At 33.4% G+C, this 140,189-nt stretch overlaps 20 protein-coding genes across 20 annotated transcripts in view; 10 read left to right on the top strand and 10 right to left on the bottom strand.

Moving 5' to 3' along the window:
* Positions 1-20,426: 20,426 nt before the first annotated feature.
* On the bottom strand, positions 20,427-24,031 carry TRIADDRAFT_60810 (uncharacterized protein; the record flags this gene model as incomplete). Its single annotated transcript, XM_002116700.1, has 12 exons — positions 20,427-20,605; positions 20,775-20,860; positions 20,966-21,081; positions 21,193-21,284; positions 21,403-21,552; positions 21,647-21,691; positions 21,789-21,939; positions 22,076-22,174; positions 22,433-22,522; positions 23,031-23,119; positions 23,482-23,519; positions 23,967-24,031. The coding sequence occupies 12 exons, from the start codon at positions 24,029-24,031 to the stop codon at positions 20,427-20,429; spliced, it is 1,200 nt and encodes a 399-aa protein (XP_002116736.1).
* Positions 24,032-33,185: 9,154 nt separating this feature from the next.
* On the bottom strand, positions 33,186-33,569 carry TRIADDRAFT_8204 (uncharacterized protein; the record flags this gene model as incomplete). Its single annotated transcript, XM_002116699.1, has 1 exon — positions 33,186-33,569. A coding segment is annotated over one exon (384 nt), but the record flags the coding sequence as incomplete, so codon positions are not given.
* Positions 33,570-44,774: 11,205 nt separating this feature from the next.
* TRIADDRAFT_31392 (uncharacterized protein) lies at positions 44,775-47,717 on the top strand (the record flags this gene model as incomplete). The annotated part of the gene is made up of 7 exons (XM_002116767.1): positions 44,775-44,847; positions 46,512-46,591; positions 46,685-46,838; positions 47,032-47,094; positions 47,171-47,178; positions 47,433-47,581; positions 47,636-47,717. The coding sequence occupies 7 exons, from the start codon at positions 44,775-44,777 to the stop codon at positions 47,715-47,717; spliced, it is 609 nt and encodes a 202-aa protein (XP_002116803.1).
* A 1,756-nt stretch (positions 47,718-49,473) lies between these two features.
* Positions 49,474-54,935, bottom strand: TRIADDRAFT_60807 (uncharacterized protein; the record flags this gene model as incomplete). Its single annotated transcript, XM_002116698.1, has 8 exons — positions 49,474-49,856; positions 49,996-50,278; positions 50,383-50,448; positions 50,547-51,179; positions 51,419-52,279; positions 52,450-52,639; positions 54,066-54,173; positions 54,310-54,935. The coding sequence occupies 8 exons, from the start codon at positions 54,933-54,935 to the stop codon at positions 49,474-49,476; spliced, it is 3,150 nt and encodes a 1,049-aa protein (XP_002116734.1).
* A 2,733-nt stretch (positions 54,936-57,668) lies between these two features.
* Positions 57,669-65,164, top strand: TRIADDRAFT_64300 (uncharacterized protein; the record flags this gene model as incomplete). The annotated part of the gene is made up of 31 exons (XM_002116766.1): positions 57,669-57,683; positions 58,367-58,442; positions 58,711-58,778; positions 58,924-58,995; positions 59,114-59,193; positions 59,435-59,513; positions 59,595-59,712; positions 59,807-59,901; positions 59,987-60,148; positions 60,292-60,578; positions 60,672-60,771; positions 60,857-60,901; positions 61,007-61,075; positions 61,325-61,341; positions 61,679-61,820; positions 61,901-62,051; positions 62,182-62,290; positions 62,596-62,677; positions 62,822-62,941; positions 63,024-63,095; positions 63,166-63,240; positions 63,309-63,417; positions 63,518-63,588; positions 63,670-63,759; positions 63,843-63,929; positions 64,001-64,144; positions 64,215-64,283; positions 64,370-64,462; positions 64,549-64,617; positions 64,710-64,887; positions 64,992-65,164. The coding sequence occupies 31 exons, from the start codon at positions 57,669-57,671 to the stop codon at positions 65,162-65,164; spliced, it is 3,117 nt and encodes a 1,038-aa protein (XP_002116802.1).
* Positions 65,165-66,519: 1,355 nt separating this feature from the next.
* Positions 66,520-68,987, bottom strand: TRIADDRAFT_60805 (uncharacterized protein; the record flags this gene model as incomplete). Its single annotated transcript, XM_002116697.1, has 4 exons — positions 66,520-66,587; positions 67,061-67,152; positions 67,422-67,486; positions 68,868-68,987. The coding sequence occupies 4 exons, from the start codon at positions 68,985-68,987 to the stop codon at positions 66,520-66,522; spliced, it is 345 nt and encodes a 114-aa protein (XP_002116733.1).
* Positions 68,988-69,831: 844 nt separating this feature from the next.
* Positions 69,832-73,983, top strand: TRIADDRAFT_60804 (uncharacterized protein; the record flags this gene model as incomplete). Its single annotated transcript, XM_002116765.1, has 13 exons — positions 69,832-70,072; positions 71,109-71,186; positions 71,664-71,882; positions 72,049-72,236; positions 72,360-72,443; positions 72,516-72,611; positions 72,759-72,974; positions 73,187-73,249; positions 73,334-73,384; positions 73,476-73,532; positions 73,656-73,694; positions 73,780-73,842; positions 73,954-73,983. 13 exons carry the CDS (start codon positions 69,832-69,834, stop codon positions 73,981-73,983), a joined length of 1,425 nt encoding a protein of 474 aa, XP_002116801.1.
* Positions 73,984-75,249: 1,266 nt separating this feature from the next.
* TRIADDRAFT_60803 (uncharacterized protein) lies at positions 75,250-78,006 on the bottom strand (the record flags this gene model as incomplete). The annotated part of the gene is made up of 12 exons (XM_002116696.1): positions 75,250-75,297; positions 75,379-75,471; positions 75,558-75,597; positions 75,741-75,793; positions 75,877-75,996; positions 76,101-76,183; positions 76,297-76,386; positions 76,503-76,587; positions 76,680-76,808; positions 76,910-76,984; positions 77,233-77,341; positions 77,801-78,006. 12 exons carry the CDS (start codon positions 78,004-78,006, stop codon positions 75,250-75,252), a joined length of 1,131 nt encoding a protein of 376 aa, XP_002116732.1.
* A 635-nt stretch (positions 78,007-78,641) lies between these two features.
* On the top strand, positions 78,642-79,364 carry TRIADDRAFT_60802 (uncharacterized protein; the record flags this gene model as incomplete). The annotated part of the gene is made up of 1 exon (XM_002116764.1): positions 78,642-79,364. The coding sequence occupies one exon, from the start codon at positions 78,642-78,644 to the stop codon at positions 79,362-79,364; it is 723 nt and encodes a 240-aa protein (XP_002116800.1).
* A 239-nt stretch (positions 79,365-79,603) lies between these two features.
* On the bottom strand, positions 79,604-81,686 carry TRIADDRAFT_60801 (expressed hypothetical protein; the record flags this gene model as incomplete). Its single annotated transcript, XM_002116695.1, has 3 exons — positions 79,604-79,630; positions 80,366-80,415; positions 81,035-81,686. The coding sequence occupies 3 exons, from the start codon at positions 81,684-81,686 to the stop codon at positions 79,604-79,606; spliced, it is 729 nt and encodes a 242-aa protein (XP_002116731.1).
* Positions 81,687-83,145: 1,459 nt separating this feature from the next.
* On the top strand, positions 83,146-84,135 carry TRIADDRAFT_60800 (uncharacterized protein; the record flags this gene model as incomplete). The annotated part of the gene is made up of 4 exons (XM_002116763.1): positions 83,146-83,178; positions 83,266-83,352; positions 83,610-83,687; positions 83,770-84,135. 4 exons carry the CDS (start codon positions 83,146-83,148, stop codon positions 84,133-84,135), a joined length of 564 nt encoding a protein of 187 aa, XP_002116799.1.
* Positions 84,136-86,239: 2,104 nt separating this feature from the next.
* Positions 86,240-87,505, bottom strand: TRIADDRAFT_60799 (uncharacterized protein; the record flags this gene model as incomplete). The annotated part of the gene is made up of 2 exons (XM_002116694.1): positions 86,240-86,362; positions 86,828-87,505. The coding sequence occupies 2 exons, from the start codon at positions 87,503-87,505 to the stop codon at positions 86,240-86,242; spliced, it is 801 nt and encodes a 266-aa protein (XP_002116730.1).
* A 1,828-nt stretch (positions 87,506-89,333) lies between these two features.
* TRIADDRAFT_60798 (uncharacterized protein) lies at positions 89,334-94,020 on the top strand (the record flags this gene model as incomplete). The annotated part of the gene is made up of 12 exons (XM_002116762.1): positions 89,334-89,379; positions 89,960-90,144; positions 90,310-90,504; positions 90,699-90,797; positions 91,026-91,076; positions 91,687-91,746; positions 91,916-92,002; positions 92,209-92,335; positions 92,490-92,617; positions 92,702-92,788; positions 93,042-93,119; positions 93,202-94,020. The coding sequence occupies 12 exons, from the start codon at positions 89,334-89,336 to the stop codon at positions 94,018-94,020; spliced, it is 1,962 nt and encodes a 653-aa protein (XP_002116798.1).
* Positions 94,021-101,755: 7,735 nt separating this feature from the next.
* TRIADDRAFT_60797 (uncharacterized protein) lies at positions 101,756-107,395 on the top strand (the record flags this gene model as incomplete). Its single annotated transcript, XM_002116761.1, has 12 exons — positions 101,756-101,816; positions 103,346-103,530; positions 104,319-104,513; positions 104,797-104,895; positions 105,328-105,378; positions 105,572-105,628; positions 105,717-105,803; positions 106,034-106,151; positions 106,230-106,357; positions 106,538-106,594; positions 106,714-106,791; positions 106,928-107,395. The coding sequence occupies 12 exons, from the start codon at positions 101,756-101,758 to the stop codon at positions 107,393-107,395; spliced, it is 1,584 nt and encodes a 527-aa protein (XP_002116797.1).
* A 2,357-nt stretch (positions 107,396-109,752) lies between these two features.
* TRIADDRAFT_60796 (uncharacterized protein) lies at positions 109,753-111,489 on the bottom strand (the record flags this gene model as incomplete). The annotated part of the gene is made up of 1 exon (XM_002116693.1): positions 109,753-111,489. The coding sequence occupies one exon, from the start codon at positions 111,487-111,489 to the stop codon at positions 109,753-109,755; it is 1,737 nt and encodes a 578-aa protein (XP_002116729.1).
* A 4,069-nt stretch (positions 111,490-115,558) lies between these two features.
* Positions 115,559-120,620, bottom strand: TRIADDRAFT_60795 (uncharacterized protein; the record flags this gene model as incomplete). The annotated part of the gene is made up of 14 exons (XM_002116692.1): positions 115,559-115,681; positions 115,818-115,959; positions 116,046-116,233; positions 116,330-116,497; positions 116,584-116,655; positions 116,760-116,900; positions 116,985-117,116; positions 117,207-117,326; positions 117,404-117,607; positions 117,736-117,873; positions 117,977-118,120; positions 118,199-118,802; positions 118,966-119,002; positions 120,539-120,620. The coding sequence occupies 14 exons, from the start codon at positions 120,618-120,620 to the stop codon at positions 115,559-115,561; spliced, it is 2,295 nt and encodes a 764-aa protein (XP_002116728.1).
* A 2,094-nt stretch (positions 120,621-122,714) lies between these two features.
* On the top strand, positions 122,715-127,361 carry TRIADDRAFT_60794 (uncharacterized protein; the record flags this gene model as incomplete). Its single annotated transcript, XM_002116760.1, has 17 exons — positions 122,715-122,923; positions 123,340-123,427; positions 123,695-123,784; positions 124,030-124,135; positions 124,208-124,266; positions 124,563-124,640; positions 124,736-124,946; positions 125,053-125,141; positions 125,220-125,274; positions 125,379-125,526; positions 125,603-125,855; positions 125,941-126,063; positions 126,158-126,262; positions 126,371-126,511; positions 126,615-126,719; positions 126,820-127,017; positions 127,302-127,361. 17 exons carry the CDS (start codon positions 122,715-122,717, stop codon positions 127,359-127,361), a joined length of 2,118 nt encoding a protein of 705 aa, XP_002116796.1.
* A 1,997-nt stretch (positions 127,362-129,358) lies between these two features.
* On the bottom strand, positions 129,359-134,499 carry TRIADDRAFT_60793 (uncharacterized protein; the record flags this gene model as incomplete). Its single annotated transcript, XM_002116691.1, has 17 exons — positions 129,359-129,491; positions 129,596-129,666; positions 129,768-129,847; positions 129,927-130,056; positions 130,167-130,286; positions 130,395-130,433; positions 130,528-130,611; positions 130,696-130,721; positions 130,797-130,991; positions 131,066-131,201; positions 131,270-131,331; positions 131,770-131,882; positions 131,962-132,182; positions 132,292-132,547; positions 133,979-134,056; positions 134,291-134,329; positions 134,423-134,499. 17 exons carry the CDS (start codon positions 134,497-134,499, stop codon positions 129,359-129,361), a joined length of 1,860 nt encoding a protein of 619 aa, XP_002116727.1.
* Positions 134,500-135,664: 1,165 nt separating this feature from the next.
* TRIADDRAFT_60792 (uncharacterized protein) lies at positions 135,665-138,959 on the top strand (the record flags this gene model as incomplete). Its single annotated transcript, XM_002116759.1, has 8 exons — positions 135,665-135,832; positions 136,757-136,888; positions 137,014-137,078; positions 137,164-137,328; positions 137,429-137,552; positions 137,760-137,854; positions 138,001-138,165; positions 138,296-138,959. The coding sequence occupies 8 exons, from the start codon at positions 135,665-135,667 to the stop codon at positions 138,957-138,959; spliced, it is 1,578 nt and encodes a 525-aa protein (XP_002116795.1).
* A 434-nt stretch (positions 138,960-139,393) lies between these two features.
* TRIADDRAFT_60791 (uncharacterized protein) overlaps positions 139,394-140,189 on the top strand; it is a gene marked incomplete at both ends in the record, with an annotated part of 8,356 nt that continues 7,560 nt past the window's right edge. The window contains one exon of the mRNA XM_002116758.1: positions 139,394-139,413. Coding sequence (XP_002116794.1) covers positions 139,394-139,413 — 20 coding nt within the window. The remainder of the gene's footprint in view (positions 139,414-140,189) is intronic.

Raw genomic sequence — 140,189 nt, 5'->3', positions numbered from 1 at the left:
ATCTTATGAAATTTCTATAAGGGCTAATGTTTCATGAGATACACCTGTCTATTGTTTGGTTTCATGATTATAACTATTAATTTTAAGGAATTTATTTTGTTTAGAACTCTTAAAAAATTACAGGATGATCCATTCAAAGCCTAACTATTATGCACTTGAAATCCTTTGTATTGATAAGTGTTATAGGATGAAAAAATAAAATAGACCAGAAATTGACTTAAAAATAAATAAAGCAAAAAATAATCAGTGCATTATGATATTACTTTTTCATACAATTCGGTATTTTAAATTACATCTAATTTCCATGTTGATACAATTAATCAATTTCTTCTAGTGCATGATTATTAATTTATAGTTAATTTCATTAATAGAATAGCCTTACGTTCGGTCATTTTAGTAACTTAATTCAATTATAACTAGCATTCTAGCTAGGAATTGTACATTTATGACGTTTTCGGCTCTATAAGTATTAAGCATCGAAGTCACATTAAATATTCATCTTTACATGAAATAAATTAGGACTTTGAATACCTGACTCGTGGCTTGCCATTGTAGATATTGCCTGAATATCATTTATTTTTAGTTATTTGTGTTGAAATACCAATACAAATTCAATAATTCGATCAATAATAACTAACATTACTCGAGCTAATATAACATAGATACAATTGTAATTCTTTAGAATAGATTATAGAAAACAGCGGCGCTAATTCATAATTATTTTTACTACAATACTTTGCAAGAATCAGTTAAAAAAGCAGTACAGTCAAAGGGATATATTATATTCCTTGCCGTGTTATCAATTTATAACTCAGATTTAATCACTATTTGGATATAGGTTATCTCATAGGCAGTCCAAGGTTGTATATCTGCAACGCCGTCAACAATTTTCGCAACTTGCTATCGAGTATTTAAATAAAAGCAATAGCATCGAATCAATTTATTGATCAGAAAGTAGGCTCTAGACTTGATTGTACTTTTCGTACAGGATCACGACGATATACCGATTGAGTGGTATAGCAGTCTATAGAAGTGGGATAAAAACGGTTTAGCATATTCGTAAATAGAGTTGGCTGCTAGAAAAATCAGATGAAGTAAATGCAGATTTAAATCCCGATATCGTTCGTATAATTTTCCGAGTTGATTACTTCGACAATGGCTAATCGTCATAATCATATACGATATTTATCATATTTCCATTTTTTCTATAGATGAACTTATAAGTCTAAAAGTACAATAGACATTATGAAGTTAATCTAGATGGTGAAACTTTGTGACTATATCCATCAGATTAAAATTTTAAATATTTGATAAACGAACTCCAAGAAGCACTAATATTTATTGCTAATATATTTCCATAATTATAGTTCTATCTTATCTTTATATAAAAATGACAAAAATATGCATTATTTAATAGAAAGGATGATACATTAGCATAGCAGAGTTTATATGTTTCTATAGGATGTGACATTGCTACTGTTTATTGAGATTCTTTCTCCATAGATTTAAAGTTTACCATTTTCGGTAATTTGTTCACATATATCCCCATATTATTAATGAAAAATTTCCTAATATCTTAAGTTAACTAGATACATCGTGGCTCCGTACGACCGTCATAATTTAATTTTGGCAATACCTAGCCAAGCTATGCCGCGATCAACTAGCATGTTAATAATACACTGCAAACTTTTCAATCAGAATTGACCCTTGAAAGGGCTATTGTATTTTAGCCAACAATGTAAAAAGACATTGCATAACATTGCCGCAAACATAATTGCATTACATTCGTAAGAATTAACTATTTACGATTCTACAGTAAAACTAGCACAGTTACGCCACGTGCCAAATGGATCAACAAATTATTTTACTACCGGTGTTACAGTATTATGTCATTAAAATGTCATTTCTTGTTTACAGTTTTGTTTGCCTTTCGATCAAAGTTTGAGCAATATTAAGGTACTAAACCGTTTCAATGCATGTCCATTTGATAATTTAGGTTATTGTAATGATGGAAGGTCACTAAAATAATTCTCTGATTCACTTTATAGAAAATTGTATTTATTCTTTTTCATCTTAGCTGCTTTTATGGACAACCGTAATAGCTTGTACACTTTATTCAGTTGGGTAACGAGCAGTAAAGGCTAGATACCACTATACATAATACTTAACTCTAAAAGGTGCTCTTAAAACAACGCTTAGGCATGATTTCTGTGGTAGACAACATTGGTTATACGTGTAAATTTGCTACTTATTATTCTGTACCCTATGATAAAAGCTTGGCTGATCTATTGGGTATTTTCGTTACAACACACCATCATTCTAAAGGATGTAGAAATGAATTCTTTGTTATAAATAAATTATTGCTCATAGCAAGTAAGAATAAAAAGAATACATAAAATATAATAATGATTGCGTCGCAGATTGTAATATTTACTGTCATTTAAACGTACTAATGATAGAAAGTTATTACAAGTTGAAATTTAATCGGGCGTATCAGATAAGTTTTGAAACATTCTATACATCGGGATATGTTTATATATATTTTATTAGTTACTATTATTATCTCAAGCTTTCATACCTGAAATAATACCGCTGACATTATGCACAAAATATTAACACATAATAAAAATAGTATCAATACTATACATATCCATTGAAAATCTAAAATATTAGATGAGAAAGCGATATTCTATGGATAAAGCGCCTATAGGACAAAATCTGCTTGTGAATGTATAAAATATACATGTAAGACTATACATCGATACCGATTGGTATACATTTGTTTGCGTGACTTAAAACCTAATATTTGCTCCGTTATTTACAAATGAAAGGATTTTGAATCAAAAAATGATTAAATAATTTAAAAGTACAGACAATTTTGATGAATGCTTTCATGAATATTAAATCAGTCATTGTGACCTATTTTCAAATATTGAAGAATTATCATTGTTTTAACTATTTTGAAATCTATTGATATAAAATTAGATTATTTCAACCTAAGATATTCATCCTGACAATTAATCACATACTTAAGTCTATACCAATGTTGATCTACGCCCGTAATAGTAATAAATATTAGATATAATCGATTTTGCTATGGTAGGGATGTAGTACGTATTTTCAGAGATATTAGCTGGCAACAGATGAATCCATATTCTTTGCTCCTAGAATACCGTATGTCAAGATATGATTCTGTAGTATTGCAGGCGAATCAAATTAGCATGGAAACAGATGATCATCAATTCTATCCAACCAATTACTCCCACATTCTTTAGTCTGTAACTAACAATGATGGCAAGCAATGATATTCTAATTCAATTATCACCAAAAGACGAATCATTTCATTTTATTTTCATGTATAACCAGGTTTAAATCAATCCATTGAATATTCTAACCTTTGATCAAGTTCCTGATGTCATCTGTTTGTATAATACATTCAAAATACATATCAATTTTATGGAATATCATAATACGCACTCCTATCTTTTGAGAATATAGGATTGCCAAATTTGATTATATAAAATCTGGTAAGTACCCTTACAGCTATCATTGATATCATTTATAAAACTATCCCTATCCAATCATTTAAATAGAAACGACATATCTACTGCAGAAATTCTTATTACCTGGCTACTGATAAATTATTCTTTTCTGTTCCTTCTCTCATTTGGTCGCTATCATAGCTTTTTAAAGGTGCAAGCAGGATTGCTAAAATAAGAAGTAATTACTTTTAAATCTTATAACCTGGATTATACGCACTCTTACACGATCAACCATTTAATCTATATCAATATCCTAACCGATATATAGAGAAAGGGAAGATATTTTTAAGCAACTATTGCTCATCAATTGTTATTTGTCCTGCCAGCGTTTCTATAAACCTAAAATCAAATCCTTGTGGTTTATCCAATTTATTGATACGATCTATTTCCCTATTGCTGTTTAATTCTTTTTAACTATTTGGATAAACCAATGCAGATTAGCATTTACTATTACTTGATTTCAATCCATAAATCTAAGGGCATAACATTGAAACAAATTAAATAAACCATTGCACCTTCTCTCGTAAATAATTATCAACATCGAATGCGAAAAACAAACCTGGATTAAGTACTTTTGTTGAAGACAACTTATTTCTGGCTGTCATAATACATCAATCCATGTTTGCTATTTATCTAAGGGAAATATACAACTTTCATTAAAGTCTATCCTGTTCATTATTCAAATTGGTTCAATTATTTTACTAACAAACATCAATTAATACATTTCTAGAGGTACTTACAGCCCAACTTTTGTATTGAAATTATTAAAATCATCTGAAACGATGACAAAATAAACTTCGAATCATCACCATTAATAAAGCATACTCTGCTTTAAAGTAATCGCTAAATAGCTTACTATTCTAATAGATTATTTCTATTGTTGCTAATTTTGGTCATCATCAGCTCCATCTATATCATCAATAAATCGTTTATTGTTGAGAAAATTCTGACCGCTTAGGCATAGACTACTATTTTTGCTTGACAGAGCCGTAGACGCGTAATCGTCTGTTACTGGCTATTATCAGTAATCTATTTTTTTATAGTTCACTGCATTAGTAGTTAAATTGGCCTGTGGCTTTCTATTCTAATTTATAAAACAATTTTTACTATTTTATCATTGCAGCCGTCATCGATATCTTCATCAATCATCAATAGCAGAAGAAAAAATTAACAAATACGCTTATATTCATTGTCAGACATCAATTGTTCCACTCGACGTCTGACAAAACTATATTTTATTGCATGATACAAGATAGATTATTACCCATAACATAGATAAAGGCGTAAGTAGTGTAAATTTATCATTTTCAAAGTCGATTTTAATCTTGTAAAGAAGCTCAAAATGAGCCTATATCCAACGACTGTACTAGAATGGGAAAATGTATCTGTAAACTATACCTTTCCACCCTATCACTCCCTTGATAATAATCTGTATTCGATTATAGTATCAAGCATTTGTATGGTATTGGGTTTTATTGGTAACTTATTAGTTATCATAGTCAAATTATATCGTAGAGATTTAAAATCTAATGTTGCAGTGTATTATATTACTAGCTTAGCTATATCTGATCTAATGATTAGCGGTGTTTATGCACCGTCGATACTACTGCAAAATCTAAATCACAATGAATGGGTCTTGGGCGAAGAAATGTGCAAGGTATTTATGTTTATTCGCAATTTAGCAATTTGTATTAGCGTGCAAACTTTAACCGCCATAGCTTTTGATCGCTATCAAGTCATTTGCAAGCCACTTGAATTTGCAAGCACCACCAAACGAACTAGAACAACGATATTACTCATATGGATAGTTGGATTTTGTATCTGTCTACCTAATCTATTCTTAGTCCATTTAAAAGCATTACCAGGCTCTTATGATAAACCTTACTTCTGTTCCCGATTTGATGATCCGCAATATATCTTCAGCCGTACTTATACTACTTTAACCGTCATCATCCTTTACATTTTACCATCCCTATGTATGATGCTATGCTACTTATCCATTTTCAATCACTTGATGAAAGAAAGTCACGCTACAGTTGGATCTGTAGCTATTCGAAACCGTTTAATGAAGGAAAGAAAGAAAGTGGCTAAAACGGTAATAATATATTCAATTTTTTACATTGTATAAATACCTTTAATTCACCGCAATTTATCCTAGAGTCCCTTTCTTATTCAATCGTACCCGTATAACTAATTTCCGTTCAAGTCGACATCGTCTTCATATTTCATTGAAGAAATAAACTTTAATAGAATAGTAGGAAAAGGCACTTACGTATATTGCAACTGCAATACTTGCTTCACACTAACCCAATACAATGCTGACCTTTAAAAATGATTAATTGCCAAGACTTGCATGCGTTCAGTAAACTGACTTTCCCTTCCTCATTAATCCTTGATTTTACGCCACATTTTTTATTTACATAAAATAAAGATGGGTAGCCATCAGTTTTGAGTTAGATTTTTATTAAACTACATTATTTTACACTCCTACTATAACTGAGTAGCTCACTTCATCGGGATAAAAGAAAAAATTTATTCTAGTCTCACGTATTCTGGAGCGCGATTAAGTATTAATTCTGGCAGTGCAGATTTATAGTCCCATTTATTTCTTAATATCAATAGAAGGTATTTTTTATTTTTACAGTGTAGGCTAATAAGAATACTTAAAGTTTACGATCATACATTTTATTCTCTTTGCCATACATCGATTTCATTAATATTTAGTCGACATAAATATATGCCATTCGTGGATATTCATCGACTGCTCATGAAATAAAGTATGCATAAAATACTTTTATACGTATCAAGCCACCATATCTTCCTTTTAACTTGTTCAGCATAAGTTAGCAGGATAATGGTACTACTGCATATTCCATTATTATAATGAATTTTTGTATTAGACTGCAGTAGCATCTGAGTGCCAGTATAAGTGCTGGCACTCAATATTTTATTTAACCTAATGCTTAATGAGACGAATCATAATTATAAAATAGACTATTGACTCTATCTAGTAACATTTTAACTGTAAATTCATCTTCAATGAAATCTTATCATTATCTACTATCCTTTAAATGCCATCTCAAACGAATGCATTTAGTACTATATAGCAATGTTCTTTATAGCAACATTAAAAATAGAGTAAAATTTTCGCAATCGTACCGATAATTTTCATTCTCAATCTAGGGTATGGATTATTCTACTATATTACTTCCAATGCAATTGATTATGTAGTTGTTCATGAAATTTTGTCTCTGTTCCTTACGTGAATTCAAAAATCTACAAATTTTATTCGAGCCATACCTATGACAGGTACCGTTAGAAAGTAAAAGTAGCAGAAAAGTCCTATAAAATAAAAAATAAAAAGCTAAATTGCTGTAGTCATAACACTATTGATTTAACCTTTACTAACTCTAACTGGTATTCATTGTATTTAATGAGACTATTCTATATTATTCTTTAAAAGAGTCATCAATAACATCAAATATCAGTATTGATCTAATTTTGATTAAAAGCACAATACAACAGAATAGATTTCTCTTATTTGCACAGCTTAAGTTATTCTAATTTGCCAATCCATTCGCAAAGAGTCAATTTTCAGATCTATGTCTCATAGACTATCATTCATAACCATCTAAAGTTTGACACGTAAATAAGTCTAGCTATCTGATTTATCAACTAATGACATTTAATTCAAATAGAAATTTCATGACGAAAGGTATTTTCATACCATTAACATAACGGAATTAATCTGCCAAATAATAGGAAAGTAACTATCATAAGTAGTCATCGATTCGACTATTAGTTTTTTCCGCTATACCTGCGCAATTCTTGTTAGTGCATAGTTGAAAACATTTTCAGAATATATTTATCCCTTTAAAATTACTTCCAATTTGTCATCCGCTTGTCAACTCCTGAATTTCTATTTATTATTAAAGCAGTTATGATGAACTATCGCCATATTGATTTAATGCTAGTTGATTGTAGCATCTACACAACTACAGCTATTAATATCTACAGTAAAAGACAACTAGCTTCCGTCAGCATCATAAAACAAATTTTGGGGTCTTATTGTTCTAGACGAAACAGAGTAAGTCATTATTACTCAAATAAAATTATTTGATAATATTTAGTAACCGAAAATCTGATCGGTCATACATAGTAACCTTATCATGACACAATCATCTTGCGGAAATATATATTGTCAGTAAGAAATGCAAATTTTTTATTCAGTTATTCAAAGTTGAATAAAAACTATATTATTGTTTCATTTCATTATAACTAGTAGCACTAGCTTAATTACCTTTCAGTTAGATAATTGCCGTTTAATAGCTGTAATGATTTACAAAATAGGTCGAATATTTCTTTTCACAAGCTAATACATTCTAGTTCTCAAACTAGCTTATATAGTGCTAGTATGAATATTGAATTATTAATTAATTTGAATTTACTTTAGTGTAAATCCTCTTAAAATCTACGCCAACCCATAAAGCATCATCTATATTAACGTTTTAATTTATAAAACTCAATATTAAAGTTACTACTTAACCGGCAACCCATAGTGTGTAGCGGCTTAATTAAAATTTAACGAGAATCCAATCAAGCAAATTTTATAACCGAATCGATCTTTTGAACACAATTAAAATTTTAATTGTAGATGAATTTGTTTCAAAAAACTCGAATAATTTTATTCTGATTTCTCATGAAGTATCATTGATGTCTAGAATTTTTCAAATTTACTTTAAGAACGAACTTACATAGTAGTGGATTTTTAGTTCTAATGCGACAAATGAATAATTATTTCGCTATAAAATTAAGTGCAAATCCTAATCAGAAGACATTAATAAGCTTGTCATTTATTACTGATGCATCAGTGCAATATAAACTAAAGGAGCGCAAAATTATAATTACTATATAGCTCCCATTAATAGCCCAACAACTGCATCATAAACTATTACACAATCCCTTGATTCTAAATTTAGCCCACTTAAGTAACAAATAACCCTTAAATAGGAATTAATTTTAGCATAATATATTTATCACACTACATGGCATAACAATAAATGCCATCTAACTCTTGATCCGTAGGATGTTCATCATCAAACAGCATCATTAATTTTATAATCGCTATGATAAAGAATAGACTTATATTTCAGTAGTACTAAAAGTATAAATCTTACCTTTCCATACAAGGCAAATACAATGAAAAAAATATACACGCAATAAAAGTAGAACTATAAGTGATAATATCATATCATCGATCAATAATCATATCTCAATTAATCAATTTCTTTTAAACGCTTACTGTCCAGTAAATTTTAGGAGTTTAATTGTTTTCCATATTCGCTTAGTATTTATCAGTCTTTTAAAATATAAAAGGAATATCTATTCAACGTAGAAATGGAAATAAATTCCTCAGTTTACTTCTTGGGTCCAGACCTTTTCCAATAAAATGGATTTTTTAGAACTACACGCCTTACATAAGTCTTTGATAGTTCTATCTATTGTTTTTGTTCTAAACTTCATTTAGACTTGAATTAAGCGAAATTCATTTCATCAGCTTTAGTATTCATTCCATTATAATCAGTATTTTGCCAGCTAGTCTAATTATATTATTTATTAGAGATGTAAAATTGACTTTATTCGTATCAATGACGAAAAAATAATCATACAGAAGAAATAATCACTATCCCATTAAGTAGATAATAAGTATACTATCACTTACTGCTGTAATTAAAAAACCTATTTTTACAGTATAGTATGATTATGTTATATTACCAAAGCGTTGATAATATGGAAATATGAAACCATTGTAGCATTGTCGCGACCGAATCTAAATTCATTAGCGCATTTAAAAATCAGTCAAATATTTGATAGTATGCAGCCTATGCTGAGGAGAAAATTTAGCTAGATGTTGTTACATTAATCAATTTTTATGACGGCTGATAAGAATTATACATAATATCTATTAAATAGTTAAATAAATCTATAAATATCATAAAAGCTTAAAAACGGAATAGATATGGCATCTTATGGAATAATTACCTTGAGAATGTAAAACGATGTCTAGTCGTATTTGTAAAGAAATGATACAATATTCTACCAACAGTGTTGTCGGCAGCAAATTTAACGAAAAGTTATTATAAATATTTTACAGCTAATTTATATTGAATCAATTTTTAATATACGAGAAGATAAAATAAATAGCTAACGGTTACTAGCTATACTATTGCGTAGGTACAGTATTTTCGTATATAAAGAATTTAATGACTACTGCGTCGACAAGTCTCCGTCACTTCAAATTGCTTAATTGAAATTAGCTATTTAAATTGGCTATCTTATTCGTCATGACTGACAGAAATAATCATCAGCATTGATTAATCTTAATGTGTTATGCAATAAATTGCGTGCTATCTCTTTTTTCTACTATTTTTAATTCGCTTCTAATTTAAAAAGATTTGATTAAGATACTGGAACCATGCAAAAATATGTAAGCAAAATACAATCACCACTTCTAATCTCGTATTAATATTTTACCAGTGCTACTATTATTTAAACAACTTAACAGCATCCTCTTACACCTGGTCCAGGATGTCTTAATTAATTTAAAAAGGCAGAGATTAAAAATGCAGATCAACTTTAGCCATTACATATTATTCTTTTCTTAATACCGATTGCAACTTACGCTTCATTCCCTCCAATGTTTTTTTAAAGCGAATGTTAAATATAGAAAATAGCAAAAAAATTATAAAGCTATAACTATAGTAACTCTATCACAAAATAACATATGGCAATATTACAATCGTAATTCAACTAACTATCAACTTCTTTAATTAGTTTCAGACAATACTGGAATTATTTTTCAAAAAGTCATTTACCTATTTTTCTTATTTTACCTAGACTAACATCCGGCTCTTGTATAATTTATTTTACGCAATATCCTCATGTTCTTCAGTCCATTAAAAATACAGTCTTAAAATAACTTTAAATATTAGTAATAGAAATATCAGATTTTAATCGATCGTAGACATAGAAAGAATTTATGATAAATGGTACATCTAGTCTAGGGCTCTCTATTTCCTTAACCCCTAAAATATGGTATGCATACGCGTATACTTAAAAAGCTTATTCACTTTTTCATCTTTTAAAGTCTACGGTGATCATAAACGCCCTTCTAAAAAAAAATTATAGCGAAGACTTATGCTTTTTGTGTCCTAACCATCCTAGCTATATCAATTTTCAATAACTTGTATATATATATATATATACACTATCATAGATATCAATTCGTAGATAAAATATAAAACGCAACCAAGTTTGATGTAGAGTAGTCACCATCAAATTCTAAATCAACTACAAGCCATCAAACAGGAAATTAATTCATCACTTCTCAATAGGAAATTTCTTCTTAAAAATGTCCATTTCTTCATAGCTGTTCAAGTACCGTAACGAGTTCCTTCCGATTTCCGGAGTGCTCAGAGTCAAATTCATATAATACCCACCTATTGCGTAGAATTAAAAGTATTTAATGAAAAAAATACTTTAATGAAATATCTAAACGCTGAAATTAACTAAGTAATTGAATCATGTAGCCTATAAATTATATTTTGTTATCTTATTAACCAATCTATTCACCTAAGCTATTAGCATACGAAACATATCTAATACTAAGTTCATGATGGCATAATTGCAATTTTTTAATGTAAATGATATTTGGTTCATTGAGAAAGGCTTGCTTCACTCTAAAATAAGTAATACAAAACACGGCTCTCCCTTCTTCCATTAATCTTGTGTTTTATTCTATCATATTAATTGTAGTAAGAATGCAAGATATATCTTCTATTTTGATGGTGTTGCTGTGTACATACAGATATTCCAATGTGTATGTTACCCATACAAGCACGATGTACACTTATCTATTAATTAGCATATGTGGATTCAGCCCAAATTAGTTTAAAATTAAAATAGAATAGTCCTTGATAGCTACATGATGAACGTAATGTATGTAATGAAGTGAAGTTTAAAAGGAAATTCGATTCTTTTCTTATTGTTTTGAAGACACTTTATCACATAGAAATACACTTATTTGTCTGTTAAAAATTACGAATTTCGGCAACAATATAGATTCTCATAATTATAAGGCAAAAATTATCGGTTACCATAACAATACCAATTCAAAGTTTGCCTACGCATTGGCGTTCTCTCTTAACGTCTATTTACTAACCTTACCTTACGTGAAGTAAAAAGCATATGAAAAATGTCAAACAGTCACAACTGCTGGTTAAATTACAGATACTCCTTCCTTTTTAACGAGCTCTACCTTTTTAGTGCTTCATTTATCAGTTGACAAATTTATGAAATGATTCATTACAAAAATCAATTTGTACATCACCCTAAAATTTTCGAATCCGTAGGGGAAGAACATTTAATGAAGGCGATTACTCAACAAGAGTTATACCATCGTTTCACTGTAACCTCTTGCATCTAGTGAATTAAAAATCCATCCATGTTTTGTTTATTTTCTCAATCACTATCGCTATAATTGTGAAGGGTTAGAAACTGTTATAGAGTGCCCATTTTTAAGATTTTTTTGCATAACAAGATCGAACATCTTCTGTAATAAACTGTATATACTCTATATTCCGACTTCAAATTTTATGACTATATTTAACTGCTTCGATTTTAATCCATTTTTGCTCTATGAGTAGAAATATTTGTTATAAAGTACTGATTGCTTCTTTCATTTCTCTGCAATTTAAACCTATATACTCCATACATCATGGCATCCTATTACATGCATATGAATTTAGATGCTCTTCGTATCTTTCTTTTTCGTCATCTGTTGGGGGTGCTACTGGTCATATACCATGTGGTACCGTTTCCGTCGTCCTAGAAGTCTACAAAGCGTTCGGCTTACCGCTTTTTGGATGGCATGGTTACCGACGTTATCATCAGCGGTAAATCCAGTTATCTATGCCTTCTCTGGCCAATTATTTCATAAAAAGCAGAAAGGTTTCAATACTTCTAAAAGTCGCAGCTTTACATTACGCTCCAATACTTTCAACAATACTCGTCCCGAAACTGGTATCTAGAAAATTTAAATCCTAACAAGAAATAGCATCGATTATATTGGTAAGTTCGTCATTTGGTAACAGCATTTCGGCGACATAAATTATGTTATCCAATAGCCGATATATATAGGCATTAATGAAGCAAAGTGATTTGCTATGGGTACCTGTTAAGTTCCGGCAATTATGTCGATTCTGCGATGATATTTAGAAGTAATGCATACAAGAGCTGCACATTGCAAGTAGTTTTTAAACTTTGACTGAGCCTAATACCCTATTGAGCATATCGATCTAATAAGTAATTGCCTAAAAGCCTATGCCACAACTACTCTTACGACACAAGAAAATAACACAGTGCTTATAGTAAACTTTACTTTAATCCGCAGAACTACTTCCCCCGCCTATGGTATTGTAACTGGTATCCTTGCGAAATACTAACTCGCTCAACACAATATACGATATAAGCTATCACACAGTTTAGTCTTAACTTGGATCACTTTTTATTGATCACAGTCCTTCTTATTTACTCTTTCAGTAGTTATAAACATATTTACTATGCTGTTAACATATTTCAAAAAAAACATGCTGTTGCGATTGAATTATCAAATACGAATATTCAAGGTAATAAACAATTTTATACGCAAATCTGCTTCGAGTGTAAGCCCTATCAAGCTCCTGTATTCTTGGTACATACTTGCAACATATTACTATATCATCATAATATCATAACGACTTAGGTTATCACTAACAATAACAATTCCTAAAGTAGCAGTTCATACTTAAAAGATTAAAAAAATATTATCATAAAATACACTTCCATATCTTAAGTCATTTTGATGACTGTGGCAGCCTAAACCATACGGTAGTAATAGATAAATACGAAATTTTGATCATTGCTATTCATCAATTCAATGGTCTCCACCAAGATTGAAATCCCTAGAGCCGATTGCATTACCTACCATGGCAGGAACTGCGCACTTTGATTATATAATCCTAATTCTTCACTACTTATCATGTGATAGTAAGTATATTATATTTATTAAATATTTTCCCGCCTTTAAAACAGAACCTAAGTTTTGGCATGCTTCAGTGCGACCAATGCAATGTAATAACAAGGAGAATTTATCTTAATTTCTAATTATAATTAGTTTTAATATTTCATTACATTTAGAAGCGTAAATTGAGATAATATCTAACTGCTGCGAGCTAGAAATACCCCTAACTTACAACAAGGATTGAAGGAGTAATTTCTATCCTGTATTACTATTATTTGGAATACCAATCGGTTGGTATTCCAAGGCAGATAGGGTTTAACACAGGGAGACCTTCAAAACTTACTAGAAAATTACAAGCTAATATATTATCAGCGAACTTGTCGCTTATATAGGTATCGGTACCTGAAACCGGTTTAACCACACAAGTCACCTCATCTATTAGAAATTAACTAAATTAATACTCTAAAGAGATTCTATCTGTACAGATTAGATATAGTCTAATCCTATTAAATTTACTGTATCAGTATTAAAATAATCAATGCTTAATAATAGTTTAACAGATACGTATTAAGCTATCCTGCTAAGACATTTTTTCTAAACTTGGGAATTGTACTTTGAACCTTAACAACTTTAGAGATGATAGATACAATCCAGTTTAACTGGTTGGCAATTACTATTTTAGTTTATCTAATCCTAAATTAAGAATATCAACTGTTAACCACTAAAGTTACAATTAAGGAGACCGCAAAACATTTATGAAATATAAACATATATAGAACGTAACATAGAAATAAAGTAAACGTCACGAGGATTATTTTCTTGACACTAACCTAAGCCAAAATTCTAGAGTCTAATTACAACTGCATCTACAGCTCATTAATTTCAAAGCAACCATCAAAATTAATATAAAATGCTTTAAATTCGAATAAAAATTTCATCATATCAGCTTCGTAATTAATATCAGTAAAACAAGTTATGTTTCTAAATTGGTGCGTAAATCAACTGATATAAACAATTTCAATAATTCAAGGTGAGGACATCAAAGTATATACATTTACCGTAGGCCATAGAATGAAGTTGCTTGGTAGCATCATTTGTTCACATAAATGACTACCTAAAGCGAGATTGTAATTTTTATTCGCATAGTAAGACGTATATATCTCCTACAAATTTGATGTATCCAATTGCATCAAAGCGATAAACGATGTAAATTACCTTAATGCAGCCTTCTCACTTATATAATACAGAATATCTTTTGGAACTGTTCATGTTGCTATAAACTTAGTTAATCAAATTTTCACCACTTCAGATAAATCGTTCGTGAAGTTTTAAAAATGATTGAGTGATTTGAGTTGTGCTTCTGAGTCGAGATTCTGGCAGAAGGAAGTGTAATTTAAGTCAACTGAACATTTCTGTTCACAAGATAATTTCATTTGTTGGATTTCTCAAAAGTAGTGCAATTAATGTCTACAGAAAATATCTAAATACATGAACTCTTAATGTAATTTCTTTCTCATAACAGCTAAATGAGCTACTCTCTTTTCTAACTTGTACTCTCATACATATAGCTATACAATAATGCAAAATTTTCAGCTCAATCATCAGGCTTGTTATGTACCTAATCTAAAGCATTAAAGCGTTTATTATATTTAACTAAGAAAAATTAGCCTTACTTACGGAGACTTTTTCAAGAAAAGCGTTCATATATTATCAACTATAAATCGATGTGATTTAAGTTATATTACCAGTCTTCTCCTTTAAATATTACAGCCAAGGTGTACCATATGTCATTTTAATTCTGATTAGAAGGAGATCATTATTTTCACAATACTAAACCATTCTTATTTTGTTGTCACTATCTCAAATTTCTATTCTAGGCATCCGAGATAGATACTCTTTGTTATCATTCGTTATCTACTTTTCCAAAATCTATTGGATGTTAAACCAGTGTATAATTCGACTAAAATTACGTACATTATATCTTTAGCCACCTGCATCGTATTGTAATATTTAGCAGCGATCTTCAACCTACCTGCAATTTATCCATTTCAAATGAACTTTGTTACTTAATATCTATTTGAAAGCGTCAAAATTAAATTACGAAGACCATCGATATTAATGGTTGGCCATAATCTAATCTTTTCTATGAAACTTGATTAGAATGACGTCGGAATTAGGATTAGCCACTGCTAGTTATCAGTAATTAGTAAGTTAGATAAATCTACGTTAGATCAAATGGTCACAACTTATTGCTAAAGTTATACTATCTTTGTTTTGTTGTGGATAAGATAGGCGTTTATATATATCTTTGTGATTCTTAACTTCAGTTTAATGATTTAAGACGTTGTTTAAAAATTACTATTGTAACCTAGATATGATATATCTACTGATTGGCTAATTAACGATAATTTATGGAAATGTAAGTTTCATTTCGTTGTACTACTTTACCTGAAGCTATTTAATCTAGTTATAACTCAATTAAGACAAACAAAAGCAATTTACATTCGACGTTTCATTAGTCACATGCATATTATATTTCCTATTATACTATCTTATCTTACGTAAATCTAAGACTTTATCGTGTTGTTTTGGAATTATTAATATATACGATAGCATAGAAGCTATATTCTCATGATTTAAAAAGTACTCATACTACATCTTACTATTTAATCATATTTCTCCATCTACGGAAAGCACATAAATATATAGTTAAACTCGTGCATTTAAATTAATTCAATTCTAATTGCTGTCTAACATGCTGTGACGATTTTTTTAAATCTCTTCATTTTACAATAAGCGTAATTGAATTAAAGTTGCATCAAAACCACTTTAAAAATTTAAGCTTTTTAATTACCTTAAATTCCAAACAGGTAATATAGCATCGTTTAACTTGCAAAAGAGCTGATTTCGCTAACGAAATCTAAATAATAATATATTTTCAGTTCCATATTAGTAGGGCATCTAAACCGAATGAACGATAATATATTGAATTTGTTGCGTATTTAAAACTGCTCTAACTGTAAATTGATCAATCAATATTTAGGCCTGATAAGCTGTGGAATAGTCAAAATTACAGTAATCTACTAAAATTATAGCACCAAGCATGGCTCCCTGTATCAATTTGCAACTACGATATTACAATTTTATAGTTATCACCCACTATCACAACGTCGTTTGTGGCACAAGTAACAAATTTTATTTTTAGTGTAACCGCTCTACCGTAATATACCGTTGCTAATAAGCGCCATTAACTTGACTAGCTCAGTATAAGACCTTATTCACCAGTGAGTATATCCAGACAACTTCATAAATTATCTTTATTCGAAGTATAGAATATACTACTAGGTAATGTAATATGGGAACTCATTCTGTGATTAAAGGCACGTTCTTATATACCTGTGCCAATTTCCGTCGGTATAAATTAGTACAAAATTCTATTTACAATATACTTGATTTTGTATAAAATATATTTATGATAATTAGTATAGAATAAATATGTGTTAATTACTATTGAGTGCTTACCACTTTTACTCCAATTAACAAATCAACTAGAATTGTTACTTAACAACTTACAGCAACAAGAGCGAAAATCTCCATTACATATTCTGCTCTTCTTAAATGATTTAAATTGTCAGAGTCGCTATTAGAAATCCATTAACGATTTAACATATCACAACTCTACTTTAGATAAAAGTATGAATGAATATTTTTTATTCACGGTAATGATGAATCGTAACACCCATCTATGGCTTAATTTAAATAAATTATTGAACCTACCACAATCATCTAAAATGAACTGAAACATTTATGCTGCACTTTTCGTTACTAGTACATAGATCTCATATAGCACATTAACACTATACTCGTATATAATATGCATCACTTACTTTCACAGCGCTAAACCTACCATATGAACACTGTATATACGCAACTCAACCATTCTTATAATTATCTAGTAGAATGTCCTCACAAATTAACTCTGTGACAAGGTATCGAAAAGTAAAAGGTCTTTAAGTTAAATTACTTCCACACCTGTCTCTCATGGATAACCCAGTAACTGAAACGTCCTTTTGTCTTTCATATACACATAGCCAAAAACCATAAAAAAACTTATTTACTAAACTGATTGTTACTCAAATTACTCCTGTTTATTGACTGTAGGAATCACTTACAGGTAAATAGCTCTGATCCATCAGTTATACTCGTAGACCTTTATTAAGCTAGGTATATTCAAGTATGCTATTCCTTACTTAGCCGTTCTATTAGCAAACATTTCTAACTTGTATCTTATACATAATTTTAATTTAAGCTCGATTTTTTATCCAACTTAACTGTTGTGGACTAAGATTCAATCATCTTCTCAAGTTCCATCTATTCAATCATTGACATCAATATGATGCTGTAACAGACTCATTGCTACTACATTCAAGGCTTATACTACTAGTTTACTATAATTGTTATGAATAAATTTTCAACATTAATTTTTAATACAAATGTTTAATATAAATTTTAATGAGTCCCTTGATTCCGCCATTGTAAAGTTTATATCTGTTCAAGTATGATAAAATGGCAATTATCGTGAGCTCTTTTACCATTTCATTTACCATTTTTAAATTAATTATCTATCTGTTTGAAAATCTGGATTGAAGTTAAACAATGAATTTAGTGTAAAATGAATGTTATTTAGCAATATATTTAAGTAACAGCACATTTTAATAATACTTTATCAAGAAATAAATTGTTTTTAATTAATTAAACTAATTACTTTTAAAATCAATAATTTTCATATACACAGCCTTTTTCGATTCATTTACGACGTTACATATTTACCTCAATGTAACTTATTCCAGATGTTAAATTTAAGACTAATTAGAGATTGCCTTATCAGATTTTATCTTTGCATTAGTTGTAAATATCGTAAATGATGAGGTAGGAAATACCGAGTCTGAATTTGAGTAGTAAACTAAAACAAACAATGCTTAAACTTTATGTTATTCAATATTTTAAAATTTTTGAGAATCAGCCTAAAGCTGTTTTTGATTTTTATTACTAAGTTTATGATCAAACAATGGATACGTATAATGTATAAACTTTATTATTTTAACTACCGTTGTCGATCAACACTTAAAATCGTCGCTTTTAATCTTTTCATGAAATCACGATAGTAAATAAGCTAATAACAGCATATTTCAAAAGTTACGTAGAAGCAGCTGATACTCACTAAGCATAAAACATATTATTATAGTTGGCTTTTGTTCGAATTTAATTGATATCATTATACATAACAAAATTTTCCCATCGATCTAATATTTGTAGCAAATGATATTTCTCTCTTTTCAAACAATTCCATTTATTTTTGAATAGCGGCAGTTATCTGTATAAATTTTCTCATTTACTTAATCATTAAGGGAAAATTATCAACTAAAATACCTACTAGTAAAACAATTATGGCGAAAAAGATTAAAACACATCCAACTGTACTATTATTAAAACATTGGTATGCAGTATCACTCATTACAAATGCGCTCTCATACTTTCCGGTATTAGCATAATCAATACTTACGTTATTAAGACGTACAGTTCTACATTACGCTACTATCACTGTATTCCCTAGCACATAACTGCTGTAATTAGCTGAAATCTTTACAGCATGTCTATAATTAAATTGATAAATTGTAATTATGTTGACTCGTGATACTTTACAATAATCAGGAGTTTTGTACGAATTTAGAGGTAATTTATACGGTTCAGAATTTTAAAGTTTCCGAACATGGTAAAGGCTTAAGTGTGAGCTTTTAAAGCAAGAAAAAAAGCAATATTCCAGCAAAACGACAATCAGAAGTTATTTCCCACTTCGTAAGTACTGCACTAAATTTAACATTAATAACTTCCTTTTAATGATCTCATGGATGTAGATACTTATACGAACTCTTATAGAGAATTGACATTGTCATTTATAAATCTTAACATCACGCAAAAGCTCACAAATAATAATCATAATTTAATTTATTACTTAAAGGACTTAAATGTTGATTCAATCCTAAAAATACACAATCCTAATTTCATTATTACAACCCAATTATCCAAGTCTAAAGGAAAGATATCTAAGGAGATAACATGCCAATTACATTGTTTTGTGTTATTTAGCAACTATAGACACGCTTAGCAACAAATATGATATTTAAAAGTATAATTTTGTATCGAGAGAATCAAACACGATTTAATGCTGATATTTCGCGTGGTACGGGTAAAAACTATAAGAAACGAATAATACCTTCACTCCCGATATGTAATCTACCTCCCCTTATAACATCGCTTATATTACAATATTGAAAGTAAAGTATTTGCCGATTAGAAACAGTTACCATAGCTAATAAATAAAGTGACATTATCTAAACAAAACGTAAAATTTAAGAACTAAGATAAAACAGTAAGAAGGCTTTAATTGCAATATCCAAATACCGTATTACGTGATCGAAATAAAATAAAGGCAGCGCTGTAAACAGCCAAAACGAAACAAGCGGTATACGGGTTACTATACATAGATTTAAACAATTAATGGAAAACAGTATTCTCATAGCTCGGTATAATGAAAATAAATTTAATTGAAGATGATTGACGAAGCATATCAAAACTAATACTGATAATATCCAATGCTCATACATGAATCTAGTAGAGATCTCTGAAATACGACAAAATTATGGCAACGTTAATGGTAAAACAATATGAACTTTACTGCATTGATGGTCTCTGACTGGTAATTATACAGCGAAGAATCTCCTTAGTTTATTTGAAATTTGTCGCTATCGACTAACATGTGACAATTATAGGGGAATTGCATATTGTCTAATTCGACCATCTCTACAACAATTATAAACCTTATTTTCATGGATAGCTATGTCATAAATAGGATCGCAATCAGATCCCGACAATTCTATAGTTGAAATCAGCTCTTCTTCCGTGTATGCTTTGGCTATATTCCATTTGTAACAACATCCGTCACCTTGAATAAAAAAAATAGATGGAATTCTAGGGTTAATAGTTATTCATATCAACTATACATTAAATTGGTACAATCAAAGTAAAGTAATCTGCTTGACCTTTATACGGAATGTCGCAAAAAACAATAACATCCGTTTACTAATTCTTAATTTATCTATTAAGCTATTAACCTGTCCCTACAAAGATATCCTCCTTCGATATTGATTTTAACGTCGTAATTGAGTAAACGGAACGACAAAAAACTTGCAAAGGAGCACTATTTTAATTATCACGAAGAAATACAGCTGGTAGTAAGCCAAATGTCAAGTGTTATTAATGATATACGAATAAGCAACATCAATCTAACTAATACTAGACTCACGTTGGGTTTCGTAAATCAAATAAGTATAAGCTGCCATCCTGGCAACCTCCGATGACTGTTAAGCCCGAATTAATGATGCAACAATTGAAGGCAGATGATGCATTCAATTTACAAATCTATTTACGAAGTAGAAATATCATAACTCTTAAGGGCAGATATACATTGTACAGTACAGCAATCAACTTAGAAAATTTTAAGTAAATTTTTAATTATTATTACAATCGTACTTGGCTCCTACTGTATACATCTAGGCATTCCATATAATTGTTTTCCATTGCCAGCGCTATTATTTTGCCCTGCGTATCAATTTCACGCTCGCCTATTAAAATATCATTAATTACGACAAATAAAACTTTATGACTTACTGACTATTATCATATTCAACAATATGCTATTATATCCTAGTTATAAGCTGTAATTCATCATAATTTAGTTACTTGTTGCTGTTCCGCGATGGGCTAAACCAACTGCCGCTTGATCATTATCTAATGCGCACGCATTAATGGGACAATCAGCTTTAAGAAGAGTATCAAGGCAATTACTTCGTCCACAGTCCCAAAGTTTCACGGCTGCATCAGTTCCGCATGCTATAGTTAATTATTATTAATTAGTTACTTATAGTATAATTTATGATATTTAATATAATGATGAGCATTAATAACTGTAATTAAAGAAACTTACATATAATATTTCTACCACGCCCGATAATCGCAGTGTCTGTAACAGCTATTTTATGAATAACAAATTAATCAAGCAGTAACGTAAAAAACTTTGTAAAGCCCTGTCTATTGAACAAATGCTATAAGTTTGCAGTCTAACATACTCGATGTATGCCCTCTAAATGTTGCAGGATTTGAACCATCTTCCGTTGACCAAATTTTAATTTGCATATCTGAAGATGCAGATAACAGTACAACTCCCGAAGGGAAAAACTTACATGATGTGACATCATTGTGATGTCCACATAATTCACGCTAGTTTCGATAAAGAGAAAACAATATTACAAATGTCTTGTCATATGAATCACCGCTGTATACAAAATGGGTAGCTAAATAGTTGTAGCTTCAAATTTTTTATCTCATCAAGAAATTAATAGCAACATAACTGTACCCTAATTGCGCCATTATCAGTGGTCCATAGTCTAATAGTACTATCGCTTCCAGCTGATACTGCTAAGTTACCTCCAGGGCTGACATCAATAGTTCGTACCTAGAAACCCCATTAAACAATATATTAACTTTATTATCAATGCAGTAACGGTTTGCAAAGTATAAGTTTGCTATGTTCGTTTTAGTAATGTACCTATAGATTACTTTGAACAGTGCTCAACTGAACTGTACATTTACAACTGCTCATAAGTATTACTATAACACAAGAGAGGCACAGTACTCAACTATGTACATTTACATTACTGACATGCCTCCGAGATAGAATGAAATCATATCATTCTAACTGAATTAAGCTTACACTTCCACGATGATGCCGAGGATATTCCTGTTTTGGAGCCAAAAAATCAGCTTTACATCGATTCCTTGGGCAAGTAATTGTAATTGGATTCTACACAAATTATAAAAATAAATAATATGATTTATGTTGCAAGTATAAGTGAGCACACTTTATCCGCAAGATCATTATATCAGTCGTATATACTCTATTTCTTACTTTAAAGCTAAAGTAATTCAAATGGTGCACAAATTATAATTACTAGTAAATTACCCATTCCAATGTACGGGTCTATAATCTCCACAAATCCAAAAATTACAAGAAAATTCACAGCTAGAGTATTATAATGTATCTTGTAAATTAAAGCTACATCCAATAATAACCATTATAGCCGTGATCAAATAAAGTCAATTTAACATTCGACACGACAATAAAATCAGCATGGTATAATAAATACTGCCTGCAAGCCTAATACAAGTACAACAAATCTTCCCTCTAGCATAAGCAATAGTGAACTTTTCAAATTGTAACATTATATTTCAGTAAATGAAAACGTACTTGTTTACGCTCAAGTATTTACAATTTACAGAAATTGCACCTAATATTGATAAGAGCTTCTTACCTGCTCGATATTAGTAACGCAAAATTCTTCTGATACTTCGTGTGTCCCATCTTCGAAGCATTTAATACTACCACGAATGGATGTATCACCTGAAAGAGTGAATAGAAAATAATATAGAGCTCGTTGATATCACGCGGCTTGCACGATGAATTGTTCGTTCGTCCAGTTTTATTATTCTACAGTAGCATAGTCTTTTAGAGAAGTAAAATGCAATGAAAATGTGTATGGATAGCATCCATATACACCATATAGGTTCAATTACACACTGTAATTATTTTAAGTTTACTCCAGACGTACAAGCGATATTGCGTCTCGTTAACTGAAGGCGACATTCAAGACGTATATTCATAAACTGGATATTTTTACTGACTCTCCATGTAGGATAGGCACAACATGCATTCTATGCATGCTATAGAATGTGTGTCTATGTCACGATACAGCGATGACATACCTAGCTTGCAAGATACCCAAGCACTTCCATTGGCCTCTCTAAAGAAATGCATCAAAAAGTCCATTGTTTAAATGACTGCTAAGTAGGTATCCAAGTCGTTCAATTAATGCAGCTATACCAATACTGGTAAAATTCCGTTTAATTATAATTTGTCAGGAGAATTTTCGATGCAAATGAGGACTACTCTGCATGCCATCATAGATATTAAGCCTGGCTCGCTGTAAGTATACTATATCTTCTTAACAAATGAGGCCAATTGATATTGAGCAAGCGTGAATTACAAATTAGATAGAAAAATGGTGCAGATTTTTCTTACTTATAGCCTCTGTCTAAACTGTCTACATGCATAGTACAATTATGATTTCTATTCCGTACTACATTATACAGTCCTTGACTTTTCTACTGTATACTGATCGCTGCAAATCTCCTTTCTTATATTTGCATACTTAGTTACAGTAGAATTGAATCTACTTTATTGCTCAAACCTCAAAGCTAAATTCCAATCGCTCTGCAGGTACAGACTGGGATACTTCTTCACTGTAGTCGTCATTCCTTTTTTCTTGCTTGCTGTTCGTATTGATATCCTCCTCGCCCTAGTTGATCCGTTTTTTGTTTTGGTAGTCACTGGCAATATTGTTAGGATGTTAGCTGTCCTCTATTTCACGATCACCTTGTCGATCAATCTGCAACAGTCGCTCTCTTTTTCTAGAAGCGCCAGCAGCAGAAGAGGACTATCATACTACAGTAAAATCAACTTTGTGTCGTCACTTTTTGTAGCAGTCAATATCGGTAGTAATAGACGTACAATTGATGAGTAAAATTGCACAATTTAATGATCTGCTTGGCATCGAGCATCCACTAGCTCTAGCAAAAATCAACGCGATTGCTAGCTAACCTGACTACGGTGTCTGCCTAGTTGTCATATTAGTTCTAATGTTGATAGACCATGTAGAGCTAGTGATTGTGCGCAGCTGGTAGGTTCTGCTTACAGACTGACAGCTGGTGGACTGTTACGGTACCCTTCGACTATACTACAGTCCAGGAAATGGTTGGGTATCCATGGTGATAGGTACGGGTAGGTAACTCGTTGGACCGACTTATTGAATGGAGAGGATGATGTCCGCTGCAGCTAATGCAGTATGAGATGGAAAATGGAGCGAAGAATTAATTGATGAAGGCAGAATACATATAGAAAGATTGCCAACATACTTAATTGATTAAGCTGCTTGCAAAAGATCAAAGTTACGCTATGTCGTTCATCCTGTGGTATCTTAAATAGTATGCCTACTTGACCTAGCTGACCAATGCAAATCATGTTAAAAATAAGTCCACCCTTTGCTCAAGCCCACTGAAAGCTATACTGCACTAGATTAGCCTGCTTTCAAAGGATTAAAGTTGCACTATATCGTTCATCCTGTACTGTATCGGAAATAGTATGCCCTCCATAACCTAAATACGCCAATGTGGTAAGTGGTCACTATGGTAGACCGAGCAGACCAATGCAAATAATGTACAAAATAAGTCCGCGCTTCCTCAAGCCCTCTACAAGCTAAGCTATACTGTACTACATTAAGCTGCTTTTTGATGATCAAAGTTGCACTATATTGTTCGTTCTGTGCTCTAGGCTACTTCCAAATGATCAAAGTTACGCGTTCATCCTCAACAGCATCAGAAATAGTATGCCTACATGACCTAACTACGCCAATATGGTCAGTGGTGACTAAAGTAGACCACGGGTAGGCCTAGTCAATCAATGCAAATAATGTTCAAAAATATGTCCACAATCGCTCAAACCCTCTGTGGTGTATAGTGTACAGTATACTATAAGGTATCCTAAGTGAAGAAAGGTTATTCTACTCTACAGTAGTAGCCTATTGTACGACAGTATGAGCTTCTAGACATATCCACAAGGCTCTCCTATGGTATACAAAACACACGCGACGATGCGTCATTACTGTATGATGCAGTAAGCAGAAAAGGCTGCATTTTGGTTGCTATTAATATTATTATTGCAAATGCTACTACGTCAATCATGCTAGATAGGGTTAAACATGTCAAAGCAGTATTAAAAGTTAAACTTAAAATCTTTTTTTATTGTAACAGTTCGCCAATCAGGTGAATGATCTTCTCCCAGTTTTAGATCTTGCTAACTCTAACATTAAAGTCATACGCGTAATAAGTCTCATGCATAGCAGTAGCTAACAACCAGATAGATAATACATTGAAATTGTGGACAAGAAACCTTGCCTTTAATGAAATATCATAAACGATAATGTAAGTTTGGTGAGCTTCCTTTGCAGTTTTTATAAAGCAATCAACGCGCGTATCTATTTACACATACCTGTACTGTTTACTATGCATAATCGTAAATTGAGTTTATTTATTATATTATTCAGCAAGTTGAGCAGAGTAACCGAGTTAATCTTAGCCGGTTTGAATTGAAAAATCTCCAAAAGCGTACTTCGATCATAAAAACATAAGCTAAAAAAGTAGCTAGCCAACATAAATATTTTGAAGTCTAGGGCTGACGGTTCAATAGCCTCGTTCATGACTTCAGTCAAGGCGAGTTATCTAAACTAGTATAATTCGCTAATGTTTTAATCATTTGTGCTCCATTATTTCGTTTCCTTTGCTAATGATAAAGAGAATCCAAGCACGATTGCGTTTCTAGGTTTTACTATTTTAGTCAATAGATCATAGTTTCGGTTCTTAATCTATCCCCTCTAGTTCACTACAGGGACTACTCAAGTAAAAATTCTCCCTCAAAGCCATAGCTAACGTAATCCCCCCCCCCCCCCGATACTGACAATACATGTATTTTTAGTGGAAATTTTTTAATTACGCCTTTTCAGGGAGAAGTTTTAGTTGAGTAGTTTCTGTTCAATGTCTTTTCTTTACGATTTTTTTTTACCTTAGATCTTCTTTATTTCAAGGTATTTAAATTCTTGTACATCATCAAATGATTGAAGTAGGTCTTAACGTATTTGTTAAAACACTAGCCAAGACACTTTAGCTTAAAAGTGCTCGTAGTCTAAGCAGGATTGTGCAAACGAATAAGTTTTGTTAGTAATTTTAACATTTGAATTGGATAGATTTAACGCTTTTTCATGTTGAAATACATTTATGGAGTAGTAGATCTGTATCTATCGATCGAGGAGATACATCAGCCAGCTAACTTACAATAAAAAGTACGAGTTTTGTAATGTAAGTACTATTTTGGCGTATACTTAGTCTCCAATTTCTGTTCGATAAAAAGTAATTGCTGGTAGACCAATAAAAGTAGTTATGGTTGGTATTAAGCTATTAAGAAGTTTCTTCATTCCTGTATCTCAAGAATAGGATTAGTAATGGTGTCCTTTCTAACATTCACAATTTTCTCGCTTTCCCTAATAGTAACTAGCGAAAATATTAGGACTAAAAATTTATTCGAGTGATATCCTGTTACCATTCAGTATTTTTAACGTATTGTATAAGAACTATTTCATCCGCAGATGCGGGAAATTCTCGAGGTACTCCGACTAATATACTAATTAGACTACTTCTACGCAAATAATCAATACCTGACCGATGTCTGCTAGGCCTGGGTTACTCTATATTTGAGATCAAGTAATGATCCAAAACGACGTTGAATATTATTTGACCTTGCGGTCTAACTGAGACGATTTAGGTCACGATGGGTCTCACTACTGAACGTAACTAAATCAAACAGCGCACACGATGGTGCTTAGACTTCTCAAACAATTTTAATTACTTATGATTGCCGATAACTGGTAACTACTAACTGCAAATCTGATGAGTTAACGTCATAAAAGCTACTAGTGATCAGTATTGACATCTTTCTTTCCAATCAGTTCACAACGTCAATTTTTGCTCGCGCGAACATAACCATGACAATGACGGAATTTACATTTCTCTCTACATGTACGGCAAGGCTAGTTTATTCGTGTTAAATTCAACATTTACAATTTCTGCATCAACGCCTGACCAATATTAACCACTAGAAATGTCCTGACTAAATGATGAAGGAGTTATCCTACTGTAAGTTATCATAATTATGATTACCGGTAAGAGGCAATCCGAGCATCGGTATCATGTCAAGGACGCGCTTTAAAAAAAGAGAAAGAAGTCGTTGTATGCATCTAATGCTCTTACATTATTACTGTTTATAATAAAAAACTATTCACACAAGCTCATCTACATAGCTCCGTACACTATATAATATTTAGAATTCTTTGATATTTAAAAGCAACGATGACACATTAATCTTTAGCTGATAGAACAAGAAAAATCTTATTCCAAATTCGTATTCTCGAACTCTATTCGGTATTAAGTTAATGTTTAGTTGATCAAATAGTTGATATAACAGCTCTTTGTCTGATCTTAAGTATTAAACATTATGAATTGTAAATACGCGTGTAGCAGAGCTTACTAGGAATTATTTATTTATTTACACGATCATTAATTTCATGAAATGCACTGCACTCTATATTGAAAGTAACTATGTTTAAAAATTAATCAACGATAAGCTTGGAATGATTACGAAGCAAATAGCAGTTAATCTCTTTAACTAAAGTACAACAAGGCCCTTACTTATGAAATAGAAAGGCACTGTGTTTACAATGTTGTACATTTATAAATTTAAATAGCTAACAGCAATCTATCTGAGAGCAAATGGTTCTAATTTGTGATTATAACCTCATCGCAATTTACATAGTAACTTCATTTGTATAACTATAAAGTACTAGAAGAAGTACTAATACTACTAAATGTGTGAATGTTAGTAAATTATTTATCAAAGTAAATACAGTCAGGCTTAACATCTTGAGCATCATATGAGTACGTGACTTATATTTTATAAGCTTGATATAGCGACTGCCGATCTTTATTTTTGATTTGATTATGCATTGAATTGATCTAGTTTAACATGATTAATATACAATGTTGCATTAATATTCCTCACAACGATCATTCAGCTCTACAATGCGGTTATTAAACAATTATCTGCAATATTAAAATGGCAGTTTTAAAAGAGCGGAAAATTTCAAGTCAGTTGAGTGCTTTCTCAGTGATATCCAGTCAATTTTAATAAAGAAAATGCTCAATTGAAATTTCATGTTAATTTTTGATGTAATCGTATATGATTAAAATACATAAAAAAAGATACACAAAATCGTTACAAATTGGCCGAAATAAACCAACTAACTTTTATTTATACCTTTTAACATGATAGGAATTTCATTAATAAATAATTTATTTGCAGCACACATTAGTTCTAGAAAATTTGTTAAAATTCGCCCATTGTAATTTACATTTATCCTCGTCTTTTCTTCTTCGGTAATAATGAAATTTTTGCGATGATAACTTATAATAAAAGTGGCTTAAGTAGATACGTCGCGGTAACGATTCATTTTTATTAAACCATGAGTTAGCATTTTAATAAGAAATAAATGCGAAAATATTACGTAAATAAACGTATGTTGAAAGTTTATAAATTAGAAGAAAAAAATCACTATCATGCCCAAAGTATCGTACAACATCATAACTTATAAAATGCTAATATCGAGCCAAGGAAATATTAGATGAAACTATACCATAGCGATAAATGATTAATATCATAGCTAAAATGAAGATAAAATGAGTAAAAAATGATATTTCACAATAAGATATAAATTAGTTCAACATTTTTATTTCAGATCTAATATCAATTCCGCTCACAAAATCTAAATATTTCAGAACTTGAATAAAGTCTTCCTTAATGATAACACACTGTTAATTAATTCATTTTTTGCCAACGTCAAGATGATTTTGAATTTAGCCTCGTAATTCTGTACTTTAAAAAAGTACTTTATAATATCACTCTACTAATTTCTGTAATTATTGCAGCATACTGCATATTAATTAATTGAATATAATGAATAAGGGATAAACATAAAAAGATTGGCGCAAATACGAACGTATTGGATGTTAACATTTTATAACTAGTATAATAAGGTCAGATTGTTTCCAATGACCTACTTTGCCTCGAGTAAAAAATTGTAATTAGCGTTACTAAATCTATATCCAAGCAACAATACAATTATTCGTATTTTATACCGTAAAAAGTTTAATTAATGCTGTTTAAGTGCTATCTACTACGTAAAGGGTATTTTTAATTTATGTTGAATATTATTATTTGAGTAAACAAAATTAATAGCTTGATAAAGATCATATAATAGTACGATATGCATAGACATAATAGGAGATTTTACTGGAGTAAGAGATTGCTTCAAACGGTGCCATGTTGAGTTTTCTGTCACTACACAAGTAAGCGAAGCTACTAATAAAATCGATCATAAAATCTGCCAAAGTTAGCGTAAGTTCTTACTGAACTAGAAGTTAAATCTGTTTCTTGTTCAAAATAATATTGATTTCTAGCCATTTTATTCTTTCAAATCTCAATAGATTTTATCTAAAAGTAGTACTAGTGCTACGCAGAACGCAAGACTTTTGTTCTTGTCGCGATGCTTTATATTATTAAGCAGTAATTACTGGCGCTAGGGTAATTAGTAAAATCGTCATCCTGAACCGTTTTCTCAGGATGTGCACGAAACCTCTTTAGTTGTACTGCAATTTCATAAATTATTATGGATTTGTAATTTCAATTTTTGTCGCTACTACCATAGAAGTTTATCAGTATTAGGAATTATTACATTAGTGCAATCTTGTAGATGCAGTACACACGAAATGACTTCGTAGAAGACTGTCCAATAAGCTATAAACAAATTTTAAGATTCTGAGACCGGCATGAATGGCCAATAAAACACGAACTTTTACATGCTTGCATACAGCACTTTTTAAAACATACCTTACAGTATAAATTGCTCCAACTTATTAGTTTAGCTATACATCTTAACCAATAAAATTCGTTAATTATTCATGATACTCGCCAAGTTCTTTTACCTAACAACAAATTTTTCAGTTCGAAGATCTAATAGGTGAGCCGCTTTATTTATAAAAAGGGATACTAGAATGGAACTATACGACAATTAAGCCGAAAATTACTAGTGGCTGAATCAATCGAGCGATTGTATACTATTATCAAATACGATCTCTTGTGGCGTTGATGATAAGGGTGCATACAAAACAATCAGCGAATAAGACAGCACCTTTAAGGAGAAAAATTAGCCTCTATTATTTCAAATATAAGTATATTGGCTGGAAAAGTTCCTTTTGATGCATGATTTGACTTCTGAGCTACATGCGCACCATAATCTGGCAAAATTATCGAAAAAAATTTAGCTATCTATATTGGTAATCAAACAAGAGAAATTCAATCTCAGCTTTCTAGATAGATGATAATCTATATCGATACTTAAGCCTCATTTTTTTATTACCTTTTCTATCGGTAGTTTAGATCATACTACAATAATCTAAATTGATCTGAAGCTTTATTTCTGTAATTATATTTAGCAACGATACTTTAGATCACTCTGCAAAATCTAAATCGATATTTAAGCCTTGTTTCCATAACCATCACCTTTATAATGCTTCTTTAAAATCATATTGTGACAGTAGGATAATTATAAGACATTTCAATTGGCTTAGAACTTTAATCATAGAATATAGTGCATTATTGAAGAAGGTATGCAAGGTGGTTAGGTATCTAGTTAAGAATAAAGCTTGCCAATTTCTACTCGTGATTATTATCTATTTTGTGAAATGTCCGTGATCTAACATGTTTTACAATGTAGAATATCGTTGTTCATCTCTAAATTTCAAGAAAACGGATCAACGCTGACTTTGCTTATTAACATTAATCAATATGTACTGTATATTATCACATTCTTCTATCGATGCTTGCGAATAAAATCCTATATGCAAATAAATGAATGACTTTTAAAAATAAACAGCATTTAGTTTAGATTCAAGATACGTCTTTGTGATTAGCTACAATTGGAAGCAGTTTCTCCATTGCATTGGTGTTGTAAAAACGGCATAAAGAGCAGATATCATACCGTAGACTAAAGTAATTAAATGCAATCTGTTATCTAGAGATAAGTAAACTTGAATGAACAACTAACCTAGGATAACGCTATAACGAGAATTTTTCTACAGTAGTTCACACATTGTTAATCTTTATCGTACCATTTCAACACATTATGATATATTCTGCAATAAAAAGAGATACAAATTTATAAGAAATAGTATACGCAATATAAACTTGTTATACTAAATTTTTGAAAGACTCTAATTAAGGCTGTAAACTTCTCCAAATACAAAATCAATAAAAATAAAATTCAAATAAAGCACTTTCTGTGGAAAAATTTTTATTCTTCGACACTAAAATTTTCACAAGATAACCTCTATCGTGCAAGTCTATATGTATATCTTCTTGCTGACAGCCTAAGTGAAGATTTTGCGCTATGCTATACAATTTCAGTTTATATATTAATAGAATATAACTAGTACATTATTATAATTACACTTGCCGAAACAATTACAATTAATCATGCGGGTATCCATGTTGTGCGATGATTTAACCATAGAAGATATTCCTACGATTAACCATTGTTGTACATTTAATTTTGATAGCAAACAGATTAATAAGCTGTTGATCACCAGATCAGAATACATACTAATAATTTACTATGATCAAGTTCATTTTCTGAAGGTTGTAAACCTATTCAATCATTAAATCTTTATTTGCCTTTGTGGAAAAGCAACAGCTCCTCTGAGAAAGATGTTAACAGCAGCATTTGTCGTAAACTATGTCATCTGTTAAATTAATTGTCTTTGAAAGACTACTGATTCTATACAATTTTTCTACACTTAATACAATATACAGTACATTTTGATCTTTCAATATATTGATATCAGGTCTCAAAGTATTCAACCTAATAAATCAATATCGATGAGCACTCGATTTGACAAGTGTAATAATATAATTGATGCATCTGAGCGCATTTTTACACACATTCGACCCAATTGATGTTTACAATATTCTACTTGACATCAGATTGCGACATTTTCTCTAAAAATTTTTCAGCTATACTAAATTTCTAAACGCTATATAACAGAGGAATAAGTATGATAATGAAATCATTTCGAATCCAATAAATAATCCATATGATTTAGAGGATTGAAATCCAACTTGGATTTTACGGTTCTACTACGAATAACCATGTACTTCAATTTGACACAATTGTACGTATAATTCACTGGTAGAAAGGTATCGGCAATCATCACGAATTAATGTCACCTATATTACCAGAATTGAAAGTGAAGAAGGCTAAAAAGTCGAATAGAATAGATAATATATCTAGCTTAAAGGCCACTCCAATTGCTAATTACGCACAATAACACTGAAGTAATGTGTAGAAAAACAGAAACACCCATAACACTGTGACACTGAATGCTTAATTTTTGTTTCAAAGTGATCAACATTTATAGTAAGATTATTGGCTAAATATAAGTTTTCATTTAAATGATTAAGAAATATTCTAAATTCGCATAGTAATACGCCACCGAAAAAAAGGACTTTTTTATCTTCAGACCTAGTTCGTAAGATAAAGGTCCTATAAAAGGTATGACATAGTATTTTAAACGACTATAATAGTAATAGTAATAGAATGGCAAGAGAGAGAGAGAGAGAGAGAGAGAGAAAACAGCACCAAAGAAAGATGGTAAAACGGAAACGAATTACGAATAACTACTAATATTCACTGATGAATATGAGAGTGCTTTTTTAAAGCTCCAGATTGCGTAAAACGACGCTGACATACGATACACCTGTAGGGCTTTTCGCCAGTGTGAATCCGCATGTGTTTTTTTAGTTGGCTAGCATCGGCGAAACATTTTTGACAATAACTGCAATGATACGGTTTCTCACCAGTATGAGTTCTGTAATGCTTCTTGAGATCATTACTTTGAACAAAACGTCGACAGCAAATGTTACATTGATATCTTAAATCGCCAGTGTGTAATCGCTTATGGATAGTTAAGTGAAATGATTGATTAAAAGCCTTTTTACAAATATTACATTGATAAGGCTTTTCACCAGTATGAATTCGTATGTGCCGTGATAAACAGTGAGGATTGGCAAAAGATTTCTGACATATTTTGCATGGATAACGTTGATGAAAGCTATGATTCAAACGTTTCGAAGTGGATGAAGAATTCACCGCATGCGGTCCATTAATATCACGTCCACTACGCGTAAGTCTATCATGTTCGTCAAGCAATCCTTTGGTCTTATTTTCATCCACAATCTTCTTCGAGTGACTAGATGGTACCGGATCGATTAGATTTTGTCGTAACATTTTCGATTGTAAATTAATGACTGATGGCTTCAGGTCTAAAGATGTAATCTGGGTATCATAACGGGCTTTAAGTTGGTTGGAGAAGACGAAATTGGGTGCTGTTGTAGTATTCAAGAACTGACCGAGAGCCTGGCTGTTTGGGTAATATATATTCTTCATATGATTCAATCTGCTGCTATAGTTCGAAATATCGCCTGCGAAACTTTGATGTGTATATTTTTTCAGATCGTCTTTCTTACGGCCACAATGACTATTTAATTCATGAAGAATGTAGTCGACAGAGAAGTTGGTTAACTTCTTTTTTGTTAATGTTTGATCCTGTTGATAATTTTGTTGGACAATACGAGATGGATCTTGATTCAGTGTGTAACCATACTGATTATACTGATTACCATGGCTATCGTCCTGATTCATGCTGGATGAATCAATCTTACAGATGGCATTCTTGCGATTTCTTTGGCTCAACATCAATTTAAAATGGATCTCTCTAGTAGGATGATCGGATGAATTATTGGCCGTCATAGACTTACAGTACTTTCAAATCTTCATTGATGATTCAAATAGCCGATTCAAGCGCTGTCTCGTTGAAAACTGTAACGAAAGTAATTACAAATCAGATCGTTTATTGAGTTAAAAAAATAACAAATAAAGTACAAATAAATCCTAGTGTGGTGTTCAGCACTCCACTTCTATCTCTAATTCATTCGAAACGTACAAATGAAAGTGTTTAATTTAGACTTGCTTGAATCACAGTAATTTTAGTGGTCAAAGTAGAAAATTCGTCAGTTAATATAATGTAGTCTGATTGAAAAGTATTCGGAATGCCAGCTTTCATGCATAGTAGGCAAATAAATATCACTTCTTATACTATTCTCACTGTATAATTGTGATCATTTATGCGTATACTCTATCGACAAGTAGACTGTATATAGAATGGTGCCATATCATAGCAACCAGCCAAGTGTACAGTATCTAAACTAAGCAACGTGGGCTAGTTGTGGTTTAATTTCAACATGTGACCAAGTAATATTTTTTTGTATTCAGTTTCGTCACACACTACTTTGCAATCATTGTATCCACCTATCGAATTAATATATAGCAGCATTGTAAGATTTGAATACATATTTACAATAAAGATGATTACAATATTACCCAACAACTATCCAAACTCTACCATAATTGAGTTCAAACTATTCTACTATCCAATATTGAGCAATGAATGTATCAACGTCATCTCGATCATATTATCCACCTCCGTTATAAATACACTGATAGCAAGCTTGACCAAATGGAGACAACCTAGTACCTCAGCTAACTTTTAATATCATTTTCATCGCTATATCTAGCAAAATGATGGTCAAATAAGCCTATAAAGTCTCTTTCTTTGGCCGTGTTATGATTACTATTTTTGCACTATTTGATGTAGATGTTATCAGCATTGATGCGATATGACACAAATGCACTCCTATACAGCATTGTTTTATGTTTTTACAGCAGAATAGAATCATCCATTTCTCGTAAATTAACTCCACCTACAGTGATGTCGATGTCAGAGTCTGTTTTCACTTCATATCGACAAAATGTTGGCCTGCAGGTGTTCGATACTATACCTTGAAGTATTTCATCGTTTGCACATCATCCATTCGTGATAACATCGACATGGTACCTTTATACTCTATATATCCTGTATTTTCATTTTAAGATTATTATAACATTATATTAAATTCACCTTTTTAATACCGCCACATGTATATAGCAATAGTTATGAATAAGCCTATCTAATAATAAGGATTCCCTTGAGACTTTCAGTGAATACAATGCTTAATTACATGAGTAGAATTAATTTTACTACACTTTATTAGCATAGGTGACGTCATTTCGATAGAGTTGATGATCAAGTAATATTGGTACTAGCGTTCATCTTGCTGTTATGGAATTACTAAACCACCGCTTTGCTCACAATATCTAATTTGGGCGACTATAATCACATGTTGTTGACGAACTAAAAGCATCTCTGTGAGGGTAACGTATTGCATGAAGCTAAAATAAACTTTTATAGTAATAGGCGCATTCATTGAATTGCAAGGGTAACTAGAATCTTATTAATACATCATGGTCTATTTTTTTCTTTACCGTTGTTATTATCACAAGTACAATCAGTATTAATAACCATAAAATAAAGCTTTTCAATCCAGACCTTTATTCATCCACCTACTTTTCTGGCTTAATTCAAAATGCTTGCTTGCTCATTTATTCATAACGTGATTCCATACTTTAATCCGCTGAAGGGGCTTGAAAAAAATCTAAATGACAATAGAGATAATGCTTTACTAAAGATTATAATTAATAGATTTGTATTAATGAAATACATAATAAACAACTTTATAAACTCTAAGTAAGCGTAGTATTCTAATATACAAGAAATTATTTTATATTCAGTCATAAAAATATCCTTTTAAACGCTAGTACTTCATTTACGTTATAAATAACTATTCCTTTACTTACTGTATTATAAGTAGCGTTCACAAACCGTTGAGTTTCACCACTAGGCTAATCAATTACTTAGCCCTTCTATAAAAAAATTGGCTATAAGTAATTATAACTAGTAAAAAGCGAATTATTTTTGCTCCAATCTAAAGTTTCATCATCACGGATACTTTTCGGCTACGAGATTAATATTAATTTCAATCACATAAATCCAAATAAATTTAATTAAAATATTGAATATCTAATTTCACTTGGAGCTGACATAGTCTGCTGAATCTGAAGGAAATTATATTTCTGATGAAGAAAGCAAATTAGCTAATTTGTGGCGCATTCAAAAGAGTAGTATATTCCTCCTAATCACGTTCATATTGTTCACTTTACATGTAATGCATTAAACAAACAAATCAAAGTCCGCATTAGTACAATGATGTCTACAGCTAATTTAATGCTAATGAGAAATAAAAAGGACCAACTGTGGCTAGCATGCTAGCATATTAATGATAAGCACAATAGCTACTACTTCCAATAGCCAATTAGATCATCGATAAAAGAAATGACACTCTACAGATATTAGACAGATTTTAGAGAAAGAAGTCTATACATCATTTCATAATTAATACTATTTCCAGATACTACTTTTATGTCGAGTATGCGTAAGTATTTTAGTAAAAAGACTTCCTTTTAGATTAAATCATTGGCTCACAAAATACATACAATAGCATTTTGTCCTACAGTGTGTTGGGGAACAAAATATGAACTTATCAAAATCTGACATTAGCACATGTATCGTTTTGAAAATGACTACATTAGGAGTATCTGGATATTCTTTAAAATATCTATATCCACATGATATCATGTTTAAATCTTTATGTAAACCACCCTAACGGTTCCAGTTGACGTTACCGTATCGTCAATTTTAATATTGTACAGTACCTAAGGGTCAGATTTCTCTCATTCTAATCGCAAAATAGGCTTCAAAGAAAATCGTATGCAGCATCAACGCTCCTTAAAAAAAAAAGGGTACGTAAATCTCCTTTCAGTAGAATAAGAAAAAAAATTTAGACATTGGACTTTTAAAAGGACTACCACTTATTTATAATAGGTGAGTGATACCCTAATGAAATTCCACTTCTTATTAATACTGTAAGGTAAATGCATCACAATGCGGTCCCATTTCAGACTTTCACGAAAGAAATAGAAATAACGCATCCTGCAAAATCCATCAACCGTGATAAATAAAATTTATCTGTTGGTAAATAACACTATTTGTTTACTAAATAAATCATCGCATTAGACCTTGATCGTAAGTGCATTTGACTGATTGATTTTCTATGATTTAGAACCCTATCCTTTAGGAGAAAAATCAGGTACAATCCAAAACTAAAGCGCCATTATTAAAAGTTCGCTACGTAGTAAAACGTCAAACTGTTTAGTTTTAAGTAATACTATTAAGTAGTATACTCGTATTCACTATCAATAGTAAAGAAGAAAAAATATAGTTTATATTTAGACTGCAGGTAAGGGCATAAATCTTGTTCTTAGAATTGAATAACTTGATTTTAAATTGAACACAAATAGCATGAAATCGAATACTTTATAGCAATCATGAAGTTGATAGTAATCCCTTTCGAATCATTTAAAAAAATATTGTTTAAAATCATAAAATTTTGTATTATTGTTAGGTTATATTTGATATTATTTTAAGCCACTGTAATGTATCTAGACATCATAAGACAGACCCATTCCGCTACTGACTTTTACAGAAATGTCGTAAATATAATGCTGTAATAGTTACTAATGACTTTATCTTCATAAATATCTTGGTTAACTTATAATATCTTAGTACAAATTTTCGGTATTAGTTTCCTACTGTATTGGAATACATTGTAATGTATCCAGCTAACCTATTAACATGAATTTTCTCATTTACAGATACTAATGTATTATTTCTACAAATTTTTACTGTAAAATGTTCACCAGCAATGCGTAATATTTACGACCAAAAAGTCAACTTGTAGTAATAAAAAATATTATGGCATCTTAATAGAAATTCTTATCTTAATTACCGTATTGGATTCAAAATTAAGAGGAGAAAACTTTTATGTACGTGCTTATTAATTTCTTCGAATTGGTTTCTTTAAAGACAACAACCTGCACAAAATTGGACGCTAAAAGTAATTTTGTATCTCAAGCAAATAAAGTATGTATCTTAAAAGTATTATAATAAAAGTTTTATTCCTTGTGTGAGCGTAGCTATGACAGATTAGCTCGCCTATTAATTTACCAAGGTCTATCTATCTTCAGTCTATCCACTTAGCTTACTATAAAAGAATCGGCGATTTATATAAAATGTAAACATAACAGTGTAAAGATTAGAATATGTGCTTTAAGCAATATCTACTATTACATGCATACATCTAATATGCATCTTAAACTTTCTTGCATAATCTAATGTCCTTAATTGAAGCTGTTTGAGGGACTGCACTATAGCATCTACATTAAAAATAAAATCTCCATTAAAAGCCTCAGATTTTATAGATAAGTTTGCATCTAATACGATTAATCATAAAAATTCTGAGTCAGAATAACTGTAGCTTTTGCCTATACCGTAAACTCCGTTAATAAGCTGGGAAAGTTCTTAGAATACTTAGTTGAAACTGTCGTGCACGAGAATGGGTTTAATTTCGAAATTTTTTTATATACATCAGTACGACAGTTTCAGTCAAACATTCTAAGAAATTTTCATAAACTGACGGGGTATAATGTGCAGTAATTTAATCTGATAATCTAATATTGACAATTTTTAATCGTGGCTAAAGTTACGGAAACAGTTTAATTATGACTGGACATGAAATGTCAATGAACATAATTTACATTAGATATCCAAAGATTACATAATATACGGCATATATTCGTAAACTCGGCTAAATGCCAATGTCATAAAATAAAATCCTCGAAGGCTCAAGATGTTTTATAGAAACTCATTGATGACAGGTAATGATAACATTTGCAGCTTACAGATATTCACATTACTGTACTTTAAATTTTTTTAGCTTACTGTACTATCAGTAAATTCTAGGTTCTCTAATAGAAATTTTTATTTATATGCCTGTCACGGATATAAACAGCCGTAAAATTAGGGTAAGCGTTCTGCTGTGTAATGGTGCAAACTACCGTGAAGAATTAAATGACTAAATTTAGCAAATTATAATTTTATATACGGTGATTACAATTAGTTGCTTACACTAGGAATCACTGAAGTTATAATGTATAGTACCACAGTAAATTATATGTTGTACTGTAATACAATTCTTATACAGTAATTGAAGACAGTACAAGCTCATGTAACTGTAATTTATGATTAGTTGAAATTAGTCAGTAAATGTTCACATTGATAAATATGATTAAGATGATTCATCAATGTTAGCCGTTGCCGAAAGGTATTTAAGCCCACAGATCATTGTAAGATCAGTTCTCTAGTTTTGGAACGTAGAAGCAAGCACGTCTAAGTTCTTGTGAGTAGTTAAGGGATAGTAAATCCCGAAAGCTTGAGAAATTTAGAAATTTGATTTTACGTATAACCTTGTGGTAAAGCTGATTTATGCCATGATAATACGTAAAAATTTTATTTCACAGCAAATTGCATACACCACGTATGAAAGTAAGAACGTATATGGGAGCGAAATAGTAGAGCAAACTATAACCGTTAAAAGTAACAAATACTGCATTACTGGTAATCAATATCGTACAAACACTATAGCGAAGTTTCTCCTCAGTCACATTTGGTACTGCCGTGTTCTTTAACAGTTCTTACATAGTTATATATTGCACACAATATGAAAAATTTCCGATGCCAATCCCCCCAATTTTTTTTAAATGTATCACATTTAAAAACTTATGTCCCTCGTTTGTACTACTAGAATTAACTTTATAGGATGAACATTAAATGATACAGCGATAAGATCGATAGATCTTATTAAGAATTACTGTTCCATTTATGAAAAATGCGGTCACAAGCTAGCTGATTATACTCGTAGAAATCGACTAAGAATAATAATTGAATTTACTAATTCTAATCATCTAGTAACCACCTCCAAAATTAGTTACAGTATATTCTAGTTAAAAAAGCGTAAAAATTAATGTTTGCTACAAAAATAAGACATACTAACTATATTTTGATTGAAAAGGAGATTCCATAAAAAATTGGAGATCAGGTTGCTTAACAAAATAATTTTCGTGACAGCTAAATTCTGGGCTCCATATGTAGAATTGCGAAGGATTCAGTCGATATTATTCGTCAACACTGCAAAAGTATTTTATATATCGCAGATAATAAAGAATTGCTATATTGCAACAGAGTATGATTAGATTTAGTAACTAGTTCTTGGCTATATCATTCTTTAAATCTTATAACTATCATATGGGTAGTACTAAGTGAACAGTAGTATTCATCTCTATGTTAAGGTTGTAATTTATCTTCCAAGTAAATGTACAGAATAATCAACTTCAACGTTACATGGCAATTTATACGGCGCGACCAATATAAACCGTCGCCATTTATTATTTAAAGAAGATTCTTTAAATCTTATAACTATGTTGTGGATAGTACTAAGTGAACAATAGAAACTATCTCTATATTAAGCTTTTAATATATCTGCTAAGTAAAGGTGCAGAATAATCACCATACACAAGTTTCGTATATAGGCTAAAATCATCAACGTAAGGATACCAACAATTAATTTATATAGTATTAAGTTATAATTCGCAATAGTAAATCTATTAAAGTATAATATAATTTACGTTAGTTTGATATTAATCAATATATCAGGCCACACTACAACAGCAAACGCAGTCAAAAATTCTCGGCATGTCTTAAGAATCTCACCTATAACTTAATCTGGTGGTAAAGTACAGTATTTTAGTAGTATTTCCAAATGTCTCTCTTACCTCCTTCAGTCAGAGAAACGACCGCTTTCTGTTGAAACAGAATATGTAATTTACCAATTATCGAGCGATCTAAGCGTATAACCGTTTAACGAACCATGTTACTCTATTTCATAATTTTATTGTATATTTAAAACTTTACGCATATAGGTATTTAAGATTAAAATTTACCTGGCCGCCATCAGTAAGTTGAAACTATTGCGCTCACTCTAAGACAGTGCGACTTTGGGTTCTGCATCGCAAGAAATTCTATCACTTTAAACACGATGCCACAAAAACCAAGTTTTTCTTTTGATGAACTAAAACAAGACTATAACTATACATTGACTTTAATGGAAGAAAGTATTGGATGTTTCATTACAACTCATTTATGACGACATAATATTTTATCATAACAAGAGAAAGCATTCATTTTTAACCGCAAAGACAGAGAATAACAGAGAATAAGCACTACTTGTACAGACATTTCGAAAGTGTTATGATTCGATAAGTATCTGTGTGTGAGGTTGATAGATCAAGAATCTTCAAAACTTTAGAAAATTAAGATTAATTGAACAAAACCTCGTTTACGAAGATACAACGTAATCGATTAGCTGAGGATCTCTAACGAGAAAGAACTATCTTACGATACTAAACTACTCGCTTATATACTTTTCCGCGCTTACAGTCTTAACACCTTACTTACTACACACTTCAGCATTAGCATCTCAAATACAGGATAGTTTATACCTTTCATGTGCAGCTCTAGTGTGAGCTCTGTAGCGCTCCTCTTCAGAAGGATTGCAGTTACTAAGCTAGCTATATTTAATACTTAAGCCTGTAACGAGAATATCGATCGCATGTTGAATACAACATCTACGGTAGACATTACTAAATATATCATCAACTTAGAATACAATATTATACTGTCTTACACTGTGACAAAGAATAACAGCATAAATATAAGTACCGCAGTTTGTTCCATTATTTGGTGATTAATCGTCGAGCCTGTTGGTCTACCAGTTTATGAAGATTTATGCTATGAGTGTGGTAATATCACCATACGCACAGCGATGTCATGTTGGGACCATCGAGAAAAAAACCTTTATGCGTTGTGAGTTAGGACTTTGAAGTAATAGGAACGTGTACCGTAGATTCTGTAGACACACTAGTAATAGTAAAAGGCTATTACTCGGTCATTACACCGCCGTTGAGGGTTAAAGTGGAAAGCCGCAAGTTTTGAAGGGGTGGATTTGCGATTTCATTGAAAACTATCCACAGTACAATCACAGACTACTGAGTAGTTCATGGTACAATCATTGTGTAAAGTACGCCATGGCGTGATGCAATGCTAGAAAGCGACAGTGGTAAATTGAAAAGTTAAAAGTATTGCACTGGCCCATACTGTCTGTATACGGTCAAGGAATACTAGAAGAAACCCAATCGTTTTCTTTCTACTTGTCCATGATACAGGATAGGCGTATATGGCTACAATTGAAATTTATATCTATTTGATCGCTTCGTCTACGCTTAATAAAGCAGTTTGGTATCAACCGGTTGTTACAACTGTGATATCATTGCTATTTTAGTCATTATTTTCAAATCTGTTGAAATTTTTATAAAAACTATTCCAATAGTCAAATAGCCAAAGCCATGGACTACCGTACTGTGAATTATATGTAGTAGTTTATACCAAAACTATTGATTGAAATTTCCATCGCTCGGTCTACTTTACTTCGCGTATTCAATTCTACTATCCACTGTGTTGTAGATAGTCCAACAGAAGCGAATCATTTCGATAACGTATTGACGCAAAGTGCACTGTATACTGACATTGGAACGAGAAGAAAAAAATGGAAAGAGTAAAACCTCCTTAGACGTCAATCTCCATATCGTCGAATTACTGTTGCTAACATTTGCTTTCATCATTATTTCAGTCTACGGATGCTTGATACTGCCATTCTATAAGTTATTTTTTCGAAATTACTAATTGATCCCTCGCTCGCAATACTTCGCTCAGGTCTAGCTTCGCGTACCATTTACTTTACAGTCCAGCTGCATTATTTTGGTAGAAGCTATTTTAATATATAGGGTAAACTAATGATTTACTATTGTATATTTTTATCTATTTTACCGATCTGCCCTATTGGCAAATTTTTCATGGTTCGAAAATTACTGTAGTCTACTGTACTTAATATAATAAAGGTTCTCATGAAATATATTGCCATCTACAGGACAGTATACAACCATTTCTATACAGTACAGTGAAGTCAAAGATTAGTCAATGTGTTGGATGTCGGTATCAACTACTGCATTAGCCCATTCGTTGTGGTAGTATTTTCCCCAGTTCAAGTATCTAAAAGGAAATTAAAGACGCTGATACTTGACATGATATAGTACAGTGTCATTCATTGTGGACTGTCCATATTGCAATGAATTTTGTTGTATTTTGGATACAAAGTTTTTCTTTTGAAAGCTATTTCCCATACCATGTAAAGTGCAATACCCATAGGGACTTGTAAAGAAAAAATTTCCATCGCCCATTTAACTTTGACAATAAGGTTCAACTATGTTAAAATGATCCAATGTTTTTAAATTCATAAATGGCATTGAAGAAGAAAACAGCCATGACATACAGTATGACAGCATGGGCTGGTAGTCGTTTGTGACTGCTGTACACTCACTGAGTGTACAGAGTAGGCGTACAGTGCAGGTCATTTCGCCATTTTCCGCCTTCTCTTGTAAGCAAAATCCGTCCATCCGAGGAGAGTTTGGAGTCCAGGTATTGTTGGAGGAGTCCGTTGTGTACTGTACTGTATCATGACTACTGTACACTGTGAGTGTACAGGTCATTTCGCCATTTTCCGCCTTCTCTTGTAAGCAAAGTCCGTCCATCCAAGGAGAGTTTGGGGTCCAGGTATTATTGGAGGAGTCCATTGTGTACACAGTGTACAGTACAGTACTGTACAGTATCATGATTACTGTACTGTACACTGTACTGTACAGTACAGGTCATTTCGCCATTTTCCGCCTTCTCTGGTAAGTAAAGTCCGTCCATCCAAGGAGAGTTTGGAGTCCAGGTATTGTTGGAGGAGTTCGTTGTGTACTGTATCATGACTTCTGGAAGCGTACAGTGTACTGTATGCTGCACGTAATTTCCTATCTTCCGCCTAACAGTAATCTTACAGGCAAAGTCCGTCCATCCAAGGCTAGTTTCGAGTCCAGGTATTGTAGGAGGAGTCCATTGTGTACAGTACAGTACTGTGTGCCATCATGACTACTGGAAGTATACTGTACAATACTCTCAGTCTGAGTAGTCGATTTATGCCCAGTCATTCACCATTGCTTTTGGACTACACCATAGTATAGTATACCATATCATCGAGGCATGGACTGCCAGACACTGGACTCGACTTGACCGGTATAGTATCTCACTGGTCCATGGCCCTGTACAGTGTACAGTGTACAGTATAGCGGATAAAAGGCGTACTGTAGACGCTGGCATACAGTACTGTAGAGTACTGTACCAAGGTGATGATCCACACACCCAAGGTGGTCGAGGGGTTAGTGGCAAGCGGATAGACCATGGCGTGGTTCCTCTACTCCTTGAGCTGGCTAGCTTTAGCTTTGCAAGGCATATTTGTCATCTTATCATTAGGTAAAATTTGTCGTGAATGAAATCACCAAATGCTTAACGTGTTGATGAATAAGAAGCAGTTTGAGCTATGCTTGACGATGTGCACTGGCCTGTGTTGTATTATCATGTCCTGTTTGTGGCTTGGCCTTGCACTGTCAACACACAGGTTCAACCATCACTTATGGCTTGAAACAACCAACGACAACTTGAAGAGTTGGAATACTGTAATGGATTAGCTTACTTTACACTATACTATGAAATGAGGAATGAAGAGATAAACAATCTTGACATTTAGACATCAATATTGATCCAAATTCAGTCATGATACGTGGATGAATCAATGTCATCCACGGTAGGAGCGCAACATGGAACAAATCATCACTCATTTGCTTCAAATAAATCCACGCTTTGAAGAATCGGGAAGAGCGTATGTTGAGCCTTGATAGTAAAAGGCAAGACCTCCGTTTCGCGATATCTTATTGGTCCATTACTTCAATCATAAGCAAAGACCAACAGCAAGTAAAATACAAAGTGAATATTTTAATACGCAATGTCCTCGATATCGCTTTTACAAATACAACTTGACTTTCAAAGTCCAGGAATGTACTTACTGTAAACTGGATAACCTCTACGTTTACATAGACTCCTTCAACAACTCAACGATTGAGAATTAGTGCAGCCAGTTTTTTCCTGTAGGTGTTTTTTCGTATGTTTCCTACGCATAGTTAGTGACTGTAGGTGAAAGTGGAGTAAGCATAAACGAAAGAAACCCTTCTACAAAACAGTACATGATGATAAGTGTTGTTGTACTAGAATAGAATCCATCTCGAACTTTCGACAATGAACTTGCTTCAATTTGACCCCTCATACAACCGACGTATATCAAGAGAGATGTGAAGACGTACTGTATTCCTAATATATATTTCTACCACTCCATGCTATAGAGAATTGGGCTCTAGGTAAAGGTAATTTCAATACACTAATCAACTCGCTGCCAACCACTTCTGACCAGTGACAACGAAAGTCACCAAACAGAATCCAATATATAAGTCACAACATAACATTAGCCAAGTACCAATAGCATTGCTTGATTTAATTTTTATTGCTTAGCAGGTTGCAGATTCAATCCACGTAGGTATAATTTGCAATGCAATCTTGCTTAGCTTAACTGTATTATGACAACAATTACAGTTGACTTCGTATGTATGAAAGGAATACAACAGGAATATATTCTCCTCAATTTTAGATCGATTCAATCACACAACCAAAGTTACTTCTTATGCCAACTTATATTTTAATAATTACTACAAGAAAAAAATATTATTGTACTATATACTACTATATAGCTAAGAGACCATTTTGCCACTTTATAACTATCGTTTTAAAAATAGACTAAAAGTACGGGTAGGCGATACGTACTTACAATCAATAACCTACTCTGCCAGATCGACTTGTCGGATGTCATTGATTGGGTTGAAAAGCATCTAATTTTTAAACTAAATCGTCTCTAGTAGTATTTACGCGTTATTGTACATTACTGTACAAGTCATTCTTATACTCTTCTTCCCAGCTATACAATCTTATACGAGATCATCAGCGGTGCTAAAAAATATTTGAAGGGATTCATTTTATTAATAATCATAATATACTGTACTTAGTCTGAAACTATCCTTATTAAATTAAAGCTTCAGGTTTATACTATCTGTGTGAACTCGTAGAAGAATACTCAACAACTGCGTCGAAAGTCTTTAGGTATCTTATTTGGGTAAGTGTACGATCCTATGAGCAAATCAGTATCGAAAGTACAGGGATACGCGGAAGAATGATTAACTATTATTTATCCTATTTTTAATCTTAGATTACGACAGTGATTTTTGTATGTCTTTGGCTCTTCGATTCATTCCCATTACTTGTGTGTGCAATGGGAATACTTGCAAATTTAGTTCACTTGATGGTTTTGAAAGATTATCCGGCCATAGCAATGACGTCGTTCCCCTTTATTATGACAGTAGGTTAGAAGATCAGAGATTCTCATCAACTCGAATGAAACAATATAATACCTTATATTGCTCTGCAGTCGTCATAAACGCCATGGAATATTCACTAACTATGATTATGGCAGAAAAAACTATTTGATATCTAGAGTTAATAATTAATTTGTTATCCTAACCTAAAATTATCCCAATTTTTTGATACCACTTCTAGTAATGGCAATAATTAATCACTTTCTCGCATTTCGGTACTTCGCTACTGTTTGGTACCCATTTAGTGAGGCAAGTTTCGCAATCTAGACAATAACTTTGTAATGTAATACTATACTGTACTTGGTTATTATTGGCATTAGCTCAAAATGTAAATTTTTTCGCTGGTATTGTAACGTACGCGTACAATGCTCATTTCGTGCTGTATATTAATTAAATATCTACATTCAATGATTGTATCTATACAGTATCTTACTATGGCATTATTAAGTCATACCGCCACATTACTTGCTGTAGGGCTGTTATTGTTAACGAATCGATCGCTAACATATAAATTTATGCTATAACTCAAGGCCTGCAATATTATCTAGCCTTGTAATGAATTAACGCTATTTTACAATGTAGGTGTTGGCATACTTTACAGTTTGCCTATGGATAATCCCCTTTGGATTTTTTATTTCTATAACTGCTAACGACTTAGTTCTACCCACAACGGATCAATTTGGAGACAGGAAAAGTATGAATTATTTCCATGATATCTTTTTTTTTTCTATGTGCTTAAAACTATTAACTGATCTGACCAACTGCTTTTAAACTGTAGACAAAAGACGGCAAACTAGTGGATTGAAAGCAGTTATTGACTTAGCTAGAGAGTCAATTTTACCTGGCAATTCTAGTAAAAGATTTTAATTTAATAGGGAAACCTGTAGATACGTGTACATCAATGTTAATTCGTTTGCTTTTCTACTGTGCTAAGAGCTAAATTTCAAACAATGATAAATCGTAATAACTATTAGGAAGTATGAAAATTTTCAATAAGACTCTGTTCAATTTCTTTAAAATAGCCCGAAACTTAGTCCTTAATAGAGAATAAACTAGTTTACCTTCGGATCCACTATTCTATTTAAAGATAATACTTAGCTCGAGATGTTACGATACTTGATTATAATACTATGATGAGGTCTTTATCTGAAGTGTATCTCATCAATCTTTCACTGTGTTGTTTAGCGTCAATATCATTCTTAATATAGGTAAATCGTTGGAAATATTAAAGGAGAGTATCTTCCTTTGAGACCTATTACATTTACAGCTCTTTTGCTTACCTTAAAAGACAATTTCTTTCGGCGATACCAATATGATGAGGTGCAAACTATAGTAGATGTTATTAAGGAAGCAATTATTAGAAAAAAGTGTACTTTTTGCAGAAGTCGCATTTAGCTGACGTCATAACAATATTTATTGTCTTTGTATAAATAATACTTATATAAACAATTTTGGAAATACAATTCATTCTATTCATATTTTTGTAGCGATAGGTCTTTACTACTATAAAACGTTATTGGCTGACTAAGATTAACAAAATGAATCTACTATCTACGAGTTATTGTTATGGCTTTAATAATTATAGAATAAATTAACCAACAACTTTGCATTTAGAATCATTTTCATAATCATTAATCAACATAATTACATAAAGTGACTCAATTATCGCATTCGAAATCTGGCTTTGATACTATGAGATATCGAGCACGACAAAAAATGTTAACGTAAATTATGTCTTCCTTAGCCAATTGAAAACTAATATCGATATAATTAATATCAAGAAAAATATTGAATACATAGCTAGCAATCGCTATACACCATGTGTAACTTCGAACATATCTTAACGCATTGCGTATAAAAAATCAGCCTTTCCAAAGATCAAACATAACAACAGTAGAATGAATTTAAAATGCACATCATCATTACGAAATACGCATTATACTGCAGATCCAGCTTGAATGGAATAGCTCCAACTACCGATCGCATGGAACAACCATCAATTAAGACGTTATTCGATGCAATAATAGTGATGTCAGATTTCATAAAATACCGAAACATTATTTTTAAATCGTCAACACTACATAATGAAAAGTATCAAAACGAAAATGAATGTGAAATATTAGTTTTCATCAATCCAATTAAACATTATTGAATGGTGACAGATTTCGTTCTATTGATATATGTACACGTTGCAAAAGGCTTAAGGAAATGAAATTAACAACCAGATTACGTTATTCAGAGAACTATCAAAAGAATTTTGACGTAAAGTTATTACTAGTAACTATAGTAGAAATCCTTAATATAAACGAATATGAGAGCTCGAGCTCAATTAGCGTTCTATAATAGATATATAGTACACGTACTAGTTATAAATATTTATAAACTATATGTTTGTATGCATACAAATAGACTCCACTATGATATAATGATAGCAGAGAAATTATTTTAATACTACAGGCATCTTCAAGTAGTTACAGTATCAACAACCGAAAAAGTAATTATTTCTTGCTATCGTTTTACATTTTTATTTATGTATTAATCATATGGAAAACTGAAATAAGTAAGAGATATTTATAAAATCAAATAAACAAATTGATTCCATTGAGGTAATATTTAATCGTTGTTATTTTTCTAAATATTCTTCTAAAACCGCGCTTGGTTCTAAAGTGTCATTTTTCTTTCTTCTTTCAGTCAATTTCTCCAATCTAAGTAATCGTTCTTTATTTTTCTCATTGATGGCATCGATATTTAGACTGGAAATGGACGCCGGGGTAGATGGTAACTCATCGCGTTGTCGAATTCTTCTTCTTTCACGTGCTGATGAAACTTTAGTAGAATTTTCATCGGTTGAGCCTTTAACGTTGTTACCATTATCATCGACTGGTACAAATTTAGTTTCTGATGTCAATAAGGATAATTGTGATTCTGAATCAGGCTTACGATTTGAAGCCTGATGGTGATGATTAGTAGGATGACTATTAACATCAAGATCTGCGGCTAAATCACCTATAATTATAGTGAATTTATTGTTTATCAGGAGTACAACAACTGCAGTAAACTTTTTACCCTCCCATGTAGTATAAGATTTAGCTTAATGTACTATCATTTTATGCAATACTCGTAAAAGTTACTGACATGTCCTCACCCTCTCGTAACATTTTCAATTGATGCTCTTGCTTATCTAGCAGAGCTTGCTGTTGAACTTCTAACGAAGCACTTGATTCAGCTGGTTCAGGATATTCTTTCCAAAATTCTTGCCTTGATTCACTTCCATTGCCATACTTAAGTGAATTAAACTCCGATGTAGCATTGTTTTGATTTCCTCCTTTATTTTTGGGTAATGCCATTGCAAAAATATCTGCTTTGTTCTTACTCCTTGATAATCGGCGTTCTTTAGCTTTCTTGTTCTGTTCCATATGAGCTTGTAGCTAATCAGAAAGTATCTCCGTCAATTTGGTTTATAACTGTTATTAAAGTGTGGGTCATAATCGAACTTCTATAGAAAGAAATATTATCTAAAGCTTAAATTAACCTTTAACTCCTCATTCCTTAGCAGTCCTTCATAAGCCTTTTTGTTTTGTTCTAATTGTTCTTGAACCTATACGAAATAGAATATAAATCAGATCATAGTTTGATTTTGGATTGAACAGTAAACTTTGGCGTACGAGTATGCTCAGGCTACATGATTAACGTTACCTTAGCTTGCTCAAGTTTCAGTTGTTGCCGCATTAATTCCAGCTGAGCGATAACATCTTTAGTTTCTTCCGCAGTTCTGTTAAAGGGACGCGTATTGGAGTTATTGGGTATAGTGGATGCATTTCCTGAAATGGAATTATTGCGTGATGATTTCGGATGACTCTTATAAATATCATTATCTCGCTGACTAAGTGTAACTTCATTAAATGTCTGCGATCTTGAAAGTTTAAGTGGTTGAATCTCAGAGTGGCTAGGAATTTCGTCGTCTTGGTTATAAATATCGCTATTAGTATTTGTAACTTGTCTATGACTTGGTAAAGGCGGTGAAGTTGGATTGCCTTGCTCATTTCTTAAAGCAGGAATTGGTGGAGATTGATTATATGACTGCCTTAGTGCTGGTATAGGCGGAGAGTTCGATCTCACAGGGCTATTCTGTTGATTGCTAGCTTCCTGTTCATACGGTTTCTTCCTACTTTCCGCTAGCCTCCTTTTTAAGTCATCATCTGCTTTCTGCCGACGATTCTCTTCTGCTTCACGCTGTGCTCGCTCCGAAGCCTCACGCTGCTCTTTAATTTTTTGTGCAGCTTCCTCTTTTTGCCGATTCTCTTCCTCTTCTTTTTTACGCTTTCCTTCCTAAAAGTGGAAAAGAGATCGAGGTACAATTAGAATTTATAATTTCAAGATACAATAGTTTTAACTAATATAAAATGAAACTTTATCTGATGGATTGCGGATAGAATTTAATTCCGCTCTTAAAGTTTTCCGACTATTTTTGATTTAATCAGATGGAAGTTTACCGCAAGGTGATTTACCTACAATATGCGCTAGCTAAGACACACGTTACGTGCAGTAAAATTTATCAGGTTACTTACAAGCTCTTTCTCATGTTCTTCTTGCATAATTTTCCTCTGATCTTCGATGCGTTGCATTTCTTTCAGCTCTTCCTGTCTTATTTTTTCTTGTTCTTCCCGCTTTCTACGCTCTTTTTCTTCAATTTGCTGTTTAAGATATGCTCTGTAATCAGTCTCACTTTTGCGTGGACTTTCTTGAGTCATAAAACCTTCTGATGTAAGTTTAGTTACAACCTCAGTAGTTTCACGATTAGGTTGATTATAACTATAATTGGGCTCATTTAATGAATTAGGCTCACGCCGGGGAGAAGCTGCATTAGAGTATTGATTATTGTTGTTACTAGAAAGTGAATGATTGGGTTGACTACGATTTTCATTGGTATTAGGGTTAAGAAGTTTAGTCTCATTATCTACATGCATTCTTTTTAGATCAGCAACAATGCGACCATGGCGATCGCGCAGGGGTGCACCACCTCCGCCTTTACCCCACGGATTATAATCATATATTTCTTGTTCTTTTTTCAGTTCTTCTGCCTCTCTTCTTTTTTTTTCTTGTTTCTTTCTATTTTCCATTTCTAGCATCTGTTGTTTTAAATCCTGTTGGTAGCTACTTTTATCATAGCGTGGCTTGTCTTCTGATCCAGAAAAGCCTAGCAAGATGTTGGAACTTTGATTTTGACTGGAAGTACGATAGTGCGCATTTGGAGGATCGTGATTGCCAATTCGGCGATGACTGTGATCTAAAACGCTGTTGCCTTTAGCTTGAACGTAGTTATTGCGCGAAACTGCACCAGGGTAGTCAGCATTTCTAACTGGTACTGCGTTATTGTTGCTATAAGAAGCACGAGGAACTTCATCAGGTGGATAATCTGATCGGAGTCTCTGTTGGAGGTTCATACATGAGGATAGCGAAACGAATGTTTGGAAATATTTAACACCGAAATGATTGCAAATTTTATTAAAATACATTCAACAATTTAAAAAGTCAAAATTACCTCAAATCTATTAATAATCTATCGATAGTACCATCAATAATTAAAATGAATACTTACCGGATCTGTTAGTTGAGTTACTGCATCTAGTAGTGGACTATTATTGGACAATGGTACGTTTCCTTGGCCATTACCAAGATTAATATCATATGGCAACCTTCCTATATCGTCTGGTGCATCATGATTGTTAGCCTTTTGGCGTGCCCATGCATATAAATCTTCATCGCCTAATTGCCATTCAACTGGTCGACTTGATATAAAATAATTATAATATAGCCATATTCACATAAACCATGATGGAATGAGTAGGAATAAAAGTTTTGATGTTAATTTCAGTACGTACAAAGGCCATTTAACCTCTCATAATAAGTAAACTGGAGTAATTTAACTGAAGTCCACACTAGTTAGCATTTCAAATTGTATAATTACAACAATATATGGTTTTATTACATTGAGATTGCGAAATATCAACATTACTTAATTCCATCTGTTATAAATTTGAAGCAACTGTTATGATTACTGCTTTTATAAATGTTAGAATACTAATGAATGATAACATAATAATTGATATTTGTATGCATATCACAATATTCAATTACGTTAGAAGTGAACTGTATATATTGACTAAAATTTTTGACTCAAAAAGTTCTTTGAATGTGCATTACGACGTACAACGAATGTATGTACAGTAGAGATTTACTAGAGAATCCATAAATGAATTATAGATTATGCAAGACATAGAAGTAATAAAATTTTCTGTCTGTATTTTAAATAAATTAGTAAACTACACAAATAGGGTTTATAAATTTTGTTCAAGCCGTAGGAAAAAAAAACAGTTCAAATAATTTAAATGACGTAGTATTTTAACAGCAACAGATAGCAGATAACGATTATTCTATATTCGAGAGCAATGACACAACTAGGTTCAGCAAAATTAATCACTTTACTACTACATTCTGCAATTCTACAGTATGTCATAGTGACAGTAGGCAATATCTTAGCACTATAACAGCGCACCAAAATTGAAATTAACTACGGTACACTGTAGTGATAATTCACTAAGGTACGAAATCTACGCTGATGTTTTAGGAGACATCACTATAGATTTCGTACCTCAGCGATTATACTAGGAGATAAGTACTGTCATTTTATACACATCTTTAATAACTTTCAAGATGACGAAAGAACTACGGTATGATCAGTAATGTGCAACAATATGCCGCTAAAAGGCAGTTTTTTAAATTTGTTATAAATTTGTTGAAATCTGTTATACGAAAAGAATTCGATGATTATGCATTAAAAAAGAAGATCAAAATGGAATTTCTTTTAGTCTGTCATCTTAACACAAGTTAAAACTTTGATGGTGCTTTAGCAGTTAACTACTGGTACTGCCCATATGAGTTTAAAATATACTTATTACTATCGTATTTTATACTTGTTAATGTCACAGTTTTATTACTACGGTAAGAACGCATTTTATCAAGTTGCAAGCTTTCATTCCTTATCATTCATCAATATCGAATTAAGAACGTAGATCAAAATATGTATTTTTATCTATTATGGATTATAATGGTATATACTTACAACTAAGGTCAAGCTAAACATTAATAGTTCAATTTTCTTAGTGAATGTAATTTCTATGATAAAGTATAACAGGGATCTTTCAATCAACTTACTTTTCTGGTATAGGTAGATTATAGCGGGGATCTCTTGAATGTTGTAGGTCAAACTTCGGCTTGGATGGTACAAAATCAGCTGGTGCAGTTTCGATATGATTTAGCTGACTATAATTTGTGGTATAGTGAATAAAACCGATGAATTGAAACAGTGAAATCATTACAGTTACAAGATTATAAACAGATAGAAAGAGAAGCCATTGTCAGTAACTGTTCATAATATCCAATTGCATGGATTTTTTACCGATAACGTTCCTCTTGCTCCCTTTTTTGTTGCAGTAGTTGATCGTAACCAACTGGTTTTGAATGATAGTTCTGAGGCTGCATAGCGTCATTCAAATTGTTGCGCCTACGAGATTTACCCTCGGTTTCTCTGCGTAACTTTTCTTGTAAAAATTCGTTATACTCTCGTTGTCGCTCTTTCTTTAACCTTTCTTTAGCACTATTCTGTTCCCTTATGGGCAAACTTAATCCTTGATAGTTGTTCTCGTTAATATTACGGTTGTAACGACCGTACTTTTTGTTATCGGCAAATTCTTTAAATTCATCTTCTCTCCTTTTTTTAAAATTTTGTTTCATAGTCAGGCCATCATCGCCCAACTTATCCCATAAAGAATGAGTCCGATGTAGGTTGTGAATATCTTCACTATTATGATTAATCTGATTATTATGTGAATCTCTTAAGGTAAATGCTCCATCACTTTGGGTAGGACGAAGATCACTCCTTTCATTTGAAAGATTTGATGTTGTTCCTGCTTGGTTGAAACTTCTGACAGGATTACTGGATTCTGGGTCAATTTGTTGTCGCTCATGATGTAATTTAGCTTTCTGTAATTGAATAAAACGTGTCATCTCATCCTGGGTGGCCATTGGAAGCTACCATTCCTCAATTGATATCAATCTCCAATAGGTAAGCAGTATAATAGAGAGCCAACAACCTTTCTATTGAGTGTTAGATTACTGGTGGTGACAGTTGGATTGCAAAATTTCAATTATACCTGAAGCCGAGAATCAATTTTAATGGAAAAGTGAAAAGAATTCAAAGTAATCATGAATAAAAGAGTAACAGTCCTAGCGTCCTACAAGTACTTTAAGTATGGATAGTTTGGACAGCTACTTATACGTGCATATACCTGACATTTTAGCGTGATATAACTATGCCTTGATTATCCTTGTTGTCATTGACTCTAATACTACATTACTGTATAGCAATAAGTGATGATGCATGCTTGAGATTGTACATTGAGTAAGATGCCGCTATAAAGTTCAACTGTGCTGTCCGTAGTATTGCTTACCTGTGGACTGTCGAGTTACCAATGTTACCAATGCAAAAGATCGAGCTTTAATCATTGGCAATATGACTAATCTTAGTGGAATGACTATTTAGCCATGAATCATATGACTTTAAAACCTTGATACGACAAACGATTGGTGTATGTATCGAGTATGAATTGTCTGAAGTAGACTGGAAGGGATGGAGTCAAGCCTACTTCAATTTTAGAATGATTCAATTTTAGTGGACATTATGATACGGAAGCATGACTGTTGAAAGTGAGATCAGTACCTGTTGTATCAGCTGGTATCCAAGGCTTTGGTGGTAGAGTATGCTAGATGGCATCTTTTGAAGAATAGAGTAGCAGAATCAAGTATGGAATACCTTCCTGGATCAATGTAGGATTTATTTTGTCAATGGGTACGCGTCTACAGACTACAGTACTATGTGGACGTTTGTGTCCACTGTCCAGGGTCTTGTTGATGATAGTAGCGTCGAGTAAAGTGCTGTCAACAAACTTGAAGGCATGGAAAACATGCTAATATCATCTCTACTAGGCCTCCGAATGAGTGATTGATGCAGCTGCAGACATTGAAGGCTAGACTGAGAATTGGCATGAATGTTTTTCCCCCCCGTTGAAATTTCTTCTATTTGCCGATAGTCATGGAAACGGCTTGCGTAGGCGACGATGGAGTAGCGTACAATCCCATTCAGGTACAGTACAGTGTATAGTGTATAGTACAGTACAGTATACTGTAATGGGCCACTTTCAATACTGTACCGTACTGTACAGTGTACAGTACGGTGGCCTACTGTTAGTACTGTACACTGTGTACTGTAATACTGTAGGTCAATACTGTACTGTACACTGTGTACTGTAATACTGTACAGTACAGTAGGTCAATACTGTACTGTACACTGTACAGTACAATGAGTACTGTACATTAGTACTGTGGACGTTCGCCAGTTTTAATGAACGAACGTACAGTACGAACGTCCAATTTGAACGTCGGACGTTCATTGAACGTACCAACGTACACAGTGTACAGTGTTAACACTACAGTATATAGTGTACACTGTACAGTACAGTACGGTATAAGACTATACTATACTGTACAGTACACTGTACATACAGTACAGTAGTACAGTACTGTACGTAACAGCGTACAGTATACTGTAGTCATGACTCTGAAATACAAAGTGTTGTAAAAGACGTTTGTACTACTGTACTGTATACAGTACTGTACTGTACTGTATAGTATTGGGGTGGGATTATACAAACTGACTGTATACACTGTACTGTACACTGTACACTGTACATTGTACAATCCTGCACAGGGTACAGTACTGTAGGAGTACAGTACAGTACTGTACTGTAGTGGACGAAAATAATAATATTATTAATTAATACAGTTAATACAGTATTGTGTACTGTACTGTACTGTAATACTGTACAGTAGGCCACGGTCAATACTGTACTCTACTGTACTGTACAGTACAATCCGGTACAGTGTACAGTACTGTACTGTACTGTACAGTACATACACTGTAGTGGACCATAATAATATTGCCGTACTGTACTGTACAGTACTGTACAGTGTACAGTACACGACAGACCCTCTAAAATAATAATAGAGGGCCTCTATGATTGTACAGTAAGTAAAAGCGCCACATTTCCCGCCAAAAAGAGACCCGCGTTCTCATCGCAATCAATCAATCAACCAACGCAGTCCTGTACACTGTACAGCGTATAATGGACATGCACAGTCCTGACCACAGATTTCCCAATTCTCTGTGTAAAAGTCCCTATCCTGACCATGAGTCCAGGACTGCTTTGGCTGACAGTGATGTGGATGACTGCTACTGCTGCTACACCATAGTTTGACTTGATCAACATTTCAAACGCTGAACTATCAACAGTAAAAGAATGTTCTTGAAAATGAATGACGCTCATTGGGTCATACTGTCCAGTGCGTCTAGCCTAGTAGAGTTGACCACATCACTGAACATCATTTCACTGACGGTGACTGTACTGTACAGTACGTACGTTGTCGATGTCACTCTCGCTGCACATCATGCGTACGTGTACGTGTACACTATGGTCGTGGCGACATTCTACAGTCAGTGTACAGTATACAGTACTGTAGTGGACAGTCAATCAACAATAGGATTGGATACAGCCACTGCACTGACTACAGTGTACAGTCGTACTGTACACTGTAGTGGTATTTCACCCAGCACCTCCATTGTCAGAGGCAGTTTGTGCAATGGACATTTTTCTACGTGCTTAGACTGGCGCAAGTTCTTGCGAGAAAAAATTCAATTCGACCATGTATATTAAACAGGTGAGCTCCATGTCATTTGCAAATCTGTCTTGACTTTGTCATTATATCAAACTGGCGACCACCGGATAGTTCATCGAGTTTATATTCTTACCAGTCTCATACTTGCCATCTTACTTTATCCATACGTTTGTAAGCTAAACATGGCATAGGTGTATTTCAAATCACTCAATGCTCTTTGAAATGGGCAAATTGACTGCATCGTTGGTGTACAATCACTTTTAAAATGGTTGCATGTTGATCAAGTCAAATAATTGCAACATCATCATGACTTTTTCCATCTATTGCAGTACAATATCCTATTGCTGTGTCTATTTGAAGAATCATTTTTGACACCAATTGGACACTGGACTACTGCATCCATACACCAATTGCTTTACTCGGTCTCACGTCTGTTGGTGGGTTGACACCACAGACTTGCTAGGCCTTCCTCCATCATTCTCCTTTAGTCTTATTCGTTCGTGAACCACTCAATACTGGATATCATTCAATTAAAGTCAAATTACTTTACGATCAAGGCCTTCATAAACAATCCATAACGATCACACTCGATAGTACGAGTATCGGATGGATCGTCAGCAAAATTGCAAACCCTAGTGGTCAACGGATATCCTTGACTCCTACACAAATGTTGAATGATAGCTGCCAATTTATCCAAATTGATCTATTCATCATCTGTATTCTAGGTTATTATTCAAGGATTTCGTAGCTATCGTGATCAGACTATTATTGAACCATTTAGCTCAAAGAACAATGTGATAGGTATTGTCAATTCTTTGAAAAATGTTTGAACAACTTCTTTTTGAATGATCGTCATAGAATGGGCTAAATGTCATCTACACAATGTTTCTCTACTTGAATTCTTACTGTAATACTGATTTCCAATTTTTGACTTTAGTTGGTAGAAACGGCTCTGGAAAGAGTAACTTTTTCTTCGGTAAAGAACATTATAAAACATTTTCTATACTTTCCTTAAGCTTCATACAAGATTCATATGCTAATATTATTGCAATCCATTCTTACTTTACAGCTATTCAATTTGTTTTAAGCGATGAATTTAGTCACTTAAGACCGGAACAAAGACAACAGTTACTACATGTAAGTGTTGTAATCTTTGATATATGGAATGGAACAATCCTTGTTTTTCAGTACAATCGCCTAATATCAAATCCAATCGTAATCGAATGTTTTGAACCTATGAAAATACAATAATAATATTGTCATTACTTTATTTGCTGCATAGGAGGGCACAGGTCCTCGGGTTGTATCGGCTTTCGTTGAAATTGTCTTTGACAATTCCGATGGTAGAATTCCGGTAAATTGATCTTTCCAAGCTCATGAATTCAATACTGAATCACATAAAATAGTTTGAAATGATTGAACATTACATAAGGGTAAATATTGACGCTGTAAGTGTATCATTATCACTACAGATTGAAAACGATGAAGTCAGAATTCGACGCGTTATTGGAGCTAAAAAAGATCAATATTATCTAGAAAAAAAGAATGTTACGTAAGTTTTGTTCCTACTTTATGCAATCACAAATAATAATAGGAAGCTACGTTAAACCAACTGTACAGTATAATCGCAGTTCATAACATAGCTACAAATGAAGCTAATTTTAGATATTGGAGCTTACTATATTGTAATATGGATATATCAACATAACTATCGATGATGCTGCAGCCTAAACTAGACTAATGGATTGCTATGCACTGTTCTTTTTCGATATTGCTTCGCTAAAATGATTTAGTAAAACTGACGTGATGAATTTGCTGGAAAGTGCTGGTTTTTCGCGCAGTAATCCATACTACATAGTCAAACAGGGAAAGGTTCGCATTCCATTTTAATGCTAAACTATTGTGATGATGTACTGATATCAATGGTAAGTTATCCAAAACTTCTTATTGTAGATAAACGAACTTGCAATCGCCCCAGACTCACAACGTTTGAAACTTCTTCGTGAAGTTGCTGGAACTCGTGTATACGACGAGCGCAGAGAAGAAAGCAAAATCATCCTTCAAGAAACTGGTAATCCTTAAATGACATTCAACAAGCAACTGTATTAACAAATCAAATTTGATAACTTCTTTTCCTTCCTGACATATCCATCACACTGTTGAAGAGGGTAAAAGAGAGAAAATTAATGAACTTTTACAAGATATTGAACAGAGATTACATACCTTAGAAGAAGAAACCAAGGAACTGAAAGAATTCCAAGTAAATAGCACCTCGGCGATGTTACTAGTTATTCTTTATGATTCATTGTACTTATTTGAACTTTTAATGTTGATCTTTTCACTAGGAACTTGATCGCACTAAGCGGTCGTTGGAATATACAATCTATGATAAAGGCCTACGAGAAGCTCAGAGTAAGATAAAACATCTGGAAGTAAAACATCAAGAGTTTGCAGACACTGCAAATACTCAAAAAGCTAGCATGGCAAAACTAGCAAATAAGATTGAGGTAGGTAGGCTCCATATGAGACCCTTAGTAGAATTTTAATATTCGATTTTCTGTTGTATAAATAACGAAATGATTGATAGCAGAGCGTATGCAAAAATATCAAATTTCGACGATATTCAATCATGCAATATTGGACCCATTAGGAATATGAAGCGGAAGTACAATCCACTACGCAAAAAAAGGAAATTTTAGTAAATGAACAGCAAGACTTATATGAAGAGAGACAAGAATTAATCAAGAAAAGAACAAATCTGGAACTCGATGTAAGCGATTTGACGGACAGTGTTCAAAATGACCGTTCTGTTCAAGAGAGCAGCAAGAGCGAATTGCAACAGCTGCAGTTAACAATCACAAATACTGAGACAGAATTAAACAAGTTGGTACCAACTTATGAAAGTCACAGGGAAAATGAACAGAAACTTACATCCAGGTATTACTGTTGATTTTTAAAAGAGTATATTTAAAATCTTTCTGGTTGTCAGACGCCCTAAAATAACATGAATACATCGAACTATGTGCATAGGCTAAGGATGTGTGAACAGCTTCTGTCACAGATATACGCGAAGCAAGGTAGAGGTACTGCGTATAAATCGAAAGAAGAAAGAGATGCATGGATTAGCAGGGTTAGAGTTTGTACTGTATTATTGAGCTATATTAATATAATTTTACTAATAATATAGCTATTTACGTTCTCTATCGCTCCTTCAGGAAATGAAGCAACTGCAAAAATCTCTTACTGACAAGAAGTCCGAGGTAAATTCGCTTAGCCTTAGAATTGAATCACTAATTTAGAATCAATAAAAATGCGAAATAATTTTCAAAATGTTAATCTTGAACTCCTATAATCCGTTGTTACAGATGGCTGCAGCTTTAGATATTGTGCAGAAGGCACAAAATTCTTTAGCTGGTATTGAAGCTGAAGTGGAGGTAAATATATTTGTATATAACATGATGTAAACTGAACACTGTAATAGTCATGAAACTTACGCAGTGTTTGTGGGACAATTAAATGCCTAAAGGAAAGGAATAAAAACATCGAGTCCAGAAAGGTAGCGATTGATGAATCTAGAAAATTCATAGCGTCTCTTCGCCAGAAATTAGATGAAGCTTTAGATAGAAGAAAGTATGGCTAAATTTTTTAATGTCTTATTCTGTTTACGTGTACCACTTTTTTAGGGTTGTATCAATGTACGGTAATATCAATTTTAATCTTACTTAGGGAGCTTTGGCGTGAAGAGCAGTCCGTAGATCAAGCTTTGCAGAGCGTTGAAGAAAGCTTAAAAAGTACCGAGCGAAGCTTAATGATTAAAGCACCCAAAGGAATCAGTCGTGGATTAGAATCATTAAAGCGAGTCGTTTCAGAGAAAAAGATTAAAGGAGTCTATGGGCCGCTGATAGAAAATTTTCGCAGTCGAGAACGCTTTTTTACTGCGATAGAAGTGACAGCTGGAAATAGGTCTACTTTAAGTTAAAGTATGCTGGTTTAATGTGCTAAGATTGCTGATATAATTTATACTTTATTTATGGCAGGCTTTTCCATGTCATTGTTGACACAGATCGCACGGCTGCACAAATTTTAAATCATTTTAATCATATGAAACTACCAGGAGAAATTTCGTTCATGCCTTTAAATAAGCTTATTTCCAAAGACATCCAATACCCTGATTCTACGGTTCATTAAGCGATATTCTGTACCTCGTCAGAGTGCACTTCATTAGTATTAATACCTAGGAATTGTTGTTAATTTTATAGGATGCGGTTCCGATTATACATAGGTTGGAATGTGAAGATAAATTTAAACCTGCGCTAAAGCAAGTTTTCGATAAAACCCTTTTATGTCGTAATATCGAATACGCTTCAAAAATTGCCAAGGAGAATGACTTGGATTGCGTAACGTTAGAAGGTATAGTTAACATTTATTTTCGCAATTGTATTCCCGTATCCATCCGCTGACTTGTATATACTTTGCATATGTTGTGAGTAACCACTTTTTTAAAGCATTTGTGTACATTATAATCCTTTACTACTGATAGGGGATCAAATTAGTCGAAGAGGTGCTCTGACTGGTGGATATCACGACGAACGAATCTCTAGATTAACTCTACAACACAAGATTTGGCAGCTACAAGACGATCTTGACAAGTATATGAAAAAATCATCTGTCCTTAAGAAAGAAATTCAAGATATCCTTAATAGTTGCTTTATTCACTGTCTATAACATCTAACATTAATAATCCTAAATATCGTCATGGTACAAATTATTTTTCTTGACATAATTTACATACTGATGGAAATATAAATCAGTACACCGCAGAAATGCAACGCTTGGAAACCAAATTGGAGCAGTTGAGGTATTTACGTGAAGTAAAACATTGATCGGTATCTCATATAGCCATATATTTCACCGTACTTACTATCATCCTTGTATGTGTTGTAATACACCCCAGGCAAACATACGAACGTCAACGGCTAGATATTCGTGCAAATCAAACGAAACGCGAATCGTATTATCAGGATATCAAGTCCAAGGTCAGTTTATTGAAGCCAATCATGATTAATTATTGCTCGACTATGACAACTGGAACGTAAGGTTTATCATATCATTCTAAATGGGATGATCATTTATTTGTCATTGATATATTAATTAAATATGAATGCTAAATTTCTGTGCAGAAGGATAAAGTTAAGGTATTGGAAACGGATATCCAGGAAATTAGTACGAACCTGCGATCTTTACAATCAGAAATTGGTACTGATCTTGCTTCTCAGTTATCCGATAATGATCGACAGGAGGTAGGCTATTCTCGTTTAGACTTAGGGTCTGAAAGAATTAATAAATTTAAGTATGTCATTGAGAAACGTTTTCCCTTTGTAGGCTGAAAAATTAAATAACGAAGTACAAGAGTTGAAACGCCGACTGATTGATGCTGTTAGAAACCGTACTTCGGTAATATTAATGACATCATTTTTTGCATAAACTCGAAAAAATCCCTAAAATGTAAAAAATTTTTCATTAGCTTGAAAGCAAGAAAAATGAATTAGATTATTTGCTCCACAGTAATTTAATAAGAAGACAACGTGAACTTCAGCAGGTAAACCCAAATTTTGTCATATTAGTTAATGCATCCGATATAACAGACTGTAATTTTTTCCATCTAAGCAAATGGAAGAGATTACGATTGAAGACCATGAAATGCAGCTGGACCATGTTGAAAAGGAGCTGTCCCGTGTGAAACAAAATATTGCGAAAGCTTCGAAAAGGCTAGAAGGTATGAAATTTTTCATCGAGTGACAACCTAATCCTAGGCGATATACTATTCGAAAAAATTTTAACGTTATCTTTATAATTAAATTTTCAAATTACTTTAGAGCTGTCATCTCTAATCGAAACTAATACGAAGCATTTGGAGGATACTGCAAATGAGCTGGACGATCTTAAGGTAATAGGCTAGTATCCATGTACCCATGTGTTTCGAAGTTGTGTGTTGATTAATTATAATTATTGGTAAATCTTCACTTAGAAATCTGATAGGATAGAAAAAGAAAGATTTGAGGGAATATCTAAGAAAGCTGAAAAGTGGACAAACAAGAGTATCAGCCTACAAAGAGATGTACATAAATTATCATTACCACATCTAGGGCTATATATTCGATATCATGCTAACCTTCACTTGTACAATATAATCCTATTTAGGTTGAAGAATATTCACAAAAAATTAGCGCATTAGGAGTCTTGCCTGCTGATGCTTTTGATAAATATCAAGAAGTTCCAATGAAGATTGTATGTTGTAAGCTAGCTATTAATTCTTCCTAAAGAGTACTGCATTAAAAAGTGTTATTTATCCTATTTAGTTATGGAAGAAATTAAGTGAATGCAATGATGGCTTGAAGAAATACGAACACGTTAATAAAAAAGCTTTGGACCAATATGTAAACTTTTCTCAGGAAAAAGAGAAGTTGATGAAGCGCAAAGATGAATTAGACAAAGGTCATGAGGTAGGATTGATTCGATCTTGTAACATTTTGATTATGAGCTTTTAATATTCTCAATCTCGAACGGTCACAGGCTATTATTGAACTTATGGAAGTACTTGAACTGCGTAAGCACGAAACTATACAATTCACATTTAAGCAGGTTAATGAGAATGACCGGGAGCAATTTCAGCTTTTATGACTCTAGATTTTGATTACTGAGTATACCATCTTTATGATGAATTATAGGTTTCACATTATTTCTCTGAAGTTTTCAAGGAACTTGTACCAAATGGTAAAGCAAACCTTCTTATTCGACGAAATATCGGCACTGACTCGGAAGTACGACATCAATATTATTGTATCATTCTTATTCACCTTTATTTTGTTGAAGTGTTATTAACTAAGTTTACTTTAATTTTTATAAGTCTCAATCTCAGTCTCAAACTAGCTCTGGAAGTCAATCTATAGAGCATTTCACCGGAGTCGGAATAGAGGTATTTAGAATATAAATGCTTGTCCTAAGATACAAAAATTTTATTATAAGATGAAACGCATGACAAGAATGTGAAATTTATATTACATTTAGGTCAGTTTCACAGGACTTGCTGCCGAAACTTGTGAAATGCAACAGTTATCAGGTGGCCAAAAATCATTAGTCGCACTCGCTATGATCTTCGCTATCCAAAAATGTGATCCAGCTCCGTTTTATTTGTTCGATGAGATTGACCAAGCTCTAGACTCACAGCATCGGACTGCAGTAGCAAGTATGACAATGATAACAATAACATTTCTCTTTCTTTGTTATAGTAGCGTTTATCTCATCTGTCTGGTTTGGATGTTACTAATACTGAAATTTACACATTCCTAGATATGCTCAGAAAGCTAGCCGAAAAAGCTCAATTTATTACAACGACTTTTAGGCCAGAATTAGTGCAATCGGCTGATAAATTCTATGGAGTTCGATTCCGTAATAAAGTTAGTCATATCGATGCGATTTCAAAGGAAGAAGCGCTGCAATTCATTGTTGGCGACGACGACTAAGATTTAATTATTTTAGATCCAACTTGTAAAGTAACTTTTTCAAATTAAAAAATGTATAAAATTAGCATTTCAGGTTGTGTAGCTGTAGGGAATTAGTATTGGTACTGTACACAGCAGGTAACCTTTCGTAACTCTTTAAGCAATACTCGTTCTTAAATTTGTATGTTGATCTGCAAATAACGTTTAGAAATTTTGTGTATGATAACGCATTTAAACATGTGAATTTGTTTAGACCTACCTTCCACGTTAACTACTGGTTTTCGCAAAACATTTCTGTTGTAACTTGATTTTCTCCATGACGTGACCTCTAACAGTATTCTATGATCCTTCGTAATCAAAGTATGGTGTTTATGAAAAATAAACACTTAGAACTGGTAATGTTGTTCACTATGTGTGAATGTATTATTTTTGCACTAAACTTGGTATATTTTAAATTACAAAAGCCATTTGCGCACTTCCTATAGCTTCGAGGCAACCAATGTATGGTTGGCATTCAAAGTACCGTACATCTAGTAGGCCGTGTATAGGCACAGCTATATGTTAACTTTTTATGGTAAAACTTGAGATACACATACACATTGTTGTGAGCACAGTAACCGGCGTGGAAAATACCTAGTTGATACTGTAGCCAGCAAAACACCGGGCACGAATTCAGTTCGTCTTCCATAAGTACGTAAATCATCCACATTAAGCTGGTCTGGGTAATAGAAAATAAATTTTTACAGTCTGCTTCGAGAAGTACGCGTATGGTGGTTGCAGAATTACGTATTATGCAATATTCATAATTGTTGTACGAGCACAATAAACGGCACGAAATAACTAGTTCATATTGTAGCTAACAAGTAGCAAGAAGTTGAGTGCGAATTCAGTTGGTCTCTAATAGGTACAGTATGCAAAATTATCCAGATTAGGATAATTTAGGTAAGAAAACTTAAATTTTACGGTGTGCTTAGAACAATATAGTGGTGCATAATTACGTATTCTGCTATGTTCATAATAGTGCATTCAAGGCAAATTAAGGTATTGGTCTCATCCATAAAATGTTGGATGTCAAGGCGATGATCTGTAGATGCTATGAAGCATCCCATGAGTAGATTACGAAATTCTAAAAAATAGTTTTTGACACCTTCATAACTATCTTACACGATAACGTTTGAAATGTCAATTTTATTATTCTTCTATTTTCAGAGGTAAGTATATAATCTCCGATTTTATCGACCACAAAATCGTTCGAACTTTGATTACGAAAAGATTACCATAATAGGACATTAGCAATACTTGGAAGAACAAACATCTCGTAAAAGAAGCTGTTATCAGATAACTTGCTATCTTCACAAAAGGCTTAAAATTCTACTTCAGCATTCAGTATGATTTATACCAGATTGAAAGTTAAAGGTGCAACACGTTACCACCCAACGAATACCTAAAGATTAAACATTTACATAAAGATATTAGTTACATATATGGTTGCATACATCAAGAATTTAATAGTCATGTTTACTCGCAATGAGATTCAAATGTTATTTCTTCAACACTTGGACAATTAAACGAGTATCTGATTTTCGATGTATGATCCATTCTAAACAACTATCTGTACTTGATACGCTGCTCCGCCAAATGAATCACCAATGGAACCGTAGTCCCATTGGGTAACATTTATATAGGTACATCAAATGAGCATAATTTTCATAGTCATTCGAAAATTACGCCTCGCAAGTACCAAAAAGCAAATAAACGCAAGTCAACGCACTTTACTAATGTGAAAAACATGACTGACAATTAGTAATGCTCAGTGCCAAGTAACAGCAGTAAATAAGCCTTTTAGTTTAGCAGTCAAAGATTCATCACACAACAGTATACAGTATAAACGTATAAACAATTCAACATTTAGCATACCTTCTATAGGTATGAGAGTAGTCCTAATGCTACCTATGGAGAGGTCGGTTATGTTTTTCTGTTGATAAATATCATAATCATCTTTTCGTTCACTGATTGATAATCAGAAAAGGTGAAGGAATCGTGCAGTAATTGCCTTAAATGTTGCCAACATTAAGGTACCGAAATGGAATACGAGTAATGTACACCTACGTATTAGATAGTCATTTCATGAGCATGTACTGAAGTAATATTGAATCTCAATAGCAGTCAATTGAAAGATGAATTTTACCATGATTTTAATCACGCTTTTGCCATCATGGGATTTGGTTCAATGACCAAAAATTGGAGGGCTTCCTGCATCATATCATCAACTGCTCACGCTATATGAGCAGTAGCTATAGCGTAATCATCATCTTCTCCACGATCTGTCACGCCTCCAATTGGCTGTCCACGTTTTGATTTGTTCCCTAATTCTATGATAATAATTAATTAGTTGATTAGCATGGCTAATATGAGTGTAGCTTGTATTAGAATTCAAATACGTACATATAAATTTATGGACAGGTAGAGCGTTACTAATTATATGATTAATTAATTAATAATAACATTCATGACTACAGTAAGTCATTTTCAACTAGAGTACTGTCATTAGAGGAAGCCGCTGTCTCAGTGATGATACTTTGCGTATATGCGTAAACGTATACGTACTGTTTGGACTCCTCTCAATTGACCATTTATGATTATTATCATACAAGAACTTACAAAGTTGAACAGCTAGTATTCCTAATTAATCTATATATACACATATAACGCAAGATAGAAGATATGAAGATTCCACATTGTTTTCTTCTTCTCAATTTTGATTGTACAGTACAGTAAAAATAGCATCTTCATCTCTTCTATGTCTTCAATTAAGAATATCTGCCGTTCGACATTTAGGTCATAATTATAATTGGGAATAAGTGATTGATTTTCGATTCAATTCGCATATATGACCTGATTAATACAATAGCATTGATTGCAAAGTTCATTAATCTACCTTACCGTTAGAAATTGCATGGAGTTACATTATCACAGTAGCCAGAAAAGTGCGATTCAGGCTACTTTGCATGGCTGTCAAGATCTGTCGCTGAAGACTGTTTCTATCCTGAAGTTTCAACACCTTGATGAAGGTGTTGAGGAAACGAATCGTTTTGTCGAACTGTATTTTACGTACAGTAATTCAACAAATTCAATGATGAGAATTAGTCCATGTAGTCCATCGCTAGAGTCGACGTGGCCATTTAAGAAGCAAAAAAGAATGTGCAAACCTCTAGGTGCTAACTTTGTCGTCATAGAGATACAGTACAGAATTCATGTACTATGCACTGTTCAGTACAGTACTGCACATAGTAGTCTCTTTCTGTTTACTGTCCACTGAGAGTGGAGTACATTAAATAGCTAGAGACGCCACATGTCCACTATACAAGTACAAGTATACAGTACATTAACCAGTAAAAAGGCTTATTTTTCCACTTTTCTCCAGTAAATTCTAATGAATTATCATTTTTTACCTACTCTACTACTGTGTACCTAAGACCAAACCAACTTAGCAGCTAATTTGGACGTCAATTCCATATAATATACCGATTTATCCAGTAGTCTGCAGCAATGGCACTATCGAAAAATTTGGACAGTGTCATTCGGGAGTCCGTCCGACTACAGTGCAAAGATTAATCTCTATAGTACTGTACTGTACAGCGTACAATGTACTGTACAGTACATTATCTAGCCTCGTGAGACGCATCACGTCTGCGCAGAGGAAAGTGAGCATTGATTGGATAACCTTGGAAATTTGAATTTTTAACCGAGGGCGTGTATCAACGATGCGACAGGAGAAGACGATACTGGTCATATTGTTGTTTGCCGTTTCATCGGCATACAATACTCTAGTTTTAGGAGCCATGTTCCAGCACTAAAGGACGACGTGTCTGCAATATTTGAACGGATGCTAGCCATTAATTTACAACAAGTAGTAAACAACTTTTGTTTCTCCTACTGATACAATTGAAAATTCTATGCAAATTAAACTTCAACAGTTACAAGATCAAGTGTTTGTTTGAATTTTAAATACATGATGCATAGTATTGCCTAAGCCTATCGCCTTCGATCGTAGTTATCATCATTGCTAGCGAAACCAAGCTCGATTAACCATCACCACTTCAGATTACTCTCTGCAATCGAAATTTAAAACAACTTATGATCGCTTGCTGCTAAATTGGCATCCCTATCGACTGTTCAACTATTTAGGCCATCATCTTATTTTAGAGGAAAAAAACATCGAAATTACTAGCTGTAATTCATGACGCTAATCGATTGAATACATTACATGGTCATCATCTTGATTGCACGTTGTGTTCAACACCTTGATCAAACTGGGCATAGCTGGAGAGCATCGAGATTGCAGACGATAGTACGATTACACATCCAACTTGAAAGAATTGATCGTTATTCCAATTAGAATTATTGGCGATATTTACACGCATTGATATATCTTGTACAGACGGTCTTGTTGCTCCTGTATTACAAGAATACTGGTGAATACAATTGCTTCATGTCATCGTAGTGATTAATGATCATCAATCACCATCGACAATATCGATCAAAACTTACTTCAACATACCTTTCCTGCTATCCTTCATTAAATTAAATTTATTTTCACAAGCTTTAAAGAAATATTCCATTTCTCCTTCTTTCAGACATTGATCTTGATTAAATATCTACGCGTACTTTGAACTTTTTCAATAGCGATGGAGAGTAGCCCATGCAGAGTAACTGATATAAATCGTGACGCATTGTATACCATTTGCTGTAGTGGATTAACACGATTATTAGACATTGAAGATTTGGATGAATTTCTACAATGTGAAAGTGATCAAGGCAATCAAACACGTAACTTGAGTAAAAATTTAACCGCCATTTTAAAAAAGAAATCTTTTCAATTTTTTAATCTATCCCACGCTCATCATAGCGAAAAATCAAACAAGAAAGGTTAGTATTTTATCTTTCTTGCCATAAATATTGCATAGATGTGCTTGATGTTTTATTCAAATTTTATGCAACTACAACTACCGTATTTCGTGACTTAATAGACTGTTTGGCAAGCAATCTTTTCTTCACTCTACCTAAAATAACTTCAATATCAATCATAAAGCATCGTATAGAACTACTCCATGATATAAAGTACTATACATGACGTAGCTAATCCTACACTGAAATGAATGATAAACTATTCCCTATCAGAAAATAGCTTTCACCATGATGAAAGCAATATCTACGATTGAATCCACAATATAGTCCAATCTAATAAGTATTCACCAAGCTGATATTAAAATTAAAGTTAATTATTATTATTATCTAAGTATTCCTTTAATTAAAAATAATCAAAAAATAATTATAATATCATTAATTAATTAATCTTCTACACCATCCTTATCATACAATAGCATTACTTCTCTAATCTCATTTCGTACTATTTTATCCCTGTTTTGTACCAAAAGTAAGACGAATGCATTGTTAAAATTAATATACAAAAACATCAATGGATAGTCAATATCAGCTTTTAAATCGAAACTACAAGAGGTATCTGGGTTAGTAGCTACGATGTTTAATATCGGTAATTAATTTCCATGATATCATGTTTAGATATCGAAAGGTATCTAATTTTGGTTGGCACTTTCAATAATTCAGATTGGATAGCTCTTTTAGTCTGAATAACTAGTAGTCTTTTCACGAACTATTTTCGTATTTGTATTTTATGTTACATTTCCTTATATTATATCATCATTGCCAAAGTAACGTGATTAGCTGCTATGGCAGTTGTTCATGTATAGCGATATACTACACAGTCTTGCCTATAATTTGATATAAAATTCTCATCTAATGTATGTATATGTCAAACTATGTAAAGTATTGGCCCCAAGAAAATTAGATGTAGCATATTATATGTAATAAACGTATACACCTGGTTATATTCTATTTTTAAAATTGTAACTAACATGCTCTTTAAAATTATAACTATAACAAGGTAAGAAAGTTTTCGGCGCACCAATCGCAGAAGAGACCTTGGATTCAATTATTCCTTTATTAAAGTTCTTACATGAAAGTGAGTTATAACCTCTTCATATACATCCCGAACGCGTAGAGTGTTGAAATCACGGTTCTAAAAGAATACTAGTTATGTAATATACTGCATGTATACAGATGGAATATATAATTAATCAAAGGCTTCGGTATTATATTAATTAACCATTAATAACTGTAAAGTTATAGCACAGGGACAGTAACGTAAATTATTTTGAGATAAATAGATCAAGGTATGAGAATGAATTACTGGTTAAAACATGTAACACTACTAGCCTTGCAGCTTCTAATTCAGTGAAGGAAAATTTAGAATCAATTCAACCGTTAAGATTATTAGTGAAAGTAAAATAACTAATTAATGATACTATTATTCAAGTCATAATCAAGTTCTGAAATAAATCTCAATAAGATGATTTTAATAAAGGATAGATTTATACGTATATTTTTCAATCTTAACAGTAAAGTAATTACATGCTAACAAATTAAATTATTTCCTTAGATGCTGACAGGGAAGGTATATTCCGCGTATCAGGCAATAAAAGACGTATCGCTCAGCTTAAAGAACTTATCGACAATGATAATATAAATATAAGCAAGGAATTGGCAAGTGGAGAGTATACGCCATTCGATGTTGGAGATTTACTAAAGAACTTCTTTAGCGAGTTACCAGTTTCCTTCTTACCTGAAAATCACTATTCAATTTACTACAAAACTGCTGGTGAGTATCTATCTACACAATGTATAGCTTCATAGCGCCATAACAATTCCTCTAATCCATGACTTCAACAACGCTATTTGTAAGATTGATTATCTGCAATCAGCTTATTAACATACATCATACCCGTAAATATTGTTATTCTAATATTCTCTGTGGTTGTCTGTAGAGCTACAAAATGATGGGAAAAGATTAGAAGCGTTACAATTATTACTACTTTTGCTGTCTCCAGAAAGTAGAGAAATTTTACACCAACTACTTGGACTATTACATAAAATTTCCAGATTAAGAGCGAGTAAAATGACCGCTTACAACTTAGCTGTTGTATTTACTCCGAATATGATACATTTCGGAAAGGTAAGACAAAGAGCATCTAGTTACCATCCGTCTCTACACATCTCAACAGTATCATTAATCTTTAAATTTTATTGAAGAGACTAGCGGTATTAGTTAATATTTTTATGGCTAAATTTTGTGCAGGATCTAGCAACAGAAGCTAATGATATTGAATTACTCATGAGCATAGTTACCTTCATGATTGAAAATTTTCAAAATGTGTTAAAGGTATACCAATAATCATACCATTATTACATACTTACCCAATTTAAAAACTATTAGCAATGAAAATGATCATAGATAAGACCAATTGACAAAGTTACTTTCCTTCAGATTCCATGTGATATTTCAGTCCAAATTGAGAAGTATATGAAGAAAATTGAAAATAGTGAAGAGGTTTGTCATGTTTCCAAAAACCAGCTATACCTATTCGTATCATACATCACTATAGCAATCTTTACGTTATTAACCGGAAATTTTAAGTAATCATCAGTTTCTCATATAATACATTTACCTTCCAATCTATGCAATGATCTATGAAAGGACGATGCCTTAGCCGAAATTGCTATACCAAGTTCAGCCAAAAAATCGACAAACTATGAAGAAGAAACAAACCAACACACTGCTGCAGCTCTTTCACAGCTGTTAGACCAAATCAAACAAATACCTGACGAGGCTCAACGAAATGCAATGCTAAAAAAGTTCGACAAGTATCACGTTGGCACTCCTCCTATGTCAGCTAAACGATCACTTGCTAAAGTAATTTTATAGTTAATACTTGATTAAAGTTGTCTTTTCAGGTTGATCTCATGTTATCGTATATAAATTAATATAATTAATATCATTTTCGTTTATTTGTATTGTAACGGCTTCTGTCGCAGCCGATCATATCTTTATAATAGCAGACATACGGTACCTATGAATGCAGAAAATTAAAGCTATTCATTATTGTAAATTCTTTATATCTATAGGTCAACGCTACTCCAAACAGTGCTTATAGACCAATGCATGCAACACCAATAGCAACTCCTCAGGTTACTTAGAACTAATAAAGTAAATGTATGTGCACTTTAAAATGAATTTTACTCCTAACAATATTTAATCATTTTTGTAATTAGCTCCACAGAAAATTGTTTAAAACTCCACAAAGTGCAGTTGTTAACGGATTGGTAAGATTTAGTTGTAATATGTTGATATAATACTTTAGACTCATGCTGATATATGTATTCATAAATACTATTTTTTGCTCACGAATTATAGGATCCAGTCAATTCCATTACAAAAAGTGCGTTTGGCGTTTCTACTCCTGTAATTAAGGTAAAGATGATATTGCCTTAGTCAAATCATTGGATAAAAAGTACTTTTCCCTCATTTCTATGGTGTATATCCGGAAAGATATCATGTACAAGAATAATAATTGATAAAATTCGCATTTTCTAGACGGTTGGCCGCGATACTAATTTGGAAACGCCCAAAATGGTTTGCTGTTTTTCGATAATTCACTATAAATATGATAACAATGTACTTTAAATAACTTTATGCTTGCTTTTTCGAAATCATCTAGTCTAAAGTTCGCCAGCTAAGACAAGGTAGCTTTCATCTACCGAAAAGAATCAAATTAAACAAGGTCTATTAATCAATCTATTTTACAGTAACTCCTAACCTACAGTTATATTATATTTACTGCTTGCATAATGACTTTTGAGGGGAACTAAATATATTGCTTTCTTGTAAACAGGAAAAAGAAAATTGTGGTGTTCCGGTGTAATCGTGACAATCGCTCTGCCATTAAGAAATTCAAATAAAGCCTTTTAAAAAGAAATTTAGGAACATTTCAATTATGATAAATCAACGTTGAAAAAGATTTTCGTAGTGGGTTTATGTGGGCTAACCCGGCGATCACTTATATTTAATCACTAACACTTCTATATTTATAGTATGATGTTTCGTAAAAGTTACGACGAAAGGACTACTTATGATGCGAGAGGTATTATTAAATTGAAATAGTTACTGTGCAATGCACTCTTAATTATTAAATTTTACTTATACTTTTGAAGATACATGTCATAAAATAGTAGATACTGTATACTGCACTATGATTGACCGAAACGGTATTCGAATTTTCCTAAATTAAGCTAGTGTTACTAAAACAACTTAACTAGCTTTAATATAATCAGAGGATCTATGTGCTGTATTAACATAGAATGCACATAAAATCACCTCCATTTACTGTAGTAAAAAATTTTATGAAAGGTTACATAGCATATATTGGGCAATATAATATTTATTCCTGATGGTTTTCATTAAAATTTTAGGTTACCGTAATTAATTGCGCTACGCATACTTGTCGCAAAATTACCCGCTGAAAAGTAGCGAGATCTAAAAAGTAAAACTCGTTTTTATCCTTAATAAATTTGATATTTTATACGTGCATTGCTATTAGGGTTCAGCAATTAATCTTGAGTTTATAGGGTAGTCTATAAAAGCTACACAGTATCTGTAAGCCCGTTACGCCGTTTTGTCACTAATTTTATTTTACAATTCAAGATACTGCTGCAAACAGTATGATACCTAGTATGTCTATTTGATGCCTACTATCGACATTCACACATTCACATAAGGGTAATTTTGTACATAAACTCTTGAATGGACGCCAATGTTTTTAAGTTCTTTACAATTTTCTGCATTCCACGGTAGACAATAACGGCAACAGCAATGTTACTGAGAATCAGACTGGTTAGTAAAATATTTGCTGGTATGTGGTTTAAAAACCGCGATTGCATAAAAAGTTAATAGTACATCTCTTGTGAATGATTTATACTAGATACAAACAGATTCATTACAGTAACTGACGTAGAAATGCAAGCATTAGTGCTCATTTCTATCTCTTAGATATCATACGAATTAAGAATTCATCAAGAAATCATTGTGTTCATTACATCCATGAGAGAACAGTTGATAAGTTATAACTTAATAGGAAGTCATGCGTTATGCAATTATAACTGAATAAGATTCAGGTCTTGGATAATTTCAATTATTCTCCTTTCAAGCAGGTGATCAATTCGTTCGATTCATACATTTCCTAGGTTAAATTAGAGAGAAAAGAAGGTTAAATATATATCAGTATCAAGTCAGATTAATATTATTAGATTAGAAGATTTACTTCAATGATATCGAGACCACCAATGAATTGACCATCAACATATAATTGAGGGTATGTAGGCCAATCTGAGTACTTTTTTAAGCCAGCACGAACCTGATCGAGATAAAGATAAAAACTTTAACGTACAACAGCTAATTTAAGAATCAAACTATTACTAAATGTGTTGCATATCTTCGAACCTCTTGATCAGCCAGGATATCGAAAGTCGCATATGCTACCCTATAAATGAGATAAGCATGGTATTCTTAGAGCTTTGTGCTAAGCCACTAAGCGTATAACCCACATACCACTATACTAATACATCTATAATTAATCTGACGATAATCATAGTATATGACGAATAAATAACGCTATTAACGTACCCAGTTTCATTCAAAATTTCACAGGTACGCTTACTGAAGCCACATTTCGGTGTCTATAACGATCATTATTTTATGCAGTCAATGTCATGATCTATTCGATTCTAAATGATCTACAGTACATAGAAAATATCTTTACATCTGGCGATCCCTTCATGAAAAGGAGGACTTTGGACGATTTTAACAATTTTTCGATTCTCTCATTTACATTCTGTTTCTTAGGTACCATTGACGCAAAATCTCCACTTTCTATCATGTCCTATATACGTATATTAACCTTAATATATTAAGTTAGGAAACTACTAGATATGAAAGAAAAAAAACGGATAATATCCATAAAGTATATAAACAGTAATAGCGAACCTTTACAATATCTAAACCACCTAGCATTTCACCATCAACATAAAGCTGAGGATACGTAGGCCAATCTGAGTATTTCTTTAAACCTGCACATAACAGACTACTTCAGTTTTTGGCACACTCAGCACTAAAACGATTCGTGTACATGCGTAGAAATATTTGAAGATTATAACAAGGCCGTTGGCTCGTTTACACAAACCTTGCCTAATTTCATTGTCACTCAGGATATTAAAGTAACCATAATCGACATTGTGGTCATTTAATATGTTTATCAATTGACGGCTAAATCCTAAAGGTTTAAAAATATCAACAGAGATAAATAAAACAGTAAATCTTCATTGCCAAAGTATTTATAAAGGATTGTTCCAAAAAGTAATGGTGATCCAGCACTCATGTATTTCTTACCACATTTGGGCTCGTCTGGGACTCCTTTCATAAATAACATGCATTTATGACTGTTTAGCAGTTTTTTAATTCTAGAGTTCACTTCCTGCATAAATAGTCGTAGATATTTTAACATAAGAATAAGGCAAGTTCATTTTTGATATCAAGCTAGAGGTATGAAGTTCAATTTCTTCCTACTTCTTTAGTTTCTTGAGGTGTTTGGATAGAATCCAAGGATACCGGCACAGTAGTATTTGTATGTTGTCCAACTTTTGTAACTAGTAAACTGGTATTAGCGCCATTAATTCTGTCAATTTCTTTGGCAGCCTAATACCCCGTACAGTAGTAATATATAATATAATAAATATCAGTGCAAATGGTATCGCCAAGTATCTCTATATTTATTCGTCCAATTATTTGCACTATACCTTCATCAAGATGAACGTCGGTACAGCAGCAATATTATATTGAAGTGATATTTCGGGCATAGATTCTGCTTCAATCTATGATTGCAATAAGAAGGCAGACATAAATTATGATTGAAATAGCATGTTACAATAGAAAGTTGGATCATTCCACAACCCGTGTCCATTATAACAGTCTTATCCTTAAAATCGAAATTGCCCAATTGTAAACATAGTCAGCCTACGCTAATCAGTATAATCTATAGTGCAATGCACTATCTATCTCCATTTACAAATACTAGGAGAATATTAAGAAGTAGAAGGGTCGTCTTATTGTATGGACAAACCTTGACAAATTTGATATTGAGGTATTTGTTGGCAAGTTCGTCTAAGACAACATTCATTTGCAAGCATTGCGCGGCCCATGTCGCCCAAAAGTGAACCACAGTTAGTGCACTATGATAGATAATAAATATAATGTCATCATCAATATTTATCCTGCCATGGCATAGTCTTTGCATCCTTCTAGCAGCTAATACATTATGCTACCATGCCAGTTCTTAAGCTAGCGATCGTTGTCTAGGTTACAGATGATTGATATTTGCTATACTGTACAGTGTACTGTACATATACTTTCCACTCAGGCACAATCAGAGTTGCCAAGTAGTTGACTATGAATGGAAGTGATTATTGCGTAAAGTATATAACGATAAGCTTGGAATAGTATTGATATTCACTATGAATCATGATAGCCCAGATAGGAAAGTATAAAGCATGACACTGCTCAGCCATTTGCAAGTTGTACTTCTAACTGCTCCATTCTTAAGAGCAAGACTGGAGATTGGCATGGCTCGTCGACCCACTAGACATGCGTTTCATGCAGAACAACACGATTACAATATGCTGTAGCATTACCTTCCGACTTCCTGAAGAATATCATTGAATTCTTCTGGCGTACTGACACTGACTACAGGCATGACGAAGAATTTTCTTGCTCTTCCAGCGATCCTTTTGCTCTTTTGCAAGATGTGAAATTGGAAGTGATGGAATGCGTCAGCATTGCGTATGCGCAATGCTGACGGATTTGATCGATTTCTTATAGGAATGGACTTGGTAGTCATGGTCACAACCTTCTATTCCAGCCTATGTTTGAGTAATTGACTAGAGGTTTTCTTTTAACCGTAGTTTTGCACAGTCATCGACCCAGTGTTGGAGGCGACTAGCAATAGATTATGCTATACTATGAACTACTCGATAATGTATACGGGTGTACCCATCGATAGATTCTGCGACTGTGTAATAATAATGTCACCTCCATGCACATATTGATCCAAAAATGACTGTCCAGTATCAGTACTCTGAATAAGGTGACATCAATTTTGGTAGTACAATCGCCAAAGAGGTTGTCACAATGGTCTAAAACATCAAACAGTGATCTGTATTTGAGTAACGACAAGCAAAATAATTGTCACGACCAAGCACCGTCCTTTCAGTCCTGTCTGTCCCCTTTCAAAAGTATTCTACCATCCTGTCCAGAAGGAAGCTCTCTGCTTGCACGAATTATTTATCCACCAGCTAGTACAAGGACGAAGAAGAAATTGCATATAGATCCATAAGCAATTGCTAAAGATCATTTTATTGCTGAAATTGTAGAAGATTATTGGATAAATACACCTATTCCAAAGCTGTTTTAACGATCTCCACTCTTTTTTGGTCTCACAGTAATCGATAGAATCCACACGAAATTATTGACATCATGGCGCAACCAATGACTGTTGATGAATTCAATGAATACGATAGTTATACAGTTCAAGATTGGGAAAAGATGTGGAATGATGGCCAATTAGGCAGTATGACGTCCAAATTTCATCCCATGATGGTTAAATTCCATGAGATGATTATTCAATCAGATCGCCATAATCGTGTTTTTGTACCTTTATGTGGTAACTCGTTGGATTTATTATGGCTTGCTCGAAAAGGATGCTCTGTGGTTGGCTCTGAATGTGTCGCTTTTGCTTGCCAAAATTTTTTCACCGAAAATCAAATACCTTATGAGATACGTGCTCTAGATGGCATTGATGGCAACGTATATTGCAGTAAAGATGAAAAGTTAGATATTAGAATATTTCAATGCGATCATTACCAGTTGTCACCACGCATTGTTGGTTATCCATTGGACAGCGTTTGGGACAGAGGAGCATTTAATTCGGTACCCATGAAACGCAGAGCTGAATATGTGCAACATATGAGCACTTTATTGACTAGTTCGGCTACTGTTTTAGTCGCAGTTTCAGAATATGAGATTGTCAGTGAAGGCGATGCAAATCACGATATCCCTACTGCTGAAGAGGGTATTTATATCGCTTTTAAGCCTCTAGCAAGTGTCGAACTCATTGAACGCTCGATTACTGAAAGACATGAATTTGAAAATCAAGTCATGGAAGTTGGCGAAATTTTATTCAAAGTTAAATTTAATTAAAACAAATGCTCGTATATTTTCTCTAATTGATCATATTTGACTGCAGTGTTCTCTAATTTATCGTATGGACTGCAGTGGGCTTGTTTTAATTAATTCAGGTACTAATAGAACTTGAAAGGCACTTTTCAATGTCTGTCAAAACTTTACTAGATATTCTAATTCGAATAAGTACAGTATCAGTATGAGCTGCTAGATTTTTTTCTACTATGGTCTCTTATAGCTTTTATTGTATAATCTTATTACTCAGGAGTACCTCTAAGGACTAACTAAAATAATAATGTAATAATCATAACATGAGGTTCTATATCAACTTTGGTATCTTAACATTGACCAATTATAATCTTGGCTCAAACTTAATATTTGTTGCGGCGGATAGTGTGCAGTACTATTATCATTCAATGGCATCCATTCTACTAATTATAGTTGTAGAATGGTGATGCGCATAAAATGGATCATTTTTATGATCGGTATTGCTACCTATTTCCTATCATTTGAGTTGTTACGATGTCCTTGACGCCTAAACAAGTTTACTAGAGAATATTTTGATCTTTTAACAGCAATAATTGGAAAATACTTTGCTGTCTCTCTACCTACTTTGAGTTGCACACGTCTCATTCCTACGATTTTTCGTTAATAGTAGCTACACTTACTGAATAAGCCTCCCATACGGCTATATTTATCCACTCAATTATTCAACGGTATTAAGTTACAAGTCTCTCGTTACTGATTTTCATGCAGCTGTTAACAGCAATAAAATACTTTCCAATATATGGCATGCAATACTTGTATCGGTCTTTTAAAGTCATACAGTAGTTGAGTTAATTGTACTATGACTTGTAGATAAATTGCATCATTGATAATTATAAATAAATATTGACAACTTCAGGGGAGAATTTTTCGTAATGCTTTAATCACGAAATACACTATAGCTTTGTACGCTTGCGACCATGAAAACGTGAGTACAGTCCTAAGTTTCAACATCCAAGGTATCCTAATCATACCTCAAGCCTTAACGGATTCAAAATGGTTGCTTTTGTTGCTCTGTAAACGCCTTTAAAAAATATAGGCACAAGGGGACATTATAAGGCTAGAATCTGTAGTTAATGTAGCAAGAGAGCAATTTTCGGGATATGGCGAACATGGGCCGATATCGTTAAGCACATTATCTAATTTATTTGTATAGTAAATATAATTTACTCAGACTGTTGAAATTACAAGGCTCACCAATTGAATAGTTAAAGTCATGAAATGAAACAAGATGCAATCAGTAATCTTAATTACTGCATTTGCTAATTTTTACATTTATTAACGACCCATGAAATATTGAACAAAAACGATTCATCATAATTTTGACTACCATGAGAAATATTATCATCTAGTATCAAGTACAATATTCTGCAAAGAAGGAGTAATAGCATTTGTAACTTTAGAATAGGCATAGCATGGGCAATTGAATCATTCTCCAAAATAGATTACTGCAATACAGTCATGGATGCCGTGGATATTAGAATTCGATAATAATAGTGAGGGATTGCAGGTATACGCGTAGAAAAGATGCAATCATAAAAAGATCGCTGATGATGATTGTAGTAACACTTAGGCCAATTACAATTACTTGAAATGAATTTTGAATAAAATTTCTGGCATTTGGATGACCTGATTGTTATCACCTTGCCACTCAGTGATAGAACGATCGATTTTCTCAATGTTTGCACTCGGTGCAAACGCTGAAAGAAGGCATTCCTCAGCACTTGGGATATTATGCCTTTCATCCGACTGACTGATAATTTCGTATTCCACGACAACAACGAGCATCGTTGCTGTACTGGTTAAAAGTGTTTTCATATGATTAACGTACTTGTTGCGATCTTTGGTTGGCACAGAGTTAAAAGACCCTCTATCCCATACACCGTCAAAGGTAAAACCGACCATAGATGAGGTTAGTAAATAATGATCACATTGATAAATAGTGATGTTTAATTTATCATCGGTACTAAAGTACGCTTTCCCATTGACGCCATCCAGATCTACAACATCAAAAGGAACATTGTTGTCCTTGAAAAAGCTTTCACATGCATAAGCAGCAAATTCAGTCCCCACAACGGTAGCTCCTTTACCAGCCAACCACAATAAATCCTTAGCTTTACCACACATTGGCACAAAAATTCGATTGGTACGCTGTGGTGCTAGAAGTAAACTATGAAATTGAACGAGTTGTGCTTGAACTTTTTCAGCAGATTGATCTAACTGGCCCTTTTCCCATATATCTCGCCAACCATCAGCAGTAAATTCTTCCTGCTCTTGAAATTCTTCCACTGTCATTTTGAATGCCATCATTCACTTTCTATCAAGGGTGATTATGATTTTCCTGCAATTGGTAAATAATTAAGCTCGTCTTCCAGTGTAGAGTACAGATGACTAATTTTAGTTCCACGATCCAGACAGATTACTCTTTCCTCACGAACACGAACTTACCCATAAAACTGGTCTATAATTAATGACTGCCTATTGCCCAGTATAAAATAGCAAAAGGCTGAAAGTGGAACTGTACAAGGGAAATAAGATGACCAACCAATCACTCCTACTGCTGGGAAACTGGCAAGATCAGTCTCCAAGCTGCAACCTCGACCGTCTATTTAAGGGCTTGTCAATAATAATGCGCCCTACCTTAACGAGTTGAGGATTGGGGTGCGCCTGGGGCGTGTACTGTGCTCTATGCACACCATAGTTACAGCATTCGTAGAAACCTTCGAGTTTATTTATGGACTTCTGAGTGCAAATAAATAAAGTCATCGGCAGCGAGTAGCTTTGCAATTTGGACCTGTAATAATTGTTACTTCTAAACTATTCCAAACTACTGGTTCACAGTAATGCTGAGACTGAGTGCCTTAGGATAAGAATAACTTCATTACATCCATAAAAAGATTACAGAATATGAGCAATAAAAAGGCTATAGCTAATAGTAGAACATTCTTCTAGGAATCCTCATGTTAGCAAATCTGAGAAGCTACTCTCGCTCTCTGCCCTAAACCCACCCTTCTATACGATCCTGGCCCATCTTATTTGTCAACATATTCTGAACAAAACTCCAACACAAATATTTCCGTACTAATTATAGCCTGGAGATTAATCTGAAAATATCGGACCACTGTCCAGTAAAAAGGCCAATTTTTTAGCTTTTTCCCCTTAAATTCTGGAGAATTAGTTTTAAATGGGCATGATGTGTTATACAGTACTTGCTTCGGACGGTCCCTGCTGCTGTAGACCCTGGAATTTTATAGACAAAAAAATAAAGAACTGTTCAGTAAAGTCAAAAATACTTTCTATGATTCTACTGTACGAGTGGGATGATCGCAGCCTGTTTTGCATATGCCTGCAGTGACTATTATGGTGGATCTTGAGGTTGACTAGTGATACTTTCCATAAAATGCAGCTCGCACTTCGCTATTACTTCATTGACTTTATTGAAGGTTGTCCTGTACATACATTAGCCGAGTAATTGAATGATCGTGTGAAGCAAAACCGAAGAGGTCTTAAGACTTTCCTTTTTGAAAAGATTCTACCTGTAATAGTAACGAATCGTTTTGTTACTTAGCAGCGTTGTCCGATAAAGATATTAAAGTTGACTCAATTGCTAGACACGATACAGACAAGCATTTTGATAACATAACATGCTGATAATTTATAGTCTATGATTCATTATTAGAACTTAGAACCTATAACTGTAACCTTAGACTGCAACACCGAAAAGCTGGAAGTTAAAAACGTATTTAACCATGTCATGACTTGTCCGGAAGTATTACGCTACATTAAGGTAAATTAGATGAGAAATAAACTATCGTTGATTTGATGTAAATGAAGAACAGTCGTGTAAAATATCATTATTATTCTCTATTCGTAGAAAAGATGTCGCCTTTTCCAGTATGATTATAAAACGAATGACAGATCGCATTACGCAACTTTACCAAGTGCAGAACGACTTCACAAGGTTATTTTTACAATTATGATATTCATGCGTATTATATTATTCTAACCGGCCTTGAAATAGAACAGTAATCATAAATTTTTAGAATCGTAGGCAAAAACGTTTACAGATTTTAATTTATTTAATACCCTATTACTACAGATAGAAGGAAGGCCCATAAGGTTAACGGGTACTATAAACTCGTACTATTTAATAATAAACTAAATTATTATCGTTTTCGGTATCGAACCAATACTTTATCACTTTTTATCATATTGCAGGGAATTGTTATGGCGATGTGCGATGAGGGGCTTCGCTCTTTAAAGAAAGATTATGAACTAGACTTCGAAGCTGTGAAGGTATGGAAAAGTTAATTGTGTAACCGTCGAAATAATTAGTATTTGTGCATAAGAGGATTTTAACCTTAACTTAATAATTTAGCCAAAAGTCGACAATGTGGTACGTGTGATGGTACCATTCGAAGATGAATTAGAGAAAGTAAAAAATAGAGTTCTTCGAAAAACGCTAAAATATATAGACAGTTTAAAAATCGCGGGCTATGCGGAAGTAGTCGAATATTATAAAGACAAAGCATTTAAATATTTACAGGTTCTTCATGCAGAATCAGAAGCAGTCTTAATACAAGCAGAAAATGAAGAAGTCCAAAGTGAAAAGAAGCGAGCTAATGAAGAAATAAAAATTAACCCAAGAAAAGAAAATTTTATCGGACAATTTACAAAAAGAAAAAGACAAGCGATTATCAGCAGAAGAATAATTGGATCTGACAACCAAAGAATTAGAACATGAGAAGTTTGAGGTGGTCGAGTTAAAAAAAGGAATCGAAAGATGTCATGCAATTATTAAACGAATTGAAAATAAAAGATTACCTGTCTCCCATAGAACTGTAGTTAAGAAAGAGAATGAAGAATTTGACAACGAAGAAAAACCAATCCTGAAAGCATTGAGAAGGTAAACATAACAGATAGAACTTTGAAGGAGAGTATACAAGAAAATAAACGAATACTACTTGAAGGGATATTAGATATGATAATCAAGCTATTGAAAAAAAAATATTTTGATAATGTCAAATTGCAAAGAAAGCTAGAAGAAATCAAACAAGTGATAAATGAAATGGAAAGTAAGGAATTGCAAGCTACATGTGCACACTCAAAAGAAGCCGCAATCAAGAAGAGAAATGAAGAGATTCAAATGAGAAGCAGATTAGTGAAGGAATTGAAAGGTTAGCTTAGTAAGGTGCATATTCAAGGAAGCCGCGATCAAGGAGGAAAATGAAGAGAATCGAGATGAGAAGCAGGTCAGTGAAGGAATTGAAAGGTTACCTCAGCAAGATGTAAGCTAATGAATAGTTTGCAGAAAGAGTAATACCAACGCTAAGTGCTAGATACTACCAGGATGAAAACGAAAGTTGTATAGCTTGTAATTCCCAAATTGTAAAAGAAGAAAAAATTTCAAGGCGAAGCGAAATTAACGAACTAAACAATAATTAATACAATTGCTAGTTCTGCGGTTTATGCTTCGTGTTAAAATTGCAGGGGTATAGTATATGTTTCCTATTCATTTTAAATCCTGTTAAAGATTATGAACATAGTAATGAATATCGGTGCTGACTATGTTGTTATTATTATCTTAAAAGATTAGTAACGATAAGTAGAGCCTCATCATGCAAATCTATATCTAGTAGTCGGTGAAAAGGAGTGCGACACTGCTGTCGCCTAGAAGATATAGATTCAATCTTTTTCTTGCAATCCTGGACTTATTTTTGATAAAAAAAAATGTTAAATTTTATTTTATTTATAACTGAAGTTATTTCTCTTGATTAAAACTGTTTTTACGTTCATATTATCATACTTTCATCATTATCTATTTAAGTTATGCATATCAATTTAAGTTGTGCAATCCTGCATAACTATAGTCTTACTACAAGTATGATCACCATGATTATAGACAAAGCAATAATTAGTACAGTACGATATCTAGTACCATATAATATAAAAAGAAGATTTCTAACTTAAGAATGATATCAAATTTTCGAAATCATCGTTTATAGTTGTAAATTAATCATACTATAATAACTATTTTCAACACTGATTAGAGCTAGGAGTTATTTTGCCATGGTTCTACTTGTGTCTGATTTAGAACTATAATAATGTTAAATTGATTATCGTCTAATTAACTAACATTAACTGACAGTGAATACATATACATACTGTATTAACAGAATGCTAGAGTAGATTACTACTACTTCTGCAATACAATGTGGTTTATTTTCGTATCTAAGTCATAAATATAATGGGTTAGTAACCTTTATTGCATTTTATCTAAGACATACAAATAATTACTAAGCCAATATATAACTGCCAAATCGTAAACTTAATTGTGCAATAGATTAATTCATTCTTAGACAGCGTAATTTAAAGGCAGATAGTTAATAGATAATAATTGGTGGTTATGAACTTTATCGTAATCCATATAGTACATGCTGTGTTTGGTAGAAAAATAATTTGAGTCTCCTAAAGACTTTACAATCCACATAATTATACTACAACGGGTTAATAAATGTGATATGACTTCCTGATGCGTGTCATCATTAATATTTAAAAATATCGACAACTTTACAGAAAAAATTTTCTCTATATTTCAATCGCGAAATACTCTATAGCTTGAGTTAGTATAGTTATGACAGCAATGGATGACCAAAATTGGAAGCATAAAGATGTTCATTTTGAATCCTTTTTGTAAAGTGATTGCGTACATTTGCGATAATGAAAACGTGAGTACAGCCCTAAATTTTAATATCCAAAGTATTCTAGTCATACCTCAAGCCCTAAGAGATTAAAATCGGTTGTTTTTGTTGCTGTACAAATACATTTAATATAGGCGCAATAATACATTATAAGGCTTGAATCTGTAGCCAATGTAGCAAGATAGTAATTTCCGTGATATGGCTAACATGGCCCGATATCGTTGAGCACATTGTATAATTTACCCAGTTCGTTGAAATTATAAGGCGCTTCTATTTAATATTTAAAATAATGAAATGAAAAAAGATGCAATCAGTAACCCCAATTACTGTATTTTCTAATTCTTACATTGATCAGTTACCCATAAAATGCTTTTTTAACATAATCGATCAGCATTACTATGGCTAGCTTGAGAAATATTATCGTATAGTATTAGGCGCAGTATTCTGCCGAGAAGGAGAAATAACATTTGTAACCCTAGAATCGAAATATTATGTGCAGTTGAATAATATAACCAAACATAGATTACTGTATTACAGTCATGGATGCCGTGGATATTAAAGTTCTATAATAATGACTGATTTCAGATATTGCTCGTAACAAACGGATATATGTGCTTACGAATATAAAAGACGCAACAATTAAAAGAACATCTCTAATGATGATCGTAGTAACTTTTAGGCCAATTACAATTACTTGAAATGAATTTTGAATAAAATTTCTGGCATTTGGATGACCTGATTGTCATCACCTTGCCACTCAGTGATTGAACGATCGATTTTCTCAATGTTTGCACTCGGTGCAAACGCTGAAAGAAGGCATTCCTCAGCACTTGGGATATTATGCCTTTCATCCGACTGGCTGATAATTTCGTATTCCACGACAACAACGAGCATCGTTGCTGTACTGGTTAAAAGTGTTTTCATATGATTAACGTACTTGTTGCGATCTTTGGTTGGCACAGAGTTAAAAGACCCTCTATCCCATACACCGTCAAAGGTAAAACCGACCATAGATGAGGTTAGTAAATAATGATCACATTGATAAATAGTGATGTTTAATTTATCATCGGTACTAAAGTACGCTTTCCCATTGACGCCATCCAGATCTACAACATCAAAAGGAACATTGTTGTCCTTGAAAAAGCTTTCACATGCATAAGCAGCAAATTCAGTCCCCACAACGGTAGCTCCTTTACCAGCCAACCACAATAAATCCTTAGTTTTACCACACATTGGCACAAAAATTCGATTGGTACGCTGTGCTGCTAGAAGTAAACCATGAAATTGAACGAGTTGTGCTTGAACTTTTTCAGCAGATTGATCTAACTGGCCATTTTCCCACATATTTCGCCAACCATCAGCAGTAGATTCTTCCTGCTCTTGAAATTCTTCCACTGTCATTTTAAGAGCCATAGTTAGAATTTGCTTTGGAGAGAGATTACTGTCGAACTGTAATATAATTTTCCTGCAGTCGGTAAACAATCGAGCTAGTCTTCACCTACAAGTGTACCATTCACCTTTACGAGCATGCACTTGCCAATAAAACAGGTCTAGAATTACTTGCTGCCCAGTATAAAACAGCAAAAGGCTGCAAGTAGAACTGTAGAAGGGCAAATCAGATGACCAACTACTGCTGCTGTTATGCTGGCTCGAATCCCGATCAGTCTCATTAGACCTCAGCAGCAACTTGTTAATCCAGTCTGTAAACAATGTTACATGAGCTCCAACACCGTAGCAAGTGCTTTAACTCCTTATCGCTGACGAGTGTTTTGGGCGTGGATGTGTTTGGATGTCAGTCAAATGGCAGAAAGAAGGTACCAGTACGGTCCTAGTTCAGTACCAGTACCACACTGAATCACAGTCATGGCAGAGTGTACAGTACGGATTTTGACTACTGTCCGTACAGTACTGTACACTGTACACTGTAGATTGGATGAAGAAGAAAGTCATTTGACGATTTTGCTATAGCTTTAGTTAATTACTTTCCGCTGTATTTAATAAGATAATGAAGAGTTCATAAGTAAAATGATCTCGTTGTGGATTAAAGTACTGAAATTAGGCTTTAATTTCGAAGTTATATGTGCAGTCATGTCATGGACTACTAAGTCATTACTTAATAAATCCCAGACTTTATTGAGTAGTATATACAAATCATTCTCTAGACTATACTTTCAATGTGAATCATTGGGACGGCCCTGTTGGAGACCATGCTATTTTACATAGGAAATGGTATAACACAAATGAATCATAAATAACTGTTCAGAAATGTAGAAACATTTTCCATCTTTTTAATGTATTGGTGGGGAGAATTACAGCTCGTCTTGCATACGTTTGCAGTGACGATAATATCGTCAAGCAGTGCGATATAGTGTACAGTACAGTAGTTTCGAAGTTGTACACCAGTCTGACCAGTGTCGATTCGAGTCCACAATATGGTAATAATAGATGAAACTCATTGCGACTCTATAATGAAGGATTTTCATATTCTATACTGGTTCTTGTAGCAGTCTATTCTTATAAATTGGCAGGGTCTACACATGGACTAATCATGATGACGCTTGAGATCGATCGTCATCATTCGCAGTCGAGGCTTTTATCCTTCCGTCTTGAGATTCTTGTTAGTAAGAATGTGCACACAGCAAAAGTATTTGCGATACCTTTACAGCGCCTTAAACAGAAGCACAAATGGCTAGATGGAAATTCAATCCAATCCAACAACATCCATCAATCAATAAATCAAATGACATCAGTAGAAAGTGTAGGAGTCAATCTACAGTATCGATTTCATACAAAATTTCTATCGGTAAGAATGTGCACACAGCAAAAGTATTTGCGATACCTTTACAGCGCTTCAACAGAAGCACAACTGGCTAGATGGAAATTCAATCCAATCCAACAACATCCATCAATCAATAAATCAAATGACATCAGTAGAAAGTCTAGGAGTCAATCTACAGCATCGATTTCATACAAGATTTCTATCGGTAGAGCACTCAGTACATGTTGTGTATTGTTCTCGCTCTAATTTTCGACTGTAAGAGAGTACAGTATAAGATAACGCAATCCTGTACACAACAGAATTGGGTACTCTGACACATATTGTAGCACTCTACGTCTCGACTGTGCGGGAACGTCCCTCTAAGTTTCCATCACGCCGACGCATATTTTAATGTAATCTAATTGTAGCCACTACTGATCATTTTCTCACTCAAGTTGGAGGCCATACGTCGTCGATGAGAAGATGGCGCTCTTTACTAGATGGCTCAATCCCAAGAAAGCGCCAGAAGGTCAGTTGTTGGGATAGTCTTCTTTCAATTTTGCTATTTCAGAACATTGGATAATTCAACCAGTCACTTTTTCCCATTACCCCTTAGACGATGATCGTATTCAATTGAGTTCATGACAAGAAATCAGATATTGCTCTCCATCTGTTGTTACCTCGATTAACTTGCACAATAGTTCATTTATTTTCAGTCATGCAGTCTCCAAGCCTTTCATCACTTTAAGGATTGATTTAGACGATGTTGAATAGATCAAATACTAATCTTCAGATAGTAATGTAATCACCTATTGCAATCCCATGGATCTAACGCCCTAGACTAGATAAGCATTAATTCCATTATTAAAACTGTGACAATAAATGATCATGATCAATGGATACGAGTAAATAAAGAGTCATAGTAAGGATAGTTGTTAGAACAAGAACGATCCAGAGAACTTCGATACTTTGCCTTAGTCTAGGGTATTTGGGCTAGTTTTGATTAATAAACGGATTAAACAAGCTGTCACTTTCTTGAAAAGACGATCTGCTAGGAAGCTAACAGTTTAGTTGACAGAATTTGATTCTTGCCCCATTTTATCCTCTAGTTGTTCCATTGATAACCGTAGAAAAAGATGATTTTTCAATTCAAGTCCATCAAGAAAACCTACAACAACTATTCGATTTAGAACAATTGCATAAAACCAAGGTTGTGATTATCGGCATTAGTGGAAAGAGTCGATCTGGCAAATCTTTACTTATGGACATCATCAAGCTCTTTGTACAAGAAAAGGTGAAGTCAATAGATAGCTAGTAAAATAGTTATTCTACTTATAACATTCAATTTTTTCATCAAGTAGCGCTTTGACAGTTACCGTGAGATCAGTCAGCAATGACACAATTAATCATAAGATACATGTTATTGTATTTTAACAAGCATTCATCATTTGGATTGTAGATTGTTAACGCTCAAGAAGCTGGTCTTGCATCTCGAGCGTGGAAACTTATCGCTGGTGAAAATGAATGGTTAACGGCCGATAAATTGCAAAAATCGCAGGCTTCCCACTTTATGAACTTTCAACCTGCTATGAATGCCAAAGGCATCTATGCTTATAAGCAACCCTTACTATGTAAAACAAATGATGATGATAAGGTGACGAACTACTTATGCTATACTTCAATACTGCGCCGGAATTTTAATACTCATTATAATTTAATTACATTCTATCTTGCTATAAAATTTAAATTGCAGTATACTAGCTATAGTGTCTGCTTAGAAATACCTATATCCAGTGGATATAGAAATAATATCATTAGCCTTATTCATATTCTTCCATTTCTATTTAGGTCGTAGTTGTTTTTCTCGATACCAACGGTTTCTGTGGTAACGAATTCCACTTGGATAAAACTATCTTCATTCTGATGTCTCTAATCTGCTCACATCATGTAAGCGTATGCCACTTTAATCTTGTCGCCAAAATCTCTAAAGATAACATTATCAATATCAATCTACCATTTTGATATTCTTTAACATCCGTAAACGGTACCTGGCCCTAAATTTAACCGTTGTAGTAATAAATTGGATAGAATTGAGCATTTATTTAATCTCAAGCTGATAATTGTTACAAGGGTATAATATCTATTTCTTTCCTCAATATTACTCTTTCTTGACAGATTATTAATGTCCAAACCCATTGCGATGACACTGAATTCGCTATTTTAAGTGTAAGTGCTAAGTTAGGAAATACAGCATGCTCGCATGATAGAATTGAGTAAACGATTGTTACGGAGTAACTTTTTACACAGCTGTCGTAACATAGATTTCATAAGATAATTTATCAAGGAATATATTTACATACCGTTATCTATAAAGTTTTACATATTTTCAAGAGATAACTGCATAGTTTTATAATATTATCTATCTATAAATCGATAATTAATGTTTATATTGATTTACTACAAATTGACTTAACCTTTTCAATAAAGTTTGAGTTCAGTTATGTCTAAGAGAGATTAGTGGTGTTGCCGTTCCTCCTGACGATAGGAGATTGTCAGTATTTAGAGTCGTACTGTAGGTTAATGTCATGGAGGATAAAGTTGACAGTAGACTCGTATATAATTTCCATAATAGTTTTAACTTTTCCTTGGTGCAAATTACGATTCGTAACAACGCTTTACTAAAATTTAAGGTCCAAGAAGACATTTTACCTGATCAACTTACTTACATTAATTTGTTTCTACTATAAGTTAACCTTATAGTGGAACCCGTCGATTAGCACTGTATTTATCATCTAAGCCTGTTTTATCTATTTGTTTAACTTAAAATATTTGACAGACACTGGAAAACTGTTTCAATCGAGCAAGTGAGAAGTGTGACGTAAAACTACTCTTTCCGGTATGTTAGAAATGACTATAGTTTCGAAACAGTAATACTGTAATATATCTAAAATGAGAAACTTTAGCTGTATACAATAATATATCTAAAAATCAGACGCTTCGTTATATTTAATACATTACAAAGTACGGGTATTATATCACTAACTACTAATTTTATTTTACTACAGAGAGCTACCGTGATTGTTCGAGATTCTTTGGCAAATAATGAACAACTCGGTTTAGTCGAAAATACTACAGCAATGCGTGTCGTAACGGTAAGCTAATCGTGTATTATAACATATGTTATTTCAATTAATCATATGCACGTACAGTATATCCGTTTAAACTAGGATTTCATATCGATACTTTATCAGTTACTCCGATATAGCCGTAATTCTAATGCTAGTTGAAACATGCATCAGTGCTAGAAAAATTATGTACAAGGAGATTATACCTAACTCTAAATAAACTACATCACTAGGGAGCGGACAAAGTTGATAGAATTTTAAGTAAACATTATCGAGATGTGAAATGGTACCTTTTCCCGACAACATCACCTGTTAAAGACGGCAACGAAAACTCAGCTGTTGGTGTTGATATTTTATTAAGTATGTATTCTATTCTATAATCTTACATAACATTCCTGCTTGTAGTATACATCTCATCCCCATACACTTAACATAATCATTGTCTAAAATAGTTCGCTAGTTTAATAAACGTTATTGCAATTAACAATGTGATAAATATCCCTTTCTAATTTAGGCGACAAAGATGAAATGAAGCGACAGCTGATTAATTTTTGTAAAGACTTTTGTAATCCTGAAAAGCTGGAAGTTAAAAGTGTATTTAACCATGTCATGATTTTCCCCGAAGTATTACGTCATATCAACGTAATTATACTAGAGTAAAGCTATCGTTGATGTGATGTAAATGAAGAGCAGTCCAGTAAATATCTTTGTTTTCTCTAATCGTAGAAAATATGTCGCCTTTTCCAGTGCGACCCCAAGACGGATGCTGTGTCGCATCGGGCAACTTTGCCAAGTGCAGAACGACTCCACGAGGTTATTTTTACAATTGCAATATTCTTGTGTATTATATTATTCCAACCGGCCTTGAAATAGAACAGTAATCATAAATTCTAAGAATCGTATGCAACAACGTTTACAGATTTTACTTTAATACCCTATTACTACAGATAGAAGGAAGGCCCGTTAGGTTAACGGGTATCATAAGCTCGTACTATTTAATAATATACTAAATTATTACCGTTTTCGATATCGAGCCAATACTTCATCACTTGTTATCATATTGCAGGGAATAGTTATGTCGATGTGCGATGAGGGAATTCAATCTCTAAAGAAAGATTATAAACAATACGTCAAAGTTGTACAGGTATGCGAAAATTAATTAAGTAACCGTCGAAATAATTAGTATTTGTGCATAAGAGAATTTTAACCTTAACTTAATAATTTAGTCAGAAGTCGGTAATGTGGTACCAGAAGATAAACTAGAGGAAGTCAAAATCATAGTTCTTCGAAAAACACTAAAATTTATGGACAGTTTTAAAATCGCGGGATGTGCAGAAGTTGTTGAATGTTATATAGATAAAGCATATAAAGATTTACTGGTTATTCATGCAGAATCAAAAGCAGTCTTAATACAAGCACAGAATGAAAAACTTCAGAGTGAAAAGAAGCGAGCTAATGAAGAAATTAAAAACTTAACTCAAGAAAATAAAATTTTATTGGATAATTTACAAAAAGAAACAGATAAACGATTATCAGCGGAAGAAAAATTGGATCTGACAACCAAAGAATTAGAATATGAGAAGTCGGAGGTGGAAGAGTTAGAAAAGGAATTGGAAGATACCATGCAATTATTAAATGAATTGAAAATAGAAAGATTACCTGTCTCCCCTAGAACTGTAGTTAAGAAAGAAAAAGAAGAATTTGACAACGAAGAAAAACCAACCCCTGAAAGCATTGAAAAGGTAGATGTAACAGAAAGAGCTTTAAAGGAGAGCATACAAGAAGAAAAAAACAAACGAATACTGCTTGAAGAGACATTACATATGACAATCAAGGTATTGAAAGAAAAGGATTTTGATAATGTCAAATTGCAAAAAGAGCTAGAAGAAACCATGCAAGCAATAAATCAAATGGAAAGTAAGGAATTGCAAGCTACAGGTGCTCACTCAAAAGAAGCCGAAATCAAGGAGGGAAATGAGGAGATTCAAAATGAGAAGCAGATCAGGGAAGGAATCGAAACGTTACCTCAGGAAGATGCAACCTAATTAATAGTTTGCAAAAAGATTGTTACCAACGCTAGGTACTAGATACCTCAGGAAGAAAATAAAAGTTGTATAATTTGCAATTCCCAAACTACAAAACAAGAAGAAAAAATTTCGATTGTAACGCAAGGCGGAAATGAATGAATTAAACAGTAATTAATACAATCGCTAGTTTTGAGATCTACGCTTTATGTGAAAGCTACAATGGTTAACGTTCTCTATTTATTTAAAACCCTGCTAAAGATTATGTATATAGCAATGAATAATTAAAATTGACGTACATATCAGTGCTGACTGCGTTCTTAGTAGCAGCAACCGTATTAGTGCAATAAATCCTAATTTACTGCTATATCGTATTTCTCAAATAATAAGACTTGTCTAAGGAATATCTTAAAGAATAGTAACGATTAGTATAGCGGCATAATGCAACATTATATCTAGTAGTCACTGAAAAGGGAAAACGACACTATTATCGCCTAGAAGATATAGATTCAATTTTTTCTTAAAGTCTTGGGTTTATTTTTGGTAAAGAAATGTTAATTTTTATTTAATTTATAACTTAAATTATTTATCTTGATTAAAACTATTTTTAAGTTCATATACTTATATCATAATTATCATAGCTTTGTCATTAAATACTTAAGTTATCTTATTTTGCGTAACTACAGTCTTACTACTAGTATGATATTAACATGATTCTAGACAAAGCAATAATTAGTACAGTACGATATCTGTGGCTGTATAGTATGAAAAGAAGAATTTTAACTTAAGAATGATATCGAATTTTCGACATCATCGTTTATAGTTGTAAATTAATCATGCTATAATAAATATTTTTAACACTGATTAGAGCTAAGAGTTATTTTGCTATGGTTCTACTTGTGTCTGATTTAGAACTATAATAATGTTAAATTGATTATCGTCTAATTATCTAACACCAACTGACAGTGAATACATATACGTATTAACAGAATGCTAGAATAGATTACTACTACTGCGATACAATCTTATTTATTTTCGTACCCAAGTCATAAATATGAAGAGTTAATAACCTTTATTGCATTTTATCTAAGGCATACAAATAATTACTAAGCCAATATATAACTGCTAAATCGTAACCTTAATTGTACTGTAGATTAGTTCATTCTTAGAAATCATATTGTTAAATCTTAGATAAGGTAATTTTAAGGCAGACAATTAATAGATAATAATTGATGGTTATGAACTTTATCGTTATCCATATAGGACATAGTGTGTATGGTAAAATAATTGAAGTCTCCTAAAGACTTTACAATCCACATAATCACACAACAACCGGTTAATAAACGATTATATTACTACCAGATCATAATCACAGGGAATTTCTTGATTTTACTTTGTCCTATTATATTTACTGTCATCTCGGTAGATAAAAGGATTTATATTGTTCACACCTTCGCATCATTCAAAATTACACACCATGCTGTAGCTGTATAGTAATTAATTGGTCCATTAACATTGACTACATTTACTATTACTTATAACAAATATATCTTGTTATAGCTGCAAATCTCGACCGACTAAGCATAACTCAAATTGAGGTCATTTTATATGATTGTGGAGTAACTTTATTACAACATCAAGGTAACACGATAGTTCCAATTGCACCAGCTTTGGACTGAATGCCCTTTATTACAGCATTAATTACCCATTAGGAAAGGAAACACTTAGCATCATTTTTAACATAAGATTCTTGATCACCTGCTCTTTTCAACAAAATCTACAAAGCAAAGCATAACAGATATCGTTAATCATTTATCGATAGAATGGTACTGTATTAGAGTTTACGAAACAATTCTAGTATTGAACAATTTTAATCTTTCCATGCTCATTTATTTTGATCATTTGACGGAAACAACTTGCTTTAAAATTCATGCTGCAGTTTTCATGGATTACAGCACGATCAATACAAGGATAAGCAATCTACCAAATGATCTTTGAGTTAGCGGAGTATCTTGTAATAGATATTTGAAAAGTCAACCTTTTAGTTAAATGTAATCAATTGCCATATTACATTAAACAGTGAGCACATGCTAATAAATGATAGCATTGTCCGAGCTTCAATTCTAGGCGCAATTGATATCAGAATGGGTTTACTTTTAATACAAAGATCCATAACTTATTTCAACATCTATAAATAGTACGATTAAATATGGATGAAAGGATCATCATTTTATCAACATATAGTTAGTAAAGTGAAATAGAATCTACGACTTTAATTTTACGATAGCATAGGAAAGCGAACATTTGGGCAACTAGGAGTCCTAATCAAATGAGGCAATTGTTTGGCTTCTTTGTTTGGCAAAGAATTTTACGATTGGAAATGATAACAAAATCCATAAAAGAGGAAGAAATGAATTCCAAAAAACATACCGATACATTAGGAGAAAAATGTGATTTTTGCAACTGTATCAATAATGCATGCATGATTGGAGTTAGGGTTATTAAGAATAATAAGGTGTCCTGTCTACCGTTGATACAGCTATGGAATTGATATGTACTATTTACATTTCTTTCCGCAGTTATATAATTGGTGTGCTGAGGAGACAATTGTTTCAATTTCTGTGTTGATCATCTCCATCGTAAAGTTTACCTCACATCTGGTGTTCTTTATTACACTAACTTTGCTAGAAGGATTACATAATTATTATTAACTATAGTACCAGCTTGTAATCGACTGGTAATACATTAATATATACCGTACTGTATCAGTTAGCCTTGATAGATTCCTAAATTAGAAAATGGAGCAATGGCTGTTCCATTTTCTATACCCTGTATGTACTGTACTTGATCACACATGCAGAATTGTACTCGTATACGTACAAACAAATTTGCCACTGATGGCGATCCGATGCTAACTAGTATTAAAAGTAATTTTGAAGTTGTTATTTCTGTATTTTGAAGCTATTTCAATCTATCGAGTGGCAACTATTACGTAATACCAAGTAATCAGCCTGAAAAAGTAAAGAATGTTATTTAATATAGACATGAAGAGGTAATGATATCCAACGATGATAAAACAATGAAAATGATCGAATGATGGCAGACAAATAGCCTTTCTAAGTACGTCCATTTTATACGGACATTCTGATTGGTTTTTTCTACCATTAAAGTATTATTGTCTCGCGCGGACTTGTTAAATCATACACGGAAATAGTCAGTGTATTGTTTTTCTAAATATTAATGCCATGCCATCTCGGCATCAAGCCTTCCTTCTCAACCAACTTCATTAACATGACAAAGATGATGGCCACATAGTCAACACCCTCCGTTGTCTAAAATTATATCAACAGTAGTCCATACAAAGTTAGCGTTAGCATTTTAATTACATCAATCTCTATTACATTGATGGTTGAAAATGTGTGACAAGACGCGATGATGACGACAATTTAGATCAACAATTCTATCATTCAGTTCTACGAAAAGGAAATAACAAAGACCAAGTTGAAATTGTAGCCCAACTATTGTTTTGAAGAAAAATAACTCTTAACTTGTGATAATTTTATAATCAACACCAAGCTAGCGTGTAGAGCTAATTTCACTCCAGGCCAAGAAAGGGAACGGCAGATAGCTATGGAATGGTTTAATAAATGTATGATATGGCCAACACCAGAAACGGAAGGTTAGAAAAATAAGATCTCATCACTTCAATAAACAAGCTATTTTATTCTTCTGATTTTGCGATCTTTATTAAGAAGCGTATTACATTCAGCAATTTAAAATACGCTAGGGTCTCAATTTTTTTTCCCCCTTCTTAAGCTAGAGGCAATGAGCAGCTCTGTTTTATTTGGGTCCAGTTGCTATCAATATCTTAAGTTATGATGTATTTTTTCCTTATACTTTCTACTATCACGTAGAGACAATTACTCCAACATGGACATTTATGGCAGATTTTTTCAATCAAATTATAACTATTTTAATACCTTAACGCCTACGAAACAATTGTTCGTTATCCTCCTTTAAACCAGTGTATCCGATTGATTTCAATGATTAAACTATTCATGAAATAATGTTGATTATTTTGCTGGTTCCCACTCTTCAAGCGACGCATATCAACATAACGTATACTTTATTTTATTCGACAAAGTTGTAAGTGCACGCTTGTAAAGTGGTCGAGTTAGTCAAGCGATGATAGAGAAATGGAAAATGTTACTGATGATTCAACTCAATCGTTACAATAAACAAAACAGCCAAGTGCAAGATGGAAAGTTTACCAATCTTCTTTCAGCCGAGATAAAATACATAGAGTAAGGAAAAGAGGATATGATGACAAAAACTCTGATTTACATGGAAGATAATAAATATTAATCACGATATTTTACAACCATCCAAACTACCTCCTGTTCTTTTATGATTTTGGCGGCAATGATCATTTTATCGCGTAATGATTCACATTGATTTGACTAGTAGAGGATAAAGTTAGCGATAATAATTCTATTAATGTGTGCCTATGACACAAATCCTTTTACGGTTGCAATATTTTCTCTCTAACATACTTTTGGTCAGATGGATGTCACTACCTAGTAAGGCAATTCGTCCACTCTGCTAGCTGAATTAGCGTCCAGTGAATAAAGCTACTTTACCTTGTTTCATTCCATCTATCGGGGGGATTTGTAGTCGCACTTCCTTTTTACCTACTTTGATTAATCTCCAAGCTATAGAATTGATGTTGCGGAAACATTAATGACAAAAGCCAAAGCTTAACTTTTTATTATCTATTAAACAGTCTATTTGGGTTGTAATTTTTGCCTTATTTAGTCCTTTTACCGTTTTATTCTTCTAAAGTAGGCTTACTAATAAAACTAATTTTATCATAGTAGTAGACAAGTTCATTTTATCATAGTAGATTAACTTTCTCCAACTAACACTGTGAGTTACGTCTGATATCCCTCTTTGATGGGATAATTGAATGTTCTAGGACCGGTAATGATGTGTAAAATACTTAGTCTGAACATACATTATTCTAGACTACCTTATTCTCATCATTAAAACGTCTGTTTACACAGCGGTGTTTTAAATGAAGCTAAATCAAATATGATCACATCGCGAAAACTTGCTATTAAATAAACCTTTGGACTCCGTCTAGGTAGCAATTCAACTTGCCCGTAGCAGCTTTAATTACTATACTTTAAAAATAGCAATCACGATCGAATGCCTATGACAGGCTATTCTAAGAAAATGATTCCTCAATGTCTCTCGAATGCAAACAACTCTTGCCGCAATCATCAGATCTCAAGCCTATATTGCTTACTTATTGCAACTATATTGATACCAAACAATGGGGGATCTTCTAGAAACTGTTTTACCAACTTAGCCCTATTCTGTTAACCTGCATGGGTCCTGCGCAGGTATCATTATAAATCGCTTGTTTTTGCAAAATTTATAAATCTAACAACAAGATACAATACGTATGTGCTTGATGTACAGGCCAGTGTTTCTTGTAGTTTTGAAAGAACGAAGTCGATTTTGTGCAATATTGCAATGCAGTGCATCTTGAATTAATATGCATTGCACGCCCTTGCTCATGAAATGCTGCTTATTGCTTGAAAGTAGCATCAAGGTGGAACCATTAGTTATATTTAACGCGAAGAAAATACTGTAAGATCAAGTTGTCATTTCAAACATGTATGTTCTTAGGTAAAAATTCCGCCGTAGTCCTAACGGTAACTTATCAATATTATTCAATGTCTGGACAGGAGCATAGTATTTCATCCTTCGTAGTTGTGTTCATGGAGTCCTTTTGCGGGGGACAAGCAAAAAGTGCCAATGGTCCTTTCTACCCGCTTTCAAAAAGGGACTATCAAAGATGCACATCTCGAATGCAATTTGCAACCAATTATTTATAGCTTACTGTTGGAAACTGCACATAAGTATACCAGAATCTTGAGCCAACTTAAGCCATATTGCTTTTTGTACACTCAAATTAGCCGAGCATGAGTGACGTCTTCTCAACTAGAGTAGATTAACTCCGTGATAAAATAAAAATGAGTTCATCCTGTCAAAAAGTATTTTTAACTTTCTTCCATCTATTTTGACTTCTTCATTAAGATTCTTTTCATCCTATCTCCTCAAGTAGCAATCAAATACATCCTAGATCAATTTCAAATGACTAGTTTTAATACTTCCGAATGGCTAATATTATCCGCGTCCTGTGGACTTCAAACGGTAACACAATCCGAATGATCTATTTAGTTTGGACTGATTTAATTGCTTGTGACAAAACTTGGTATAAGTAGCATGATTAGAGTAAATAGCTCCTTTGAAGCAATTCGCGATATCTATATTAAGCGTATTTCTGCTATGGGGAGATTACTACACTTCATGTTCAAACAACTTTGTTGAGCTTTTTTACTTTATGCAAGAGAGTATCTGCGATTTGATCAATCTGTAACCTACACCGTATCGCTGTTTCATCGCGTATTGGCCCCCTATTCTACCTCTTCCAGTTATCCTTTTATCATATCTTCATCGCTAGAACATTTTCCATTCTCTCTGCACTCGACAGACATTCGAATGCCGTTATTTCTCCTTTCTCTTGTAAATAAAATTCTTCTCTTCCCTCGCCAAATTCATGTGATCATTGGTGTTGTACACTATCATTACACTCTCAACGACCACCTCCATCAATCGAGGCACCTACCTAAGTCAATGCCGATACGTCTGGGCTAGTCAACCCAACCGCAACTCCATCATAACTTTCCTATTGCAACATGGAGTGTATCGCAAGAAAATTATTGATCATTTAGTCCAGAAATAGTTTCAATTCGATTAGAATCAAATCCTTCCGACCTTGGACATTTTATGGTCGCTTAATCATTTCGCAACTTTCCATCATGCAACCTCCCCTTCTAGCGTTGCGTAGAAACGCGTCAGTCATCATGACAGTGACTGCAGTACGATCGATGTACAGTATAGTCTATTGGTTTCATTTCCTGTCACCTTCTTTTATGACGTCATCGAATCCATGCGACCCTACTGCATCATCTGTATTAAATTGCTATTTCCATACAGACCCTATAGAAGCAATGGCCTGGAAGAATGTTAGTGTACTCTCTCTCTTCTTGCTGAAAATGCGAAATAAAATCAATCTCCAGCTTATTTAACATTCTTCATATACCCTTCATTTGAAATAGTAATCCAGTAGGAAAGAATGCAAAATTAGTTCCATGTCTATACCAAAATACATATGAAGAAGAAAAAACGAAGTAAAATCAATCTCGAGCTTATTCAACGTTCTCCAGGTACCCTTATTAATTAGCAATAGTTATCCAGTGGGAAAGAATGTAAAATTAGTTCCATGTCTATACTAAAATACATATAAAGAAGAAAACCGCGAAATAAAATCAATCTCGAGCTTATTCAACGTTCTCCAGGTACCCCTTATTAATTAATAATAGTTATCTAGTGGGAAAGAATGCAAAATTAGTTCCATGTCTATACCAAAATGCATATAAAGAAGAAAATGCGAAGTAAAATCAATCTCGAGCTTATTCAACGTTCTCCAGGTACCCTTAATTAGCAATAGTTATCTAGTGGGAAAGAATGCAAAATTAGTTCCATGTCTATACCAAAATGCATATAAAGAAGAAAAGAAGAAATAAAATCAATCTCGAGCTATTCAACGTTCTCCAGGTACCCTTAATTAGCAATAGTTATCTAGTGGGAAAGAATGCAAAATTAGTTACATGTATTTACCAAAATGCATATAAAGAAGAAAACACGAAACAAAATCAATCTCGAGCTTATTCAACGTTCTCCAGGTACCCTTGTCTCCAGGTGCCCTTAATTAACAATAGTTATCTAGTGGGGGAGAAAGCAAAATTATTTCTATGTCAACATAACATCTATACCAAAATGCATATAAAGAAGAAAATACGAAATAAAATCAATCTCGAGCTTATTCAACGTTCTCCAGGTGCCCTTGTCTCCAGGTGCCCTTAATTAGCAATAGTTATCTAATGGGGAAGAAAGCAAAATTATTTCTATGTCTATACCAAAATACATATAAAGAAGAAAACACGAAACAAAATCAATCTCGAGCTTGTTCAACGTCCTCCATAGTAACAGAAGATCTATAACTACATCTAAACAACCATTAGTACCGTATCCTACAAAAACCATGCCTGTTTATGTGCTGTAAATAGCTATATTTTTGAATACTGATCTTGACCAATCCCGATTTGAGCTGTCTAGTTAATAATATAAAATTACCTGTAATACAGTGGGAAATGCCGGCCTATAATCGAATATAGAATACTAGGAACTGACCGTACTTTACAGCGAGCGATACCATTTCTAGCTCCCTTGAGCTTTTTTCATTACCATCCAAACGGCTACTCATTCGAGCCACCATTGATTTTAAAAGGCATGAAATCAGTGATTACAGTCTTGCAGAAATGAATATTAAACATTAATTTAATCCAATAACCGATAATAATGTAGCTATGGTGCAAGTTGATTATATATAATTATTAAACGATAATTTTTTAAACTTAAATTTGCGATTAGTCATACCATTAAAATAAAACGGTCCTACAGAAAATGTTTGTCCAACATCAATGGACATCCAATACCATGGTAAAGTATCGACTGTAAACAAACGTCTATAGAAGTGGCATTACATACTAGCAAAGAACATATACTTTGCTAAGCGAATACTAGAACTCTACTTGACCACAATTTCAATTCCCTTCAGCTTTCCTACCATGTTCTATTCATTCCATATAGATGGTTTGCCAGAGTGTTAGGAGCACATAATCTTTTTTAGGCTGCCTTCTTAATAAATGAAATTGCACATTCTGTTATCCAAAAGATCTCGGAATAGATGATATCGCTCAAGGAAGACATGATTATTAAATAATCAGAGCATCGATCCATTCATTCTTCGTATCACCTCTTTCGCAATATAATCAATCAATCTCCTATACTTATATTAAAGCATATTAGCCGGCTATGATGTATAATAACTAGAATGAAGACTTTAGCTGTAGCATACGTATATACGTGTATAGAATCAATTAAAGGTCTATTAAAACGATATTACTTTCTATCTAAGGACGTCAGCGTCTGCTGATCAAACCAACACTAACATTAGCCCCTGTTGATACAGTTTTGATTACCTTGAGCACTTTTATCACTTTATAAGAGGTCATTGAGAAACAAATTGCTGATAAATGAGCAAAAATAGATGTATAGCAATATTTTGTTGAAAAGATTTTACGATTAAAAATAGATTTGTAGCGCAGCTGATTTATTGAATAGAATATAATTTCTTTTTACTTCCATCTAGCCGTACCATTAATAACGGTCGAACGGAAAACAGGTCAAGTTAAGGTGCACGAGAAAAATATCGATCATGTCTTGAAAAGACCAGAATTCAAAAATACCCATGTCGTGGTTATTGGAATACTTGGCCAACATCGTGCTGGCAAATCATTCTTAATGAATGTAATACGATTATATCTATTAGAAAAGGTAAATTATAAATACAGAATGATAAAAGAATATTATACCGAAGTTTAGTAATGAAGATAGAAATTTCTTTATTAATCTTTCATTCCTTCCAGAAGGATCTCAACTCCCTAATTCTATACTCTACTCAGTTACATAATTTAACTACAATCTTGAATACTGCAGTCATATTGAAAAGAGTGAGAACAATTTAAAAGATATTCTACTCCAATAATGCAAGCAATTATTTATTTCTAATCTTTCGTTCTTTGAGCCACGTTGTACTATTTATTATAACTTTATAGCCTAGTTATACTAAAAAGCTATAATACAATTACTTTTAGTAATACTATAGCTATTAAAGTCTAGTAGCAGAGGCAATAACTTATATTTCGCTTTTATACTGTTGCTAATGAGTTCTGTTTAGTCAGATGATACAATTTTACTGAAACTTTTACTTATTGTGATCATTCTGAAAAGTTATAAGAGAATAACATTGTGTAGCCATACTCTATCTCACCGCTATCACATAGTAATGGAGATCTTACCTTATTTCTGATCGCTTACTTTCAATCAATTTAGACTAAATATTCGATGGTATTGGAACATAGTTGGGAATCAATTAATAATAAGACTATTCTTAAAATTGGATACTTTATTCTTGATGTTTTGTGTTTGTTCACGACAGTGCTGTACATATTTTTCATCTATTGTAGTTTTTAATTTATATAAAAACAAATATATGATTTCATTCCAACCGTAAAGATTCCTTAAGGTTATTATTAACATCATTGTTACATAAAATTCGATAGGTAAAGAAAATGCAAGAGCTCAGTACTATTGGTAAATTATTACAATTTCTCAGCTCTGAGCCTCGCTGGTTAACTGCCGCCAATTTTCGCAATATACAGAGCCAATTTGGCTGGTATCATTCTGACTTAAGTGACACCAAAGGTATATATACTTTAAGAGAGCCCATATTGTGTCAAAATGCGAAAGGTCAAAAGGTAAAAAGAATGAGCTATCTATAGAAAATTTTATAGACTGCAATCTATAAATCTATCGCATCAAGTTAATACTGTATCACTATATAACTAGACAATTAAACGAAAATACAGTATTAAAGTAGGAATTGAAATTTTACTTCTACTCATATTTTCACACCATACTGAATTTCTTATCTTCCTAGTCATTATGCTTAGAATCTAGAAGGAGCAACAAACATCCAATAAGCCCGTTATGATTTCATAAATTAATTAATTCTTGGATGAAATTTTTTGCAAATTATAGGTTGCTGTTGTCTTGTTAGATACAGATGGCTCCATAGCTGGAGAATTTAACTATGACAATATCATATATATCCTAACATCCATTTTATCGTCGAAGCAGGTTCGATAAAACGCTTTTTACTCTAGTGTAACTCGTACGCATCGTAAAATGGCCAGTTATAATAAAATACTGCCAAACTTTGATACATATATATCCACTTACTTTGCCTAGTCTAATAACTTTACAAGAGTTTAAATTTAAAAATAATTTGTCTTTAAATAACAATAATGGTATTGTGTGATTACCTTAGATTAGGTTCTAATTCAAGATTGAATTTATTTGATTACTGTCATTTAGCCTAGTTAATGATGACAGGTTATTACCTGTTGCAATATTTTTGCTTAGAGACTCAAGTCGTAATAACCTTCATTATCACAGTTACAATTAGTCATAATTTGTAGTAAGCCGATTCGTTCAAAATATGAACAATAAATAATAGTATACATATACAGTTCTTTACCACGTCTTCAGTTCTATACTTTTTTTCTATAGATTTTAAATTTTCGCACGGAATGTCAAGATGATGAAATAAGAATGCTGAAGGTAATTTTGTATATTCCAGTTTATGATTAATGATCCTACTGTCGAAATGTAGCAGTCATAGTAACAAACTTTCCCTTAAAGATTTCAAGATTGTTTTAATCTTATTAAATTTACTACTATTCTAGCAGTTTTGCATTATATTTACACAACAGACAACTTTATGTGATCACCATCTTATCGTTGTAATAACTAGGTGTTGGAAGAATATCTAAATTATGCAACGGATAAAAGTCATACCAAATTATTACAAGTAAGCTAGTGAGATTTTTAAATCTCGCTATTGTAAAGTTATTGGAGGAAACTGTTGTTTACAAGAACCATTTGTTTTGACTTACTAGGACGTTGCTGTAATTATTCGAGACGCAAAAGTGAAGAAAAAAGAATTAGGCCAAGTAGAAAATTATCAAATGCACCACTTTGATCAAGTAATACTTGTATTTATTAATTAATTCTATTAAATGTTCTATTACCTTCGATAACTTTGTAATACTACTGTACCATAGCTTGATAGCTTCTGCTTATCTTAACAGTTAAAAATCACTCTATGACAATTCTGTAGTTAATTCGAAAACTTTTCGCTTAAAATTTTGATCTAATAATATAGAAAACGATAAACAAGGTAGATTATGAATTTAACATTACGTATCTTCAATAGAATTCTCAAGTTATGATGCCGGTTCTCAATTCTCATTACTGCAAAGTTCAGTCATATCTTTTCCCACATCCTACGGCTGGTCGTCGGTTAACTCCAATCAGTGCGGTGAAAGTCTTAGGTATTGGAACTATTTTGCTATTTGATTTCTATATTCCAATTGTACGGCTGATACTCGACTTTATTATGCTGCGTTCAGACGAAAATCACCCGTTCGCCATATCTATAGACGAGTTTTGCTCTACTTTTCTTGCCCCTGAAAATTTTATTCAAAAATCGTTTTTCCGAATAAAAATAAATTGTTATCAGTTGGCTGATATTATCAAGGTAAAATTAATTCATTAAAATACTCTCTTTATTCTCATCGTAGCTATAAAATTTGACTTAAATGGTTTTCATTATTCATTTAACGATGAGATATTAAGGTTAAATATACCAATCTAGCAATTAATGGGTATGAATTTCAATTTGTCGATAAGTTTAACGATTGCAAAATTCTTTCGATAGGTTATGGCTAATTTATTTCAAAGTGGGAAACTGCCAACGCCAGAGTTACTATATGAGGTACAGTAGTAATAACTTAGTAATATCGATTTAATAACTAGTCTTATCAGTAATTCAGTATTACCGTCTTGAATTTATTGCTGGTAACCTTGAGTAAATCTTCGTAATAATTTCGTTAGGGAATTGTCAAAACATTATGTGAATATGGATTAGATTCGGTTGTTATGGACTATGAAAAACACGCAAAATATATGGAGGTACTAAATAGTAGCTGATATTGCTTATTATAACATTTACTTCATGCTACGAGTAACCCATTCTTAATCAACGGCCTCATGGTAGTTTACGATTCTGTGTTGCTAATTGCAATTGATCCCTACAACAATTAAATAGGATCATTTTGGTACTAACAATATACCGGCTGAGCAACTAAAAAAACTAAAAGCTGCATTAACGAAGGTGGCGAGTCATTACTTTAAAACACTACGATCGTCAAAATGTAATGGGATAATCGAACGATCCCGCGAGCGGACGGAGAAAAAATTAGAAGCACTACATTCAAGTTGGCAACTGAAATCAGATGCTAACTGTAAGAAAAAAACGGCAAATCATCAAGCTAAGGAGCGTACAGAAGTTAATCAATTATATATGGAAAATGTAAAGTTAAAGAAGTCTTTGAGTCTGGAAAAGGCTAATTCACTAAAATTGCAATTAGAATTGGATGAAGTTAGGTCCAAACTATCTGAGGCTGATCGAGATACACTCAATCAACGAAGAAAATCTTGGGCAACAATTTCGCATACCGCTGAGTCATCCTCGAATGAGGATATTAATCCTGTCCAAGAGCAAGATTGTGGTTAATAAATTGGATCCTCTCTAAAGTATCAGCAATCTTGTGATAAACTGTATAAATCAATCATTTGTTTAGCCTAACAATTAAATTAGATAATTTAAAAATATTTTAAAACAGCAATAAAACAATAACATTGTTAATAGCAATAGCATTATTGTATTATTAATATAACGTATAATCGTATATAATTAATCAAGACTCTATAATCTTCTATAATAAGAAAGAATAGATTCTATGCTGGCGTGTTCTTATGCAGGCTATAGTGATGTAAGTTCCTATATTTAATTTGTACTAAATTAATATAATATATTTTATAATGCCAGTAGGAGAGTTGCTTAAATCTGCCCCTATATGTAATTAATTTCGATGAACTTATAACCAGTATTTTATTTCTGATTTGTCAATCTGCCCACGTATAACTGTGAGAATTTATATGAAAAAGCCACATAATTTCCTGTTACTAAAAATTTAAATTGCTACCTAAAATTCTTTCACCTTTGTTAGCTATAATACTAGGTATCACTGTAAAAGTTAACACAACTAATACGCCTATGTTGTCAACTGTCAATATTATTAATCACATTACAATGTGGTCAGGACAATTTTATAGAGAAAAATTACTTTGAAAAGTGATGATATTGTTTTTCAACATTTAATCTTATCTGCCTGTTAATAGCTATTTTTATTAAGAGCGAAAGTGTAAGCTATGACATAGTTTTGAAGAATTTTCAAGATTTTCAATTGTAATATTCCGTCATTTGTATTGATACTTGTATCAACTATCATTGTCTGCCACGGATAACGTATGATTTACTTACGCAGTTTTTGTTAGCAAGTAATCTGATGAAAGTATTCTTTTATAAAACATTGTAATGGTCGTTATCCTAGTAACCTACCTTTAAAGAAAGAATATCATTTGATACTTAGCTAATAAAATAATCTTCTCGAAGGTTATATGTAGTATTCATTAAGCCAGCGTACGATCATGCAATTTCTTTATTTTAGTTTTCTAATTTCGCAACTGTGAACAGTTGTCTAAAATCGAATTTTTGACAATTATTTAAGAAATCGATCATCTCAGGAGTCCGTTGTTTTATCAGAAGGTTCGTACGGAATTTTCGAATAAATTTCACCTTAAGTTTTATTTAATCGTAATGATTCTCAAAGATGTGATGGTTATAAAATAAAACACATAATGTGTCAATCATTGGAATATGCTCGTATTTCGAATCCTTGCCAGCAGCAGCAAAGAATAAAGTATTCGATATAGAACGAAATGGCGGCGAAGCGGAGTAGGAATATAAGTAAATTGGTAAATTAAAAGACATAATGGATGCCTATATAACCTTAAAATATAGCGTACTGTATTACAATAGATTTCTTCTATGATATACACTGTATTATTATCGTAATCCAAATAGAAATACCATGATTAATATTACAATAGGCTTATACAGTATTATCCAATCAATTTTATGATACAGTAGTTCAAAAGCAAGCGCAAATATTTTAGTTGTCATCAAAGCGTTAACTTTAGTAAACCATTATCAGGCAAATATACGAAGCCATAGTGCATCTAGACATGCCTGAAATAAATGACAAAAGAGTATATATTACATTGACAAGACTCTTATTTAACTTCTTGAACCAACATAGCGATGAAATTTTTCATATTCGTAAACATGTACGGTTATATAGAGTAAATGTAATGCTGTGGAAGATAGTACAGGTCCAATTTCGGAGATAGGTTTTACTTCATATAATTAACTTACACAATAATACCAATACCAGTCTGATATGTTCATAACATGAACATAACTGTGAGCACTGTCACAGAGCAATCTTTAGTATGATGAATTAAAGCACTGTACAAGATTTACGAACAAAAGGATCAGGAAACGCTATGAAGTTTTATAACATAACATAAACTTGTAATATCATATTCGTAGTATTATACACAAAGAGTTCAATTTTAAGTATCATGGTAAAAAGGTGCAAATATATGCATAGTTTAAATACGAACGGATACACAAGTATTGATACAAATCCATTTAATAAAATTTGAAGAAAGCGCATCTAACTTGCGCCAATTTGGATAGTAGGTAACAAATTAGTAACCAACGGTAGTAGATTATAGTTATAACCTTATACGTTCTTTAAGAACAGTGTTTGTCGTTATTTACGTACATAATCAGGGCGTATCATATACGGATAAGCGAATGTTACTACAAGTACGGTATCAATAGATACGCATTCTATAGTGAAAACATCACTAATATTCCTAACACAGCCAATATACATCTAATAGCCGGTATATAACACAATGGGTGATATCAATCTAAATTATCAGCCGTGTATCAGTTGATTAGACATGTTGTGCTGAATGAGGTGCTTCCGAGTGCTGACTACTAGCAATACTATAATCGTCACCATCGGCAGCAGTTTGTTTTTGTGTAGTTCTCCAACGCTCTACAGTCTTTACGCTAGCAGAGTCAACTTGCAATCGAATACCGACTGAACCACCAAAAAGTTTCGGAGGTGGAAGTCCATGGAAAAACATTGATCCTTTAGGTATATAAGTAGCATCTTTGTTAGTGTCGTTACCTTCTGCTGCGGCATGAGCACGTCGTTCATTAGAACGGAAAGAAAGGTAGTTTTTTAATGGCGAGATCGTACTAAAAAATCCACGACCAGATGTTTGTTTACTTGTTGAAGCTGTGGGAAGATTTTTTTCGGTAATCGTTTCTTGAATATCTCTATGGTTAACCTCACAAATGTCGTCGCCTTGTACAATAATCGCTCCAGTAGTGGCAATATCAGGTGTCTCATCTGCTGGGTTCAAATTGACTGATGTTAATTGGGTAAGGTTTACTTCAGGATATACCGTACTTGGCGCTGGCATTGCTTGTAGAGGAGTCTCGGAAGTAACCGCTTCAGTATGATGTTGTGTCTGATGATGATGATGATGACTGTGATGATGATGCCATTTAACTGCTTTATTGTATTGCATGTGCTCAAATAAGCATTTATGGACACGCTTAAATCTACGTCTCATTAAACGATCGCGCGCAATAATACATAAAGGTGTAATGATGTAAAAGGTGCTATTTAACAGAATGATAAAGCCATCAATGGAATGAAGACCGCGTATTGGCGCTATCCAATTGCCAATAAAGCTTATAATGACGTAAGGTAAGCAGAATATGAAATACGACCCTTCGATAGTAGTCAAGACATGAAACGACCTGCCCACTGTTACTGGCGACTCTAATTTAGGACGACTTGAAGGACGACGAATTGTAAACGAATTGAGATGACCGCGACCTTGAGATTTTTTCAATTTCTTTTTAGAATGTCGAACGATTTTAACTTGACAGAAAATGAAAAGTATCAAAGGTAACCCGTACAAGATTAGTCCTTGAATTATAGCAAATGTTAAATAATTACTTTGACCTTCAGGCCAAGGGACACACACTAAGCGCTTGGCATGGCAACTTTTAGTAGTAGTCTGATTGCAAAATAATGATGAATTGGTAGCATTTGTTGACAAGTTCTTTGAGGGAGTAATATGAGCCCAGTCGAAATTGGTCAACGCATAAGGTATAGTAAAAGCTATGCTAACTACCCAACTTACAATACACAGAAATACTCCACGATCTCGAGGCATTCTTAGGTGGTACTGATCAGGAAATGAATAAATCAAGTAGCGATCCATATGCATGAACGCCAGCGTTATATAGATTGCATGATTACTTACGTTCAGGATAAATGTGGCATACCTACAACCTATCCACTGAAGGGGCCATGAACCGGCGTTCATTTGGACAGCGAATAAAAATGGCAATAGTAATACCGTGGGTACAAGGCAAGCCATTATTAGATTTATTGTAAACTGTCCAAATACTGATACTTCCACTGATTTTAGACGATAGTGAGCACGAATTAAAGTTAAATTGAGGAACAAGGATATAGGAATTATGACTGCGATGTAGACAGCTTTCGTAGCATTTTCCAGATCGTCCGCGCTAATCGTATGTTGGTTGTTATCGCCATGTGTTATCGTCGTTGGCAGTAAAGTTGCACTACTATCATTGGCGTCCATCTTGTATTGCGATTGACACTTTCAATTTGGCCCTATTATTGCGACACTGCGCTGGTCTTGACCAGTTATCGCTTCATTTAAAAAGCAATCTTTCAACTTAAGTCCTGTAATCCACAGCAAAAAAATGATTTTATTAATAAATGAGGAAAAACAACAGTCATTCGTTACACAAGTTATACAAGTTTCAATGGTCTACAGTCGAAAAATCAATGTCTGTTTATATAGCCTTCGATAGTAGCCGCACTTAATCCGAGTTGATTTAGTGATGAGAGACAAATTTGGACTAGTACTGACAGATGGCAAGACGATGATCCAAGACGAAAGGTTGACCAGTGGCGACTGTACAGTACTGTACGGTTGGTTATTGCTGACACGTGGTTAGCATACCATCGGTCGCCAACTTCCTTTTCTTTCTATTGACTGTAACGTATTGTTTGAGGCACGATACTGTCATGCACTACAGTCCTACAAGTCTAGAGTACAGCACTGTAGATCACTGGATAAATACTGTAGCTCCCTTTTAGGGCGATTATCCACTGCGCACGAGTTGTGCAGGTGCTAAAATCGCCATGGCGAAAGCAGGGACTGAGTTAGAGTAATGCAGCAGTTGTCGTGTTTTATAGTCAATAACTTTTCAATTTAGGCCATAGAGGTAAAAGAAAAAGCTATTCAATAGCTTTTCTAGCAGTGTTGTCAAGATTTGCCTTCGGCACTAAGTACACTAGTCTAGCGGATCGAAATATTGAGCCAGTGCTGTAAGGGGAAAAAAAACCAGAAATATTTGCAATGCTACTGCACAGTACTGTATACTGAAGCGTGACTCCATTAGGGAATCATAGCGTATGCAGTAAAAAACATGGACTACATTGCATACTCAGTACTCCAATTTTCCAGCGGATGGAAATATTTCACGTACGCTGTAAAGTGTACAAGTGGGTTGACTTGATGGGATGGATAACAAAATGGTGCCAACAAACATATGACGACTACTGGAGAGTAAGAGTATTTACTTTTACAGTAGTTCAGTTTGTTGAAACTGCTACTTACTCTATTCAACGCTTTTTAAGTACACTGTCATGAGACCATGAGATTAAGAGCACGCACGATAAATATACCTTGGCAAAGATATGACGGGTGGCTTGGATCATTCAGTAGTGAATGTCATGATTGATCATTGATTAACTAGTAATCATTAGGTTAATTACTCCAATTTTCGCTGTCGTAAGGGTATATTTTTAGCCAAGCTCATCTTATATGCGGTCTACGTAGCAAGTCAAATTTACAGCCATAGAAGAAATGCTCGATTATATAATTATGTTAGACAAACATGGAGTACAGTATCATAACATTTCTCACACAACGTCGATAATGTAGTACGTCCTGGTAGAAAATCCAAGAAGAGACGATCAGTGCGCGAGGATTACGGTCGGTTTGTTGGTAAGGGAAACTTCATTATTACAGAATATAGTGTCATGTTGACAACTTCATAATACGAAAAATATCCACTCAAATTATAATTGTAATATAATTGTTGTTAACAAACAACAGCTTACTGGATAAGACTATCAGTTGGTAAAACGGGCATTCAGAGTCAAGTTCATTTTTAGTAGCCGATGCCTATTTTAACTCCATTCTACAGTATAGTGTGTGTAAACTGCAATTTGTACACTCGTCCAGTACAAATTTCGAGCGATTAGCGTGCAGCCGTTGCATGAATTGCTTAACCCTTCATTCAATACGCATACCCGTATACGTAAAAATACAACAAGAGGTGATGTAATCACAATATAAAAATCATGACTTTGGTCCTATCAATATCCAACAGTTGATCGTCATGGAATGCAATCACTTGAGAAAAACCTATTTTAGCTATTAGGAAATTGAATTAATTGTATTTATCTCCACGGGTATATGGTACAACAATATAATTCGTACGAGTTCATAAGTGTACAGTTGGTTAATTAAAATATACCACTGGAATATGGGTTTTCCAAAAAAAAAGGAACGCTTCTACACTTTATCGTCCCTCGTAAGATAGCCGACAACCTTCAAGTATTTTTATGTGCCAGCAAGCTATACGCGATTGATATTACAATTTCAACCTAAAGTTGAAATGAAAGCAAAGTGATTTACCTTACCGTAAACTTTCGATGAACCAGAGAATTCTTTCTCTCCTTTTTAGCAATACCAAAATCGATGCGGCGGCACAGCACACTGATCAGTTGCCACTTGCCAGTTTTATTTTGCCTTTGTTCACCGATTTGCCCAAAAAAGATTTTATAGCGTAGTCACTACTCTCAGTACAGTACTGTACAGTGTACAGTATACTTTACAGTACTATGTTGTACTGTACAGTATACTCACTGTACACTGTACACTGTACAGTGAGTGCCTGAGACAGACGTTGAGACAGACGCACTCTTCTTACCAAATGTGGCCGTCAATATCGGAAAAGTGGCTACTAAGTTTGCATCTTCCGTGTCTGCTTTCTAAATCACGAGTACTAATTTAAATAACGTCGACGATCGTATTTAACTGTTTCCAAGCGAAATCTTAGTCCAAGGAGTCATCAGTCCAGGTCTTCTTTTAGTACATTACAGTAGTCTATGCATACAACCAGACAGAATGCATCGAACTCGTTCATACGTATACTTGCACATGATTCACCCAAGTACACAACGAGCTCGATGCATTCTGAATGGGGCTAATAGTGATATCAGCATTGCTGCTTGATATACACTTGTACAGTAGTGTTGAAGTTAACTGTTTCATCAGGGCTTGATTTAAAATCAACAACGCGATGCCGGTACGTCAATGATTCTGCAAAAACTCGAAAACTTTCGATCAATCCGAACCCACGTCTATTTTTGGGGCTGTCGTGAATTAATTCATATTTTAGTTAAAACACTAACCCATTGATGACTGCTAGTGCAAGCTTGCATTTCTATGTAGCATATCGTTAATAGCTAGCGAGCTCCAGTGAGACTGAAATTCAAATAGTTCAAAATTGATCTCTCTGATTCTTACACAATCCCGCTATCGTCATCATTTGTAACCAGCATTTTAATATTTCTTGTCAAACATACTGTACTGTACGCGTACTTCAGAATCAGTCGGCAGTACTCAACGACGCTTGGGTGCAGAAATCAGTAACATAACCGATTTTGAACCTTAACATAGCTAATCGTAGGGTCACGGCCTCACAGCAAGCTGGAGATTATCCTGGCAAATATTCGATTGCAATAGCCAATCTTTCAGCTTTTAGCTTTCCAAAACTCCATAAATAATTCAATTTTTATCCATTGCGCGTAGTAGCTGGGAGCTATCAATCATCCTATGGCAAACATTTTACTACGCAGATTAAATTCACTAATCCATTCAGCAGTAAAATTGATTTATTTAATCTGATTTGGATTACCGACTCTCAAAGCACCTTTATCGTTTTATAGAAACAAACAAATATACTATTTGATTGTAATAAATTTCATAGAATTAAATAATAAACCTGGAGTTGACGCGTTAAGTAGAAAATAGTATCGTAATTTTATCTCATCTACAGACTAATTCATCACCAAATTTAGCTAACCACTATTTGTTTACTGATACAATATCGCTAAAACATAGCCAATTGCACTAAATCTCAGTACAGTACTGAGAGTATGCACAGCCGATCACACCATGTAAACAAAATACCTACAATATAGTTAAGTTCAACTACCAATCCATTATTTCAAATTATCTCGGAATTCTTCATAGCAATGTAAAGATATCATGCGATTCATTGAAACACGTTTACCAATATCAGTCTGCATGTTAATATGTCAAGTTAAAGATTTGGCACAAAGCTTGTATGATACAATTCGAGTACATACTGTGACGATTACTATAGCAAGCCATAGATCATGTAGCTAAAATTTGAAGTAATTGTAAAATAATAAAATGATTTTTAGGCAGAGCGCTCGATAGGCAATATTGAAAGACAACGTATTGATACGCCATCAATGCAATATACTAGGATATGAATTTACAACGAATAAATGATATCATGTGAATATAAAAAATTAATAAGTTAAACTGCTTCTGAAGATTCACTTTCTTTGTTAGCAACTTCGGCTTCCTTTAACAGCCTAACAATATTTGTTATCTGATCTGCTTTTAAATCTACTCCTTCTTCTGAAATTACTTCGATCGTCTAAAGATAGAAGGCATAATTAGGCAGCATTAAATGTACAGTACAGTACACACCTAATAGAATTGCTCGTATCTAATGACAACAGTGCATTATTGTTAAACACAAAATATCAAAAATATACTGAATTCCATATTACCTTTCTTATGTCGCTTATCTCAACAGAGCCATCATGATTTTCATCAAATATTTCGGCTATCTTTTTGATTTTATCGTAGTCAGGTTTGTCTTTTGAAGCCATGATAGCCATTACCAGCTCCTGCGTAGTTACGATTCCATCTCTAATATATTATATATAAGGTCCACTTTTAATATTGCTATACATTTATATATTAATACCGGCATCTGAATTAAAATGACGTCTTACCCCCTTACGTCACCACGTAACCTAGCGAAAAGAGATCGGTTACTCTTTTGCTTGCTTTTTTCCTCTAACTTGCTAATTTTTCCTTGTATATCTGTGATGATCCTATCAAGCCTTCTACCAAGGCGCTTAGAACTGATTGACTCTTCAACTTGATCATCCTTGCCAAGATCTACTAATTCATCGACATCCTAAAGTAGGATACCATAATTTTTGATCAAACTATCATCGTAACCATCAACCCTTTATTATATCATGATGAATACGGTTGAAATATGTTTACATACCTCTTTGTACTCTTCCCTATCTTCTTTCAATTCTTGTAGCAATTCCTTCTCTGTCGACAACGGAGAAGTTTCAGAAAGTTCAGAAATAGCTTTGCTCACTTCGATTAATTCTTCCTTAGAGATCTTGTCCTCCTCTTTGGTACTAATTTTCACACTGGGGATAGTATCCTTTATTAAAAGAAACATTGATGAAAAATTACCTTTCAGGCTACTTACGGATAAAGATAAAGATGGATAATTATTCATGGTAATACCTTAAGCACTTCCTTCTGAACGACTTCTTGTGAAGAATCGTCAGTCGCAGTAGATAAAGTTTCCTTTTCCTTCTGTTAGAGAATGAAGGAAATATATAATACTCGTATGACAATTTACAAAATAAATCTCATTGCAGTACATCATTTGTGATAGATCGTAGATTAATTATACAAACCATCTTTTCTTCCTCTTCCTTCTTCTTTTCATCTTCTTCTTTTGCGATAAGCTCCTCTTCATGTTTGATAACTTCTAACTTTCTTCCATGATCAATTAAATCACCTTCTACTTCAGCTACCTCGACACCCGCTTTATCGACCTGTAACGTAATAAATCAAAAGAAATCTAAGATTCTAAAGCTAGCAATAGCTTGTTATTGTAGTAATTAATTAGCTTGACTAACCATGCTTTCAGGCAATTTAGATAATGTGGCTTTAAGGGCGTCAGAAGCAGATAAATGTTCAGGTAGGTAAAGGGCTCGAGATAGTAGTAACAATGATGTTGGAATCTCTTTCTCAAGGTGCAACTCAAGCCACTATAAATATTAAATGCAGATTATTGAAAAAACTTCTGATAGATGTTATCTAAGTGCTCACAACATACAGACAATTTATAAAATCTAGACCTGAGATAACTGAGATTTCAATCTTTGAACTGATACACCAATTGCACGCATTCCTCTAGCTTGACAAGCAGACTGCAATTCTGCTGCATTTAGTGAATCTATACCTTCTTTCCGGATTAGCTGAGGAAATGCAAATGAACAAGAATTAAAATTGGATAGAAAACATAATGTTTGCGATAGTAATGGTTATAATTTACCATGTCGTCTGATTTTAGTTGCCTAAGTTTGAGTCTAAGTTGAAAGCGTAGGAGGTTATCCGTTCCATACGGGGTTATTAGTAATAATCTACACAATGCTACAAGTTGTAATCTGGACATGCTATCGAGAGTTAATTCATTCTTAAAAAACTTGGAATATTTAATAATATCTTCATTAGACGCTTGAGTTCCACTGGATCGTATCTAACATTAAGTAAAGGCATTAAGAAATATTATCAGAATCCGGAGTATACGCTCGCATGTACATCTTATATGCTGTATTAAAGATGAAGCAGTAAATTTATTCGATTTCATCAACATGAACTGCTCACATCTTGAAAAAATGTCACCAAACTTTGTGCCGAATCTTTTGATTGTATCTTTTTAGATACCGCCATCTCTTCAATTGTATCTTGTAAGAATTTTGCCATTTCCAGCTTAACATTGAGTTGTTTCCTTCGCTTTTCATCCTAACAGTAGTAAAGGGAATAGAAATTTACTCCAGGTATGAAGGCGTTCAACTAAGTTCGAGCTATTAATAATTTAAAGTAAAGTCATTTATTGTTCCAATACCCTTTTCTCCTTGTCCTCGAATGTACTGGGTAACATATTTGGAAAAAGTTTAATTGCAACCGGCAGCAATACTTCCATGAATGGTACAATTATAAATATTGAGAATGGTAGAAGGCGAAAAATATCTGATACTGTCCTAGTAAACTACGATTGAAAAAATAAAGTGGAAAATGTAAAGGTTTTACTTTTTAAAGTTCTCAAATGAAAACTCATTATATTTACCTGTTTTCTTTCACGTCTACTTAAAGAATTGCCATTAAGACTTTTCCATAGCAACCGAGAAGCTACTTTTATATCTATTGCCAATAATCGAAATCCGTTATAATAGTGTAATACTTCAGATTTTATCCTCTCCAATAATGATGGCTTTGTGACCATGTCTTTAGTATTAGTGTCAATGTGCCCAGTTTCGCTTACACCACCGACGACTGCAGTTTTTGATACAGCAATTTTTCGTTCTTTTAACGATTTGACAGATTTCTCGACAATGGATTCTTCCTCATCGAGCGAGGCGCACAAATTAGGTGAAATATGTAAAGATTTACGCTGTATTCGATTGTGTGGTAAACTATTAAATGACAGCGAAGTTGATGTAATGGGTAAAGCAGGAGCTAGCGATTGCCTTAGACTGATTGTAACATTAGTGAAAGTATATAATTTCGTTGGGCAAAGATCGTGACGGAATCTTAATTGCTTCGAATAGGATCTTGAATATAAATCAATATTCTGGCCTTCCTTACTAGTGGTGAGGTCATAATAACTTCGATTTTGGTTTGATTTGCCAGTTAAATAATAATAATTGCTTGCTAATGGCCGAATATGACTCCTATAATTGTAATAGGTAAATATTACGATCAAAATGCATAGATAGCGAATTGATGCAGTACTAAGAAGACGACACAGCTTTGAACAGGGATCCAATAAACAAATAACCCCTAATAATGCGAGTTCTTGTTGATCCTTGCATTTTATCATTCGATATATCTTACCTTTCAGTTATTGCTCGGGATAGTGTCCATGGATTAACTATAATTAATATGAACAATCAAGGTAACGACAATTAACATAACTTTAGTGGAGGATTGTATTAATGGTATGGGCAATATCATGCTAGTAACGTCAACTAGTTTACGAAATACGAAACAAGCTAGTAACAACGTGCAAATACGAAAACAAGTAAGGTACATCAGCGAAATTGGATAGAAATGTCTTCAATCTTACTGTACTCGTATGACTACTATGTAGGGTTGTGTAGGGATTATAATGGTATATTGTAGTAATCGTATTACAAAAATCAATGCAATACTAGTTTACGAGTAGCATTACTATTTTTAAACCTGAAATTATCATTAATAATAATAATTGATAAGGTTAAAAGTATCATAAAAATTGAAATTGTAACATAGAACAAAGATTCTACATAGTCATCTATAGACGGTAGACCTATTTCAAAATGATAGTCAAGATTGCAACTCTTTAGTAAAATGCTTTGATAGATGGAAGAAAAATGATGATAGTTTTAATAATATTTTAATACAGTATTTTGCTTTTGTTGTTGTATAAGCTTGCTTGTTACGTATCTTCAATTTAATTACCGATTCTATAGTATTTCTAAGAATTACAGCACCAGTGTTATTTACATAAGTAGTTGTAATTGGATCATTGTACGTACAAGCTAGCTCATGACACGAACAGTACTGTACCGTATATGAAAGCAACGCAAACGTTTTAAAAGGATACTTGGCTATCCCAACTCAAGCAGGCTATTCCTTTGACTCTATAGTACATTATTCGCTCTTGGAAGACAATTGCATTGGGTCCAAGCTGATATGTACATCATATTTATTGATGGTTTAGAAGTAAAGCGTTTTATTTATTTCTACCGTAGTTCGGCATGTGGAATTGTTGTTTTGTTATTATTGGTTGTAATATGATCGATGACCTTACCATATTGACGTTATGGTAATACACTTTTTACTTTGGAAATTAATCTATCCTATGCTAGCAGTATTTGTCAATGATAGTGAATTCAGCACGATCAGATGGCCATTTTTAGCTAATTTATACATAGAAGCGATCTGTATTCAATTGATGATGGTAGAAAAGCAAATTACGAGTGTTATTTCTTTTATTTATCTGCAATTACTGTCATCCTGGACTGTTTTACGGGCACCAATGATGGTAGAGATCGTATGGAGAGGATCTCTACCATTCTATCTACAGGTATATTGAAAGTATTGCGGCAATGTCTTCATTCTCTCTCTCTCAAGAGAGAGAGTACATTCATGAACTATCCAGTCATCATTATCCAATCCGATTATAATTGTGGAGCGAATGGTGTCGCAGAAATAGCAGTACTACTCGTATAGTAATACCCTATGAGAACGGCTGGAAGAGTACATTTGCTAGCGAGACTGAGATTGATGAATGATCGACGTTGAAATGCATTCAACTGCAAAGGTAAACTAGTCCATTTTGATGCAAAAAATCACATAATATATTGGATCAATGTGTCGACCTGTTGCTGCCTATTTTGATTGCTTACTCAACTACTTGACTTACTACTTTTTGTAGCAATCTTTCTTGTAGAAGAAGTGGTCTGCAAGGCCCAAGGAGACCGGCGTGTTGCAGTTAAAAAGGCCATCCTTGGATGGTGTTGTACACTGTTTATTGAGTGCGCTGGCACTGCCTACTGTACGTCTTTACAGTGGAAGAGTAGACAGTCAGACCTTACGGTTGTCAGCAATAGAACTTTTGCCACTTGCCCAACGTCAACTGAGGCTTACTGAGCGAGTGCAATAGAGAGGCTTGCCCTTTTATACTCGTTGCGGTCAGGTCAGTCAGGTGAGTCGACTGTCGCTACGTCCTACGTACGCACGTCATCCCAGTTGAGTGGTTGAACTGGTAATGTCACTTCTGTGACGTTGCATCACCACAACGCCATTTTGTTGGATGCTATCATTCAACGGTACGCTGTACTTTGTATGTACCATACTGTACTGTACAGTACAGTATACTGTATAGTCCGTGAGTCAGGCATGCTTAATTGCTTATGAGTCAGCACGTGAGAGTATAGAAGAAAGTCGTGCGATTAGCATGGGTTACAGTACAGTACAGTGTACTGTAGTGACCATACTGTACACTGTGTGTACTGTAGTGTACAGTACAGTACTGTACTGTACTAGAGAACTGGCTCACACTGTACACTGTACAGTACAGTATCGTATTAGAATGTACTGTACAGTACAGTACAGTACTGTACGTGTACAGACAGAACAGTACAGTACAAGCATGACCATCAAAGATGATATAAAATGACTCAATATTGCGTTTTGACCAGTGTCCCTTCATCGACTGTACTGCGTGTGCGCATGCCGTGCAAAGTACAGTGTTGCACAGTACAACAGTACGCAGACTCCACCTACAGTACTGTACTGTATATCCTGTACCGTGTACAGTACAAAGCGTGAGGGTTCGGATGACTGTACACTCTACAGTACAGGTCAAAAGACTGAAAAACAACAAGGTTCTACTGCGCAATTCGTTAGCCGTGTAAACAAATCAGATCCACCATTATGACATGTACAGTGTACAGTGTACAGTACAAAGCGCCAAGGTTCGGATGACTACTGTACTGTACACTGTACAGGTCAAAAGACTGAAAAACAACAACGCTCTACTGCGCAATGTGTTAGCCCGTGTAAACAAATCAGATCCACGATTATGACATTAACTGTACTGTACACTGTACTGTACAGTACAGTACAGTGTACAGTGTACAGTACAAAGCGCCAGGGTTCGGATGACTACTGTACTGTACAGTACTGTACTGTACTGTACACTTGTACAGGTCAAAAGAATGAAAAACAACAACGTTCTACTGCGCAATGCGTTAGCCCGTGTAAACAAATCAGATCGCTGACACGCTCACGTGACATGACTTTCAAATTCAAACCCAAGCGGGAACAACGTCACAGGTTGATTCTCTCGCTCTGGCCACACAACTTGCTGGCAAATAGTGCATACAGTAGAGGAACAACAGTGGGATATGCGCATCGCTATTCCATCAAGACAGTCAATCATGCCCCCCCAAATTTGAATTCATAAATTCAGTTCATAACTGTATCTGACCCATTTGTTGTCACCACTGTAATTGACTGCTATCATATCCAGCATCTTCTTGACAGCCATATTGAATTTTGGGCACATTTTAAATTGAGTGATTACAACGTTCAGAAGAAAGAAAGCATAAGAAGAAGGAAGTGAGTCGATTCACTGTTCGTTCTTGTCTATTTTTTCACTGACGTCAATTCATTCTAGCTAGGATGGAATAACTAGTTTACGGTCTTTTGCCAATGAATTCATGATACTGTTAGTCATTGGAAGACGACAAGCGTTACAGCCTTTGATAGTAGGATTCTATTCAATCCTGTTCAAAATTGAGTATACAAGCGCTAGGTCGTCCAGGACTTTCAATATTGATCAATAAACTAATTGAAAAAAAAAAAACTACTACTCTACTGTACATATCGCCATGTCAAATGTTAGTAGACACTCTATCCAATCAGTTACTTGACTCTTTCGGTTCAAGCCGATTTGACAGATCCACCGGCTATACATGGGCTATGCTGGTGTGCTTGTGAAATCCAATTGATCCTATTTTCTCACCACAGGAAATGATTGTCTACGTAAAATAATACAAATTGGAAGTTTATTCTTCATGTTATTTTGAAAGGACATGGCTAAAAATGAAAGCTTCAACTCGGCTACTGGATTGAGTCCGTTATTTTCTCCGTCATTGCAAGGTCAAAAACGTCGTCAAAGTGGCTATGGTTCCAGCAGTCCACATATCATCGATAATGATGATAGCCGAGAACGACGTCAACGCCGTCGTAGTCGCTTGAGTGGTGTTGAAAGTCCTTTAACTAAGGATCATACCAAAAAACGGTATCTTCAAGTAGAAAGGATAACATGTTTAGCAGTAGTGTTCACATTCGTCATATCACCTTAGCTTTAAGACAACAAAAAATTTCATAGGACTCTTCAACTACAGTACCTATTGAAAATACATCAGTTATGCTTCCAAATCTAAAATTGGCCAATTCTACTAGCTTTACTGCAGATGATTCATATCGACTCCAAGTGTGCTACTGTAGCTTACATTCAACCAACAGTCACCAGTCAATTTTCACCATACCTACAGTATGACTCGTACATTAACTATTATTACTGTCATCATCATTACAATGCTTATTTATAATTATCAAATAAACTTGTACTAATAACGTAATCAAATCAGAACCATTTCAGACCTACATACTCGTTTTTGATTGATTATTAATATCGAATTCAATTGTAAATAGGTCCGCGGTAGTGGACGCATCTGACGGATTGACCAATGCCCAACTCAAAGAACATTATTCCAATTGCATTAAATTATCCACGGAAAATGTACGTAGATATTTAGTTGTCTTGTTCTTGGCTAACTGACAGTGTTATACCTTACCAAAAGAGTTGTTAGTTTGAAATACGCGTACACCATCGAAATGATTAATTATGATGCAATACTATACGGTATATTAACCTTAATGTACATGCAATACAAAGATCTGCTTTATCTGGCTCCTACTCTCGTATCCATTTTGCACCATAGCCAATTAAGTAATCCATTTTTATCATTTTGCCTTGATCTCTTCATCTACAAAATGAATGAACTAGAAAATCACATCAAAAAATGCTTTCGCCTTGCATTTAATTGACTACATGGCTGACGTTATTAAGAATCAAAATGGAGCAACTAATTTTCAGGTCGGATTCTAATCTTGTGCATGCAACAAATACAATATTTATCGCCTTCTATTTCTTAACAATTCAATGACTGCTGTTGTTAAAATTCATTTTGAGATTGATTAAATACAGCACGTATGATAGTCTTAATTTTACAATTAGGGTTAGAAAAAAGCACTAATAAATTGAATCCTAACTCATTCAGTAGAGATATCATGTAGTCAGTAGAGTATTAATTTTTTATATTTTATCGAAACTGGATAAAGATTGCAAGTTGCACGCTGGATGCTAGTGCTAAAATTTATGCTGGACGTATCGATAGTGTACATAGTGAGGCTTATAAAGTATTAGGAGGGTTAGGAAGATCGGAAGGTAAGCTGCTAGATGTCATTTCATTTCTGCTACTATTTGTATATAATCGTCGATGAATTCTATGTCAAATAGATAAAGAAAAAAATCAAGATCAGAATGATACCGAAGATAGTGATAAAGCACGCAGAAAGGTTACAAACTATCTGACAATTTGACCTTCTTTAATGAAGTAAATTTATACGCCAAATTAATGCCTATGATGATGTTACAAGAGAACTTGTTATCTAAAGTCAATCTCAGCTATTTTATGCTAGCTGCCGCTTACTGTACTTGTCATACAGTATATGCAATAAGAATTCCATTAATGCACGTATATCTGGTTATCAAGAAATAGTTACTATTTAAATAGTTATCTCGCTTATTTTTAGCCAGGATATTTTTTTATGCATCTGAGTAACAAAAAACTACCATACAAATTGTGTAATAGAATCTTGCCCGAAAAGTTCAGACTATCGAAGAAAATGTTGCTTCTTTAAATACGGAACACATCGATTTACAGTTTGAAGTAAGTTACTACAATATTATAAGCATCTCTTTGAGAAAGTTTATTTTCATTCTTTTCATATAACTTAATTCTTACTATGTTTAAATTCTTTACAGGTTGACCCGCTATTCCAAAAGAATAGCGCAGCCTTTGACGAATCTGGGACTGCGGGACTACTCTTACATACGCTGTTTTTTAATGACGACAGTATGGATGAAATTAGCATTAATTCAAACGTTATAGCCAACACGACTAGGTGCTATTTTAAAGATGAAAACAAAGAAGAAGTTTCTGATGAGATGACTGTTGATATCAGCGAATGGAAGGGTAAGAATATTGTAATTATTATCGTATCATATATTTGTGACTAATGCATTACGCGCTATTGAATAAATAGTGACAATATCATCAATTAAAATTTCACGTAAACTAGGATGTTTAAGGTGCTTATGTACGGAAGATTTAAGCATATGTCCTAAGATCGATTATTTATCTTCGAAAGCGACTCACGATTCAAATCAGGTACTACTTTTGTAGACTGTTGTTTTTCTTATGGAATATGTTATCAGTGGTTAATTCCATATCTCTTTCTATCAACAGAATGCTGTAACTTCTAATCAAATTATGAATCACTCCTTTACGGCTAATCCATCCGGTACGGTTGCGTATACAATTTAACCTTAATATTCATTTGCGATTAAGATTCATTCATCCGTATACAGTCTTTTTAAAATGTGTTTTTTATTCTTTTAAATGTAGATAACAGTCTGCAACATTATGATTATATCGATTCTGACGATGACGATGATGGCAACGATATTCCGAATAAAACAATTGATGATGTTCGAGCTCAGATAGATTTTACTCATGATCAAGAAGCCGCACATTTGGATGAAAATAATCCTATGTATGTTCACTACTGATACCAGCAAGAATAAGAAATTATCTAGTAATTTTGATATGATGGTTTATCATCTTTGTAGTGGGGCAATGTTTCGCCCAACGAAGGATCCGAAATTATTTCTAGAGTCTGCATTGAAACTATCAGAGTACTCTTACTTCAATAATGCCGTCTTGGCTACCTGGGCTGGTCCTAAACATTGGAAATTGCAGCCAATTTCTCGTGAATTAAAATCTACCGATAAGCATAGTAGACCAACAAGTCAAAAGCGAGTGCCATTCAAAGTTGATTTCTCCGCTGATGTCGATTTTGAAAAATGTTTCTCGAAAGGAAAGGTTGTAATTATTATATATCATCTGATTATTCTAAAAAGTAAATCGAAAAGACTTTTTGACATTGACTGTACTGAATATGTTACAGAGTGCTATAACGTTGTCAAAAGCTACCCTTAAGGGTCGTTCATCAGAGCAGACTACGCTACCGGAGGACCTGCATTACGAAGCAGATACACTGTTTTTATTATTCACAAAGCCAAAAATGATGGTACGATATTGTTATACACGAAATGAAAAAACTTTAAAATTTATTTTGCTAATGTTTTTATAATAGAAAATAAATTTTACTTTTTGATTGACAGGTAAAGTGGCATCAAGGAAATCAAAGCGATACAATAGAAGATGATAGCAATTGGTATGATTATAATAATCCAAATGATCGCCAAAATTACTGTCCCAATGTCGCGGTAAGAACAATTTTTTATTTATGAAGGATTTACGACTACCTATACCTGTATGATGTAGCTATCCGGTTCTGAATTGCTTATAATAATTAACATTACTTCTAAAAATAGGTCGACTACGATGATGATGACGATGACGATAGAGATAACTTTGAAGCAGATCAACTTCAAAGTGTTCAATCGAATATGGCTCAAAGTGGTTTTAATTTAGACATGTTAGACGATACACAATTAGTTACAGAACCGAGGAAGGTAACTGACTGTAATTTCAGATATATGCCGTTATGCTTATATAGTGTGCGTTGATTAATTAAGATGGATAGTTAATAATACGATATCATCAATCAATTTTCAGGTAAATAAAATTGAAATAAATTATGCGAAAACGGCGAAAAAAGTGGATGTAAGAAAATTAAAAACTGCAATGTGGGATGCTCTTTGTAAACCGACCGAAGATGCGGTATCTATTAAATCACAGAAATAATCATCTTTCTAAGCTAACCTAAGCTTTGTTGGAGGGGCGTTAATGACATTAAGTTGTTTTGGTTTTATTTCAACAGGATAATAAAGAAAACTTCAATGAGAACATTAATCCAGAAATATCACAACAGGAGACGAAGTTATTAGAAAAACTTACTACTGAACAGTCATTTAAAGAAGTTTATCACAATATCCCTAAAAAGATATCAGGTTCAACGGCAAAAAATCTTTCGGTGCCTATCTGTTTCGTTTGCTTACTTCATTTAGCAAATGAAAAGGTGAGCAAAAATGTTTTAAGCCATAGGCATTTACTGTTAATTCAGAAATTGTCAAATTATAAGCTAGTATGGGCGATGTATACTATAAGATTTTGCTTATGTAACACAGACTAGTGTAATAGTTAATTTTTTAACATGGATGTAATTTATAGATTGTGCCCACTTTAATTGATCTAGATTATTTTATATAACATGTTTCTACGATTTGTTATTATAGATAATACGATAATTTAGGGAGTCTAATTATATATTTTATCTTTTTGGCTTTGTTATCGCATGAATAGAATCTTCAAATTACCGGTAATGAATCAATGGCTGACTTGTTAATTACTCAGGATCAGTAATAAAGTTGAACTCATCACCTGAAAATAAACAATTTTAGTAAACGACATAATTTTTTTATAATTTTATCCTACTACTTACATGTATTTGCTAATGCAGTCCCTTCGTTTAGTTACCCTAAGATTCGAAATCGATGTTTGTGCATTGCTGTAACATGTATCTGTGCAGCTTTAGCATTATGAACAAAATGCTACTTATAAAGATATAATTTACATTATCATCATATTAGTGTCACTATCTGTGATATAAATTCTATCGGTTGTCGACTATAATTTAGTTTTCAGTAAGATATCATGATACATACGTACTGAATGTCTGAGCTTGCTATGTTTCTCGTAAGCTTTGTTTGAGGTTCAAATTTTGTTTAACATGGTTAATATCTGTATCGCGTCTACAGACAGTAACATTAAGTATCGTTTGTTACTAGCATTAATTATCCGCAGTGTCCGTATTTTAAGCATTAATGTACAGAACCTATAATCTATAGAATACATTACATTAATTAGAAATAAATCGGCGCTCACTGCTGGTACCGTGTAAGCGAATAAAATCTAATTGTTAATTTCCTTTTAACTTGTTTTGTACCTTCTAACATTCGATAAATTATTTTCTCTATAAAATGATTGCCTTGTCGGTTACAGATTCTAAGTTCTATACTTCAGAGTTGAGGGTAGAATGTAACGTAAATGTCATAAAGCGCAGACATTTAGGATAAATAATACAAGCATTCATAGTTATTTAAACTAAAATATCAGTATGCCGCAATTATCAGTTACCTTAGAGAGCAGATTATGACTGATACATTATAAGCTCTTCTGATTTTATTACTATTCGTAAGTATCTATTCTAGCGTTTCAAGATAATTACCTCCTCAATACGAGTATTAAGAGCGGTAACGGGCTAAAACTAATAAGCAAATAAAATATGTTCTTATGGTAGAAGTCTACTACTAGAATATATCGTAGTTTCTAATCGGTAGTTACAGTCACGAATTAACTTGTGTCGTGATCAATTAATATAAGGCATTAATAAGAGCATTGAGTTAAAATCTACCTTTACTGATATCGTGAATTCTAATATGTATTGATGCGAATTTGAATTGAACTTTACTATCTCTGAAGATGTCCTCTCAAAGGTACGTAAAAGGAAGCCTACGTACAGAAGCCACATAATTAACAGAGATTTTTGTTTTACTGTACAATTAAACATATCGATATTAAAGTTACTTACCGACTAAGTACAATATGCAAATCAACAAATATAAAATTAATTACGATGTAAAGTACAATGTATCACTTACATGAGTGAGCGACAAGTAAAATTGAGTAACATTTAAGTTAATCGCATATAATTAGTGTCCTTCCTAAAGCAAATATTTTTATTAATTTTACAAAATAAATCTTTCCAGATACATGAAAACAAATTAATTACGATTAGTTATTATCATCATTATATCCTATAATTAATTTAGCATTATATTTTAGCAGACGAACAGTACATTCGATAGCCCTATAAGGCTATGTTCAATAATTTGCAATGCGGATTTTAATTACGTAGTTTACAAGAGAGATACCGTTAAAGTAAATAGCATAAACATATATAAGAATTCAACATTGCAGCAGATATCTCTATTTGAAATAATTATCATTAGTCTTTCATTGATAATTATAATTAATACAGAACAGAAATGTTACGTAAAAAATTTTTCAATGAGATGACTACCAAATTTACCTTTACATTCGAATAACCGATTTATAAACATCCTCAAGTTATTACCATGTCGTATATTATTTACAATTTATAAGTACAAAAATATCTACATTTACAAGAGCAGCTACCCAGTTATAAATTTAACTATAAATTAAATTAAGCAACATTGACCTGAGCTGGATTACAATTGTAGTATGAGTTTACTCTTGGCCAGAATTGAATCTCGTTTGCTTCTAATGTAGTAAATCGATCAAACTATTTACATAATTTATATCTTAGAAAATTAAATTCAAAAATGCATGGAATGCAAAGATAGATTATCAATTTCGTTAGAATCAGCTCGACTTTCTTCAATTTCCTGCACTCTTAAACTGCTTTCCTGGACTACTAGAGTAGAAAGCGCACCAAGTAACTCCTCACACCTATTTGATAAGATTGAACTCTATTAATAAAGGTATTATATATGTATGTACTGTAAATTCGTAATTATACGACACAATTATTCAGAATATTACAGATAAGTTACCTATGCAACTCTTTGCCTTCGACAGTTGCTTTATCAGCTAAACCACACATTGACTGGGAAACTGCTGTTACCTGCATTCGATAAGGAAAAAATTGATTTAACGAGTTACTTTGACTATAAAAAAATTAATTCTCTAGCTAATAGTATATGTCGTTAGTGATTTTACACATACATTTTCTTGATTATGTCGGGTAATACTTATAATTTCTCCCAATAATTCTTCACTTTCTCCTAACGCACTTATTACTTCATCTGAAAGTAGTAACGTAATTGCTCTGATCAGAATTGCTATTATGCTTTACCAGTATCAAATGACTCAGGCAATCACTACCATGATCGTCCATGTATAGTATGCCTTTTGTACGTAAAACATGGCTGACAGCATCTAGGCCTTTCGCAAGATTGCTATAATCCGACTTAACTCTCGGTAATAGATCTCCAATAACTTGAAGTTCAGATTTCTGTGAAGTACGTAATAAACGTCTTATAAGTAACACAAATCCTTTATTCGACTATTACTTTCGCGTTACTTTCGTATGTTACAACGTCCACCTTTACATCACATTAATACCTGCATGTCTAGGACATCATCTAGTAGAGACGTATGCTTGGCTAGTTGAAGTTCTAACTTTAATTGAGTCAGTTTCCTATTTTGCTGATGAAGATACTTCCACATGGAAAAAATTTGGTTCTATAGAGAAAAAAGATAAATAATGTTGTTAAAAATATATGTGCGCCTTGTATATGTTCAATGGTGTAGTAAATCATAGCTAAGAAAGTTCTGAATTATGAATCTTACCATGGCTTCTTTTTCTTGGGTATTGACTGTGTGCTTCAGCTATACACATAGAGCTCAGTGTTAAAGTTATAATACAAAACCCTATCAATAACACGGAACACGCATGGCATAATACACAAAAAATGAAAATTACCTTTTGATAGGCAAATACCCACTGCATCAAACGAGCGTAAACTAAGTCCAGTTCAGATTGTGTCACTTCAATAGATCCTTTCTTCTATTAATCAACACGATAGGAAAAAAGTACGCACACTTTTTAATTATCAAGGCGAGCATAACAGAGTCTGGCTTGCAAGATTACCTTTTCCATTTGTATTCTCGTTTCCGCTATAAAGCAAACGTAAATAGTTATTAACCAGACAAACGTAAATTTATGGAATGCGGCAGATATAAAGTTATTACCTTTGTTGTCAACTGTGGTATTAGCTGTTTCCTTTTTATCCGTAGGCAAGACCTTTATGGGTGGTTTTCGCTTACTGGCAGAAGCAATTGGAGTTTTTGTATTGCGGCTCCTCCTAATACTGAAGTCTTGCGGTGTTCTGACAGTTCGCAGTTTACTGGCCTGTTGTCGATCGCTAGGGGTAGAAGCCATGACATCTGGAATAAAAAATTGATACGAGGATAACATTTATATGGGAATTCTGAACACTTTAATTGACATGAGTATGTACCTTGCTTCTTTCCTAGTCGCGAAAAAGATTTTGCTGTAATACCGGTATTTGAAGTTTTTGGAGTAGTCCTAGTAGCATGTAGATCATGGCGACCAATCATAGGTCCCTTTTCAGCTTTCGAATGAGATTTACCAACCTAGAGTAAAGTTACTTTAATAATTAAGACAGAATGGTGAAGGACACCAACTAAAGTGAATAATTTACCGTAGTTGTTTTTGTTCTATTCGTAGATATTCCGCTCAGATAACGGGAAGCAACATATCGGGCTATTTTGTTAATATAACAGTATGAGAGCAAACAATTGAAGTACGGTATTATTAAAAGTTAAAGTTATTACAAGGAAAATAGTTTAATTACGTTTAGGTTTGGTATTCTTTTTCACGGATTTGCTGAGGATAGAGAAAAAATTAAATTAATTTGGCCGATCTAACTTACAGACTATGTCACCACTTCAACTGCAGTATTAATTACCACTTGCACAATGTTTACGAAAATTTGCAGATATGTAGAGTAACATCTTTTAATTAATTGTGATTATATTAACGAACCGAATAACATCTTGATCAGAGTCGAGATCTTTATTCGTTACTAATTGAGTTACATCTAAAAAAATAAGAATAGCTATCACAGGTTTGTTTTTGTACTAATGCAGAGAATTTAAAGCTATAAATTCAATTTACAAATGACAATCAAAGTTCTCGTACCTTGAGCTTCAATATCGTTAATCTTTACTTTTGTATTATCAACGCTACTGGCAGATTCCAATGCTAATACGTTATCTACCACTTCTTCGTGTTTCCTTTCTTCTTCAGCAATTCTGTCAAAGGTTATTACACCATTTATAGGTGATCATCTATTTAATGCACTACATCAAGATGCAATTTATGCTATAGTACCTGTCAGCGATTTTAATTCGTACACGAGGAACAGCAGTAACGTGAACACTATCGTCTTTATTAGAATTTTTTTCAGAAGGAGAATGGCAGACAACCTTAGCAGCTGATTTCGCTACGGTAGTTACAACGGCAACTTCCGTTGCCTGTGGATCGGCAGTACGACCAAGGGCATCAACAATTAGAACAGGAGAGTTGCCAACTTTAGGCGTTGGAGAATTTGCCTGATTGAAAGTCAATCAAGTGTTTATTAAGATGCAGCATCCAACTACGAGTTGATAATATTAAGCTAATATACGATAAATATGGCCATGCCACAATTAAATGAAGTACCATTAACGATGACAATGCAGCTCTTGTTTGCTTAGAAAAATTGGCATCATCGCTACTGGTATCGCGATATCTTTCATCATTTGCATTTTGATTTGCCATTATGTTACTCTGTATATTTGATCTCATTGCATCTTTAGATAGTGCTGTTCCTTCAATGACAGTAAGGTCCTTTGGATCTTGTTGACTTTCTTCTTCATCAGAAAAAAGGGAGACATCGTCTTGATAATTATCATTTCCCTTTACTATCGGTTGAACGCTAAGTAATTCATAAAGAAACGCGAAGAAAATTGGTAAACTATGCGTGTAAGCCAAGTGATATTAGAAGTCTATATTTATCTAATTAAGTTTGTTATGAGTTAATAACAAGTTCGAATTATTAAAAATTGTATGAGGTCAACAGTACATTGTCGTTGTTCATATGTACTGTACACTATGAACAAGCATGAGAATGGTATGTAGCATGATATATGAATAATTGCTGTAGTGCATGCTCATAACTTTTAAGATTGTATATGAGCTTTTAAATTGTTAATTATTACAGCAATATCAAATCCTTGTTATTTAGATTTATATATCGACAGTACTCTACGCTGACCTTTATTACATTAAGATAAGAATCACTATTACGGCCAGTTATACGAAATGACTGACATTGTATGATAGTATTTAAGATAGCACTAATTACTAAAATTACATTCCAATATAGCGGAAGATAGCCAGGCCTATCAAATTATGTTGGAAATTATTTTATCTATTGAATAAGTCTTACCTAGCATATATAATAGTTAATAGGATTGTGATGATCTATACTGTACAAATTATAATCCTATCCCAGAGCTTGAATGACATCTGATTAGTAAGCTAGTTTGCAACTAACAAACCACTACATATCGTTTAAGACAAATGTATGATCGTGGCACCATATACTGTACGTATACTACATTTGATGAAATCGCATACGTGAATGTGATCAAAGTATCAAACTAGTCAACAATTAATAAACTGCTACATGACCTTTAATATTATCCATAATCATGGCACTTTATATACTACGTATGATCGAATCGTCATAGCGATCAGACTATGAAGACAATCTACAACTAATAAACTACTATATGATATCTATGATCTCATGATAAATGCATAATTACTACATTGATTGCATATAGTCCATGCGATCAAATCGCAATATGTGAATGCCATCAGACTATTTGGCTAGTCCATAATTAACAAGCTACAGCATGACATTCAAGCTTAATGGCACTACCTATACGATGTAAGATCAAATCGCAATACGTAAATATTTGTCAATATCATTAGACTAGTAGACTAGTCTACAACTAAAAAACTACCAGAAGGCATTGAAGTTTAATGTATAATTTACAGTTAACACAGTACTAAATCGCAATATTTGAGCGTCATCAGGCTACTAAGCTAATCTACGACTAACAAACTACTACCTTACAATGATAATCCTAATCAGCTGCTTCTTTATAATCGGTTATAGAATAAATTCTACGTCTAAAAGTGAACTTCAGTGATAGACACAAATTAAGCCTAGTGTCCATTATCTGCAAGGGTGTCGTTCTACATTATTATTACTTTGCATCCACTTTAAAGTCATTGTGGCCATCCACTACATAGAACATCATCCATTCAATAACTATTAAATCACTGCATAAGTTACCTCGTATTAACAGATTGAAATAAGGACCGCTTCGTCTCCGTTTTATTCTGATCTTCTGGGAAAGCATTGTCGCCATTACTGTATACGTGTAAATCAACAACATAATCGATCATGAAAATGGATGATGATAGTAATTGTCTAATTTATCGAGCTACAAGTATGGAAAAGACTGAGTATATAATACAATTTTGGTTGTATTAGAGTCAATAATAAGTTATAACGTGGTCAATCGTTTAGTAATAATTATGATTAATCGATAGCTGTAAGTAATCTAGTCGTTGTTGTATACACTCGTATACAGTCCATTCCAACCTGATCTGAGCGATCAAATAGCCTTGGCTTAACGTTTTCCTATACATTGAAATTGAAATAAAAAGAAAAAAATTCTCTTTTAACCAAAGGGATCAATGAATCCATGATATTACTGCAGTCTTCATGCGTTACCTTGTTGGGCTGCTGGGTATATGCTGATGTAGAACAGCAGGGCGATATAATTGTTTCTTCCGAGCTTGATCAGCCATTTTTTCTCATGGCAACAGCGATTCGAACTTTGGCGGGTGAGTCATACTGCGAGTGTAACTGTCTACAGTATGAGAGCAGTCTATTACAGTGTACAGTGCAATGTGGTACAGTACTTTACTGTGCTGTACTGTACAGTACTGTACATTGTGACTACTGTCTCCACAAAAATAATGTCACCCATCGTGATTCACTTGCTAGTGACAGTACTGCTCTGGCTATGGTAATCATGACATAAGTTTTGCAAGCGATTCTTAATGGCTCATCCATACACAGTAACAATGATACTAGGGCAGAGAGACTAATTTGCGAAAAACTGCACGATTCTTATCCCGGGGACATGGAGTTCTAGAAATTACTACAGTAGTAATCTATAGTAGTCAATGTCTACGACAAAGGGGATTACTAAAAGAAAGACTGAGACTTTCCTTCTTCTTAGTAGTTCTCATACACGATATACGAACGTAAAACGATGACTGAGTGAATGTATCGTATACTGGTACTGTGAGTTGCGTACGAAATGATGTCACTATGACCTGGCATGAGTTGTATGTATGTCACTAGGAATCAATCGCCGTAGGTGACATATATTTTGCATGTTTAAAGCGTTTAGGATTTGCCAGGCCAACTGATTAGATGCACTTTTCAATCGATGCGCATGATCAGTAATTTCAATCTTGTCGCCATGCCAACTGACTTGTCAACCATCGAATGCTTTCATGGCATAAATAGACTGCACAAAACACATCGACGACATGTAATATACTTACTTAAACACGTAATCGCATTAAATAGAATGACATAGAAAAATCACTCGACAACAAAATTATGTAAGAAATGGATGTTGACACTTCTATAGCGTAGCTTATGCAATTTATTCAATATGACTTGACTAGAACTTTATTCGTCAAGAGGCTAAACGACTAACATTTTGGGAAGCAAATCCATCTATATATCGAGATATAAATCCATCTGCAAGTATAATCTGATTGCAGCTCAATTTTATTGGTATAGCCAATATCAAGTATTAAACTATCATCTCAATTTAGAGGGAAAGGCAATTTGTAATGGTCACCTTGTGATTATTATTGGGTATATCCAAGTCCAAAGTGATCATCTTGAACAGGATTCAATCAAAATAAATTAAACTATTATAGTAGCCAAGCGATGGATAATAAAATTCGAATTATATTGGGCGCTCTTAATCAAGAAAACGATAAAGTACTCTTAAATGAAGTCTACCAATTGCTGAAATATGGTGTCGAAGTGCGCGATGACTCTGTGGACGCTATCCAAGCAAGTTGGTATGTCTTAACTGCGGAAGTCGCTTTCGAGGTCAGTAACAGATTATATCGTCTTTGCTTAAACGAAATACCTCTAGCCTTTTAAAATGATGGATTAAAGTACGTAATTTATCTATAGAATAATCAGCTATATAGATGATTATTTCTGTCGAGATTAAATTGTAAAATTTTCATGTTGAATTGATACTATTAATCAGAGAGTTGCAAACTATGTCAATAATGGACTACTATAAAAAGTAATTCAATCACTCGTGAAGGGCAATTATTTCGTCATGTAAATAGCTGTAGTACGAGATATCAATATATAGTCTCATGATTAATTAATTCGTATAGTGGTTGTGCACTTACGCAAAAAAAGGTGACTACATGCAACTTGATGTATAATTTTATGAACTTAAGTTTTAACAACGATGAAGTAAGTAATTCACGCCTGAGTAGCAGCCAACTACGAAGCTATACAATAAATACACGTTTTCTATCCATTGTACGTAAACAGGTATTACTCTCTATAATACCTTATTAGGCTACAGTGCTGCATCTTCATAAAACTGAACTACTATATTCCAATGTAGTATTATACACCATAATGGATGATATGAGATACTGTATATGTCCTAATTACTTCTACTTGCATATACGCGTATACCTATATCGTAATTAGTGACACATAACATTACATATATACATTATTATCGATCGTTATTCATTATATCGACAAGACACTAGCATTAGAAACTGTATAATAACCGATTTAAGTGGATACTAAGGATGCAAGGCTTGCAAACTAGTCTAGTAAATGCTATAAAGAAGATTTAATCACTAAGTGATAAACGATTAATTTGCCATATAAGGGATTGAAGTACAGAAAATTATAGTATTTACATCATGACCAATTCGCATGATAATTTCTATTTTGCATTAAGTCATAACAGCTTTCTTCAACTGCTTATACTAGAGAGGCTATCGAGCGTTAGCCAAGGACTGCTTGGAAATGTTCTTCAGGAAATCTCCACCCGAAGACCAATTTCTTGGAAGGGGATATTTATGCCAAGCTCAGCTTAATGCGCCAGTATCCAAGAAAGACACTGTAAACACTAATTTAGTAAATCTTTTTATTTCTGATTTTAACTCAACTGTCTATTTACGTTCGCTATATATATTAAATTGCTGATCTTCTACAGATAATAATACGAAATTTTTATTCTCTTAAAGGAAAATTTGGAAGTTGCAGTATCGTATATTACTAGGGCAATCAATTTTGCTAGAAAGACTACTAGGTCAATATTATTCTATTGCGTCAACATTTCTATATTGTCCTTTTATTCTAATTATTATTTATCGCTTTTTAAAATATTCTTTTAGGTATCATTTTCTGGTTTATAACGCTTCAGTTATTTATTGGAAGTTTTGTCGGCCATTTTTAACAGCTGGCCACAGACACCATTTATCAAAATCTCTACATAACATAGTCAAAGCTTTAGATGATATAGATGATAAAGATTACGAATGGAGAACTAAACTTCTGATGTAAGATCTACAACACCATAAAGTCATCAACAGCTAATAGTACAAAATATCTATATCCAGAAAAAGAAATTAAAAACTCTACGTCTTTCTTATAAAACAGTGCTTTAATTGAATGCCACATTGATGCTGGAAGAAGAGAAGATGCGATCAATGTTGCTCAAGTTGCTGCTAGTTTCACGAAATCGCATATTCCGGATACATTTAAGGATATTTTCGAGTTACAGGTTATTTTTGCATATACAGCACATGCTTAAGAATTATCAACTTTAATGTCATTTAAACACACTCATAACCATTTCGCGCATAAAACATTATAATTCTGTACATACGGGTATATATCCTGTATAACCTAAATTTTTAAACTCTCATGTAATAATATTCGACTCAATCTTACATCGCCGCCTTATTTTATTCTAAATTGGATTTTACAGATTGTGCACAGATTGGCTGATCCTCAAAAATTAGTAAAAGATGCAAAACTCGCTATAAATTTAAATATACTATATCGTATGAAGAGATTAAGACTGTGAGTAAAATGAGATATTAACTATTATTCCACCTCATTCAAAAGTTATTTGATACAGCGTTAATAATAACTCTTAAAAGCAAGTAAATAGTATCGTTTCTGCAAACACTTTCGTAAGTAATCAAATAATTGATTTTAATAAACAGCACATTTGAAGGTAAAGAAGTACCACAAGCAGGGAAGACACCGGTGGAACAAGTTGATATTGATTTAGGCAGATTAATAAAGCGAATCTTACGCGAAGAAGACAGTAGTGCACCAAGTGGGCGAAAGAGTGTAACCCCTGGAGGTTCACTGACCCAAGAAGAACAGTAAGATTTATTGAAATGTTCTTCTATCGTTAAAAAATTATTCTATCCCTAAAATTCATACAATATTCGCACGATACTCGCATCCAACCAAATTTTAAAATTTTTATCTTGATTATATCTTCACTCCTAGAATCAAATTTCTGCTAGAACTTGCAGTAGAACAGAAGAGTAGAATAGTACAGACACTATTGCTGTTATCGATCGATAAAGATTATGGCTTAAATGGTGGGATGAGTTTGAAGAGCGAACGTACGGAAATCCTGAAAACATTAATAAATAACAGTGGTTTAAATATAACGCAAGAAGACATTATATTTCTGAAACCAGATGAAAATGGTATGAAATATATAGCAGATAAATTACACATACAACTCCGGGCACATGAAGTAGAACTGGCTATGACAATAGACAACATGAAACCGCAATGTGATGATTGTACGCTAGTTAGTTATGGTATGGTTGCGTTACCTAAATTTAGTAGTATGCCGTATTTCTTTACATCTAATGTCCGTGATCTACATCAATATTCCTCTGAACAATTTCCGTTCATTAGTAAAGATCTTATAACATCAGATAAATGCTTTATGTGTTTGCAATTGGCTGATGTGTTACATCAACAATACTCGTTTTCTATCCCAGATAATCTATCTACGTTCACAATTGTTAGTGGTGATTATAACATCATAGACGTACGCAACGTCTTGCCTATATGTAAGCATGCATATGAAACAACCATTGCACGACATGATGTCATTGACAACAACTTTTATTGGAACATATATAAGAACATGTAATACGTTACAGTTTTTTAATAAACGAAAGTATACGGTCATTGTCTCTTTGATGTTTCGACTTACCAAATACGCTTAACCAGCGTAATAATTTGGTTTGATGCAATTCTCGATCGAACCGATTCTGAAATCGTGATAGAATACTAGACATTATAGTTTTTAAATCATAAGTTGTACTAGTCTGCAAGGTTTCTAAACCAGCTTCAGCGTCCTGTACAATAGTTCTAGCAGAATCCATCGATTCATATGTTAATATGATATTATAATGATCAAGTAGTTCTTGTATTTCTTTCTTCTTTTTCTTTTCTCGTTTATATTTAAGTACGTCCTTTTTACTTTTAGTGGCGGTCTTGAATGCTCGTATATTCGCATGAAAAGCCTGAATTTGCATATAACCCATATATATATCATTGGATGTATATGAATCAAATTCTTTGATGCGTAATTCTTTATATGGGTATGTTGTTAGGTGTCTATGGTTCGGCTCGTGTATGTCCATGATCGGTTCTCTAACAACACCACCATCGTCGTGTTGTTCTGTTTGTTCCACTGTCTCTGTGTATGTAACATGTGTATATACGTCAGATGTGTTTCTTGGTTAAAGTAATTACAAGGAAAATAGTTTAATTACGTTTAGGTTTGGTATTCTTTTTCACGGATTTGCTGAGGATAGAGAAAAAATTAAATTAATTTGGCCGATCTAACTTACAGACTATGTCACCACTTCAACTGCAGTATTAATTACCACTTGCACAATGTTTACGAAAATTTGCAGATATGTAGAGTAACATCTTTTAATTAATTGTGATTATATTAACGAACCGAATAACATCTTGATCAGAGTCGAGATCTTTATTCGTTACTAATTGAGTTACATCTAAAAAAATAAGAATAGCTATCACAGGTTTGTTTTTGTACTAATGCAGAGAATTTAAAGCTATAAATTCAATTTACAAATGACAATCAAAGTTCTCGTACCTTGAGCTTCAATATCGTTAATCTTTACTTTTGTATTATCAACGCTACTGGCAGATTCCAATGCTAATACGTTATCTACCACTTCTTCGTGTTTCCTTTCTTCTTCAGCAATTCTGTCAAAGGTTATTACACCATTTACAGGTGATCATCTATTTAATGCACTACATCAAGATGCAATTTATGCTATAGTACCTGTCAGCGATTTTAATTCGTACACGAGGAACAGCAGTAACGCGAACACTGTCGTCTTTATTA

The sequence above is a fragment of the Trichoplax adhaerens genome, genomic scaffold (assembly GCF_000150275.1).
Source record: "Trichoplax adhaerens TRIADscaffold_17 genomic scaffold, whole genome shotgun sequence".
NCBI classification, from domain to species: Eukaryota; Metazoa; Placozoa; class Uniplacotomia; order Trichoplacea; family Trichoplacidae; genus Trichoplax; species Trichoplax adhaerens.
Note: the sequence above shows the minus strand (reverse complement) of the source record. Positions and strands in the feature narration are given on the sequence as shown.